The sequence below is a fragment of the Coregonus clupeaformis genome, chromosome 25, assembly GCF_020615455.1.
Source record: "Coregonus clupeaformis isolate EN_2021a chromosome 25, ASM2061545v1, whole genome shotgun sequence".
In the NCBI taxonomy this organism is placed as follows: domain Eukaryota; kingdom Metazoa; phylum Chordata; class Actinopteri; order Salmoniformes; family Salmonidae; genus Coregonus; species Coregonus clupeaformis.
Genome location: NC_059216.1, coordinates 29,470,787 through 29,614,965, shown reverse-complemented (window position 1 = coordinate 29,614,965; position 144,179 = coordinate 29,470,787). Strand labels below are relative to the sequence as shown.

General features: G+C 43.7%; 1 protein-coding gene across 1 annotated transcript; it reads left to right on the top strand.

Moving 5' to 3' along the window:
• The first annotated feature begins 28,496 nt into the window (after window positions 1-28,496).
• prkd1 (protein kinase D1) lies at window positions 28,497-95,575 on the top strand. The gene is made up of 19 exons (XM_041848047.2): window positions 28,497-28,900; window positions 73,954-74,092; window positions 81,932-82,063; window positions 82,665-82,828; window positions 83,182-83,205; window positions 83,439-83,643; window positions 84,480-84,557; window positions 84,963-85,155; window positions 88,028-88,151; window positions 89,179-89,256; window positions 89,721-90,000; window positions 90,324-90,376; window positions 90,808-90,880; window positions 91,113-91,219; window positions 91,500-91,661; window positions 92,146-92,244; window positions 93,116-93,383; window positions 94,218-94,303; window positions 94,757-95,575. The coding sequence occupies exons 1-19, from the start codon at window positions 28,694-28,696 to the stop codon at window positions 94,988-94,990; spliced, it is 2,706 nt and encodes a 901-aa protein (XP_041703981.2). The 5' UTR covers window positions 28,497-28,693; the 3' UTR covers window positions 94,991-95,575.
• The last annotated feature ends 48,604 nt before the right edge of the window (window positions 95,576-144,179 follow it).

Genomic DNA, 144,179 nt, shown 5'->3' with positions numbered 1-144,179 from the left:
GGCTAGCGTGGGGGGCTTTACTTGGCTCATCACGCTCTAGCGACTCCTTGTGGCGGGGGGTCGCACTATGCATATACTGATCGCACTATGCATTTTGTGCGTGTAGATATGGTTGTCCTTGTTCGATAGAGCCATTGGACGTCTTTCAGCGATGTTCCTATCGGCGGATTCATTGCTAAATATACAAGCTGCCACATTTTTTCCAGTCTCTGTAAGACTACAACTCATGTGGGGTGGTGCTTCGTGCTCTAGCCCTGTCCCTTCCCCAAGGCGGGATTTTTTGAAAGGGACGCGGACACTAACAACACAATCCTTCGGGCAAAACTGAAAGAACTGACCAGACTGCAATGGCTTCAAGTGCTCATCAACACGAATTTAACAATGGAGCTTTTTAAAAAAATGTTCTATTAGCTACATGGTGACATTCAACCATACATGTTTCAACTGGAATATAGAAAATAAGTTTCTAAACAAAGAGTTTAATTTAGCTAGAAGCTCAGCTACAGCCAATTGGCAGCACCAATAGGGCAGATGACAAATACTATGGCTAGCTAAGTTATTTTTCCTACAAGCCACCTAGCTAGTTAGCTAACTTATAGTTTATCAACTGAAACCCATATTGTGTATTGCTGGCTAACATACAGTGTTACAGTGGGGGGAATATTTTTTTTGTTTGCTAACTTGGGTAACTTAGGTAGGTAGCTAGTCTAGCTAGATAGCTGAGTTTGCTAAACAACTAAGTTACAGGTAGCCATATCTATGACTAAAAATAGAAGAGGTTTTACAATTGGAGATCTATTGTATCTCGACTGTAGATATGGCTACTAAACAGCAAGTTACAATGTTACAATCAGCCACCTAAAGCTAGGTTTACGAACAAAAGTTAGCACATGACTGGAGTTGGCTAGCTAGTTAGCCTGGTGCCTGCTAACTTGATATACAACACTCCTCGTGTTTGTAACTTGTAACTGTAAATATTTTCACTAGCTAGTTATGTAACATTATTGACGAGGGTTGATTATGATTATGACCGTGGATGCATTTCAATCTCACGAAATTATAGGCATGACACAAAATAGGATTCCAAACAGATGTAAATAACAATTATTGGCTATCCAGCTAGCTAGCTAAGTTTACTAGCTAACAATGAGGAGAAAAATAAAGCTGGTTTTACTATAAAAATATTTACCTAAGCATGCCTGATAGACATGGCTGTACTTAGATACTGTCTGCCTACCTACCTAGGTACATTTATACGGTCTGGACACTGTGCAAAGTTTGAGGGTTATGCCATATTTATTTTTATTAGGCTAGATATTGTTCTAAATGTAATCTCTGTGTCTGTGCACATGCATGCATGTTCAACTATTCTACCATAATGACGATGTTATGCTGGCACAGTTCAACTGTACAATAGAGTATAATTTATATTTTTTGTCTTACAGACAATACAGTGTGGATTCTAGATGGAAACTGAATTCCCTTGCCTGCGTGTGTCATTGTAGCAGAACTGTATCCCATGAACTGTATCCCTCTCGATGGATTGGACATTTTGCTGGATTTCAAGCAGAAGAGGACTCACGAGGAGCTGAATGGCAGTTTGATAATGACAATACTCCTCCCACAGCTGTACAAGTATTCCCTGAACTTTACTACACTGATCATACTGTATTTTCTTACTCCTATGTTTCTTTGTGAATGGCAATTTCATCATGACCACCTCTCCAATCATCTGCTGATCACCAGTTCTCTTAGCTACAGATTGTTACACCAGATAATGTGATTTAACCAAAGAATGTTGCTATCCATTACTGGGAGTTACAGGATAGGTACTGTTTGGTGTAGTACAGAGAATCTTCGACTAACCTTGGCGATGCTGTCTTCGTTCTCGATTTTGTGGAAACAGGAGTCTCATAAAATGTCCATGTCCAGTTGCAGGGGGTCAGTTTGAATTTAGAAAATGCTCCGTTACTAAAATAAATACTTTTTTGCTCCGTGAAGTAATCCAACAATGTGTATGCCGCCATCTTGTCTATTTCAAGTCTTCTCTCATTGTTCCCCCAGCCCATTGACTTTGACAGATAATCCTTGTCAATAGTAGCCCTTGGCAGGGGATTTCTGTAGACGTGTCTTTGTATTGTGTTTTGAGAATCTGCTGAGAGAAGAATGAGGTGGTTGTGTCATTACTGTTCTTGTCATGATTTTATACACAGTGTCTCTTGCTGTTTTTTGTCCCACAATCTTGTTGTGCTCCATAACCACAAGGTGTGTCCCCTCCTTCATGCTCATGTACCCAAAATTCATGGTAAGATCCTGTAATCCTGGTGGGTGGTATTGCCTACTGGACAGGATTTCTGTGTGTGATGGAGCAGAGAGAAATTCACACATCACATAACCTACTGGAGGGTCCAAATTCCATGATGCATCACTCTGGGCCTGGGGTCAGTCGTCACTGCCAGCCAGGTCCTGGTGAAAGACCAAACATCCAACCTCCCTCCGGCTCCATCCCACAGTCTGTCCGTCTCTCTGTCCAGCAAAACGTAAGCTCTCTCTTTCTCACTCACTCTCAAAGACACACAGACACACACAACATAACAATCACATGCTACGATGTGACTGGAAACAAAGACATACCTTTTGGAGAGGAATTAGGACTGTAATCCATCATGTGGCCATAATAACCATACTCCTCCCCAACTTTCACAAGGTCAATAGCTGAATTCCCATTGTGGAATGCATGCAGATAAAGGCATACACTTTTAATGAATGAATCAATAAGCATACTATAAGGGCTCGATTAAATCTGTATCGTGGAAGTATAGCACGATTAAAATGTAAAGGTAATTTCCGATTGAGGCGACATATGCAGCGATTACCGTGAATGCAGTTTCTGCGAACACGGGAACATTGCCTTTAAATTTCAATTGGGCTATAGAACAGGTCTTACGAGATACGGATTGAATAGAATCCTAAAATATCTCATATCAAAATGTATTTGGAACGCAACAGAATACAAGTCAAAGATGACATACTGTATATCAAATAAACTAAGCCATGTTTTCATAGTTTTTACATTTATTTTTTATTTTTTTTAAATCTGAGGTTAAAATCCCCCCAAAAGGAACTTCCTGCTCTCCTGTTGTTGGATGTTTACCCCAGGAAGCAACAGGAAGTAGAGTGTATAATGGGAGATGAATGTGCCTGTGTGCTCAGTACTGTAGCTCTATCTATCCGAGGCACCACCTGCTGTTTCTGTGCCTGTTTTCATTCAGTCTGTCATTCACAGCATAAGATATAAAACATCAATAAATAAATAAATAACCAGGGAATAAGTTCATTAAAATAATCATTTTACAAACTAGAAAAAGAGGCTTTGTGTGTGTGTGTGTGTGTGTGTGTGTTATTGTAGATGTAGTGATTCAAATGGAAATCTGAAATCTTGACATTCTGACACATTCTCTTTTAAAGATCTTTTCCATCTTCAGCATTTTCCTGGTTCTGATTCTAGAGGCTCACAGCTGGACTTTTGTTTCATTACATGTTTCATTTCCTTTTCTCATTACTGGGGGACTTGCAGTACACACTGATCACAAATCAAAAGGCAGAATCTTTGAGATGTAAAATCCAATTCAAAGCTTGATTTATTTGATACAATAAAGAGATTCCAATCCCAAACCAGTGTGTGTCCAAAATTACACCTTATTCCCTATAATGTAAGTTCACAAAAGTAGTGTATTTTATTTAGAATAGTGTGCCATTTCAGAGCTGTTGACAGATAAGAAGCTCTCCAGGAAAGATAACCCTGATGTGTTAATCTACCATCAACTAGCAGAGAAAGATGACAATAGGGTCTGTGTATATCGTGGCCAATAGTTATCCTACATTATAGTGTTCTGGGTTCAAATCCAGTGCCCTGAACCTGGCTGGAAGCACTTTTGCTCTGTTAAGCACATAAGCCATTTAGTGTGTGTGAAATTGTGCTGCTTAGAAATAATGCCATAAACTCCATCTTTATGCCATAATCAGAAGTCAGCAAAGACTGGAACCAACCAGTGGTTTTATAAGGCATCCACTGTATATTGTAATTCCAAATAGTTTCCTTTTTTTATACTGTACATGTTTACATAATAACAAAGTCAGTTGACTCTATAGGTCAAACAAATAGTCAACTTTAACCATTGTAAACGTACCATGCTGTGTACAGTACTGTAATTTCTTACACATTATGTGTTTTGTTGGGTCAACCCTTGTCAGAGTGATATGTTCATACAGTGGATGGGTGGCTGTGGCCCCAGCTTTGGCTGACTATCTGTTGCCTGGTGGGTTAAGCTGTGTGTGTGTGTGTGTGTGTGCGCGCGTGCGCATGCGTGCCTTTGTACAGTTCATGCGTGTGGGCCTGCGTGTGTGTCAGCTGCTGTCCCACTGCTGAACACCCTCCAGAGACTTAGTGGCTGATGGTTGCTGTCCACATTCTGAACAGGCACCCACCTGACCTGAGCTGCCAATCCTCAGGGCCTGAGTCCTGTTGACATGCTAACATGGCAGGCATGTAAGCTATGGCTCTGTTCCAATATCCACACTAGCATACCTATAAGAATGCATGTCCCGTGCTTCATTCTAGTTGATATTATAGTATAGATTGTAACCCTGGACCGGACCAAATCTGAACCAATCATAGACGTCTATGTTTCACAAGTAGAGTTCAGTACAGTACACAGTAGAGCACACTAGAGTTGAGTACTCCAACTCTACTGTACTCTACTGAGCTCTACTCTGTTGTACATGGTGTACCTATTTAGGATACATCACCGTTCATATCCATAATTATGCATTTCTGTGTAGTACAGATCAGGAACCCATGATGAAATTCCGTTACCACAATTCTGTTACCAGGTGTAAATCCACTTCACTTAATGTAGTTCAATAACCAAAATAGATATTTTCAAACTCAAGCTGTCATGTCATAGCGGAAACCCCATTCTTTCTGCAGACATCTTTGAATCTTAATTTGGAGCAGATACTTAAGAGTTTTTGGAAAAAACGTGGTCACATAAAAAACTGAGGGAGTTTTACCTAAATTATTTGACCAAACTTTGCATCTGCACAGTTCTTCCAGTAAATGTGTTTTTGTAAAATGTTCAGTGTACATTTTTTAAAGTAGTCATTGTGCATATACTTGTATGGTTTGATTTCAAAGTTTAAATGGTTTTTCTTTGGCATATATTTTAAGTGAAAAATCTGAGTCTCAGCGCAATTCCGTTACCCCTCTTCTTAGACACCTGCACATTGTCACATTATGCCACAGGGACTTCACAGGACCTGACAAAAGGGAATTGTGTTTTTCACATGTAGGTTTTCACATGTATCATGATTTTTTCACAGATGTATTTCTATACATTAATTGTTGTTTCCTACATAAAAGGGAGTGCTGTGACAGCTCTGTCTAAGGGATGGTATCTTGAGATGTAGGATGCAGGCTAAATTCTCAAGTAGTCTCAAACCTATATAAGTCACATAGGTTGAGAGACAATATGGTGTATATAACAGAGGTGGGACAAAGTCATTGTTATGCAAGTCACAAGTAAGTCTCAAGTCTTTGCCCTCGAGTCCCGAGTCAAGTCGAGTCAAAGATGAGGCAAGTCCCAAGTCGAGTCAAAAGTCAAAGCCATCAAGTCTCAAGTCGAGTCCAAAGTCCTACATTTTAGTTTCGAGTCATTTCAAGTCCTCTTAGCAAGCCTTTGCAAGTCATTACAAGTCCTCGTAGCAAGTCTTCTCGAGTCATAAGGCGCAAGTCCAAGTCAAGTCACGAGTCATTGATGTTAAAGTCCAAGTCGAGTTGCAAGTCTTTGTACATTTTGTCGAGTCGAGTCTGAAGTCATCAAATTCATGACTCGAGTCTGACTCGAGTCCAAGTCACATGACTCGAGTCCACACCTCTGGTATATAACAATATATGTCCACATTATTATAAATGCTATGCAAACCACACAAGTTATATAATCTCTAGATTTCTCTAGAGTTTTGACCAGACTACCAACGTGCCAAACAGGCATGAAGCATATTAATTCCTTTACTATTTTTGTTGGATATGCTGATTAAAGAACAAAATCTCTACAACATTGCACTATAAATGAGCATTCACCAATTGATTGTTCACTGTAGTTTGCTATGGAATGAATAAGTAGCTCAGTTGGTAAAGCATGGCGCTTGCAACGCCAGGGTTGTGGGTTCGTTTCCCACGGGGGGCCAGTATGAAAATGTATGCACTCACTAACTGTAAGTCGCTCTGGATAAGAGTGTCTGCTAAATGACTAAAATAAAAAAAGTTAAGTACATGGCAGCTTCCAACCAAAAAACACAGCAGTTTTAAATGAACTAGGCAAACAGTGCCCCCTGTTGGAGAGGATGCCTTAGAGCAGAGTCACAGTGAGAGAACTGTCAAAATAGGTTAGAGTTTTTTGGATAATGGATATTGCCTTTGGCCTCTACTTCTCCTAGACAAAATATAACAATTATGTAATCATGCTGAATAAGCATATTCAACGTCTAAACTGTGATACTGTCAACAAACCAGTGTAGCCTACTATCTGATTTCTCTTTGAAATTCGATTGATACACCAACTTATATATTTTTTTACACTAGGCCTACAGGAGGATACCATCCAAATAATATTCATCTGTTTTTGTGCAAAATTAGAAATTAAGTATCTAGGTATGACCAGTTTAGTATGTAGGCATCACCAGTGGTCCTCTGTAGCTCAGTTGGTAGAGCATTGCGCTTGTTTGGGTTTGATTCCCGGGACCACCCATACGTTAAAAAAAAAATGCACGCTTGGAGTCGCTTTGGATAAAATCGTCTGCTAAATGGCATGTATTATTACCAGAGGAATGATAGAATGTATCATTTGTCCTCTACAGCAGACTGTAGATGGCAGTGCAGAACACAAATTGAGCGATAGTCATTCACTATGCCTTGTAAAAAACATTATAGGATACCAAATCAAACATCTGAAAAAACACATGAATTAATGACATTATTTTCCCCATTAATTTGATTAATTACTTTCTATTATCACTGAGTGCAATAAGAACTGGAAAATGTAAAAGGGAACTACAGGTAGCTTAGTGGTTAAGAGTGTTGTGCCAGTAACCGAAAGGTCGCTGGTTCTAATCCCCGAGCCGACTAGGTGAAAAATCTGTCGATGTGCCCCTGAGCAAGGCACTTAACCCTAATTGCTCCTGTAAGTCGCTCTGGATAAGAGCGTCTGCTAAATGACTAAAATGTAAATGTAACTAGAGACTCATTTAAAGGTAGTTATCTTCTAAATAACATCTGTCTATCACAGTGTGTTGGAGGTATAGATGGTAAACAAATTCAGATGATTAACTCAGTCGAAAATATACCCAAAATACCCATTTTAGTTGTGTGGCTTGAGTCACAAATGGCTGGATGACTGAACCTTCATATCCTGTCTGCTCTGTAGATGGAGCTTTCACAGAAGCATATAAATAGAATTCATTCTAATTCTATGGACAGAACATTCTTTTTGGCTTGAACAAAGCTACATAGGCTACCTACTACCACTGTATCCTGCATGGCTTACCTAGACATAGCTATTTATGGTTGAACACGCAAATATCTTTGTGCACGGGGCTAATACTGGAATGAATCTGAAAATGATACACAAGACCAAGTGTCAGCGGTTTTCATGAGCAGTGTGCAGTCAGTCCTAAGTCTTTCCCTGCCTCACTCAGACTCAGCCCCTACTAGACAGCGACTCTTACATTTTCAGACATCGACTCATACATTTAGGACGGTGATTAAGTTGCTCTATTTATCCCCTTTGTGTCATCCGAATGAAAAGCCCATGGAAGTTGCTTTAGGGCAAGACGTCCAGTGTAAAGTAGACTGATGAGGGAGGGAAGACTGAGTGATAAAAAGGGATTCAGCTTGCAGTATGAATTAAGGTTAGGCCAAGTCAAATACTGGGTTGAGATGCACTATATATACAAAAGTATGTGGACACCCCTTCAAATTAGTGGATTCGGCTATTTCAGCCACACCCGTTGCTGACAGGTGTATAAAATCGAGGACACAGCCATGCAATCTCCATAGACAAACATTGGAAGTAGAATGGCCTTACTGAAGAGCACAATGACTTTCAACGTGGCACCATCATAGGATGCCACCTTTCCAACAAGTTCGTTTGTCAAATTTCTGCCCTGCTAGAGCTGCCCCGGTGAACTGTAAGTGCTGTTATTGTGAAGTGGAAACGTCTAGGAGCAACAATGGCTCAGCCACGAAGTGGTAGGCCACACAAGCTCACAGAACGGGACTGGCGAGTGCTGAAGCGCGTAAAAATTGTCTGTCCTCGGTTGCAACACTCACCACGGAGTTCCAAACTGCCTCTGGAAGCAACGTCAGCACAAGAACTGTTCGAATGGAGCTTAATGAAATGGGTTTCCATGGCCGAGCAGCCGCACACAAGCCTAAGATCACCATGCGCAATGTCAAGCGTCGCCATTGGACTCTGGAGCAGTGGAAACGTTCTCTGGAGTGATGAATCACGCTTCACCATCTGGCAGTCCAACAGACAAATCTGGGTTTGGCAGATGCCAGGAGAATGCGATCTGCCCCAATGCATAGCGCCAACTGAAAAGTTTGGTGGAGGAGGAATAATGGTCTGGGGCTGTTTTTCATGGTTCAGGCTCTTATCAAGAGCGACTGCATAGATTTTCATACTTATTTTGTACTGGAAGCAACTTTGAAGCAACTTTATAAGTTAGTGTAACTATACCAGTTAGTAGCTACAGTATGATGATGCTATTAACACACTCAGTCCAATATCAGTACTGTATCTTCATTTTGTCAGTATGCAAATCAAGGAGGCAGGCATGGACATATTATAGTTAATCTCACACTACCACGTCTAGCAAGTCCATGAAAGCATCCATACCACATGCACACTCTTATGACAGGAAACAATAATTAAGCAAGCTAATTAGGTAATATGTAAATGTGTTTATGGTGGATACTGATGCGCAGAGAGTGAGAGAGAGATCCTAAACATTCAAACATGGGTACTGACGACATACATATTGTGAACACACACACACAGCCTTTAAAAGACAGGGAGCCGTTGTCATTGTAACGGAAGGAACACACACTCCAGTCAGTCCACACACTACTGTGAGAGAGAGCCAGGCAGCCTCTGAGACACAGACAGACCACTGGTGTCTGCCTGCCTGCAGGGTCCAAGTAGAATTTGTGATGATTTGACAAGAGTGCCACATTTACACTACATAGCACCCCTGTTGTTTACGTTTGACACCAAGCAGTCAGAAACAATCTCATCTTGCCTGACCTAAGGAACATCATCTACTGTCTACACTACAGATGTGTGATGTTCCACCAATGTGCATTTCACTTAATTATTTCTCTCATTACCATTCTCACTCACAGTTACCATGTAAGAAGACTGAAACAACTGTCTAAGTATATGAAAGATGTCTCTACTAACTTTCTTATTAACTTGAAACACAATAAAGCTGTTTGGTACACATGTACAGGAGGAGTGTTTTTTATAAACAGCTATAGAAATGACAGTTCAGAGGAGGATTATACAACCATAATACACATAGAGTAGACATGTAGGAATTCCAACCAGTAACAAATAATAGGCATAGATATAGGACAAATGTCATCTCTCTAAACAGATTGATGGTGACATTTGTTCTACTGTTCTATAGGGAGCAGACCTGGGTTCAAATAGTAGGTCCTATTTGTTTTCTTTTAAATACTTTAGCTTTGCTCGATTGAGCTTGTCTAGTGCAATGGAATAATCCCAAAAGTGCAAACCCAAACTCATCTGGCACTCCAGGCAGACTCAGACGCTCAACATTATTTTAAGAAAACCATAACTATTTGAACCCAGGTCTGATTCATGGATGGCTGCACAGTTTCAGATGAGCAGTCTGTCTGTTAGAGCCCACTGTGCCAAATGACCCTAGAACAAGGCACTAAGAACTGAACACTGCCGTCACGTCCCAGTGTCACTAAGTCACACTGATGTCATTACAAACATACAACCACCTAGAAGTATAGGTTGCAAAAGATTTTCCCAGCAATTGTGGTTGGAAGATTCCCAGAATCAGGAAGAAATAATCAGGAAATCCTCCAACCACAATTTCTAGAAAACCTGAGAATTTGGGGAAAGTCAATTAAATTGTGCAACTCTAAAATCACTACATACAGTGAGCTCCAAAAGTTTTGGGACAGTGAATCGTTGTTTTAGCTCTGTACTCCAGCACTTCTGAAATGATACAATGACTATGAGGTTAAAGTGCAGACGGTCAGGTTTAATTTGAGGGTATTTCCATCCATATCGGTTGAACCGTTTAGAAATTACAGCACTTTTTGTACAAAAGTATTGGGACAAATGCACTTATGTGTATTCAAGTAGTAAAAAGTTTAGTATTTGGTTCCATATTCATAGCACGCACTGACTATATCAAGCTTGTGAATCTACACACTTGTTGGATGCATTTGCTGTTGTGTTTCAGGTTATTTTGTACCCAATAGAAATTAATGGTAAATAATGTAATGTGTCATTTTGGAGTCACTTTTATTGTAAATAAGAATATAATATGTTTCTGAACCCTTCTACCTTAATGTGGATGCTACCATGATTACAGATCATTCTGAATGAATCGTGAATAATGATGAGTGAGAAAGTTAGAGGCATAAATATAATTTCAAATCCAGTGCTGGAGTACAGAGCCAAAACAACATGTCACTGTCCCAAAACTTTTGGAGCTCACTGTATATCCCCCTTTTACAAACAATGAGGCTGCACTGAGCAGGTATAGACCATTCAAGAAATACAACTGCTGGACAATACCAAGGGCTCAATTCAATTGAACCCGGCCTGCATTATCACATGTAGATGTAGCTTCCAGTTTTCAGAAGAAGATGTGTGTATGCACAGGTTGTAAACAAAGACAGAGAATGTATAATTGTGCTATGGTGGGTTGCATTGAATTCTAGCCAAAGTAGTCCAGAATGAAAAACCTACGCCTCAACCCTATGGATAGTGTGGTAGTAATCACGGCAGGAAATACAAGCACCCAGAGTCATACATAAAATATAATGATCAGGAGATGGTGCTGTAACAAGGTTCTCAAAGTGTCTATACTTCTTTGACTTGTTTCCGGATAAAACTGGTTCTATTCAACACATACTGCAGTAAGTGTCTAAGGACCTCTCATCCTCGTTCGTTACCCTCTCTCGTTATGTCAAACACGTTACTGTTGCCAAAACCTGATTTACTAGCTCTTCATTACATTACCTTCAACCGCGACATGTTAGTAAAAATTTGTTTTTCTTCCTCTAGTTTCACATTTTCTCATGCCATCTGTTAAAATCACCAGGGGAAAATAAAAAAAAGTTGTAAATGAACAAGTTTCCACGTGTTGAAGGTGAAAGTGGCACAGTTTTTAATTATACCTGGACTGGCGCTAATTCCAAATACTTAATATAACAAATGGCAAATGGGCTCTTGCCGGTTCCCCTGGTAATTGGGACTTTGTGTTCTCAGCATCTGCTACATTCATTAACGTTGCAATGAGCCCAGTTACAATATGTTCTTTATTTGTTCAAATTGATTCCCCTGAGTTTTGGGGAAAGGTGGGAAAGCTGCTGCTGGTGGTGGTGATGTCAAACCAACCTGGTGCCTGGAGCACTTCATTAGGGGCTTAGTTAGCTTAGCTCCTCCCTGGCTGGCTAATGCCTATGGAACCAATACCACAGATAGCCCTGGCTATGTACTGCACCAACACCACAGCAACCCTGGGTTCAAATACTATTAGAAATCTTTCAAATAATTTGAGCGTTTGCTATAGCATGCCTGGAGTGCCAGATGGGTGGGGTTTGCACTTTTGGGACTAATCTTTTGAGCCATTAAGTCAGACAAGCTCAATCCAGCACATATAAATGATTTGAAATTATTTCAAATAGTATTTGAACCCAGGTCTGGACCCCAGAACAGAACCAACATGATTGGATTCAACCCACACTCTCCAGTCTTCTGCTTTTACTTCATGCTCTTTGGGCAATGATGTTGCATGTTCTCTAATTACTAAAGGTGAGGACATGTGGATTGTCACATGTGAATATAACTAATAACAAACCTATCCAAAGATGAAAAAGGTCAAGAGAGAGGCAGTCTGTCTATATTTCACTTTCTCTACCATACACATACTGACTTGTATGCAAGCTCACAGACACACACACACACCCTCACACTAACACAGTGACACCTGGGATAATTACCCTGGTCTTTGGTACAGAGTGTCCTTGTATCTGCCAATCATATTCCCACTAATGGCCTCCACCACTCCCATACTCAAGAGTCTGTGCCTTTATTTAAATTAATTTCAGCTTACCTATTCTTTCTCCTCTCTTTTAAAAGAGGCCTGTTGTCCTCCCACACAAATCTCTTCCCCCCATCACTCTTTACAATGGGAAATAATGGTTCAGAGGTAGGATTTTGAAATGAATGGCTTACATTAGATAAACACATTAAAATGTGTTATCACTTTGTTTGTGTGTATGTGAGAGAAATAGTGAGAGAGATATGGAGAAAGACCGGGACGGAGAGAGAGGAGGGAAGCGAGGAAGGAGCAGCATTAACCATGTGTGTGTGTGTGTACGCACGCGCTTAGTGCGGTAGATGTGTTTTGAGAGCTGTTTGATTTTTTTGTACAAAGCCTCTGACTGTTTAGACATTTTGCCAATGAGCTTCTTCCAACACAAAAATATGAATGATACACTTGTTAATGACTGTCTAGATATACACTTTTACAAAGAAAACACAGGCTTTTGTTGTCCGCATCTCTAATATTCATGAGGCTTGATTTCATTGTTGTTTTCTAACATCCACTCTGATCACTGTATTGGTTTTGTTCATAGTATGACAATGGCCGTATAGAATGATAACATTTCATTATGAAGTTGCATAAAAAAATAATTCCCTGCATTAAATGTGAGTTATGATTTTATAAACATAGTAGTATTAGCTTGGCTATTTCTTGGTATGAATACGATTTAGCTCTATTGCATATGTCTGAAGTTGCTTGACCCTATCAATGAGCAGTAAGTAGTATCCTCTTGTCTCATTCAGTCTATGCTCCCATTAGTGTCTGTTACCAAGCACCACCAAGCCTCGTTGATGTGTTGTCTTAAGTGTTACAACATAGGCTAGCTGACTTCCTGTGCAAACTGGGGTGTTAAGTACATCATGCACTTGCATTGGTCAAATTCATCTCATTAACAAAACTCGAATGGACACAACTGCCAAACAAAGACAAAAGCGCTGTAAAAGACATGCAGGCCAGGAACAATAAGTTATCCCTCCTGGATGGAGTTAGAGACAAAAAGGAAGTATCTGTGATCAAGCTGTTGAGATGTGGAGAGATCAAACCTGTCTGTCCGCCCGTCTGTCCGTCCGTCCGTCCGTATGTCTGTTTTGTTAGTCTATAATGCCCTATATCTGCGAACACATGTTCCATCTCTCACCCAGCTGTGTAGACTATAGATGTTTCTGTCGAGACTGATGCCTGTGATTCACATGGCGTTACTCTATACCCACACATTGTCAATGTAGCAACACTTTACTGATAAACAAGAACTCAGTTTGGTCAATAAATGATCTGTGGGTGTGTTGCTGTACTTAAGAGAGCCTTGGTAAAAAGCCCTTCAGGAGTGCCCTACTGTGGCTCCTTTAAAACACACAAATACCCCTTCTCTTCTTTCTCTGTGGCGGGCGGTGGTGGGGCGAGGCAGTTTTAGACATTTGAAGCCAAACAGCCTTTTGTTATTTACTGCAGCTATTTTCATTCTACACTGCTCGCCCGATGCTGGAGTGGTAAAATAGCAGTAATTGCTGGATCGTTTGCAGATTGTTTAGCTTGTGCACCAAACCAGATGAGAACCGCTAATGAGCACAGCTTCCAGCAGCAATTAGTGAAGCAGTCGTGTATATCACAGATGATTTGCAATTAATCAGATACATCTCATACTGTATATGTGTTTGTGTGCCGGCTGTTTGAAGGGCGGTGGGTTACAGAACCGAGGGGAGGGAGGAAGGGGGTGAGATGTGCATGTGTTCAATTGAGAGGAGAATTTACATGATACATAACCATGTGCGTCTCACCTAAGGGTTAGGTTTCTGTTGTCTTAGACCCAGTGTGGTTTTCATCACATGGGCTGTCAATACTTTCATCAATAGCTCCATCTTTGAATTTGAGAGCGGGGCTGCCGTTTAGCTGAGACACAAACTCAGGATTGTGGCTTTAAGTGGACAGCCCAGTGGAGGAGAAACAATACATCATATGAAATCAGAGTGACTGAGGCTCATGGATGGTAGTCATGACCGATGTCTGTGTCACTGCTGTGAGTGACACCTGAGAGACCATCAGATCAGACAGCTTTCTCTCTCCACTACACACCTCCTCTATATTATGTTGCTAGAGTAGACACAGTAGCAGCCAGTGGCCTAACAACACCATTAGAAAATCACTGTCAGGATACTGCACCTGATTGTTACTATTACAGGTTGCCATGGCAACAGGACCAACCACAAGGGCAACATCCAATCAACAAAGGACAAGCAGACCCTGACTCATGGTCCAGCTGCCAACCCATTCATTTGGCTGGTTTATCGCATTAAATATCCTCTCTACTGCAACTTACATTTACGTTACTACATGCTTCAGTTCAATGTGTCTGGATCAGTTGGTCGATTGTTTCTCGACTAAAAATGGCAGACACAATACGATGCAACATTTTTGTAACTATATGGTTTAGTAATGATCAGAGAAAGGCAGATGTATTATTTCTTGCAACTTTTCTAAAGGAACCCTTTGCTAGCATTATAAATGGCTTGAATTATAAAAGCTCTGTAGAGACCTCCTCCCTCCAGTGCACAGGAGTTCAATTAGCAGGTTTGAAACTGTAGATTGATATAGTGTGTCCCATAGGGGTCTATTATTACGTTTGCTGGCCCATGCACTGATTGCGGCTTCCACGCACCCACCACCAACACCCCTCCTGTAGCCACACCCAGGCAGCATAGCATCCAATTAATGTTCTCAGTAGCTTTGGGCAGAGTGCGTCTGCCTGCCTGTTGGGGCCTGGCCTCAGCTAACAAGAGGGGTGACAACATGGTCATTAGCTGCCTGTGACTATGTAGTCACAGAAAATACCCGTTAGGGGACAGTAGCAGTCCTTTAAAATCCCTAATGAACACAAGCCAGTGCATTGGCAGTCCCTCCCCTGCCTTCTCCAACCCAATTTAAGTTGTTTGTGGGAGACACAAAATAATTAAAGGTGCACTTTGTTGTTTTTTATTTGGGTTGAATGAGGGCTGCCCCTGCACTCACTGCTGCAATATGTTTTGTGCTGTTCGCTATTCAATTTCCCACTTAAGTATCAAAAATAGGCTTCTAGCGTTCACTGCCTCCCATTATGAAAGCTGGAGAGTTTGTTGTTATTCCTCATGTGAGAGAGAGGTGCAATTATTTACAGTTACACCAATCACATTTCATCATACACTTCTTTATGGTGGGGGATAAACAAGGCATAATGTTTATAAATATCTATGTAGAAGTATGAGGCAATAGCAATATTCTTATGTTTCACAACTGTCATTCAGTAAACAGTGATGAGTGTGTAGACCCACAGAGAGGGTGAGGTTCATAAACAAGATGATATGTGTGCTGTTTTTAACGGAGCTGTCAGTTGTCAGGAAACGGCAGGTTGGTTTCTACACTCATTTTGAATCTGGGGCTTCTGTACATTTACCTTAATTAAGGTTGAGAGTGCTCCCATAATTTGTTAAATTGTGGTAATATTATTCACATATCTCAAAATAAGAGGAACATTTTGAATATTGTTAATTTTGTGTATCACTAGCCAATCTCTCAACCAACGTCTGCACATGTAATAGCAATGAGTTATAATGAGTTTTATGGTCGTTTTGCACAGATCTGTGCTTTTTTGCATGACGGAAATGTCACCCTTAATGTAATATATTTTTCACATTTCTGTGCTCAGAAAAAGCTACATTATCCACATATCCACTTTGTAGCTGAGCAATATACCAGTGTTTTTTTTTTGTGTAATTTTTTTTGGGGGGGATGGATCAGCTTAATATTGCAGATAGATTGTATCTTCTATCAATGTAATTGTCTGCATCACTTCCAATCCCCCATGTTTTTTTATATATATATATACCAGTGTTAATGAAACAAATGTATAAGAAGTTTAAACATCGATCCCTTGTTTTATTCTTACCGCCGCCAATATAACTCCACAATAACATGTTTACCTCCTTAGTCGTGTGGATCAAACCTGTTTGCTCCATTATAATAAACAGTGCCTGTGTATGAGGATGCAGTTTTACTACTGATCTTAACATTTACATTACATTTTAGTCATTTAGCAGACGCTCTTATCCAGAGCGACTTACAGGAGCAATTAGGGTTAAGTGCCTTGCTCAAGGGCACATCGACAGATTTTTCACCTAGTCGGCTCGGGGATTAGAACCAGCGACCTTTCGGTTACTGGCACAACGCTCTCAACCACTAAGCTACCTGCCGCCCCAGAGAGTTGTATGGCATCAGCCGTGGATGGAGGAGAAATGTATTGTTGTGGTTCATCTCAGAGAAGGATTCCCAGTGCAGCAAATTAAGTCAGCCAACAGTTCCAAACATGCACATATGTGACTGGACTGGAAGGATATGCACCATACGGAAGCATCAGGCTTCTAGTTCCCCCACAAGTCACTAGAGCACACTAAAGCTGTCACATGTTTTTTGTGGTTGATGTTGAGTATTAAAGTCTGCTACAAAAGTAGTGTTATTTTTACGGGCCCTGAGATGGAGAGTACACAGATATTGCGTATAGTGTTCCTCACTACTGTGCTGCCCTTTGCTTCTTGTGTGAATTGATGACAAAAAGTAAACAACCTTCACCCAAAACATTTTCCTACAACATGGCATCAAGAGCTGTGACATTTTTACACCTACATGCATGTATCGCATTGTGATTTGAATATCACCCAGGGTAGGAATAACAATGGCAGACAGTGATAACTTACAAACAGGAACTGTTTGCGCTGTTACCACAAATGTGTCATAACAGATAATGTGTCTTCACCATAGGGATTTAAAGTAGAGCCAAAATGTAGCCATATAAGGAGGATACAATACTGTACAGTAAATACCGTACAGGTTAAAGTCATTTCAACATCAGCCTTGCAATAACAGGGTATGGCCAGAGGAGGCAAACGCTGATTACCTCTGACTTTCTCCACTGTTGTCATCTTACAGTAATCAGAGCCTGTGTATGGCAGTTGGTATATTGGGTATTGTAGTTGTAATATCTTTCTGGGTCCAGATCTTGGCTATCTTCCTGTCCATGGGTTACCTACCCCATGCCATGGCTCTAATCAGTATGTGTTAATTACAGTTGAAGTCAGAAGTTTACATACACTTAGGTTGGAGTCATTAAAACTCATTTTTCAACCACTCCACAAATGTCTAGCTTTGGCAAGTCGGTTAGGACATCTACTTTGTGCATGACACAAGTAATTTTTCCAACAATTGTTTACAGACTGATTATTTCACTTATAATTCACTGTATCACAATTCCAGTGGGTCAGAAGTTTACATACACTAAGTTGACTGTGCCTTTAAACAGCTTGGAAAATTCCAGAAAATGATGTCATGGCTTTAGAAGCTTCTGACATAATTTGAGTCAATTGGAGGTGTACCTGTCGATGTATTTCAAGGCCTACCTCAGTGCCTCTTTGCTTGACATCATGGGAAAATCAAAATAAATCAGCCAAGACCTCAGAAAAAAAATGGTAGACCTCTACAAGTCTGGTTCATCCTTGGGAGCAATTTCCAAATGCCTTAAGGTACCACGTTCATCTGTACAAACAATAGTACGCAAGTATAAACACACTGGGACCACACAGCCGTCATACCGCTCAGGAAGGAGACGCGTTCTGTCTCCTAGAGATGAACGTACTTAGGTGCGAAAAGTGCAAATAAATCGCAGAACAACAGCAAAGGACCTTGTGAAGATGCTGGAGGAAACAGGTACAAAAGTATCTATTTCCACAGTAAAACTAGTCCTATATCGACATAACCTGAAAGGCCGCTCAGCAAGGAAGAAGCCACTGCTCCAAAACCGCCATAAAAAAGCCAGAATATGGTTTGCAACTGCACATGGGGACAACGTGGGGGTGCTTTGCTGTAGGAGGGACTGGTGCACTTCACAAAATAGACAGCATCATGAGGAAGGAAAATTATGTGGATATATTGAAGCAACATCTCAAGACATCAGTCAGGAAGTTAAAGCTTGGTCGCAAATGGGTCTTCCAAATGGACAATGACCCCAAGCATACTTCCAAAGTTGTGGCAAAATGGCTTAAGGACAACAAAGTCAAGGTATTGGAGTGGCCATCACAAAGCCCTGACCTCAATCCTATAGAAAATATGTGGGTAGAACTGAAAAGGCGTGTGCGAGCAAGGAGGCCTACAAACCTGACTCAGTTACACCAGTTCTGTCAGGAGGAATGGGCCAAAATTCACCCAATTTATTGTGGAAAGCTTGTGGAAGGCTACCCGAAACGTTTAACCCAAGTTAAACAATTTAAAGGCAATGCTACCAAATACTAATTGAGTGTATGTAAACTTCTGACCCACTGGGAATGTGATGAAATAAATAAAAGCTGAATTAAATCATTCTCTCTACTATTATTCTGACATTTCACATTCTTAACATACATTGGTGATCCTAACTGACCTAAAACAGGGAATTTTTACTTGGATTAAATGTCAGGAATTGTGAAAAACTGAGTTTAAAGGTGTATGCAAACTTCCGACTTCAACTGTAAATGCATTGGCACATTTCCAAAATTAGTAAAGGGGCTGATGTATACTTTTCAGCTCATCTACTAACAACCTTGAAATGTTGGCATTGTCTACAATGATGGCATAAACTTTCCAATAGGTTTTCACAGCCGCAGCAGCAGCAGACTGACTACAGATGTAGGATCTTAATTTGAGCCAGTTTGCTACAGCAGGAAAATAATCCTGCAACAACAGGAAATATTAATTATTATGTGGATTATAATGAATGGACATGTTTTGTAGGGGTTGATACATTTTTCATAAGGGCAAAACAAGTCTGACATTTTAAAGTGGAAATTACAAACTTTAGAAGCCTTTTTAAACTTCGAATACACTTCAAGTTTGCATTACCTGAAGTGCAGGAAAACTCTCAGCAACAGAATAGTGATCGAATTAAGATCCTACATCTGTACATGTCTTCTCTCCTCCGATGTACAATGTAGAGATTACCTTGTCACTTCTGATCACTTCTGACTATGATTAATGAGAGAGCCAAGTTAATTGCTGAGTGAGAGGAGTGCAGTGCTACTGCTACAGAACACTGAAAAAAAGGAAGCGCTTAACTGAAAACTGTCATACCTGACAAGCCATAATCATTTCTTCTCCTTTTCTACATGCTTCCAAAACTCTCTCCTGCTTATTATATAAATTGCAATTAGGAGTCATCATGACATGCAACAGGAGGTCTTGACCTGTAATATCTCATACTTAGAGAGGCCTTATTATCCTCTGAGAGGTGCTTTGACAAATGTTGGTGATTGACATTGCATTTGGTTCCTGTGTGACATGCAAAGATAATCTTTTGACTCTGATCTACTGTAATATATTTTACAGATTCATGAGTGGAATAATTTTGGTTCCCTTTGTTGGGGAGAAGACTTATGTCACTACGGAGACTTTTGGAGTCAAACATGAAATGACGTACAGTCATTTCAAAGGTTACCCACCTGAAATGGAAACATGTTGCTTACTTGGATCAAACTAAATTATATATTGTTTAATGTCCACGAAATGTACAAAAACCAATGAGCAAAGAGGGGAAAATAGAACTGAACTACACATAATTATAGATAAATAACAAACTTTATTCACTAGACTAAAACAGAAAGAACAACTATAATTTTCGGTTTGGCAGAGGTAACTATGACCTAAAATAACACACAGCTAGCTATAACTAGAAATAGATTCGAAACGTCCATCTCTTGAAATAGGTACAATTGCTCTGTGTAAAGTGCAAGGGCTGAAAAACATTGAACATAACAGCAGGTCTCTAGTCTCTTTTACTATCTTCTGGCATAATCTATTTCAATAAGGGGATCCATAATTATGATCCAGATGCATTTGTGATCATAAAGCTGCAGAAATGATTATCTAATCTTTCCATTAGATCAGGGTACACTATTAGAAAAAAGGGTTCCAAAAGGGTTCTTCGGCTGTCCCCATAGGAGAACCCTTTTTTGATTCAGGTAGAACCCTTTTGGGTTCCATGTAGAACCTTCTGTGGAAAGGGTTCTACCTGGAACCAAAAATGGTTCTTCAAAGGGTTATCCTATGGGGACAGCCGAATAATCCTTTTAGGTTCTAGATGGAACCTTTTTTTTCTTTGGACCTTTGCATGTAAGAAGGGACACCAGGGTCAACATCCTGTACAGATGTAGGATCTTAATTTGAGCCAGTTTGATACAGCAGGAAAATAATCCTGCAGCAACAGGAAATGTGAATTATTATGTGGATAATATTAATATTAATGGACATTATTTGTAGGGGTTGATACATTTTTCTTTAGGTCAAATCAAGTCTGACATTTTTATGTGTAAATTACAAACTTTAGAAGCCTTTTTAAACCTTGAATACACTACACTACCGGTCAAAAGCTTTAGAACACCTACTCATTCAAGGGTTTTTCTTTATTTTTTACTATTTTCTACATTGTAGAATAATAGTGAAGACATAACAACTATGAAATAACACATATGGAATCATGTAGTAACCAAAAAAGTGTTAAACAAATCAAATAATATAATATAATAATATAATATGCCATTTAGCAGACGCTTTTATCCAAAGCGACTTACAGTCATGTGCGCATACATTTTTACGTATGGGTGGTCCGGGGATCGAACCCACTACCCTGGCGTTACAAGCGCCGTGCTCTACCAATTGAGCTTCAAATAGCCACCCTTTGCATTGATGACAGCTTTGCACACTCTTGGCATTCTCTCAACCAGCTTCATGAGGTAGTCACCTGGAATGCATTTCAATTAACAGGTGTGCCTTCTTAAAAATGTATTTCCTTCTTAATGCATTTGAGCCAATCAGTTGTGATGTGACAAAATAGGGGGGGGGGTATACAGATGCTAGCTGTGATGAGTACTGAGGATATGAAGAGGCAGGACGCAGACGCAGGAATTAACAAGGTCAAGGCTTACTCAAAGAGAATTAACAAAGATAGAGTACATGACACGAAGCAAAACAATCACACACAACATGACACAGAACAGTCCAGGGTTAAATAGGGGTGGTGATGAGATGATGAGGTGCAGGTGCTCTGGAGGTGATTAGGGTGCGTTGGGTTTCCATTCCGGTGTTGCTGAGGTGGTGCGCTCAGACCGGTGGCTCAGTAGACCGGTGAATCAGAGCGCCGGAAAGGGGAGCAACGGGAGGAGACGTGACAATAGCCCTATTTGGTAAAAGACCAAGTCCATATTACGGCAAGAACAGCTCAAATAAGCAAAGAGAAATGACAGTCCATCATTACTTTAAGACATGAAGGTCAGTCAATACGGAACATTTGAAGAACTTTGAACGTTTCATCAAGTGCAGTCGCAAAAACCATCAAGCGCTATGATGAAACTGGCTCTCATGAGGACCGGCACAGGAATGGAAGACCCAGAGTTACCTCTGTTGCAGAGGATAAGTTCATTAGAGTTACCAGCCTCAGAAATTGCAGCCCAAATAAATGCTTCACAGAATTCAAGTAACAGACACATCTCAACATCAACTGTTCAGAGGAGACTGTGTGAATCTGGCCTTCATGGTCGAATTGCTGCAAAGAAACCACTATTAAAGGATACTAAAGAAGAAGAGACTTGCATGGGCCAAGACACACGAGCAATGGACATTAGACCGGTGGAAATGTGTCCTTTGATCTGGAGTCCAAATTTGAGATTTTTGGTTCCAACCGCTGTGTCTTTGTGAGATGCGGTGTGGGTGAACGGATGATCTCCGCATGTGTATTTCCCACCGTAAAGTATGGAGGAGGAGGTGTTATGGTGTGTGGGTGCTTTGCTGGTGATACTGTCTGTGATTTATTTAGAATTCAAGGCACACTTAACCAGCATGGCTACCATAGCATTCTGCAGCGAAAGGCCATCCCATCTGGTTTGGGCTTAGTGGGACTATCATTTGTTTTTCAACAGGACAATGACCCAACACACCTCCAGGCTGTGTAAGGGCTATTTTACCAAGAAGGAGAGTGATGGAGTGCTGCATCAGATGACCTGGCCTCCACAATCCCCCAACCGAAACCCAATTGAGATGGCTTGGGATGAGTCGGACGGCAGAGTGAAGGAAAAGCAGCCAACAAGTGCTCAGTATATGTGGGAACTCCTTCAAGATTGTTGGAAAAGCATTCCAGGTGAAGCTGGTTGAGAGAATGCCAAGAGTGTGCAAAGCTGTCATCAAGGCAAAGGGTGGCTATTTGAAGAATCACAAATCTGAAATATATTTGGATTTGTTTAACACTTTTTTGGTTACTACATGATTCAATATGTGTTGTTTCATAGTTTTGATGTCTTTACTATTATTCTACAATGTAGAAAATAGTAAAAATAAAGAAAAACCATTGAATGAGTAGGTGTTCTAAAACGTTTGACTGGTAGTGTATGTTTGCATTTCCTGCTGTGCAGGAAAATTCTCAGCTAACTAAAGATTGATCAAATTAAGATCCTACATCTGTACAGTGAGTTACCTTTAGCAACCTGATGATTGAAATATTTACACAGGTATGCATGAGATCAATATGTTTTCTAGCTAACTGTTCCCTGTTTTGTCTTTTTTGTGAACCATTTTTGTTAAACATATAAATACATGCTGGGATTCAAACAGAGAATAGGCTTTACAGACAACAGACTTTGCAGATGCATACAATGACAGAATATATTTCCATCAAAAAGAGGATAGTCTCACACTGTATCAGCCTTCCATACAAACACACAGAAACACATCCTCTAAAAGGATTTATAATGGTTCTCTCCCTCTATTTTTCAAAGGTTTACAATAATCTGAGTAATTTGCTGCCACGGTCAGGAGCAGGCCTGGACGGATGGAATCCATCCACCCACTCACCCATCCATCCACCCACTCATCCATCCATCCATCCATCCACATCCATCCATCTCAATGAGAGTCCAGCAGGGCTCTCATATGACATATTTCACATATTGAACTTGACATGATGGTGCAAACAGGACTTTGGAACAGGACTTTGTCTTCTCTCATATACTGTACGGTGTATATTTTAGTTAGTTACATCTCCTTATGTTATATATTATTATGCATTATGTAAGCTATTAAATCATGTAATGCTACAAATGTGCATACAGCTTGACCATGAAAATGGGTTGAGGTTCAAACTGTGACTGTGGATACAGCGCCTATACAGATCAGAATGAGAATTATACCTTGACATTCGGGGGGGTCTCACTTTTTGTCACGGGACCTCCTATGTGTGCACATCTTTTATGGGCTTAATAGAAAGAGACATCTGTTACAAAACGCCAAAAAGTGTAATGACATTCGACAATTGTCATTGGGTCTACAGTCTACACTCTAGAATTAATTGATGCGTCTTGCTGACCCACTTGTCATCTCCCGGGATGTTAAATTAATAATGATTAAAAAAACATGACACAGAGGTGAGGAGGTTTGTTTCATTTGGTATAAGCATTCATTTTTTTTCTTCATATTTACCACTGTAGCTGTACAAATTGCATTTTAAACATATAGCATAATTATTAAATTTGCATTATTTAGAGACACCCCCCAAAGTTTGGCTTTAGTTGCATTTAGGGGGGTTCAGCTCTCATTCAGGTGGGTTTAGCCCCCCCGGTAATTCTTACTCCAATAGAGCTAAAATAAAATGTGAATGAAGTAAATGTATCTGTTGTGATTTCTTTATGCCTTAATCAGGTACAGTACGAGCTGTCCCCAAAATACCCAGTGTAGCTCAGTTGGTAGAGCATGGCGCTTGCAGCACCAGGGTTGTGGGTTCGATTCCCACGGGGGACCAGTATGAAAAAAAAAAAAATGTATGCACTCACTAACTGTAAGTCCCTCTGGATAAGAGTGTCTGCTAAATGACTAAAATGTAAAATGATGTAAAAGCAGATATATGCTGTTGTAAATTTATTACTGCTGAAGCATTGATGTGTACAAGGTTGAAGCGTAGGAGGAAAAGCATCAGCTGCCCTCTCTCTCTCCTTCCATCCACTAGTCTTGAGCACTCCGAGCCTGTTACCAACATGCCAGCACACATGCTGTTCTAGGAACACTGTTTAGCAAACCCACAGTATTTATTACTCTTCTAAGAATATTGTTTAGCAAACCCACAGTATTTATTACTCTTCTAAGAATACTGTTTAGCAAACCCACAGTATTTATTACTCTTCTAAGAATACTGTTTAGCAAACCCACAGTATTTATTACTCTTCTAAGAATACTGTTTAGCAAACCCACAGTATAAAAAAGTAAGTCGCACACTCTAGCTTATCCAGTATATGCTCTCAATAATTGAATGGGTAAACCTAATAACCAATGTTTCAGGGTTGAAACCCACAGTATAACATGATATAACTAACAACTGTGGCTTTTTATTTTCTAATTGAGCAAATCACATAAATTGTCTAAAACACGATAGGCCTACCAGTAGATTCAATTTCACAGGAAAGATTGAACACTGTAGGCCTAATCTGTAGTGGCTAATTATAGTTGCAGCATCCTATGTATTATTTTAATTGTTTTACTGTAATACTGTTATGGACCACGTCTGAGATCCTATGTCTGAGATCAGTTTCCCCCTCTCCAATCACTCATATAGGAACAGGAAGGACCAGCTACAGGTGTTGTTGCAGACTGAACTCACAGGTCAGAGGTTTGGTATTTTACGTAAATCTTTGCAGCAATAAGTAGGATATCTTACGTTTGGTATGGTTACTAGAGACAGAAGGTTACTTAAGACAGAAACGATAGGACGGAGGTTGGTCAGGGAGGATGGGTGGGCGTATACCACGACCATCTAGCAATCCAAAGCTTGTGTGTTTGAGTTGCGTCGGGGACAACTGTAACATTTTAGCTAACCCTTCTCCTAACCCTCATTCTAACCTTAACCCAATTCACTTAACCTGTTACGTAAATTATCCTAACCTTTGTCGTTAGTTCTCCTAAGCGCCAACATAAATTCTCCCCGTAATTCTCCTTTGGTGTTACAAGCAACAAGCAACCTGGTCGCAGAAAGACACAGTGTACAAAACATTAGGAACACCTGCTCTTTCCATGACATAGACTGACCAGGTGAATCCAGGTGAAAGCTATGATCCCTTATTTATGTCACTTGTTAAATCCACTTCAATCAGTGTATATGAAGGGCAGGAGACAAGCTAAAGAAGGACTTTTAAGCTGTGTCTGTGTGCCACTCAGAGTGTGAATGGGCAAGAAAAAATATTTAAGTGCCTTTGAACAGGATATGGTAGTAGGTGTCAGGCGCACCGATCTGAGTGTGTCAAGAACTACAACGCTGCTGGGTTTTTCACGCTCAGCAGTTTCCTGTATGTATCAAGAATGGTCCACCACCCAAAGGACATCCAGCCAACTTGACACAACTGTGCCCCGATGAATTGAGGCTGTTCTGAGGGCAAAAGGGGGTGCAACTCAATATTAGGAAGGTGTTACTAATGTTTTGTACACTCAGTGTACGTCCTCCAAGATGTATGACAGTCCCTCCAGAATTCCACGATTCTTGCAGAATCAACAATTCCCTGCATATTATGCGAGGGCTTGCAAATTTCACCAATCACCACACTATTACTGCATAAAACAGTCCAATCATTGCAATTGTATCGCATAAAACTGACCCATCACCGCAGTACAAAAAAAGGGCTTGCATTTCAACCAATCACCGCACATTTACCACATAATATGATTAAATCAATCCACATGTAAACAAACCTTTTCCCTCGTCAGCGCATTTTCGCAACAAATATGGCAAAATCATTAAATATTGCAATGCAAAATGTCAGAATTGCCGCAGCAAAATTAAGCATTTTTGCCTGCAAATATCAGGAGGGACTGGTATCAAATCAAATCAAAGTTTATTGGTTGCATACACAGATTTCAAGATGTTTCTAGCTCCAACAGTGCATTAATACCTAATCCAGAAAAATTAAGAAATTAAGAAATATCAGAACGAGCAATGTCAATGATTGGAATATACAGTGCATTCGGAAAGTTTTCAGACCCCTTCCCTTTTTCACACATTTTGTTACGTTACATGCTTATTCTAAAATGGATTAAATTAAATGTTTTCCTCATCAATCTACACACACTACCCCATAATGACAAAGCGAAAACAGGTTTTTAGAATTGTGTGATGATAAGTTACGTCATCCAATTCGTATGCTATTGTACAACAGGATAAGACATATGATAGGCTACTACTATACATCCTAATTCGTATGATATTATACGACCACTATTCCATTCATGATATACCCTGATATAACGCAATTTTTTATTTTTTATTTTTATTTTTTTATTTCACCTTTATTTAACCAGGTAAACCAGTTGAGAACAGGTTCTCATTTACAACTGCGACCTGGCCAAGATAAAGCAAAGCAGTGCAATAAAAACAACACAGAGTTACATATGGGGTAAAAAAACATAAAGTCAAAAATACAACAGAAAATATATATACAGTGTGTGCAAATGTAGCAAGTTATGGAGGTAAGGCAATAAATAGGCTATAGTGCAGAATAATTACAATAGTATAAACACTGGAATGCTAGATGTGCAAGAGATTATGTGCAAATAGAGATACTGGGGTGCAAAAGAGCAATGCCGTGTCCAAAAATGGATGCAATTCTGTTCGCCGTATGTCCTTTTTACACAGTCTTAACCCACTACTGGTAGGACAAGTGTGTCTGTAACACAAGATGGGGGAGAGCCTGCCTCTCGTCAGAAATCACATTTATTTGGGGATATAACCTTTTCATTCAAGACATGAGAAACATATTGTTTCAGGTGATAATAAAACATGTTTTGTTTAGTTACTTTTTCCTCAACATGTTTGTCTTACTTCCTAGCAACTCAAGCTAGCTTACACAGAGCAGTTAACGTTAGCTAGCTAGCTGACAGCTAGGCTAGGTTGAACCCACTGGGCACACACTGGTTGAACCAATGTTGTTTCCACATCATTTCAATGAAATGGCGTTGAACCAACATGGACTAGACGTTGAATTGATGTCTATGCCCAGTGGGAAGTTACTGTAGCCACACCTAATAATTATATAATCATATACAAACGTCACTACCATCACAATAAACTTTTCGGAATTAAAATGGGAGGCTACAGTCATAAAATATAATTGTCTTGACATCCATTGTTGCATTATTCAACATTATTATTAAAATAGTAGCCTACTAATTTATAGTAGCCTACATTATGTGGTTTGGTAGCCTAACTTCCTGTTCTATTGATGGACTAAGTATGATGTATTCATTTCGCAAAGGAGCCTTGGAACAGTGGGAGCTGCGATGCCACTCTGTTGCCGACGGTCCTCATTGAAATGAATGAGATCTGACGCAAAGCCACAGACTTTATGGAACAGATTTACGTACCAATTATGGAACCGATTTACGTACCAATTGTAATGAATTGCCCTGAGGCCAGGTTGGTTCAATTGCTCCTCTGATCACTTGTTTTGCACCTGTTCAAAATATGGGCCTACTTTTTTAAACGTATACAATTAGGCTTAATTAGCCATGCTTAGACTCTTGTGCTTTTTGGTGAATTCCTGAACGTGGTTGTCCAATTGCCTTATCCATAAAATGTACTTCTAGATTTGTCTCTAACAGAATGGAAGTCTAGTTGGTGGAAAATTATATTTTAATTGAGTCAATATTTTGGATGTTTGGCAGGATAGCTCAGTGGTACCAAGCCTAATAAACGTTCGATTTCGCTCCTCGTCACCGCTCTGCTCTCCATCCCTCTCGCATCATCATGTCTCAATGATGAGATGAGAGCGATTGCCACGTTAACGTGTTAGTAGGAACTACGAAACTCAAAACATTTATGACTTGCTATCTGGTAGAACACGGCACGTGCATAACTACCACCAGTTAGAAAGTAGGACATTTCAGAGTATTCTACTTCCGACTAGCACATGAACGCGGCATAACATCAACCAGCCAGGCAGGAGGCGGGCTCTGATTACATCCGAACGTTAAACGTAACTGACGTATATGGCTTCATCATCATCGTCTTTCACCGCTCAAATTATGATATGTTTCAACATTTCTTTGGTTTCTATCATACGTTTTATTAGGCTAATCATCTCTCGTCATAATTTGCATTCATGACACGGTCGGAGATTTGAAGTTGTGGTTTGATATTCAAAACAGTTTTGCGGTTAGAAAAGTAGATTTACTCACCTAGAGTATGTCGAGTCGTTATTGTTTTGACTCCCGGGAGATTAATATGAGTGCTCCGCCGGTGATCCGACCGCCGAGTCCCCTGTCCCCGGTGTCCAATGGCATCTCTTTCCAGATCCAGATCGGGCTGAGCCGCGAGCCCGTTCTGTTGGGCTCTGTCGACTTCAGTCTCGCTCAAATCCGGAAGATGGCATGTTACATCGTGGACCAGAAGGTAACAATATCCTATCACTTCTGTAATGCTATCCTTATGATTTAATTAGTTTTAAATTAAGCACATATATAGTTCTTAGTGATATATTAACTTTTGCACACATGTTTACATTCGGGTATTAGGTATTCAGTTTACTGTAAGGCATGACATAATCCATATGGGATCGATAATTAGGCTATGTTTGACCCATACAGTAGGTCTGACCTAAACATTTTCAGTTGCTGTCGGTTCCATTCTGATGTTGCGCCCAATGAACAACTTAGAAAAGTCCTTGATGTCACATTCAATAATTTGTGCCAATAAGCAGGACAACACTTCTATAAGTTACTGTATTTATTGGTAATGGAAAGATATAGGCTTACTAACAAAGATGGTTGATCATGCAGAGAAAGGAAAAGTTCAACATATCTAATGAAATAGAGAATCCACATATTTGATAAAGTTGTAATTGATCACTTATCAACAACATGCGAACTACACCACCCCCTTTCCCCATAATCATCAGGCATGTAGCCTATACTGTGTATGCATGACCATCTATATTAAAAAAAACCTGTATGTTTTATTGTCACACACTGGATAGGTGCCGTGAAATGTGTTGTTTTACAGGGTCAGCCAAAGTAGTACGGCGCCCCATGAGCAAATTAGGAGTAAGTGCCTTGCTCAAGGGCACATCGACAGATTTTTCACCTTGTTTGGTTAAGTGTGCCTTTAATTCTAAATAAATCACAGACAGTGTCACCAGCGAAGCACCCCCACACCATCACACCTCCCCCTCCATGCTTCATGGTGGGAACCACACATGCAGAGATCATCCGTTCACCTACTCTGCGTCTCACAAAGACACAACTGTTGGAACCAAAAATCTCAAATTTGGACTCATCAGACCAAAGGACAGATTTCCACCGGTCTAATGTCCATTGCTCGTGTTTCTTGGCCCAACCAAGTCTCTTCTTCTTATTGGTGTCCTTTAGTAGTGGTTTCTTTGCAGCAATTCGACCATGAAGGCCTGATTCACGCAGTCTCCTCTGAACAGTTGATGTTGAGATGTGTCTGTTACTTGAACTATGTGAAGCATTTATTTGGGCTGCAATCTGAGGTGCAGTTAACTCTAATCAACTTATCCTCTGCAGCAGAGGTAACTCTGGGTCTTCCTTTCGTGTGGCGGTCCTCATGAGAGCCAGTTTCATCATAGCGCTTGATGTTTTTTGTGAGTGCACTTGAAGAAACTTTCAAAGTTCTTGAAATTTTTCAGATTGACTGACCTTCATATCTTAAAGTAATGATGGACTATCGTTTCTCTTTGCTTATTTGAGCTGTTCTTGCCATAATATTATTTATTATTATTTATTATTTTTAGTCATTTAGCAGACGCTCTTATCCAGAGCGACCCTATTTGGTCTTTTACCAAATAGGGCTATCTTCTGTCACAACACAACTGATTGGCTCAAACGCATTAAGAAGGAAAGAAATTCCACAAATTAACTTTTAACAAGGCACACCTGTTAATTGAAATGCATTCCAGGTGACTACCTCATGAAGCTGGTTGAGAGAATGCCAAGAGTCTGCAAAGCTGTCATCAAGGCAAACGGTGGCTACTTTGAAGAATCTCAAAAATAAAATATATTTTGATTTGTTTAACACTTTTTTGGTTACTACATGATTCCATATGTGTTATTTTATAGTTTTGATGTCTTCGCTATTATTCTACAATGTAGAAAATAGTAAAAATAAAGAAAAACCCTTGAATGAGTAGGTGTGTCCAAACTTTTGACTGGTACTGTATATATATACACAGTGCATTCGGAAAGTATTCAGACCCGTTGACTTTTTGTTTAGTTACAGCCTTATTCTAAAATTGATTAAATAAATGTTTTCCTTCATCAATCTATACACAATACCCCATAATGACAAAGCGAACATGTGTTTTTATAAATTTTAGCAAATTTATAAAAAATAAAATAAAATAAACGTTATTTACATAAGTATTCAGACCCTTTGCTATGACACTCGAAATTGAGCTCAGGTGCATCCTGTTTCCATTGATCATCCTCGAGATGTTTCTACAACTTGATTGGTAAATTCAATTGATTGGACATGATTTGGAAAGACACACACCTGTCTATATAAGGTCCCACAGTTGACAGTGCATGTCAGAGCAATAACCAAGCCATGAGGTCAAAGGAATTGTCCGTAGAGCTCTGAGACAGGATTGTGTCGAGGCACAGATCTGGGAAAGGGTACCAAAAAATGTCTGCAGCACTGAAGGTCCCCAAGAAGTTTGTAACCATCAAGACTCTTCTTAGAGCTGGCCGCCTGGCCAAACTGAGCAATCGGGGGAGAACCCGCTGGTCACTGACAGAGCTCCAGAGTTCGTCTGTGGAGATGGGAGAACCTTCCAGAAGGACAACCATCTCTGCAGCACTCCACCAATCAGGCCTTTATGGTAGAGTGGCCAGATGGAAGCCACTCCTCAGTAAAAGGCACATGACAGCCCACGTGGAGTTTGCCAAAATGCACCTAAAGGACTCTCAGACCATGAGAAACAAGATTCTCTGGTCTGATGAAACCAAGAATGAACTCTTTGGCCAGAATGCCAAGCTTCACGTCTGGAGGAAACCTGGCACGGTGGTGGCAGCATCATGCTGTAGGGATGTTCTTCAGCGGCAGGGACTGGGAGACTAGTCAAGATCGAGGGAAAGATGAATGGAGCAAAGTACAGAGAGATCCTTGATGAAAACCTGCTCCAAAGCAGACCTCAGACTGGGGCGAAGGTTCACCTTCCAACAGGACTATGACCCTAAGCACACAGCCAAGACAATGCAGAAGTGGCTTTGGGACAAGTCTCTGAATGTCCTTGAGTGGCCCAGCCAGAGCCCGGACTTGAACCCGATCGAACATCCCTGGAGAGAACTGAAAATAGCTGCGCAGCAAAATGTGGAAAAAGTCAAGGAGTCTGAATACTTTCCGAATGCACTGTATATACAATATATATATATTTTATAATTCATGGATTATGTTTTACATAAAAGTGCGGTAAATGTGTATATTTTCCTCTTTCAAAAATATATTGTTCGAAACAAGCTGTTCAATTTCTTACTACTCTGCCCCTCAGTGACTGCCAGCAGCAGCAGTTCTGCCTCCACGGGTGTGTTAGGCCGTGCGAACATTGCTTGGATTGTTTTGCCAGCTATTTACTATGAGGGGGAACTGCCCCAATGAAATCGCAGGATTTCATATCATAAATTATAACAGCACTAAGTAGATGGACATTCCTGGGGTTCTCAAATGTGCGTTCAGTCAGAACTTCTGGGTCTGCTTGTCAAGGTAGATGTAGGTGGGTGTGGTGGTGGAATCAGGCGCAGGACGCAGAACGTTAGTCCAACAGACCTTAGTAGATGCACACAAAAACAATCACGAATAAATGCCCTGAGGCGAAAACTCCGCACGTAGGCGAAAATAACGGGCGCACATACAGTTGCGACAAAACACTCCAAACAATATGGAGAAATAGCTCAACCGAGCAAACAGTAGAATAACAGCCTACCGGCACGACAGTAAAACAATAACACACAACACTAGACAAACACAACGAGAACTTATAGGACACTAATTACACTAAACGATAACAGGTGTAACAACAATCAGACAAAAGCAAACGAACATAGAAACATGCAACGGTGGCAGCTAGTATTCCGGAGACGACGAACGCCGAAGCCTGCCCGAGCAAGGAAGAGAGGCAGCCTCGGCCGAAACCGTGACAGTACCCCCCCTTGACGCGCGGCTCCAGACGTGCGCCGACTCCGGCCTCGGGGGACGACCAGGAGGACGCGGAGCAGGGTGCGTCGGGTGCCCACGATGGAATTCCGTCAGGAGAGACGGGTCCAAAATGTCTCTCCTCGGCACCCAGCACCGTTCCTCCGGGCCGTACCCCTCCCACTCCACTAGATATTGGAGACCCCCATCCGACGTCTCGAATCCAAGATGGACCGCACGGAGTACGCCGGTGCCCCCTCGATGTCCAATGGGGGCGGGGGAGTCTCCCTGATCTCACTTTCTTGGAGTGGGCCAGCTACCACCGGCCTGAGAAGAGACACATGGAACGAGGGGGTTAATACTTTTATACTCAACAGGTAGTTGTAATTTGTAACACACCTCGTTCAACCTTCTCAGGACTTTAAATGGCTCTACAAACCGCCGACCCAGTTTCCGACAGGGCAGGCGGAGGGGCAGGTTTCTGGTAGAGAGCCAGACTCGATCACCAGGTGCGTACACCGGTCCCTCACTGCGGTGGAGATCGGCGCTCGCCTTATGACGACGGAGGGCCCGCTGCAGGTGGACGTGTGCAGCGTTCCATGTCTCCTCCGAGCGCCGCACCCACTCATCCACCGCAGGAGTCTCGATCTGGCTCTGCTGCCAAGGTGCCAGAACCGGCTGGTAACCCAACACACATTGGAAAGGGGTTAGGTTAGTGGAGGAATGGCGTAGGGAATTCTGGGCCATTTCGGCCCAGGGAACGTACCTGGCCCACTCCTCCGGCCGGTCCTGGCAGTATGTTCTAAGAAACCTACCCACATCCTGGTTCACACGTTCCACCTGCCCATTACTCTCCGGGTGGTAACCCGAGGTGAGGCTCACCGAGACCCCCAACCGCTCCATAAAAGCTCTCCAGACTCTGGAGGTAAATTGGGGACCTCGATCAGACACAATATCCTCGGGTACCCCGTAGTGCCGGAACACATGGGTGAATAGTGCTTCGGCGGTTTGCAGGGCAGTAGGAAGGCCCGGCATAGGGAGCAAACGACAGGCCTTAGAAAACCGGTCCACAACGACCAGTATAGTGGTATTCCCCTGTGAAGGAGGAAGGTCAGTGAGGAAATCCACCGAGAGGTGAGACCATGGTCGTTGTGGAACGGGCAGGGGTAGTAACTTACCCCTAGGCAGATGTCTAGGCGCCTTACACTGGGCGCACACCGAGCAGGAGGAAACATAAACCCTCACATCCCTCGCCAACGTGGGCCACCAGTACTTGGCACTAAGACAGTGCACTGTCCGGCCGATACCAGGGTGTCCAGAGGAGGGTGACGTGTGAGCCCAATAGATCAATCGATCCCGAACCTCGAGCGGAACATACTTCCGACCCTCCGGGCATTGAGGTGGACTAGGGTCGGTGCGTAACGCCCGCTCGAGTTCAGCATCGACCTCCCACACTACCGGTGCCACCAGACAAGACTCCGGCAGTATGGGAGTGGGCTCCACGGACCTCTCCTCCGTGTCATACCGCCGAGACAGTGCGTCTGCCTTACCGTTCTGTGACCCAGGGATGTACGTGATCTTAAATGTGAACCGGGTCAAAAACATATTCCACCTCGCCTGGCGAGGGTTCAGCCTCCCTCGCTGCCCGGATGTACTCCAGGTTACGGTGGTCCGTCAAAATGAGGAAAGGGTGTTGAGCCCCCTCAAGCCAGTGCCTCCACACCTTTAGGGCCTGTACCACGGCTAACAGCTCCCTGTCCCCTACGTCATAGTTTCGCTCCGCCGGACTGAGCTTCTTGGAATAAAAGGCACAGGGGCGGAGTTTAGGTGGCGCGCCGGACCGTTGCGAAAGCACGGCTCCTACACCGGCCTCTGACGCGTCCACCTCTACCTGAAATGGCAAAGAGGGATCCGGATGCGCCAGCACCGGGGCCGAGGTAAACAGGTCCTTCAGCCTCCCAAACGCCCTGTCCGCCTCGGCTGATCACTGCAGACGCACCGGACCCCCCTTCAAAAGAGACGTTATGGGAGCTGCCACCTGTCCAAAACCCCGGATAAACCTCCGGTAGTAATTCGCAAACCCCAAAAACTGCTGCACCTCCTTCACAGTGGTTGGCGTTTGCCAATTACGCACGGCTGACACCCGGTCTACCTCCATCTTCACCCCTGACGCAGACAACTGATAACCCAAAAAGGAGACCGACTCCTGGAAGAACAGACACTTCTCTGCCTTGACATACAGGTCGTGCTCCAACAGCCTCCGCAACACTCGGCGCACCAGGGCCACATGCTCGACTCGGGTAGGCGAGTACACGAGAATGTCATCTATGTACACGACCACCCCCTGCCCCTGCATGTCCCTGAAGATTTCATCCACGAATGATTGGAAAACTGAAGGAGCGTTCATCAACCCGTATGGCATGACAAGATACTCGTAATGGCCCGAGGTGGTACTAAAGGCTGTCTTCCATTTTTTCGCCCCCCCCTAATGCGCACCACGTTGTACGCGCTCCTGAGATCTAATTTAGTGAAGAAACGCGCCCCGTGCAATGACTCCGTCATGGTCGCAATCAGCGGGAGTGGATAACTGTACTTCACCGTGATCTGATTGAGACCACGGTAGTCAATGCACGGGCGTAACCCCCCATCCTTTTTCTTCACAAAAAAGAAACTCGAGGACGCAGGGGAAGTGGAGGGCCGTATGTATCCTTGTCTCAGAGATTCGTCTATGTAAGTCTCCATAGCTCTCTTCTCCTCCTGAGAGAGGATACACATGGCTCCGTGGGAGCGCAACTCCTGCCTGGAGGTCTATCGCACAATCTCCCTGCCTATGGGGAGGCAACTGTGTCGCCCTCGACTTACTGAACACAATAGCCAAATCCCCATACTCAGGGGGAACGTGCAATGCGGGCACCTGGTTTGGACTCTCCACCGAGGTAGCCCCTACGGAAACGCCTAAACATCGACCCACACACTGGGCAGACCACTCCATCAGAGCCCTCTCCTGCCACGAAATAGATGGGTTATGGGTACTCAACCAGGGCATGCCCAGCACCACCGGATACGCAGGCGAGTCGATCAGAAATAGCTGGATCATCTCCTGATGACCCCCTGCGCACACATCCTAAGTGGCGCCGTGACCTCCCTGATCAAGCCCGCACCCAACGGACGGCTATCTAGGGCATGAACGGGGAAGGGAACGTCAACAGGGAGAAGGGGAATCCCTAAGGCTAAACAAAATGTCTTATCAACAAAATTCCCAGCCGCGCCTGAATCTACCAGCGCCTTATGCTGGGAATGAGGTGCTACCTGTGGAAAACGCACAGGCATACAGAAGTGTGCAACAGAGAGCTCTGGGTGAGTGGGGCGCCTACTCACCTGGAAGGACTCCCCAGTGCGGGACCTGTCGTCTTCTCCCTAGGAGGCCATCCCCAGCACCTAGCCGCGGTGTGTCCTCCCCGACCACAGTTGGTGCAGGAGATGGATCCCCTCGTCATCCGACCCCTCCTCTCTCTAGCGCCCAGCGCCCCCGAGCTCCATGGGGCACGGCTCGGAGGCGCTGGAGGGTGAAATGGACGGACCCCCTCGGGACGTCCGCGGGTAGCTAGCAGGGTATCCAGCCTGATGGACATGTCGACCAACTGGTCGAACGAGAGGCTGGTGTCCCTACAGGCCAGCTCCCTACGGACGTCCTCACGTAGACTACATCGGTAGTGATCGATGAGGGCCCGCTCATTCCACCCTGCATCCGCCGCTAGAGTACGGAATTCTAAGGCGAACTCCTGGTCACTCCTCTTCCTGCCGGAGGCAGAACAGACGCTCCCCGCCGCTTTCGCCTCCGGGGATGGTCAAACACCGCCCTGAAGCGGCGGGAGAACTCGTCGTAGGTGATGGTGGTAGCGTCGATTCTCCTCCACTCTGCGTTGGCCCATTCCAACGCCTTACCGGAAAGGCAGGAGATCAGGGCGGACACGCTCTCGTGTCCCGAGGGCGCCGGGTGCACGGTGGCCAGGTAAAGCTCCACCTGGAGAAGGAATCCCTGACACCCGGCAGCGGTCCCATCGTAGGCCCTCGGGAGCGAGAGTCGAACTCCTCTGGGTTCCGGAGCGGGAATGGGCTGACTTGCCGATGAGTGCGGGCAGGGGAGGATGGTGGTGGAGGTGTCCCTCGGGTCTCCCAGCCTCGGATGGTGGTGATCACCTCCTGCAGTGCGGACCCCATCCGCAGGATCTGGTCATTCTGCTCGCGGACCCGGTCCTCCAGCGTCGCCTGTGCTGCTGCGGCTCCTGCTGATTCCATTCTTGGGGTGTGTTATTCTGTCAAGGTAGATGTAGGTGGGTGTGGTGGTGGAATCAGGCGCAGGACGCAGAACGTTAGTCCAACAGACTTTAGTAGATGCACACAAAAACAATCACGAATAAATGCCCTGAGGCGAAAACTCCGCACGTAGGCGAAAATAACGGGCGCACATACAGGTGCAACAAAACACTCCAAACAATATGGAGAAATAGCTCAACCGAGCAAACAGTAGAATAACAGCCTACCGGCACGACAGTAAAACAATAACACACAACACTAGACAAACACAACGAGAACTTATAGGACACTAATTACACTAAACGATAACAGGTGTAACAACAATCAGACAAAAGCAAACGAACATAGAAACATGCAACGGTGGCAGCTAGTATTCCGGAGACGACGAACGCCGAAGCCTGCCCGAGCAAGGAAGAGAGGCAGCCTCGGCCGAAACCGTGACACTGCTCTACTCTCCCTCCCAATATGTCTCTTGTGCCAGATGGCTTACTTCCGCACGTGAGACTAGATCTGCTCTATCAGGTACAGATGGCGCTAATGCAAAAAGCAAATTGTAATGAACTTGTAAATAAATAATCATAACAGTCATGAGATCCTGGGACCTGATAAACCGGACATCTACATCCAACAAGAGTCGAAGTACCTTCTGTCCTTCGACTCTTCGTCCTTCCACTCTTGTTGGAGTGAATTATATAATATATACGCTAGCTAGCACCTTCTCATTGTTGATCTGGTTGGACAAAAAAGCATGACGGTGGCTTATTGTTTCCCCCCATGTTGTTTATCAGGTTCTGCTGTAGGTAACAGGGCGAGATGTTGTGTTGACTAAAACAGCATTAAACCGGGTGTATCACAAAGCATTATCAAATTAATTAGCCAGCTACAGTAATTTTGAGAAACATTGAGAAATAGTTTAGTCCATTTTTTGGGGGGTCAAATTACCAGTTATCTACCTTTGATAAGCAGCTAGCATGCCAATGTCAAGTCTTTAAGCTAATATCAGACTAACTCGGAACAATGAATTTATTTCAAAATCAAAGTTAACTGGCTAGCGCATCATGCTTTGTGACATTATGTTAGCTAGCTATCTATCCCCAGTTAGATAATGTGTTTTCATTTATTGCATCTGCATGCTTGTTGTGTTTTCCCTTTTGCGTTCGTTTGTGAGCTGGCTACATGTTCTAAATAGTATAGTCTAATCTGTTCAAAACAGTGGCAGCATGTGCAGCAGTGGTCATTTGGTTTTTGACATGCAAAAGTGAAATAGGTGTATTTATGCTGTTCAAATGCACAGATCACTTTATATATCTTCTCAAAGAAACTACCTGTAGTTTGAAAACTTGGAATCATATTTCTGTCATGCTGCTTTGTTGACTCCAACCACCTCTCGCCCCGGGTATTCAGCCAATCAGTGGCCGCCACTGACCAATTTATAGAGAGGATCTTACTGTGGCAAAGAGAATTAGATCATCAAAGGGCAATGATGAGAAGTTCCTGGAAAGGGTCTTATTATAGAACATATATGGACATGTCTCTCTGTCTGATACTGACACAGTATCCCGAGTGGCGCAGTGGTCTAAGGCACTGCATCTCAGTCCTTGAGGCGTCACTACAGACCCCCTGGTTTGATTCAAGGCTGTATCACAACCGGCCGTGATTGGGAGTCCCATAGGGCGGCGCACAATTGGCCCAGCGTCGTCCGGGTTTGGCCGGTGTAGGCCGTCATTGTAAATAAGAATTTGTTCTTAACTGACTTGCCTAGTTAAATAAAGGTAATAAAAAAATAAAAAAGATGCTGATACTGTCAAACTGTGCCTTTCAATTATGTAGAGTGATACCTACAATTACATGCTGAACAAAGATTTACTGTACAGTGAGGGAAAAAAGTATTTGATCCCCTGCTGATTTTGTACGTTTGCCCACTGACAAAGAAATGATCAGTCTATAATTTTAATGGTAGGTTTATTTGAACAGTGAGAGACAGAATAACAACAAAAAAATCCAGAAAAACGCATGTCAAAAATGTTATAAATTGATTAGCATTTTAATGAGGGAAATAAGTATTTGACCCCTCTGCAAAACATGACTTAGTACTTGGTGGCAAAACCCCTTTTTTCCTCACTGTAGTTATCTGTAGTTAAACAAATAGATACCCTTTGTTTTTACACTGCTGCTACTCGCTGTTTATTATCTATGCATAGTCACTTTACCCCTACCTACATGACCTCTGTCACGTTCGCTAGAGTGAGTAGACCAAGGCGCAGCGTGATGAACGAACATGTTTATTTATCTTAAGTGATACTACGGACAATAACCAAAACAACAAACGATACGTGCAGTCCTACGGTTAACACAGAAACAAACCAAACGGAAACAAGATCCCACAAACACTAAGGGAAACAGACTGTTTAAATATGGCTCCCAATCAGAGACAACCAGCAACAGCTGACACTCGTTGCCTCTGATTGGGAGCCACTCTGGCCAACATAGAAAATCAACAACTAGAACTCCCACACAGAACATAAACACATAGAATCTACACACCCTGGCTCAACATATAGAGTCCCCAGAGCCAGGGTGTGACAGTACCCCCCCCCCCAAAGGCGCGGACTGCGACCGCGCCTCAACAAAACCCAAACAGGGGAGGGCTGGGTGGACATTCCTCCTCGGAGGCGGTTCCGGCTCCGGGCTTGACCACCACCCTTCAATAATCCCCCCGTAGCGCCCCTGGTCCGGTCTGGCCCCGCTGGCTGGAGCTGGACTGGACATCGAAGGAGCGGATTGCTTAAGCTCCGTTGTGGAGCAGCTGACCGGCACCTGATCAGGCACCGGTGACCCAGGCACGGGTTGTGCCGGACTGACGACACGCACCCCTGGCTTGGTGCGTGGAGCAGGAACGGACCGGACCGGACCGGGCTGACGATGCGCACCCCTGGCTTGGTGCGTGGAGCAGCAACGGGCCGGACCGGGCTGACGATATGCACCCCTGGCTTGGTGCGTGGAGCAGGAACGAACCGGACCGGGCTGACGATGCGCACCCCTGGTTTGGTGCATGGAGCAGCAACGGGCCGGACCGGGCTGACGACTCGCACCCCTGGCTTGGTGCGAGTGGCAGGAACAGGCCGGGCTGGCGACGCGCACCGTAGGCTTGGTGCGAGGAGCAGGAACAGGCCGGGCTGGGCTGGCGACGCGCACCGTAGGCTTGGTGCGAGGAGCAGGAACAGGCCGGGCCGGGCTGGCGACGCGCACCGTAGGCTTGGTGCGAGTGGCAGGAACAGGCCGGGCCGGGCTGGCGACGCGCACCGTAGGCTTGGTGCGAGGAGCAGGAACAGGCCGGGCTGGGCTGGCGACGCGCACCGTAGGCTTGGTGCGAGTGGCAGGAACAGGCCGGGCCGGGCTGGCGACGCGCACCGTAGGCTTGGTGCGAGTGGCAGGAACAGGCCGGGCCGGGCTGGCGACGCGCACCGTAGGCTTGGTGCGAGGGGCAGGAACAGGCCGGGCCGGGCTGGCGACGCGCACCGTAGGCTTGGTGCGAAGGGGCAGGAACAGGCCGGGCCGGGCTGGCGACGCGCACCGTAGGCTTGGTGCGAGGGGGCAGGAACAGGCCGGGCTGGGCTGGCGACGCGCACCGTAGGCTTGGTGCGAAGGGCAGGAACAGGCCGGGCTGGGCTGGCGACGCGCACCGTAGGCTTGGTGCGAGTGGCAGGAACAGGCCGGGCCGGGCTGGCGACGCACACCGTAGGCTTGGTGCGAGTGGCAGGAACAGGCCGGGCCGGGCTGGCGACGCACACCGTAGGCTTGGTGCGAGTGGCAGGAACAGGCCGGGCCGGGCTGGCGACGCGCACCGTAGGCTTGGTGCGAGTGGCAGGAACAGGCCGGGCCGGGCTGGTGACGCGCACCGTAGGCTTGGTGCGAGTGGCAGGAACAGGCCGGGCCGGGCTGGCGACGCACACCGTAGGCTTGGTGCGAGTGGCAGGAACAGGCCGGGCCGGGCTGGCGACGCACACCGTAGGCTTGGTGCGAGGGGCAGGAACAGGCCGGGCCGGGCTGGCGACGCGCACCGTAGGCTTGGTGCGGGGAGCAGGAACAGGCCGGGCCGGGCTGGCGACGCGCACCGTAGGCTTGGTGCAAGGGACAGGAACAAGCTGGGCCGGGCTGGCGACGCGCACCCTAGGCTTGGTGCGAGGGGCAGGAACAGGTCGGGCCGGACTGGCGACGCGCACCATTCACTTAGTGCGGGGAGCAGGAACGGGCCGGACCGGACTGGTGACGCACACCACTTGCTTGGTGTGAGGAGCGAGACTGGGTTTCGTCACAACCCTCCGCTCCCTCAGCTGCCTACCTAGTTCCTCTCGCCGTGCCTCTATTCTCACCTTCTCCCTTATCGCCTCCAATAGCTCCACCCTCTGCACCACTAACTCCTGCTCCCTCTGCACCAATAGCCCCCTTAACCTGGTGGCCTCCTCACCTAACCTCTTAATACGCCCTGTAGCTGCCTCCTGCTGCCCCGTCGCCCATGCCGTGTGCCCCCCCTTAAAATTTTTTTGGGGTTGCCTCTCGTCCGTCCGACGACGACACTGTTGACGCCGTTGCTCCTCTCTCCGTCGCGCCTCTACCGTCTCACTCCATGGACGGCGATCCATCCCGGCCTGGATTTCCTCCCAGGTCCAGGACCCCTGCCCGTCCAATATTTGCTCCCACGTCCAGGCTGCCTGCTCCTGGACACGCTGCTTGGTCCTGGTATGGTGGGATCTTCTGTCACGATCGTCGAAGGGAGTAGACCAAGGCGCAGCGTGATGAACGAACATGTTTATTTATCTTAAGTGATACTACGGACAATAACCAAAACAACAAACGATACGCGCAGTCCTACGGTTAACACAGAAACAAACCAAACGGAAACAAGATCCCACAAACACTAAGGGAAACAGACTGTTTAAATATGGCTCCCAATCAGAGACAACCAGCAACAGCTGACACTCGTTGCCTCTGATTGGGAGCCACTCTGGCCAACATAGAAAATCAACAACTAGAACTCCCACACAGAACATAAACACATAGAATCTACACACCCTGGCTCAACATATAGAGTCCCCAGAGCCAGGGTGTGACACCTCGACTAACCTGTACCCCCGCACGTTGACTCGGTACCGGTACCCCCTGTATATAGCCTCGGTATTGTTTATTGTGTTACTTTTTTTAATTTAGTAAATATTTTCTTAACTCTATTTCTTGAACTACATTGTTGGTTAAGGGCTTGTAAGTAAGCATTTCACCTGTTGTATTCGGCGCATCTGACAAATAACATTTTATTTTATTTGAGTGTGCAGGTGTAGATGCGCATGATGTATAACGGATAGTCGTGTCATCCTCCACTTTACATTCAAGTCCTGATCCAAATAAGATCTTGCAACCATGAACCAGCATAACCATAACTATTGACATGTACAGTCCTTTAATACATTTGCCTGATGTTGGACACTGACACGAGGTCGGGCGGCTGTCTGCAGTCAACCCCTTGACGTCTTTATCACTTCTTCAACCACGGTCCCTTCAAAATGCTGTTTCATAGATCTAATAGACTGTGAACAGGCCATCTCATTGGAATCCATTAGAGCCAAGCGTTATCAGGACTAATTAAAGGGATGGCGCCTTTGTTTGAAGTTTTACCACCTTTTTGCATTACCACTCTTTACCGCTCTTTTCTTTCAAGTGTCCTTATTAATCAGTTGGCAACACTTTGGTTCCTCACAGGGAGTGCTAACTTCCTTGTTCAGTCAGTGTCAGTCCATAAGTAGAGCTGTGATGTGAGCAGTGAGGATCACTTATGGCGCTTTTCCACTGCAGGGCCGTGCCGTGCCGCACCATGAATATCACGGTTTCTATTTAGTTTCCATTTGCCCATGGCCAGCTTGATTCCTGGAAGCAAGCGAGATATTCAGTGATAGCTCCCCTGGCTGAGCCATAGGCTACACATCCATCCCACAAGTCCTTCAATCAACTGCATCCTTCCACCACCAATTCCTCTTTCTTCTTCTTCTTCTTCTTCTTCTTCTTCTTCTTCACACCAATTATTTCTTTATTTCGTCACCCACTTTAAAGTTGAATCATATTCAAGACTTGGATGCTCTCAAACATTCATAGTGTAGTGGATACAGATGACTGCTTGGAAATTGGTTTGAGAAACAGACATAATGTATGTGATATATATGAAGATAAAGATGGTGAATTTTATATCATGACGATAGCCAGTTGTATTTCCCTTTTTCGCCACGGCTGTGTACGGTATACATTTGGATAAATCTGAAGGTTTATCCCATGCGTTTTACAAATGAGAAACGTTAGACAAACATTAGTTATAGTTTACTGTACGTCTCCCCAAGGTATTAAACATTAATTAGCTGATATTAAATTATGTGGTCAGTTCCCCAACGTTTGTCTCCTAGTTATAGAATGGTGCCCTAGTTGCTTGGCAACTGATTATGATTTCCTGTGAAGTATCCATTTGAGTGCCATTATCCTGACGAGAGCCACGTGCGGTAGAGTCACGTACTAGCACGCACGCACACACACACACACACACACACACACACACACACACACACACACACACACACACACACACACACACACACACACACCTACCCTTGGGCAGAACAGAACAGAAGATGAATGCTGTACAATGTGCATCGGCCATTGTGAAGCAGCTGTTTTGGAAAGCATTCAGCGCACCATGCACCTTCATTAGCATAAAATAAATGTGGTAGAGGATCACCATTCCCTTTTAGGATCATTGCCCTTTTCTGCCCCAGCACTCTGAGTGCTCTCCCCTTAGTGTCGGCACCATAAAAACCCTCTTTGGTCTCATCTGCTAATCAACTAGTAGGATGTATAAACCTATAGGGTCGACTCTGTCCAAAAATAGATGTACCAATCCCAGATTGCCCCTTTAAAAGAGATGCTATTAGAGATGCAAAAGCCGCCCTCATTACAGAGCATTGTACTGATCCTCACCACAGAGAACAGGTAGAGATAGACAACAAAAGAATCTGCCTCTGCCTGTTAATTACTTTAGTGATTAAGTAAACACTGCACAGCTCAATTATTGAAATGACATAAATTTGCTGTGGTTTCTGTCAGTGTTAACGTGGTGAGCTGAAAGGTTAGCTCATTATGATGTCTGTGGAAAGCAAAAGCTCTGAAAACACAATTATCTTCTCCTGCGTGGCAATGATGTTGCCACTGCTGCCATTCCAAATATAAATACAGTGCGATGCTGTGAATGTTTTCTCACAAACAACATCCTCGTAAAAAAATTCTAAAGTGACGTTTTCATGTTTGCAGAAGTGGATCTCAAGTCAAAGCTGTAAACAAACACGAATCAAGGTGAAACCTCTTTTAGATGAGAAAAATAGGAAGAAAACATTGCTAATTGGAAATACAAAAAAACTTTCATAATATGCAATACTTTTTTTTATTCATGTGTTTCTAGTGTTGTGGTGGTAACCCTTCTTTTGTATTACATGTTAGGTGTTAGTACGACTAGATTATGTATAATAACGTCAATAGTTTTACAACACTCGAATCACTTCCTTGATATTTTCTAAAGATCACCACGTTTTAATAAAAAGTAATGTTATATAATTGTCTTGTTATTCAAAACTATACTACAATGTCAGTGATCTCTGTGCATATTTCCGGTTGATCATGAATATTACATTCTGTGAGAAGGAGGGCACTATAACTCTTCACCGTTCTCACACCCAGTGGCGTGTATTCATGGATGCCAAGGGAAGCCAGGCTTCCCCAAAAAATTTACCAAGAAAAAAAGATAAAAACATGTAAAATAATTAGGGCTGTCAAAAATAGCGCGTTAACGACGTTAATTAGTTGTTTGCTGTTAATTACGTCAATTTTTTTAACGCATTTCACGCATGCGCAGTGTGACAAATTATTCAGGTCAGGAAAGTGGTTGGGAGCTAGAGGCGAGATGGAGCAAGGTGAGCAAAGTGGGCCTATTGACGGATTCAAATATAAAAAGAATGATGATGGTACAGTTAACAAGTACAAGGTTATTTGCAAGATTTGTAAGAAGGAGTTTCAATTTCACCGGAGCTGTTCAAGCTTGAAGTACCATGTCAACGCCAAACATGCGTTTGCTGGGCCGTCAGATTCAGCAAGTGGTTTGCGCCAGACCACGCTGAATGTTTGCAGGCAATTAACAAAATCAACCTCAGATAATTTGATATCTAGCCACTCCTGCAACCACTGTTCCCTGTGAACGACTTTTCTCAGTTGCAGGTCACATTGTGAACAAGAAAAGGTCAGCTTTACTTTCAGAAAATGTGAACAAGTTAGTTTGCCTCAGCAACTGGCTGAAAGATGATGAAGCTCAGTAGATTTGAAAGGTGATGTTCAAACAAAAAGACCAGTTTCAGTGCAACATGTTATAGTAGTTAGCAACTGGATTTTTGAGCAACTGGATTAAAGAATGGAGGAAAAGGTAAAAGATTGTTCTTTGGTTTGATTTAAAAGTTTTATTGAAAATGTTTTTTTCCACAGATGACTCAAATTGTGCAAAAATGTGGTAGGTCACTGTTATGATTTGACTACATTTATTGCTTTCTGTTCAATTGAATACTGTAAATTGTACATCCTGGTTAAGAGGAATGCCAAAGAGGAAGTGATGGAACATTACAAAGACAAATATTATGGTGTGTAGTATGTTTCAGCTTGATTTAAAACACCATTATTTGGCTGTGTTAATAAACAGACATAATATGAAAATTATGTATCTGTGTCCTGTTATTTATCTTTTGGTATGCATTTCAGAAAAAAAATGGTTAGGATTCAGGTGTAATTGCAAATAGTGATTAATCATGATTAATCCACTGAAAATTCTGATTAATTTGATTAAAAATTTTAATCATTTGACAGCCCTAAAAATAATATATTTAGTCTCTCCGTGTTTGATAATCTTCTTTCAGTTCGCAAGTGGCTGAATGTATCTCACCGGAGAAAACATCAGAGCGAGCGAAACAGCGCCCCTCTGTCTCTGTATCTGTAGGCCATCTATCTGATGCTGTCTGGTTCAAAAGAGTATGACATTGTTGCTGCCTGTAGCATTGAATGCAAGGGAAGCAAGCAAGCATCTGGCTTCCCTTGATAAAAAAAGTATAACATAATAGCCAATCAGCATTGAGCTAAACTGAGTGAGCTCAACTGTGAATGGTTCTGGTGCACCTATAAAAAGCCAGTTTGGATTTGGGGGTCACTCCTATAAATCGCATCGAGAGCATAAAAAAAAAAAATACATTTGATTTCACCTTTATTTAACCAGGTAGGCCAGTTGAGAACAAGTTCTCATTTACAACTGCGACCTGGCCAAGATAAAGCAAAGCAGTGCGATAAAAACAACAACAACACAGTGTTACACATGGGATAAACAAAAACATACAGTCAATAATACAATAGAAAATCTATATACAGTGTGTGCAAATGTAGTAAGTTATGGAGGTAAGGCAATAAATAGGCCATAGTGCAAAATAATTACAATTTAGTATTAACACTGGAGTGATAGATGTGCAGAAGATGATGTGCAAATAGAGATACTGGGGTGCAAATGAGCAAAATAAATAACAATATGGGGATGAGGTAGTTGGGTGGGCTAATTACAGATGGGCTGTGTACAGGTGCAGTGATCGGTAAGCTGCTCTGCAACTGATGCTTAAAGTTAGAGAGGGAGATAAGAGTCTCCAGCTTCAGAGATTTTTGCAGTTCGTTCCAGTCATTAGCAGCAGAGAACTGGAAGGCGGCCAAAGGAGGTGTTGGCTTTGGGGATGACCTGCTGGAGCGCATACTACGGGTGGGTGTTGCTATGGTGACCATAGCATACATCATTGACAGAAACAACTTGAATTGTTGCATCTCGTTGCTAGCTAGCTAAAATTGTCCCTTTCCTAAATTAGCCATGGATGGAGATAGGGATTTGGACTTGTGGTTTTACTTAATTCTCTGTACTGGCCAATGATTTTAATAGCAATTCTGATCCAACCATTCATTCATACATTGTGCCCCTGGCCTGAGAGGATGGAAGTTCAATATGTAGCTAGATGTAGAAGGCTAATGTTAACGAGCTAACGTTGCCCATGAAAGGAAGTTAGGCTAGCGACCAAGCAAGCATTTTAGCCAGGTAGCCAACAAAAAATAAAAGCGTGTACTGTATGACAGAGTGATAGACCGTTTCGTCAACATGAAAGAGAGGAGGATGGCATTGGCATTTCTCTATAAGTAGGGAGAGTCAACATGTTTTTTCTACTTGCACGAACATGCACACACACACACACACAGAAATCAGAAACATGGACAGCCACATCATATTTAGCTTACGTTGATTGGACTAAATTGTTTTTGGTGGGTTTTAGTTGTCACTGTATTAGACTAAGCATAGGTGATTTGATGATGTTGAAATGTTGAAGTTGAAATGGTGCTGGAATAGTGGAGGCAGCTCCTGTTTTCTTTGTGACTTGCGGTAATTCTTTCTGGTTCTAAATCAGTAGTTTTTTTGTGGTCCAAAAATGTCGGAAACATTAACTCGCTTGACCACGCTGTAGGTCATGTAACTGTTTGTTACATTAAATATGCTTTGTGGTGTGGTGAATGATGGATGGAGTCAGGCGCAGGAGTAAAATAACCGGATGCAGATTTATTCCTTCCAGACATACAATGCGCCTACAACGGCAATCGAAACAGGTACAGGGGAAACAATCCTCCCTGACCAAACACAGTCTCAGAAAATACAATAAATGTAATGACACAGGGGAAAATCAACCCTGGCAAAATAAATGAGAGAGTATCTCAACCGAGCTACTCTCCTCCCACATAGAACAATCACTCACAAAGACAAGGGGGCAAAGGGAACACTTATACACAGACTAATTAGGGGATGAGCACCAGGTGTGTGTGATTGGCAAGACAAGACAAGTGGAGTAAGCCGGTGACGACGAACGCCGAAACCTGCCCGAACAAGGAGGGGAGGCAGCCTCGGCGGAAGTCGTGACAGTACCCCACCTTGACGCGCGGCTCCAGCAGCGCGCCGACCCCGGCCTCGGGGACAGCCAGGAGGATGCGGAGCAGGGCGTGCCGGATTAATACGGTAATCAGGGGGAAGTAATAACCTGTATGTGACCTCGTTTATCCTCCTCAGGACTTTAAACGGCCCCACAAACCGCGGGCTCAGCTTCTGGCAGGGCAGGCGGAGGGGCAGATTCCGGGTCGAGAGCCAGACCCGATCCCCCGGTATGAAGATCGGGGCCTCCCTGCGGTGGCGGTCAGCGTTGGCCTTCTGACGACACACGGCGCGCTGGAGGTGAACGTGGGCAGCGTCCCAAGTCTCCTCCGCGCACCGAAACCAGTCATCCACCACAGGAGCCTCGGTCTGGCTCTGGTGCCACGGTGCCAGAACCGGTTGGTAACCTAAAACACATTGGAAGGACGTTAGGTTAGTGGAGGAGTGGAGGAGAGAGTTCTGGGCATATTCTGCCCATGGCAAGAACACAGACCAACACAGACCAGAGAAGGGTGACGTGTGTGCCCAGTAGATAAAACGATCACGGATAAGAGCAGGCACGTACCGCAGCCCAGCTGGACACTAAGGTGGAGATGGATCTGTGCGTAATGCCCACTCTATATCCGCCTCCATCGCCCACACTACCGGCGCCACAATGCAGGAGGCCGGGAGTATGGGGGTGTTGTCGGCCAATTACACACGGCTGAAATGCGATCTCCCTCCATCTCCACACCTGAGGTAGTAATGCGGTATCCGACTGCTGGAAAAACTCACACTTTTCTGCCTTGGCATAAAGGTCATTCTCCAGCAGTCGGACCAGTACCTTGCGAACCAGGGACAAATGCTCGGTGCGCGTAGCGGAATACACCAGGATGTCATCGATGTAGACCACCACACCGCGACCAAGCATGTCCCGAAACACCTCGTTCACAAAGGACTGGAAGACGGATGGAGCATTCATCAAACCGTAGGGCATCACCAGGTATTCATAATGCCCCGAGGTTGTGCTGAATGCTGTTTTCCACTCATCCCCTTCCCGAATACGCACCAGGTTGTAGGCACTCCTGAGATCTAATTTGGTGAAGAAGCGGGCCCCATGCATTGACTCAATCACTGAAGGAATGAGGGGAAAAGGATAACTAAATCGTATCGTCACCTTGTTCAGTGGTCGATAATCAATGCACGGGCGTAAACCGCCATCTTTCTTCTTCACAAAGAAGAAACTCGAGGAAGCAGGTGAAGTGGAGGGATGTATATACCCCTGGCACAGGGACTCGGTGACGTATGTCTCTATAGCCTCCGTTTCAGCCTGCGACAGGGGATACACATGACTCCTGGGAGGTACAGCGTCTACCCGAAGGTTTATCGCGCAATCCCCCTCCCGATGAGGTGGTAATTTAGTCGCCTGCGTCTTGGAAAACGCGAGCGCCAGATCATGGTATTTGTGGGGAATGCGCACGGTGGGGGTACCGTCTGGACTTTCCACCGTGATTGCACCAACGGAAACACCTAGACACCTACCTGGACACTCTCGCGACCACCCCGTAAGAACTCTCTGCGGCCATGAGAAATTGGGGTTGTGAAGGGCTAACCACGGGATACCTAATACTACAGGGTAAGCAGGAGATTCAATAATCAAAAAGGTGATCTGCTCAAAATGAGTCTCCTGGGTGATCATGGTGACTGGTACAGGAACCTCCTTAACTAACCCGGACCCTAATGGTCGACTATCAAGGGCTCTGATGGGGAGTGGAATGGATAGGGGAACCAATGAAATGCCTTGACGGCGTGCAAATGCCCTGTCCATAAAGTTCCCAGCTGCGCCTGAATCGACTAGCGCCTTACACTGGGGAACTACCATGTGATCGGGAAAGGAGATAGATAGGGTACAGTGCGCCGCAAAGGGTTCTGAACAAGTGTGGGTGTTCGATACCTGGGGTGATGCGTGAGTGCCCTGCCTACCGCCTCCAGAACCAAAAGAACGTTGACTGCGACATGAGGTGTATTGTCCCTTCGTGCCACCAGAGTGCTCTCTCGACCGGTGGCTCCACCCAGCGCCATCTGCTCGGGATCCGAGTCGTCCGGGGTGGGAACGGGCAGACCCCTACCAGGACGTCCTCTGGCTGCCAGCAGATTGTCCAGCCGGATGGCCATATCCACCAGTTGGGAGAACGATAGCATGGCATCCCGGCAGGCTAGCTCCCGTCGGACGTCCTCCCGTAGGTGGCACCGGAAATGGTCGATCAGGGCCCGCTCGTCCCACCCGGACCCCGCTGCCAGCGTCCGGAACTCCAGCGCGTAGTCCTGTGCGGTCCTTGTCCCCTGCCTCAGCTGGACCAGCCCCTCGCCCGCCTCTCGACCCTCGGGCGGGTGATCGAAAACCACCCGAAAGAGGCGAGCGAACTCCCTGTAGTCCTCCAACGCGGCTCCTCCTTCGTGCCACACCGCGCTGGCCCACTCCAGGGCTTTCCCACAGAGGCAGGAAACGAGGATGATACCTTCTCCCACTCCAATGGCGCCGGCCTGATGCTGGATAAATACAGCTCCAGTTGGAGGAGGAGTCGTTTACAGCGCGCTGCCGTCCCATCAAACGCCGGTGGCCGGGATATCTGGATCCCTCCGGGTGCTGGGGTGTAGGTGGCTGGATCCGGTTGGCCAGCTGGTCTCGACAGATCGGGTCCTCTCCTCTCCAGGCGTTGGACGACCTGAAGAACCCGATCCATCGCTTCCCCCAAGCTGGCCAGCATCGTGGAATGCTCCTGGACCCTTGCCACGACTCCATGCATGCGGTCTTCTCCTGCTGACTCCATATCAGCGGGTGAGTGATTCTGTGGTGAATGATGGACGGAGTCAGGCGCAGGAGTAAAATAACCGGATGCAGATTTATTCCTTCCAGACATACAATGCGCCTACAACAGCAATCGAAACAGGTACAGGGGAAACAATCCTCCCTGACCAAACACAGTCTCAGAAAATACAATACAATAAATGTAATGACACAGGGGAAATCAACCCTGGCAAAATAAATGAGAGAGTATCTCAACCGAGCTACTCTCCTCCCACATAGAACAATCACTCACAAAGACAAGGGGGCAAAGGGAACACTTATACACAGACTAATGAGCACCAGGTGTGTGTGATTGACAAGACAAGACAAGTGGAGTGATGAGAATGGGAGCGGCAGTAGCTAGTAAGCTGGTGACGACGAACACCGAAACCTGCCCGAAAAAAGGAGGGGAGGCAGCCTCGGCGGAAGTCGTGACATTTGGATTTGACTGGACAGAGGTTGCTCTCCAGTTTTGTGATGAAACAAAGGTGTGGTTGAATTTATTCTGCCACTGTGTCTTCTTATTGTCTCGGCCTTTAGGCCTATATATCACGGTCGCAAGGCATATGAACTAACAGTTTATAGAGCAAACAACGCAATTATCACAACACATAGGTTGTAATATGGCTTTTTTTCTGGCTTCCCCAGTGATTTTACCCACGCACCGCGACTGCTAACAACACACGCCATGAGCCCTGGTCAAAAGTAGTGCACTCTATAGGGAGCCCGCCATTTTTTATTAGCACACTGTAGACTAGAGCCTAGCAGAGCCAGTGTAGAGTAGGCCTATTGAGAGCCAGCAGGACATCAAAGAGCTGCAAAATAGTCTCTAATAAAGTGTGAACATACAGCTATTAAGGTAACAATTAGAAACTTAACAGTCCTAAAATAAAACTATAATTAGATACAGTGCACAAGTCAAATAAAATAAAAAATAGCTTATTCTCTTTGTCGACTATACGTGTGTCTGGGAGAAATAGTGACAGTTGGTCAAGAATACAGTACATTAGAGTACAGTAAATGTCAGATTCAGGTGTTAAACATCTTAAATGCTTGTTAATGAGTACAGTATACTGCATAAGATCCATTTCTTATGCATACAGTATACGTACTTATTTAACAAAGTGAGTGAGCACTCTAGACCCTGGTTATTCCCTGTAAACTGAGATGCAAGTACAGTATGGTAACAATTAGGAATTTGAGTTACAGTGAAACACGTTAATTGATTTTGTTCCAGTAATTAGTATTCACAAACAATGATCTACTTTCTTTACTGGCCATGAACACCCACCCATTATACCCCATGGTACCAATTATTTCCCAGCTCTTTAGTAGATATCTCTCTAGCTTTCAAGACATTCGCTTTTAATGCATGCATCCAATACTAGGGTTGTAAAATTCTGTTAACTTTACCAAAATCCACAGGTTTTCCAGAAATCCTGGTTGGAGGATTCCAGATTTCCTGCTTATTCCCTCCTGATTCCAGCAATCTTCCAACTGGTATTTCTGGAAAACCAAAGTTACCGGAATTTTGCAACTCTGTTCAATACACCAAGATCCCTGAAGCGTTCAATAAATCACATCCATTATTTTGCAAGATAGCAATATGAACTGTGGTAGGGTTAGTCTAGACTAGAGAGTTTGCCTTCAGCTTGCAATTTATCTGTACTTTACTGTATACTGTTTTGAGGGCTACAAGAATAGCAATAGCTACAGCGATAGCTCTTCTATGGCCGCCAGTCATAGGGTTTGTGTGTGTGTGTGTGTGTGTGTGTGTGTGTGTGTGTGTGTGTGTGTGTGCAGAGGGAGGCAGAGAAACAAAAGCATGGTCGTCTAACAGTATTGACCAGTGGTTGTCTCTCACACCATAGCCAGCTACAGCCAGCCTGCAGAACGCACAGTGAGAAACAGTTTGGAGTGGTAGACATATGAGAAACCTAACAGGGATAATACCCCGGCTGGAGACTAGAGGCACATTGACAGAAATGCACAATTTTGGTTTACAATAACAGATTTATTGCATTTGTTTTGGTCAAGTCTTTTCTATTCAATGAGTATCATTGAATGAATGGGAGAGAATGTGAACATGAGGAACCTGGATGAACTACAGTTTTGTGTGAGTTGCTAAACCTGATATGCCTCTCATGTGTTTGTATATTGGAGAGCACATGTGACTGTGAGGGTCAGATATGGGCCTAGAGCAGACGATAACCAGGTGTCGAATCGCATCTCTGCATGTCTGGCATACATATCAGTGTGGATGTCAGATCACCACCTCAAGCTGAACCTCGGCAAGACGGAGCTGCTCTTCCTCCCGGGGAAGGACTGCCCGCTCCATGATCTCGCCATCACGGTTGACAACTCCATTGTGTCCTCCTCCCAGAGTGCAAAGAACCTTGGCGTGACCCTGGACAATACCCTGTCGTTCTCCGCTAACATCAAAGCGATGACCCGATCCTGCAGGTTCATGCTCTACAACATTCGCAGAGTACGACCCTACCTTACACAGAAAGCGGCACAGGTCCTAATCCAGGCACTTGTCATCTCCCATCTGGATTACTGCAACTCGCTGTTGGCTGGGCTCCTTGCCTTTGCCATTAAATCCCTTCAATTTATCCAGAACGCTGCAGCCCGTCTGGTGTTCAACCTTCCCAAGTTCTCTCATGTCACCCCGCTCCTCCGCACACTCTACTGGCTTCCAGTTGAGGCTCGCATCTACTACAAGACCATGGTGCTTGCCTACGGAGCTGTGAGGGGAACGGCACCTCCTTACCTTCAGGCTCTGATCAGACCCTACACCCAAACGAGGGCACTACGTTCATCCACCTCTGGCCTGCTAGCTCCCCTACCTCTACGGAAGCACAGTTCCCGCTCAGCCCAGTCAAAGCTATTCGCTGCTCTGGCACTCCAATGGTGGAACAAGCTCCCCCACGACGCCAGGACAGCGGAGTCACTGACCACCTTCCGGAGACACTTGAAACCCTACCTCTTTAAGGTATACCTGGAATAGTATAAAGTAATCCTTCTTCTCCCACCATAAAAAAAAGGTGGTTGTCCCACTGGCTATCATAAGTTGAATGCACCAATTTGTAAGTCGCTCTGGATAAGAGCGTCTGCTAAATTATGTAAATTAATATGTAAATGAAGTAGGCTGCATGACGGTTGTCTGCTAATTAATTACGTTAAATTATCTGTTTACTTTGAGTGTTCATGCTAAGTATATAATATAATAATATAATATGCCATTTAGCATGTGGTGACTAGGGGTTTGAATAATCCAGATTAATAAAGCAGAACTTCTTCTTCTTAACAAAGTGTATTAGAACATAATATTACTGAGCTTAGTTTTTTATCAAAATTAAGCTTGAATTTCCTCTGCGAATTATGCTACTATTTGAATTCCAATGTGACTTCATGCCAGGCATGGTCCAAGCAGTGTAATTAAAAACATCACCTCACCATAATTTCACATCACCTCACCATATTTTTTTACGGTGCTGTACTGGCTACACACTAATTGAAACCGAACATAATTTCAAGGTTGACCTATTTGTGTGGATAAGATGTTTCAGATTCTACAGTGGGGAAAAAAAGTATTTAGTCAGCCACCAATTGTGCAAGTTCTCCCACTTAAAACGATGAGAGAGGCCTGTAATTTTCATCATAGGTACATGTCAACTATGACAGACAAAAGGAGAATTTTTTTTCCAGAAAATCACATTGTAGGATTTTAAATTAATTTATTTGCAAATGATGGTGGAAAATAAGTATTTGGTCAATAACAAAAGTTTCTCAATACTTTGTTATATACCCTTTGTTGGCAATGACACAGGTCAAACGTTTTCTGTAAGTCTTCACAAGGTTTTCACACACTGTTGCTGGTATTTTGGCCCATTCCTCCATGCAGATCTCCTCTAGAGCAGTGATGTTTTGGGGCTGTCGCTGGGCAACACGGATTTTCAACTCCCTCCAAAGATTTTCTATGGGGTTGAGATCTGGAGACTGGCTAGGCCACTCTGGGACCTTGAAATGCTTCTTACGAAGCCACTCCTTCGTTGCCCAGGCGGTGTGTTTGGGATCATTGTCATGCTGAAAGACCCAGCCACGTTTCATCTTCAATGCCCTTGCTGATGGAAGGAGGTTTTCACTCAAAATCTCACGATACATGGCCCCATTCATTCTTTCCTTTACACGGATCAGTCGTCCTGGTCCCTTTGCAGAAAAACAGCCCCAAAGCATGATGTTTCCACCCCCATGCTTCACAGTAGGTATGGTGTTCTTTGGATGCAACTCAGCATTCTTTGTCCTCCAAACACGACGAGTTGAGTTTTTACCAAAAAAGTTATATTTTGGTTTCATCTGACCATATGACATTCTCCCAATCCTCTTCTGGATCATCCAAATGCACTCTAGCAAACTTCAGACGGGCCTGGACATGTACTGGCTTAAGCAGGGGGACACGTCTGACACTGCAGGATTTGAGTCCCTGGCGGCGTAGTGTGTTACTGATGGTAGGCTTTGTTACTTTGGTCCCAGCTCTCTGCAGGTCATTCAGTAGGTCCCCCCGTGTGGTTCTGGGATTTTTGCTCACCGTTCTTGTGATCATTTTGACCCCACAGGGTGAGATCTTGCGTGGAGCCCCAGATCGAGGGAGATTATCAGTGGTCTTGTATGTCTTCCATTTCCTAATAATTGCTCCCACAGTTGATTTCTTCAAACCAAGCTGCTTACCTATTTCAGATTCAGTCTTCCCAGCCTGGTGCAGGTCTACAATTTTGTTTCTGGTGTCCTTTGACAGCTCGTTGGTCTTGGCCATAGTGGAGTTTGGAGTGTGACTGTTTGAGGTTGTGGACATGTGTCTTTTATACTGATAACAAGTTCAAACAGGTGCCATTAATACAGGTAACGAGTGGAGGACAGAGGAGCCTCTTAAAGAAGAAGTTACAGGTCTGTGAGAGCCAGAAATCTTGCTTGTTTGTAGGTGACCAAATACTTATTTTCCACCATAATTTGCAAATAAATTCATTAAAAATCCTACAATGTGATTTTCTGGATTTTTTTTCCTCCATTTGTCTGTCATAGTTGACGTGTACCTATGATGAAAATTACAGGCCTCTCTCATCTTTTTAAGTGGGAGAACATGCACAATTGGTGGCTGACTAAATACTTTTTTTCCCCACTGTATGTGTAGAAACATAATAACATTTTCCTGTAGGTTAGCCTTGGAATGATGTCCTGTACTATATTGCATATTTCATAGTTTTGTTTTTATTCCTCATGCATTCACCACTAAATGTAGTTGATGAATTCATGAAAACAAACAAATTCACATCCCAACTTGCAACAAAGGACCAGAATATTCTTCTCTCAGTCCACCTCTGAAAGTATGCTGTTTTTTTACTACTGGAGCGTTTGATACCCTGATCCTCGCTATAAAGCATGTGTGAAACGCAAACGACCCTGGCTAAAACGAATCCTGGACCTGCTGAGTAGTGGGTCCAAGATCCAGGACCAGAGTACCATGTATTGTGATGTGGATCACGTGGAATCTTTTTGCCTGTTGTAAAGAAGCTAGCTCGCTAACATCATGTAGAATGTGTGTCTTGCTAATCGTACCCTGAAACGGTTATTTTCAGGTTTTGTGAAAGCAAAATGTATTCGGTAGAGTTCTCACAAACGCTCCAGGAAACCAAACCAGGGTACCGAATTTCATATGTGAAAACGCCCCAAGACACTTCTTGTTCAACTGCAGCTGCTAGTGCTACTGATGTTTTTACATGTTTCTCTTTGTCATGTTGATGTAATTTTATCAGGCACATAAATATAACATTTTAAAATAAAGTTATTTGGCCATGAGAATACTTGCACTTTGAACTCGACTGAGACACTTATAGTATGGGGTCACTCAGACAGGGGTCACTCAGTCAGGAATCACTGACAATGTTGATCTTCACAGTGGATGCTGCAGCCATCAAGGTGAAAGAAAAGAATAGGTTGATGTTCCAGAAAGAAAGGAAGGAAGGAAGGAAGGAATGAATGAAGGAAGAACACGACAACAAGATTGTAGTGTATAGCGTAGGCGTGAAAGGGCAGAGCGGCAGTTACAGCTGTATGGGGGATTCACACAGGCTGAAGCGCTTTCAGAGACTATTTCCCCCTCAGCCAACAGACCGAGCCACAGCTGCTTCTAGCAGTGTTAAAAACAGTTGCTTGTTACACCATCCATGACACAACTTCAGCTAGCTACGACACTGACTGCGCCTATTGTTTGAGGGAAAAGATGGCCTTCAAATTGATGTTCTTTGTACATTGCACTTATCCTAAAAAACATATACAGTGAGGGAAAAATGTATTTGATCCCCTGCTGATTTTGTAAGTTTGCCCACTGACAAAGACATGATCAGTCTATAATTTTAATGGTAGGTTTATTTGTGTCACGCTCTGGCTCCGGGACATTGTATGTTGAGCCAGGGTGTGTTCGTTTCGTTGTGTTCTGTTTGGTTGGGTTGTTCTATGTGGTTGTATTTCTTTGTTTGGATGAGTGACTCCCAATCAGAGGTAACGAGTGTCAGCTGTTTGGCTCGTTGTCTCTGATTGGGAGCCATATTTATAATGTCTGTTTTCACCTTGTGTTTGTGGGTTTTTGTTCCTTGTCAGTCATTGTCTGAGGACGTTACGTATCGTTTATTGTTTTGTATTCGTGTTTGCACTTTACTATTAAAGTATGTTCGCTCAACACGCTGCGCCTTGGTCCTCTCTAACCAACGATCGTGACAGAAAAACCCACCTTAACCAGATCAAGCAGCGTGACGAGGAGAGAGGATGGACGTGGGAGGAGATGATTGCGAGTCTGGCAAGAGGGAGAGAGGCCTGGGCCACGGGGAGGAGAGACCCCCAGGAAATTTTTAGGGGGGGGCTCACGACGTCGGGGCAGCAGGTGTACGGGTTAGAGCGGTGCAAAGCGTTGGCAGAGAAGGCCGCCAGGTTAGGGGGCCACTGGGCACAGAGGAGAGGGAAAGTGTGGAGGCACGGCGAGAGGTACTGGGGTGTGTTACCAGTCCGGTCCGGCCCGTTCCTGATCCCTGCGTGGGGCCAGTGGTGTGTGTCCCCAGTACGGTCCGGCCTGTTCCTGCCATTCCCACCAAGGCAGTGGTGCGCGTCGTCAGCCCAGCCCGGCCTGTTCCTGCCATTCCCACCAAGTCTGTGGTGTGCGTCGACAGCCCGGCCCGGCCTGTTCCTGCCATTCCCACCAAGTCAGTGGTGCGCGTCGTCAGCCCAGCCCGGCCTGTTCCTGCCATTCCCACCAAGTCAGTGGTGCACGTCGTCAGCCCAGCCCGGCCGGTTCCTGCCATTCCCACCAAGTCAGTGGTGTGCGTCGACAGCCCAGCCCGGCCTGTCCCTGCTCCACGCACCAAGCCTACGGTGTGCGTCGCCAGCCCGACCCGGCCTGTTCCTGCCACTCGCACCAAACCAGGGGTGCGAGTCGCCAGCCTGGTCCAACCCGTTCCTGCTACTCGCACCAAGCCAGGGGTGCGAGGCGTCAGCCTGGTCCAGCCCGTTCCTGCTACTCGCACCAAACCAGGGATGCGAGTCGTCAGCCTGGTCCAGCTCGTTCCTGCTACTCGCACCAAACCAGGGAATGGAGTCGTCAGTCCGGTGAGGCCCGTTCCTGTTCCACGCACCAAGCCAGGGGCGCGTGTCGTCAGTCCGGCTCCGACCAGCGGGGCTAGACAGGACCAGGGGTACTTTGGGGGGTTGGAGAGGAGGTGGGGATCAGGGCCGGAGCCAGAACCACCGCCGAGGAGGTATGCCCACCCAGCCCTCCCTTGTTTAGCCCTTATTGAGGCGCGGTCGCAGTCCGCGCCTTTAGGGGGGGGTACTGTCACGCTCTGGCTCCGGGACTTTGTATGTTGAGCCAGGGTGTGTTCGTTTCGTTGTGTTCTGTTTGGTTGGGTTGTTCTATGTGGTTGTATTTCTTTGTTTGGATGAGTGACTCCCAATCAGAGGTAACGAGTGTCAGCTGTTTGGCTCGTTGTCTCTGATTGGGAGCCATATTTATAATGTCTGTTTTCACCTTGTGTTTGTGGGTTTTTGTTCCTTGTCAGTCATTGTCTGAGGACGTTACGTATCGTTTATTGTTTTGTATTCGTGTTTGCACTTTACTATTAAAGTATGTTCGCTCAACACGCTGCGCCTTGGTCCTCTCTAACCAACGATCGTGACAATTTGAACAGTGAGAGACAGAATAACAACAAAAAAATCCAGAAAAAACGCATGTCAAAAATGTTATAAATTGATTAGCATTTTAATGAGGGTGTTGACGCTCTGTTTGTTTGTTTAGTGTTTACGCATGGTTACGTATTCACTCGCCTCTGTTTGTTTCGAGGCCGTGTATTGTATTTTTGCACTTTTGACTAGTAAAGTCTGTTGGACGAAGCCTCTGTGTCCTGCGCCTGACTCCTCCACCACATCCACATCGGTTCATCTGACAGAACAACACACCAACCATGGAGTCAGCAGGAGCAGCTGCGACACCCAAGTCGCTGGAGGAACGGATCAGCTATCAGGACACCATGATCCGGCAACTTGGGTCCGCCATGGACGAGGTGTCCAACACTCTCCGCCGGTTGGTTACTGGGGAGGTGCCCACGTCTTCTTACACCATCCCATCACCAACGGCCAGTCCTCCTCTCTCAGCAGGGGAACCCAGGGGCATTCGGCTCTCGCTCCCGAGGGCATATGACGGTTCTGCAGCCGGGTGTCAGGGGTTCCTCCTGCAGGTGGAACTTTACCTGGCTACCCTACACCCAGCGCCCTCGGGATACGAGAGCGTCTCCGCCCTCATCTCCTGTCTATCCGGCAAGGCGTTGGAGTGGGCCAACGCCGAATGGAGGGGAATAGACGCCGCTACCATCACCTACGCGGAGTTCTCCCGCCGCTTCAGGGCTGTCTTCGATCACCCACCTGAGGGAAAGGTGGCGGGGGAGCGTCTGTTCCACCTCCGACAGGGGAAGAGGAGCGCACAGGAGTTCGCCCTGGAGTTCCGGACTCTAGCGGCGGATGCGGGGTGGAATGAGAGGGCCCTCATCGACCATTACCGGTGTAGCCTACGAGAGGACGTTCGTCGTGAGCTGGCCTGCAGGGACACCAACCTATCCTTCGACCAGTTGGTGGACATCTCCATCCGTCTCGACACCCTGCTGGCTACCCGCGGACGTCCCGAGTGGGGGTCGTCCATTCCACCCTCCAGCACCTCCGAGCCGATTCCCATGGAGTTCGGGGGTGCTGGCGCTAGAGAGAGGAGGAGAGAGAACCCGAGGGGGGCCATCCCCTGCACCAACTGTGGCCGTGGAGGACACACCGCGGCCAGGTGCTGGGGAGGGTCTCCTGGGAGAGGGGACAACAGGTCACGCACTGGGGAGTCATTTCAGGTGAGTAGGCGCCCCACTTACCCAGAGCTCTCTGTTGGTCACATGAGTATTCCTGTGAGATTTCCACAGGTGGCACCTCATTCCCAGCATAAGGCGCTAGTAGATTCAGGCGCAGCTGGGAATTTTATTGATCGTGCATTTTGTTATAGGTTAGGAATTCCCCCTTCGGCGGTAGAAGCCCCCTTTCCTGTCCACGCCCTAGACAGCCGGCCGTTGGGGTCGGGGCTGATCAGAGAAGTCACAGCACCACTTAAGATGACGACGCAGGGGGGTCATGAGGAGATCATTCAGTTTTATCTGATTGACTCTCCTGCGTACCCCGTGGTGCTGGGGCTTCCTTGGTTAAGCACCCATGATCCTACCATTGCGTGGCAACAGAGGGCTCTTATGGAGTGGTCTGCCCAGTGTGTAGGGAAATGTCTAGGTGTTTCCTTAGGGGCGACCTCGGTAGAGAGTCCGAACCAAGTGCCCGCAATGCGCATTCCCCCTGAGTATGAGGACTTAGCACTTGTGTTCAGCAAAACGAGGGCAAAACGGCTACCACCTCATAGACAGGGGGACTGTGCGATAAATCTCCAAACAGGAGCGGCACTTCCGCGGAGCCGTGTGTATCCCCTGTCTCAAGAGGAGACTGCGGCTATGGAGACTTACATAGCCGAGTTCTTGGCACAGGGATACATACGGTCCTCCACTTCCCCGGTTTCCTCGAGTTTCTTCTTTGTGAAGAAGAAGGACGGGGGTTTGCGCCCGTGTATTGATTACCGTAGTCTCAATCAGATCACGGTTAAGTACAGTTACCCTCTTCCACTGATTGCGACTATGACAGAATCATTACGCGGAGCGCAGTTCTTCACAAAGTTGGATCTCAGGAGCGCGTACAATCTGGTGCGCATTAGGGAGGGGGATGAATGGAAAACGGCATTTAGCAGCACCTCGGGTCATTACGAGTATCTCGTCATGCCATACGGGTTAATGAATGCTCCTTCAGTCTTCCAATCCTTTGTTGACGAGATTTTCCGGGACATGCATGGGCAGGGTGTGGTAGTGTACATCGACGACATCCTAGTGTACTCTTCTACACGAGCCGAGCATGTAGCCCTGGTGCGCCGAGTGTTGAGAAGACTGTTGGAGCATGACTTGTATGTCAAGGCAGAGAAATGCCTGTTCTTCCAGGAGTCCGTCTCCTTTTTGGGTTATCGGTTGTCCGCGTCTGGTGTGGAGATAGAGGTAGACCGTGTGTCGGCCGTGCGTAATTGGCAAACTCCAACCACTGTAAAAGAGGTGCAGCAGTTCTTGGGTTTTGCTAATTACTACCGGAAGTTTATCCGGGGCTTTGGACAGGTTGCAGCTCCCATTACGTCCCTGCTAAAGGGGGGTCCGGTTCGTTTGCAGTGGTCAGCTGAGGCGGACAGGGCATTTGTCAAACTGAAGAACCTGTTCACCTCGGCCCCGGTGCTGGCGCATCCGGATCCCTCTTTACCATTCCAAGTAGAGGTAGACGCGTCCGAGACCGGTATTGGGGCAGTCCTGTCACAACGGTCCGGCACGCCACCTAAGCTCCGCCCCTGTGCGTTCTACTCCAAGAAGCTCAGCTCGACGGAGCGCAATTATGACGTTGGGGACAGGGAGCTGTTAGCTGTAGTCCAGGCCCTAAAGGTGTGGAGGCATTGGCTTGAGGAGCTCAACACCCTTTCCTCATTCTGACTGATCACCGTAACCTGGAGTACATCCGGGCAGCTAGGAGATTGAACCCTCGTCAGGCTAGGTGGAACATGTTCCTGACCCGGTTTGTTTTTAAGATCACATACATCCCAGGGTCCCAGAACGGTAAGGCAGACGCCCTGTCCCGGCGGTATGACACAGAGGAGAGGGCCATTGAGCCTACTTCCATACTGCCGGAGTCTTGTCTGGTGGCTCCGGTGGTATGGGAGGTCGATGCGGAAATCGAGCGGGCACTGCGTACCGACCCTACTCCCCCCGAGTGTCCTGTGGGGCGGACGTACGTTCCGCTCGAGGTTCGTGATCATCTTATTTATTGGGCTCATACATCACCCTCCTCTGGACATCCAGGTATTGGCCGGACAGTGCACTGCCTTAGCGTAAAATACTGGTGGCCAACGTTAGCTAAGGATGTGAGGGTTTATGTCTCCTCCTGCTCGGTGTGCGCCCAGTGTAAGGCGCCTAGACATTTGCCCAGGGGTAAGTTACATCCCCTGCCCGTTCCACAACGACCATGGTCCCACCTCTCGGTGGATTTTGTAACCGACCTACCCCCTTCCCAGGGGAATACCACCATTTTGGTCGTTGTGGATCGATTCTCCAAGGCCTGTCGTCTCCTCCCAATGCCGGGTCTCCCTACTGCCCTACAGACCGCCGAGGCCCTATTTACCCACGTGTTCCGGCACTATGGGGTCCCCGAGGATATTGTGTCTGACCGAGGTCCCCAGTTCACCTCCAGAGTCTGGGGGCGTTCATGGAACGCTTGGGGGTCTCGGTGAGCCTTACCTCGGGGTACCACCCAGAGAGCAATGGGCAGGTTGAACGAGTCAACCAGGATGTGGGTAGGTTTCTGAGGTCCTATTGCCGGGACCGGCCGGAGGAGTGGTCTAGGTATATCCCCTGGGCAGAGATGGCCCAGAACTCTCTCCGCCACTCCTCCACCAATTTAACACCTTTCCAGTGTGTTTTAGGGTATCAGCCGGTCCTGGCACCGTGGCACGAGAGCCAGATCGAGGCCCCTGCGGTGGACGAGTGGATTCGGCGCTCGGAGGAGACGTGGGACGCTGCCCATGTCCATCTGCAGCGGGCCATCCGTCAACAAAAGGCGGCGCCGATCGCCACCGCAGTGAGGGACCGGTGTACGCACCGGGAGATCGAGTCTGGCTCTCGACTCGAAACCTGCCCCTCCGCCTGCCCTGCCGGAAGCTGGGTCGGCGGTTTGTGGGGCCCTTTAAAGTCCTGAGAAGATTGAACGAGGTGTGTTACAGGTTACAACTGCCTATTGAGTACAAGAATATTAACCCCTCGTTCCATGTGTCTCTTCTCAGGCCGGTGGTAGCTGGCCCACTCCAAGAAGATGAGATAGGAGAGACCCCTCCGCCCCCTTTGGACATCGAGGGGCCCCGGCGTACAGGGTCCGGACCATCTTGGACTCGAGGCGCCGGATGAGTGGTCTCCAGTATCTCGTGGAGTGGGAGGGGTACGGTCCGGAGGAACGGTGCTGGGTGCCTAGGAGGGACATCCTAGATCCATCCCTCCTGACTGAGTTCCACCGTGGGCATCCCACGCGCCCGGGTCCGCGTCCTCCTGGCCGTCCCCGAGGCCGGGGTCGGCGCACGGCTGGAGCCGCGCGTCAAGGGGGGGTACTGTCACGGTTTCGGCCGAGACTGCTCCTCCTCCTGGTTCGGGCAGGCTTCGGCGTTCGCCGTCCCCGGAGTACTAGCTGCCACCGTTGAATGTTTCGTGGTGTGATTGCTTTGGTCTGTCTTGTACACCTGTGTCTGTTTGTGTTCTGATTACGTGTCCTATAAGTTCCCTGTTTTGTATTGGTTAGATTGTGTGTTGTTGTCTGACTGTATTTCGGAGCTGCGTGTTGACGCTCTGTTTGTTTGTTTAGTGTTTACGCATGGTTACGTATTCACTCGCCTCTGTTTGTTTCGAGGCCGTGTATTGTATTTTTGCACTTTTGACTAGTAAAGTCTGTTGGACGAAGCCTCTGTGTCCTGCGCCTGACTCCTCCACCACATCCACATCGGTTCATCTGACACAATATAACTAGTAACTTATGCCTGTAAAATTCCTGTGCTTTTAAAAGTAGCATATCTTCCCCATAGGGGGGTAAATGACAAGGATCAGTGTCTCTCTGCTTTTCTTTTGCTGGAAATGACATTCAGCAGATATACAGTGGGGAGAACAAGTATTTGATACACTGCCGATTTTGCAGGTTTTCCTACTTACAAAGCATGTAGAGGTCTGTAATTTTTTATCATAGGTACACTTCAACTGTGAGAGACGGAATCTAAAACAAAAATCCTGAAAATCACATTGTATGATTTTTAAGTAATGAATTTGCATTTTATTGCATGACATAAGTATTTGATCACCTACCAACCAGTAATAATTCCGGCTCTCACAGACCTGTTAGTTTTTCTTTAAGAAGCCCCCCTGTTCTCCACTCATTACCTGTATTAACTGCACCTGTTTGAACTCGTTACCTGTATAAAAGACACCTGTCCACACACTCAATCAAACAGACACCAACCTCTCCACAATGGCCAAGACCAGAGAGCTGTGTAAGGACATCAGGGATAAAATTGTAGACCTGCACAAGGCTGGGATGGGCTACAGGACAATAGGCAAGCAGCTTGGTGAGAAGGCAACAACTGTTGGCGCAATTATTAGAAAATGGAAGAAGTTCAAGATGACGGTCTGGGGCTCCATGCAAGATCTCACCTCGTGGGGCATCAATGATCATGAGGAAGGTGAGGGATCAGCCCAGAACTACACGGCAGGACCTGGTCAATAACCTGAAGAGAGCTGGGACCACAGTCTCAAAGAAAACCATTAGTAACACACTACGCCGTCATGGATTAAAATCCTGCAGCGCACGCAAGGTCCCCCTGCTCAAGCTAGCGCATGTCCAGGCCCGTCTGAAGTTTGCCAATGACCATCTGGATGATCCAGAGGAGGAATGGGAGATTGTCATGTGGTCTGATGAGACAAAAATATAGCTTTTTGGTCTAAACTCCACTCGCCGTGTTTGGAGGAAGAAGAAGGATGAGTACAACCCCAAGAACACCATCCCAACCGTGAAGCATGGAGGTGGAAACATCATTCTTTGGGGATGCTTTTCTGCAAAGGGGACAGGACGACTGCACCGTATTGAGGGGAGGATGGATGGGGCCATGTATCGCGAGATCTTGGCCAACAACCTCCTTCCCTCAGTAAGAGCATTGAAGATGGGTCGTGGCTGGGTCTTCCAGCATGACAACGACCCAAAACACACAGCCAGGGCAACTAAGGAGTGGCTCAGTAAGAAGCATCTCAAGGTCCTGGAGTGGCCTAGCCAGTCTCCAGACCTGAACCCAATAGAAAATCTTTGGAGGGAGCTGAAAGTCCGTATTGCCCAGCGACAGCCCCCGAAACCTGAAGGATCTGGAGAAGGTCTGTATGGAGGAGTGTGCCAAAATCCCTGCTGCAGTGTGTGCAAACCTGGTCAAGACCTACAGGAAACGTATGATCTCTGTAATTGCAAACAAAGGTTTCTGTACCAAATATTAAGTTCTGCTTTTCTGATGTATCAAATACTTATGTCATGCAATAAAATGCAAATTAATTACTTAAAAATCATACAATGTGATTTTCTGGATTTTTTAGATTCCGTCTCTCACAGTTGAAGTGTACCTATGATAAAAAAATTACAGACCTCTACATGCTTTGTAAGTAGGAAAACCTGCAAAATCGGCAGTGTATCAAATACTTGTTCTCCCCACTGTATGTGCATCCGTTGTGTCAAGTAAATGAATAGCGTTCAATCAGGAAGAGAGTCTTGGGTTCCGCTGCCATGACAACCCTACTGTTACAGTGGGGCTGCTGTCATGGTGACCTAAGAGTCAGTACCACACTTAGGCCTACGTCTGTATATATTTGTGTACAGACCTCATTAGAGGCTGACAGTACAGAAATATACTGCTATTAACTAGGTAGAGAATATTGAGATATACCTTTTTATGTTCCTGGAGCTGTTTTGAATTTCAACTAGACCAACATATTACTGGCATCGCTATTATGGTGTATTATTCACCATAGGATTCGGTTGGATTGCTCCATACACCAAGATAACATATTAGATTTATAGTACAATTGTGAGATGTTTTACTTAAAAAAAAATGACAATCAGTTCAAACTAATAATATGTGTCATCAATGTTTTGATAACAAACTACAATCAATAAATAGGAATTAGAGCTGAGCCTTCTCAACGTCAATAAGAATACAGATCCACAACACTCTGACAACCTTTCCTCCTGCAACAATTATTCCATTAGTCCTACTAAGTGTTAGTGTTCATTTGCTGTCAGACACCGCGCCATGTGTGATCTGTATTGACTGGATGGAGCAGAGCAAAAGCTCATGGGGATTTAGAGCATGTGATTTAATATTTGGTAGGGATTATCATTGCTCATTCTCATAGATTTTTAAAAATGTATCAGGTCTTCTCCTCCTTTAGCTGTTTCAATTGCATTCTTATCCTCAGGTGCTACCTTTGTAAAACCAGGAATTATCTCTCAAACAGAGTTATTACAATAATAATATTATACAAATCAATTGTCAGTGTTACTAACAAGTCCTAATTTGATTAACAGACGACAAACGACAGTGTCAAACAACAGTGTGTGTGTGTGTGCATAGCTGCAGGAAGTAGGGGTGCTGAGGGTGTTGCAGCACCCCATGAAAAATCGGAATTAAAAAATACATTATATATTTTCTTTAAGTAGTGCACTGGGTCTTTACTAGTCCTGTATTAGCAGACGGATATAGCCATCTGTAGCGTGGACAATTGTTTTATTCTTCTGCACCCCCCCCCCCACAACCTTTTTCTGGCGTGTGTTTGTGTGTGTGTGTGTGTGTGTGTGTGTGTGTGGGTGATGTGAGCTTGGCTAGATGGTGAAATAGTGGGATTGGCTACATGTTGTTATAACCAAGCCCAGCAGAGTAGATCAATAGCGGGTGATGCACAGCAGTGTTTCCCTCACCATAGTACACAGGTCAGTCAATATGTTGCTCTTTTCTTTGACATTGGATTGATAAGGGGGATGTTATTCCTAACCACATAAATCGTGTTTAGACGTATAGTGCAAGTTAGGGCTGGGCGATATGGCCAAAATATCATATCACAATATTTTTCTAATATTTGACTGTATGACGTACATTACTGTTCAAAAGTTTGGGGTCACTTAGAAATGTCCTTGTTTTTGAAAGAAAAGCATTTTTTTTGTCCATTAAAATAACATCAAATTGATCAGAAATACAGTGTAGACATTGTTAATGTTGTAAATGGCTATTGTAGCTGGAAACGGCTGATTTGTAATGGAATATCTACATAGGCGTACAGAAACTCATTATCAGCAACCATCAGTCCTGTGTTCCAATGGCACGTTGTGTTTGCTAATCCAAGTTTATCATTTTAAAAGGCTAATTGATCATTTGCAATTATGTTAGCACAGCTGAAAAATGTTGTGCTGATTAAAGAAGCAATAAAACTGGCCTTCTTGAGAGTAGTTGAGTATCTGGAGCATCAGCAATTGTGAGTTCGATTACAGGCTCAAAATGGCCAGAAACAAATAACTTTCTTCTGAAACACGTCAGTCTATTCCTGTTCTGAGAAATGAAGGTTATTCCATGTGAAAAATTGCCAAGAAACTGGCAGCTTCATTAAATAGTACCTGCAAAACACCGGTCTCAACGTCAACAGTGAAGAAGCGACTCCGGGATGCTGACCTCCTAGGCAGAGTTGGAAAGAAAAAGCCATATCTCAGACTGGCCAATAAAAAAAATATATTAAGATGGGCAGTCTGAGATATGGCTTTTTTTTTGCAACTCTGCCTAGCAGGTTAGCATCCCGGAGTCGCCTCTTCACTGTTGAATTTGAGACTGGTGTTTTGCGGGTACTATTTAATGAAGCTGCCAGTTGAGGACCTGTGAGGCGCCTGTTTCTCAAACTAGACACTCTAATGTATTTGTCCTCTTGCTCAGTTGTGCACCGGGGCCTCCCACTCCTCTTTCTATTCTGGTTAGAGCCAGTTTGCGCTGTTCTGTGAAGGGAGTAGTACACAGCGTTGTACGAGATCTTCAGTTTCTTGGCAATTTCTCGCATGGAATAGCCTTCATTTCTCAGAACAAGAATAGACTGACGAGTTTCAGAAGAAAGTTATTTGTTTCTGGCCATTTTGAGCCTGTAATCGAACCCACAATTGCTGATGCTCCAGATACTCAGCTAGTCTCAAGAAGGCCAGTTTTATTGCTTCTTTAATCAGCACAACAGTTTTCAGCTGTGCTAACATAATTGCAAAAGGGTTTTCTAATTATCAATTAGCCTTTTAAAATGAAAAACTTGGATTAGCAAACAAAACGTGCCATTGGAACACAGGACTGATGGTTGCAGATAATGGGCCTCTGTATGCCTATGTATCTATTCCATAGAAAATCAGCCGTTTCCAGCTACAATAGCCATTTACAACATTAACAATGTCTACACTGTATGTCTAATAAATGTGATGTTATTTTAATGGCCAAAAAATTTACTTTTCTTTCTAAAACAAGGACATTTCTAAGTGACCCCAAACTTTTGAACGGTAGTGTATTTGAAGGTAATTTATGTTTTTGAATAATAAAAGTTCTAAATATGCTTCATGAGTAGTGCATGATCCTATGGGGGGCTTTTCTCTTTTCTGATAGTTTTATACTGTTCAATCAAATTTCAACCCAAAATATATATTTTTTAGCATTTTCATCCATTTCTGAATCTCCTGCACACTGTTATAATTTCTCCTCTCTTGCTGTAGCTCATCTTGAAACGTTCTAAAATGTTATGTCACCAGTGCTTGTTTTGTTCACATTTTTATTAGTCATCTGGTGATCACCTTTGGAGCTCCGGCCAAGCAAGGCATTTGATTGGTTTGACGTGTTGCGAGGCGTAACTGATTTATACCGGGTTCCGACCCCTCGTTAGCTGATTTCTGCCATGGAACTTCCCCAGGCTTCCCGTTTTAGGGAAGAGGCTACCCTAACCCTAACTCTAGCTTCATTTCCACATCCCGGCTCAACCCTAAACCTAGCCTCAACCCTATCCCTAACCCTAGCTTCATATCAACTCCCGGCTCAACCCTAACTCTAATGTGGACATGTAGCTAGGGTTAGGGTTAGGGGTTAGGGTTAGGGTTAGGTTTAGTCTGTCTGTCTGTCTGTCTGTCTGTCTGTCTGTCTGTCTGTCTGTCTGTCTGTCTGTCTGTCTGTCTCTCTCTCTCTCTCTCTCTCTCTCTCTCTCTCTCTCTCTCTCTCTCTCTCACTCTCTCTCTGTCTGTGAGTGGATATGTCTGTCTGTCTGAGTCTTTCACCAATTTACCCATTGCATTTCTATCACCAACTTTTTTGCCTTGAATGCGATGTATTGACTTATGCGCTAATACCCTTGATGCATATTTATGCGTCAATATCCTGTCTGTGGAGGTGGGAAAGTGGCGAGAGAGGTGGAGGTGGGAGAGAGAGGAGGGAGAGAGAGAGGAGGGAAAGAGAGAAGGGAGAGGGAGAGAAATAGATTAGAGGGAGGGGAAAGAAAGAGGGAGTAGAGGGGGAGGGGGAAGAGAGATAGAAGAGAGGGAGGGAGGGAGAGAGAGAGAGGAGGGTCATGTTTGTGATTGCTTTCTCTGTGCGTCCATATTGTGATCCTAATCATCCCCCATTGAATGCAATGTATTCACTTAGGCATTAACCATGTGACACTCATCTTTTCCTATTGACATAAGCATCAACACTGTGACACTCATCTTTTCCCATTGACTGCAATGTATTGAGAAAAATGTCAACCTTGTGACACTCATCTTTTCGAATTGACTGCAATGTATTGAGAAAACATTAGCTACTGTGACATTTTATTTTTTACAAAATCGTGCCAGGATGACGTTTTAAGGCTGATAATGGGCTGGTATTTTTAATGTATTTATTGGCAGTTCTTACTTTCACCACAAGGGGCAGTGTACTGATTTCTAGGGTCGTTTTGGCAACCGTGCTGATTGTTCGAGTTTTATCATTGAAATAACGTTATGTAAGGTAAAGTAAAAATCCAAACCGCTCCATGCATCTACAGTGGCTTGCGAAAGTATTCACCCCCCTTGGTATTTTTCCTATTTTTATTGCCTTACAACTTGGAATTAAAATAGATTTTTGGGGGGGTTGTATCATTTGATTTACACAACATGCCTTTCACTTTGAAGATGCAAAATATGTTTTGGTGTGTGAAATAAACAAGAAATATGACAAAAAAACAGAAAAATTGAGTGTGCATAACTATTCACCCCCGCAAAGTCAATTTTTTGTAGAGCCACCTTTTGCAGAAATTACAGCTGCAAGTCTTTTGGGGTATGTCTCTATAAGCTTGGCACATCTAGCCACTGGGATTTTTGCCCATTCTTCAAGGCAAAACTGCTCCAGCTCCTTCAAGTTGGATGTGTTCCACTGGTGTACAGCAATCTTTAAGTCATACCACAGATTCTCAATTGGATTGAGGTCTGGGCTTTGTCTAGGCCATTCCAAGACATTTAAATGTTTCCCCTTAAACCACTCGAGTGTTGCTTTAGCAGTATGCTTAGGGTCATTGTCCTGCTGGAAGGTGAACCTCCGTCCCAGTCTCAAATCTCTAGAAGACTGAAACAGGTTTCCCTCAGACTCCCGAGTGGCACAGTGGTCTAAGGCACTGCATTGCAGTGCTAGCTGTGCCACTAGAGATCCTGGTTCGAATCCAGGCTCTGTCGTAGCCGGCCGTGACCGGGAGACCCATGGGGCGGCGCACAATTGGCCCAGCGTCGTCCAGGGTGGGGGAGGGAATGGCCAGCAGGGATGTAGCTCAGTTGATAGAGCATGGCGTTTGCAATGTCAGGGTTGTGGGTTCGATTCCCACAGGGGGTAGGAAAAAAATAAATGTAAGTCGCTCTGGATAAGAGCGTCTGCTAAATGACTAAAATGTAAATGTAAGAATTTCCCTATATTTAGCACCATCCATCATTCCTTCAATTCTGACCAGTTTTCCAGTCCCTGCTGATGAAAAACATCCCCACAGCATGATGCTGCCACCACCATGCTTCACTGTGGGGATGGTGTTCTCGGGGTGATGAGAGGTGTTGGGTTTGCGCCAGACATAGCGTTTTCCTTGATGGCCAAACACCTCAATTTTAGCCTCATCTGACCAGAGTACCTTCTTCCATATGTTTGGGGAGTCTCCCACATTCCTTTTGGCGAACACCAAACGTGTTTTCTTATTTATTTCTTAAGCAATGTCTTTTTTCTGGCTGCTCTTCCGTAAAGCCCAGCTCTGTGGAGTGTACGGCTTAAAGTGGTCCTATGGACATGTAGCCGGCGCGGTCTGCTCGTTGCCGACTACTGCGTTGTGTTCCGGTGCACTGAAGACAACACACTGGCGTACTTGAAGGCACTTTATTGTGTACAACTCTCTCAATCTGTTCAACATCAAGGAGAGAAAATGTTCAAAACTCTACCCTCGACCAGAATCCGCCTCTCCCAGCCGAGTACAATGCAGACTGAATATAATCACATTCAAAAATACAAGGAATAAAATACAACATAATTGGAAAATAAACATTGCATCTGGTGTATATCTTATGTATGTGTCATATTGCATGTTATCTCTGCCAAAAACTCTGAGCTTTTAGCCTTTACATTAATACTGTGCAACATGACATAAACCATCTTTCAAATAGGTAATACATACAGTAATATGCACGAAGCAACATGTAATCCTTCACATTTGAGCTTTTCAGTGCCATTAAACACTAATCAATACATGAAAACATTTTAAATGAACACATATTTTTAACCTGATATAGGGAATACATACCTGTTCAACATCAAGGAGAGAAAATGTTCAAAACTCTACCCTCGACCAGAATCCGCCTAACATAAAAAGAACAACGTGGGCTTCATCACAAGAGGATAGACGATTGCTAACTTACAGCTAAACAAAACACGAGGTTAGCTAAGTTAGCAATTTCTCAAACTCTCAAAAATAGCTACATTCACGACACAGCTTGATTAAATGTACGTACACTCATCATATAATATACATACAAGTTACTATGTGCACTGAAACGTTTTAGTTTTAACAGGTATATCAAGTTTATATCACGCCGAAGTGAACACATACCTCTCCCAGCCGAGTACAATGCAGACTGAGAAAAGCATGACACCCCTCCGCATATAACCAAACCAACTCTAGAGGGCGCACTTACACAACTAACTCTCCCAATATCTGTAGACTACACGAAATGCTGAACAATACCATATTTTGGTGAAATCAACTCACAAAATAAAATAAAAAATTGAAAATGAACGGTTACAAAAATCTGTAATTCTTTGACCTGTTACAGACAGATACTCCAATCTCCGCTGTGGAGCTTTGCAGCTCCTTCAGGGTTATCTTTGGTCTCTTTGTTGCCTCTCTGATTAATGCCCTCCTTGCCAGGTCTGTGAGTTTCGGTGGGCGGCCCTCTCTTGGCAGGTTTGTTGTGGTGCCATATTCTTTCCATTTGGATTTAATGGTGCTCCGTGGGATGTTCAAAGTTTCTGATATCTTTTTAGAATCCAACCCTGATCTGAACTTCTCCACAACTTTGTCCCTGACCCTTTTGGAGAGCTCCTTGGTCTTCATGGTGCCGCTTGCTTGGTGGTGCCCCTTGCTTAGTGGTGTTGCAGACTCTGGGGCCTTTCAGAACAGGTATATAGATACTGAGATCATGTGACAGATCATGTGACACTTAGATTGCACACAGGTGGACTTTATTTAACTAATTATGAAATCCAAATAAAAATCAATTTAAATTACAGGTTGTAATGCAACAAAATAGGAAAAACGCCAAGGGGGATGAATACTTTTGCAAGGCACTGTATACCGGTATAGTAAAACACAGTTTACCGCCCAGCCCTGGCATTGTGCTTGTTGACCTAAAGCACACCACAGTTTGACCTCAGACTTTAGATAGATTAGGGAATGTGCTGCTCTATCCAATATGTTTCTATCGGCAACATTCTGAATGTTTCACCTCACTGAATACACCACAGGTTTGTTTTGTGTCTTTGGTATGGACTGTTTTCTAGTATCCTGGGTCTATATTTGAATTAAGCACAAGTACTTTTCTAACTGCATTAAAAGAGAGTAATACGCCCTATTGTGTGTCTGTTAATGTGGGCTCTTTTGCAATGGACTGTGTTGCCTGTTTGGTTAAACACCTACCTTACATTTACCAGAGAAAGACAATTTCCAAGTCTGTTTGTTGGCTATAGGCTTCTGCCTCTTGGTAAACACTGTATATAACATATAAGCTGTATAATAAGACATCATAAGGGCTCATAACAGTCTGCATCATTATGGGGCTCCATAATCAGCAGCATAGCACCAATGCAATTCCATTTGAAGAGGCATATTACTTTGCTGTAACTTGCATTGTTACTGAATGGAGACTGTGATGAACAGCTTTGTAAATATCTCTATATTATCAATGGGCAGTTGGGTATCAGTACTGTATCATCATTTGTGAAAGGTTGAACCCTGGGCTCTGTAAATTGAATTTTGTTCCTCTAAATGTTATTAGGTTAATCTGCACTAGTCTGCTGTGTGAGATGTCTCCAGAAGGGAGACATATTTCTTCTTGTGTTGCCTGAAAACAAAGCAGAGAAGGACGTCTTTAATTTGACTATTAAGATGTTGTTTTAAATTGTCTAAAAGGAAATGATTGTACATTTCTTTCCACTTAATCAACAAGCAATAGAGCAACACATCTGTTTTGAATAGAACTATAGTCAACCAGACAAGAAAACCTATCAAATGTTAACCAATGCCAGCTACTCTTTTTTTCTCTCCCACACAGTTACCTGAGTGTTGCTTCTATGGAATGTATGATAAGATCCTGCTGTTCCGCCACGACCCAGGCTCAGAGAACGTCCTCCAGCTGGTGAAATGTGCTACAGATATCACAGAGGGAGACCTGGTGGAGGTGGTGCTATCAGGTTAGACCAGTGCTCACTACACACTACATGCTACACACTACACGCTACCTGGTTGAGGTGGTGCTATAGTACACACCAGGTAAGACCATAGTACACACTAGAACAGGGCTTTGTTCGTTAGGCATCAAACGGAAGAAAATAAACTGAAACAGGGAGGAACTACCCAAACTTGACCAATAAGAAACATTCATTGTGATTTTCTGTTGCAAAATGTTTCAGAACATTTTGTTACGGCTGCCATGATGAAAATGACCCAGGCCCTCCTTAGAAGGTCACACATGGCACAACCTTATGTCTTCCTCTGGATTGAGATGTTTCTATCCATGCCATACACATTTGAATATGTAGCATGCACCTGTTTGAGGGTGAGTTCTGTTCACCTGTGTTCTGTTTGCATATAGGCTAATCTCTGTTTGCATATTTTGTATACATTCATATGACCTTTTTCCACACAGTGTATTAATGCAATTGAACATAGGCCTATTGCATTCACTGGTTCTCTTCAGCTGTATTTTCTGTTAGTTATGTAGCCGCTAGAATAGACCATTTGATATAGGGAAGAGAGGTGAACTCTCCTATGAACCCTTGAGTTTGAATAATAGCAGAAAATGGAAGGTTCCTTTGGTTTTGTTCTAAATACAGAACATGTTCAAGCTTCATACAGATTATGAACAGAGTACAAAGCATCTCCATAATAGCAGCTTGAAAAGGAGGAGAGAGATACAATGTTATCCAGCGTAATGGAATAATCAGATGACACAATGATAATAGTGAGGACATAATGTTAATATGAAATTTATCTAAATGGCATAAGCGTGTATTTATTCTATGTGCTTAGCTAATAGCTACTGTATGGTTAATTGACTCAGTCATCACAACAGACAAGAACATGAATAACTGGCTGCATGACAAATACAGAGCTAGAGGGCATGTTGCTGTCTAGCTGATAAGCCACCTACAAAATATCATTCATTCAGATAATATCTTGTTTAAAACCACCAGGGTTAGCTGCCAATCAGAAACACCAATACACAAGTCAAGGTCTGGAAATGTGGAACTATACCAATATGCAAATTAACCAATTACTGTAAGTTATATCTCAGATGCCCATCTCTTGTGAAGTAATAAAGCATTTATGAAAATAACAAAATAGTAAGTCGTCACACAAATCTTTAATCATGTCTGTGTATTGAACCAGTGATGTCCCTCTGCTTTGTTTAGGCAGTTTTCTGCTCCCCTCCACCCCATCCAGTTGTTTGGCTGCCACACCCGACAACAAATCAGGGGTGTGCTTATCCTAGCCCAGGAGTAGGAAGTGATCGAAGTATTGCCTTTGACACTGCTAAAGTGTTTTTACGAACGCTTGGCAGGCTTTCTCTTCCCCCTCTCAGTGCGCTACAGTATGATGGTAATTTAGTTGTGGCTGTGGTACATAGACAGGGGGAGACATTGGGTATACTGACACCTCCGCTACCCCCTGGCTACACCCCTCGCTGGGAAGGAGAGGGCTCAGGTTATTTCGTGATTTAGACGCCCAGATGCACACATTCTAATGACACACTCGACAGCTGAGAGAGCGGTGAGCATAGAATAAAAGTAACTCAGGAAGAACCTTACAACTGTCAGAAAGAAGCAGTGAAGACTAGACAGTCTGTGATTATTCATTGTGATCATTCCCACCGTGCAGCTGCTCTGAACAAAATGTGTCCTCTGTTGACTGTGGTGTGTAAATTGCTGTCTAGTTCTGTTACTGTTTCAGCATCAGAGGCAGCGCAAAGTGAATCCTAACTGCGTGGATTCTAATGTGTGGCTATTGTGTTACGTTAAGAGGTCACACGTTATAAAGGTTCACTGCACAGATGCTGCTAACACTCTCTGTGACTGTCTGTCTGCAATGTTTTTTTGTACTACTCTCGTTGTTCAGTTGATCTCAGCTTATGCTCGCACTCACATTTGAGGTAGAAGTTCGAAACAAGTTATAACCTTTTTCTGGTTTTAACTCTTGATAAGCTCAGAAAGTATGAGTGGAGAGAGTGTCACGCTAACATAGAGCAGCTGCTATAGGAGGTTCACCACAGGAGCCAAAGGCCAGTACACTTGTGCTCCACTGAACTCATCAATAAAATCATCAATTCCCTTCATAGATGATCACTTCGGTTAAATATTCTACCTACAAGGAGAAAGAAAAATGGTAATGGTTGGTAAATGAACATTACGGTGTGTTACACTCTATCCCAGAGAGTTGTTTTCACCAGCCAGTCTTCCTGTCAAAGATCTCATGATTTGTGTTTCTTCGTTTGATATTTTTCGACTTCTTGAGCAACTTAATGAGGGTGAAGATGGATAGGATGCCAAAGACACTTTTGCTGTTACCAGCATGAAGGTGTGAACAACATACATTTGTTACGCTGGAGCAGGATGGATGCTACTGGATGCAAACGGGTGTGCACACCAATCTGTAAACATAAAATGGGAGAGAGGAAGAAGTGAACATTAATTCTGTCCAATGGAAATGCTTTCCCCCCGGTTTGTACACTGAAATGTAACACTCTAACACCATTTGCCATTGCGAAACAGTAAAATTATAAATACTGTAATGTACTGGAATGCAGATATACTGTGTATCATGTGAGCTGTCTTCACCACCGCAGTGTATCTGTATATTCATCAGTGTTTGTTTTCTTTTAGTGTTTATAGTTATGTAGAGAAAAGCTGAACTAAGCAAGCAGAAAAGACACTAGAACTACTAGTTAGACATAGGAACACATTTGCAAATAAACATAGGTATTTATTTAGATTAAGTGTACCTAGGTACCACATTGTCACGTCTCCTCCAGTTGCTCCCGTCCGGCGCACTGATTCACCGGTCTACTGAGCCACCGGTCTGAGTGCACCACCTCGGCAACACCGGAATGGAAACCCAACGCACCCTAATCACCTCCAGCGCACCTGCACCTCATCATCTCATCACCACCCCTATATAGCCATGGACTGTTCAGTGTTGTGTTGTGTGTGATTGTTAGTGTCATGTCGTGTACTCGCTCGTTGTTGTTCTCTTGCTCAGTGTTAAGTAAACCTTTACATTGTTGATTCCTGCGTCTGCGTCCTGCCTCTTTGTATCCTCAGTACTCGTCACAGAATCACACACCAATCATGAAGATGGATGCAGCAGGTAACCCTCCTGGAGAGAGGGCTACCAGCGCCTCGACCAGCACCAGCAGCAGATTGCCCAGCTGAATGCCGCCATGCAAGAAGTGCTCCAAACGCTGCATAAACTGACCATCGCTCCGGTTCCACCTCCGGGAGCGGCGAGTGCACCCAGTCCACCTCCTCCCGTGCTATCACCAACGTCTGAGGGACCCCTCGCCCTGCCGGAGCACTATGATAGGAAAACGACGAAATGTAGAGGCTTCCTGCTACAGGTTTCACTGTATCTGGCGCGTCAGCATGGGGCATCTCCATCGGACCAAGCCAGGATAGCGCTGGTGATTTCGCTACTGAAGGGAAAGGTGCTGGATTGGGCCACGGCAGTCTGGGAAGGAGGTGAGGCCGCGGTGCTTCCCTACTCCACCTTCCTCGCTCGGTTCAAGGCGGTGTTCGATCATCCCACGGAGGGAAAGGACAGGGGTGAGCGTCTCCTCCGGCTACAACAGGGAGAGGTGGCCACGTTCGAGTACACCCTGAGCTTTCGCACGATGGCGTCGTCTTCCGACTGGAATGAGCGTGCTCTGCGCACAGCCTTCAGGAGGAGAGGCTTACGGGAGGACATCACGACGGAACTCGCATGTCGGGACGATGAGATGGACCTTGATACCCTCATCGCCATGTCCATTTGTCTTGACGATATGTTGAGAGACCGATGGCGTTCCCAACACCTCCCGGAGCCTCAACGCTCACCCCATCGGAGCTGTGGAAGCCGCCCTGCCTCAGAGTCCTCACCCATGGAGGCGGGCAGCACCCCCTACACCACCACGGACCACAGATCTCCTGGCGGCTCCCTATCTAGGCGGTATGACTCCCGTCGCCGCTCCATGATTGTTCCGTCATCACCTGTCACCAAACCATTGTTTTTAGTTCCCCTAATGGTGAATTTAATTTATTCTCTTCGCTTTCCATGGCAATGATAGATTCCAGATCAGCGGGGAACCTAATAGATAGGGAGCTGGTCTCTGAATGGGGGTTGCCCACCATGCCACTGCCTTCTCCGCTACACGTCACCTCGCTGGACAACAAACCACTTGGATCAGGCACCATTATGCACGTCACTCTCCCCATCACCTTTCCCACACTACCGGAGCACCACGAGGAGCTGTCCTTCCACATCGTCACGTCACCCCTTCACTGGATCGTCTTGGGATTGCCCTGGCTCAGACTACACAACCCCCCATCAATTGGATCACCAAGAGGATCACAGCCTGGTCCCCCTCATGCTGGAGGACCTGCCTGCCGGTGGTTTGTTGTTCCACGTCAGTGGAGAGTCCAGAGTCCGCCCTCCAGCCCAACATTCCACGTGAGTATGCAGATCTCTTCGATGTCTTCTCTGCCTCCAAGGCTAAGTGTCTCCCTCCTCACAGGCCCTGGGACTGTGACATTGACCTGCTGGAGGGACAACACCCCCAGAAGAGTCGCATTTACTCCCTCTCCATAGCGGAGACTGAGGCCATGGAGAAGTATGTGGCGGAGACCCTGAAACAGGGGTTCATCAGATGCTCTACCTCTCCTGCCTCCGCCAGCTTCTTCTTCGTGGCCAAAAAACATGGAGGACACAGGCTGTGCATTGACTACCGGGGGCTGAACGCAGTCACCACCAAGTACCGATACCCCCTCCCTCTGGTTCCGTCGGCCATTGAGCAGCTGGGAGGGGCCCGGTACTTTACCAAGTTGGACCTGAGGAGTGCCTACAACCTGATCTGAATCCGGGAAGGAGATGAGTGGAAGACTGCATTCAGCACTACCTCAGGCCTCTATGAATACTGCGTCATGCCCTACGGCCTCGCCAACGCACCTTCCATGTTCCAGTCCTTCGTCAATGTCATGTTCCGAGACATGCTGAGTAGACAGGTGGTGGTGTACATCGACGATATCCTGATCTACTCTGCTACGTTCGAGGAGCACGTCAGGGACGTCAGAGCGGTCCTACTCCACCTCCGGGAACACAGCCTGTTGGTGAAGGGGGAGAAATGCGAATTCCACCAACAGGCCATCTCCTTCCTGGGATACAGGATCAGTCCTTCATGGAAAGAGCGAAGACGGACGCCGTCAGGTCATGGCCAGTCCCCACCACCATCAAGGGCCTACAGAGCTTCCTGGGCTTCGCACATTTCTACCGGCATTTCATCAGGTCCTTCAGCTCCATAGCCGCCCCGCTCACCTCTCCTTAAGGGGGGCCTCAGAAGCTGGCCTGGAACCCTGAGGCTGACGCTGCCTTCAAGAGGCTGAAGGAGAGGTTCACCACAGCGCCCCTCCTAAAACACCCAGATCCAGCTCGTCCTTTCATCCTGGAGGTGGACGCATCTGAGGAGGGCGTGGGTGGGGTCATCTCCCAGCGGCAAGGTAAGCCAGAGAAAATGTATCCCTGTGCCTTTTTCTCGAAAAAGCTTACCCCCGCAGAGAGGAACTATGAAGTTGAAGACAGGGAGCTGTTGGCGGTGGTCCTCACTCTGGAGGAATGGAGACACTGGCTGGAGGGTGCTGTCCATCCATTCCAGATTCTCACTGAACACCGGAATTTGGAGCACATACGGGCAGCGAAACGGATGAACTCTCGTCAAGCTCAGGAGGACCCAGCGCCTGCCAACGCCCCTCCGTGTATGTACCCACTCCGGTGTGACGCGCACCCTACATTCTCTCTCACAAAATTACTGGTGGCCCACCTTGGCTACTGATGTCTCCCGCTATATCAACTCCTGTTCCGTATGTGCCCAAACAAAGACATCTCGGAACGCCCCGGCAGGCAAACTAGTTCCTCTCCCAGTGCCTCAGTGACCTTGGTCACACCTGTCCATAGACTTTGTCACCGACCTCCCACGTTCTGACAGCTTCACCACAGTCCTGGTGGTCGTAGATTGGTTCTTCAAATCATGTCGTTTTTTGTCACTAACTGGTCTTCCTTCTGCGCTCCAGGTTGCTGAGGTCCTTTTCCAACAGGTCTTCCGATATTATGGATTTCCGGAGGACATCGTCTCAGACCGTGACCCCCAATTCACCTCCCGAGTGTCGAAGGCTGTCCTGGAGAAGATCGGGGCCACAGCCAGCCTCACTTCCGGGTATAGGCCTCAGCCGAATGGGCAGGTGGAAGGCATGAACCAGGAGCTGGGGAGGTTTCTTCGTTTGCCACTGTCAGGACCGGCAGGGTGAGTGGGCGAGGTTTCTTCCCTGGGCAGAATATGCCCAGAACTCCCTCGTTCACTCCTCCACAGGGCTCATTCCCTTCCAGTGCATCTTGGGCTCCCAGCCGGCCCTGGCCCTTTGGACACCCAGTCATACCGATGCGCCCGCTGTCGACAAGTGGTTCTGCAGGGCCGGACAGGTCTGGGACGCCGCCCATGTCCATCTCCAGAGGGCCATTCGTCGGCAGAAGGACCAAGCCGACCGCCACCACAGTGAGGCCCCCGTATTCCAGCCTGGTGATCGTGTCTGGCTGTCCACTAAAAACCTCCCTCTCCGACTGCCCTGCAAGAAACTGAGCCCCCGGTTTTGTGGGGCCGTTTAAGGTCCACCGGCGGATAAATGAGGTATCGTACCGGATGCTCCTTCCCCCTCACTAACGTGTCTCACCCACTTTTCATGTGTCTCTCCTCAGGCCGGTGGTTCCTGGTCCTCTGGCGGATGCCGTCCCCCGGGGTACGTCTCCTCCCGTTGCTCCCCTCCGGCGCTCTGATTCACCGGTCTACTGAGCCACCGGTCTGAGCGCACCACCTCGGCAACACCAGAATGGAAACTCAACGCACCTTAATCACCTCCAGCGCACCTGCACCTCATCATCTCATCACCACCCCTATATAGCCCTGGACTGTTCAGTGTTGTGTTGTGTGTGTGATTGTTAGGGTCTTGTCGTGTACTCGCTCTTTGGTGTTCTCTTGCTCAGTGTTAAGTAAACCTTTACATTGTTGATTCCTGCGTCTGCGTCCTGCCTCTTCGTATACTCAGTACTCGTCACACACATTCACATACACACACTCATTTTCTGAAATATGTAATGACAGTTTACAGGTTGTTAAACTTCCAACCATAGCTTTGCCTTTAGAAAAAAGCCAAAACAATAATTGAACTAATTTACCAAACAGAATTGCTAATCAGAATGTATTCTACTTGAGCATGTTGAGACAAGCATGTTGGTGGGGGATGTGTGAGTTAGATGAGGCAGTCTCATGCTGAGCTGTCCACTCTATCCCATTGGCCCAATGCAGCCTAACAGCATCAGCCAATTAGAAAATCATAACTCCATCTGCAGCAAAAAGCCTTTACCTCAAAATATATCATACTGTACCAGCGAACGCCCATTCATTTTTTTATCCTACAACCGTTGAAAACATGGTACCACTACATCGCTATTTAAGGAATACAACTCAGTTCTTACATTTTAGTCATTTAGCAGACACTCTTATCCAGAGCGACTTACAGGAGCAATTAGGGTTAAGTGCCTTGCTCAAGGGAACGTCGACAGACTTTTCACCTAGTCGGCTCGGGGATTAGAACCAGCAACCTTTCGGTTACTGGCACAACGCTCTTAACCACTAAGCTACCTGCCACCCGCCGAGTGCTGTTTAAATCTGGGAGTGTGAAGAAATGTTGAAATGGAACCATTGACTATTGTTGTTGTATGTTGACCTGTTCTAGCCTCTGCCACAGTGGAGGACTTCCAGATCCGTCCCCATGCCTTGTTTGTCCACTCCTACCGGGCCCCTGCCTTCTGTGACCACTGTGGAGAGATGCTGTGGGGCCTGGTGAGACAGGGCCTCAAGTGTGAAGGTAGGTACTGTACAGTAGGAGCCCTGGACTGCGTCTCGAATGGCACAAGTCGGGCACTTTGTAGTGTAATAGGGTACAATTAGGGACACAGCCCTGGGCCCATTTGAACATATTTCTTTAAGTTCCAGCCACTCCAACACCGTTACGTAACTCTAAGAGAGAATTAGGGTACATGGGATACAGGCCACCCAGGTGTACTCTAGTCTGAAGAGGTCTCTTCAGGGTTCGGGATGAGCAGCAATGCCCCTGCTAGAAGAGTGTTGGGATGAAGAGAACAATTTGTTTTCTCTCAGGCTGAAGTGGTAGTTGGAAAGGAGTTGGAAAGGTAGTGCATAGAGTGGATGGAGGCAGACACAATAGCCTAGCATGTATAAAAGTGTAGTAGTACTTACTGTGGTGTCTGACTGGAATGGTGACGAGCTCATGAAGGAAACTTTCCCAAAGACGAAGTTTCAACAATCCATGAATGACTTGGTCGATTAGATGATTCCTACTTAGTTCATAAAGACGGTCTCTCACCAGTTTGATGCAAGTACAAAAATGGCCACGTTACACGTGAACTCACCTTTGCTCTGAAACCGTCTCTTTTTCTCCTCCGAAGGTTGTGGTCTGAACTATCACAAGCGCTGTGCCTTTAAAATCCCAAATAACTGCAGTGGTATATGCAAGCGGAGGTTGTCCAGTGTCTCTCTGACCGGCTTGACCACCCTGACCACCACACGGTCCAATGAGCCTTCACCTTTCACCTCTGACGAAGCCTTACTGGTGAGTTTACCCCTGGTTACTGTGGGTCATCAGGAAGAGCCACTCACACATGCCCAAGCTCACACGGGCATGGACGCATGCACGGATGCAGATACACGCACCACAGATTAATACATGCCCTACGCATTCCCAACCTCCCAATGACAAATTGTTGGATTACAATGAGAATCATGTTCCTGCTATAAAAGACCTGATGTGATTCTGCAAGACCTGTTGCTGGTTGTGTTCGTGATTCATTCTGTAGGAGCAGCTCTTTACTCAAGCAGCAGTCAGTCATGTGTGTGAATATCTGTCAGGTTTAACTCTGATCTCTCTCCTCCCTGTGTGTGTCCCTGTCCTCGCTGCATGCTCAGTCTTCAATCAGTCCCGGCATGGAGGTAGGTACCCTAAAACACTCCTCTAATATACCCTGCCGTCACCTATTGCAGTGTCAATACGCCTATTATCACCAGAAACACCTCACTCTTTCTCTGTTTTTCCCTAAAGTGTCATATGCCCAAGTAAGACAAGTAAGACAAAGAACGGAGATTGTATAATATAATAGTAGTTTATGTAGTTGTTGCTTGTCATGTGCTACCTACCATGTGCCTTGACCTACTACCTTCTACAGCAGAAGGCACAGTCAGACGTCTTTCCTGGCAGAGAGAGAAGGTCCTCTTCCTACACCGGCCGGCCCATAGAGTTAGACAAAATCCTCCTGTCCAAAGTCAAGGTGCCTCATACCTTCGTCGTCCACTCCTACACACGCCCCACCGTCTGCCAGCACTGCAAGAAGCTACTCAAGGGCCTGTTCCGTCAAGGCCTGCAATGCAAAGGTACAGTAGGGTCTGGAGAGAGAGACTTGAGATAATGAGAGGTTGACTGGTGGTGGAGGAGGTGGTGATACTGTAAGACTGTGTGACTCACCTGTGGGCTTTTGCCAGCTCAATATTTTCATGTGGTATTATTTTAGGATATGTCAAGACTTTGTTGTCACAGAGTTGGCAAAGCTAACAGATGGTAGTTGTTTCTCCCTCAAGCTTTATTTGTGACATCTTTAATAACTATTATGGTCTGATTTAGATATCCCTGTAACTGTATAATTACATGGTAATCACAAATGCAGCAACAGTGTTGTTACTACCATAGAGATCCCATAATTCACAGATATTATGTACTGTAATTCTATGGTTACTACAGTGTAAACAGTATGAAAAAATGTATGCACTCACTAACTGTAAGTCGCTCTGGATAAGAGCGTCTGCTAAATAACTAAAATGTAACAAAAATGTAAAATGTAAACAAGCAGTCATGTTGCTTTCATTTATTTTGCGGCCAAAACCATTTGTCCCTGAAATGATGGCTGGGAAATGTATTTTTTTTAGCAGCTGTTGTTAGTGTATGTGTAGAACTGTACTGTATATATACAGGATGTGATAGTATCATATGAGTGACAGTTCAATAGGTACTCTAGCAGACAGATAACGTGTTTGTAGTCACAGTGCTATTATACAGGTTTCATGTGGATGTGCCATCTATCTCTCTCTCTTTCCTTTCTCTATCTCTCTCCCTCCCCTCTTGCACACTCTCTCTGTCTCTCTCTCTCTCTCTCTCTCGCTCTCTCTCTCACACACATTCTCTCACACTCTCTGTTTCTCTCTCACGGTTACAGATTGCAAATTCAACTGTCATAAACGATGTGCGCCCAAAGTGCCAAACAACTGCCTTGGAGAAGTGTCTAAAAATGGAGGCAAGTCTCACTTTAGATAGTCATTATTTTGCTTTAAGTATGGCAGATCTTTCCAACTAAGTGGTAGTCCATCTCATACCGTTTTTACAGAAATGTCACAGGATTGAAATGTTTTTCTTTCAATTCTGCAGCATTTACTTCAGTTATCAGAGACTGTAGAAAGTCAATCAAATAGTATACCAGCTGAATTCTTGGAAGTACCAGAATGTTCCTTGTAAATATCGACCAAATTATGACTGTCAAATAACATCACTGTTTTATTTTAAAATCTCTATTCTTTGTATTTTTCCTCTTTTGGATCCTACTTTCTTCTTCTTTTAAAAACAGGTATTCTCTGGCATACTTAATTTTTGACTTTTTCTAATACCTTGTGTGTGTTTCCACATGTTCCTCCTCCTCCTCCAGAACTACTGAGCCCAGGGGCGGAGTCTGATGTGCTGATGGGGGAGGGTTGTGACGACCACGACAGTGACAGGAACAGTGTTCTCATGGATGACATGGAGGAGGCCATGGTGGCTGACTCTGGCCTGCTGGAGGCTGGCCATGGGGAAATGGGAGACCTCCACGACCCAGAGGACGACTCCAACAGGGCTATAAGGTGATTGACTGGGCCTGGGACTAGGATTAGGCCAGGGGGACACCCCAATGGCTATGACAGTAGTCATAGTTCCTCTTACAATATCTACTCTAGCATACTGCTTAGAATGAAGCAATGTATTGGGAATTAGTATGCTGGTATGGGCATTGGAAAGTACCTTACTCTCAGGAGTGGTAGGATAATCATCTATTGAATGTTTTCCAACTTCTCTCTCTTCTCTGCGTTCATTCAATGAGTGAACAAAAAAGAAGACCCTATCCCTAGCTTCTTGTCCACACCCCGGCTCAAACCTAACACTAGCCATAACCTTAACCCTAACCCTAACCCTAACTTCATGTCCACACCCCGGCTCAAACCTAACACTAGCCATAACCTTAACCCTAACCCTAACCCTAACTTCATGTCTACACCCCGATTCAACTCCCCATGTGCCCATGCACCCTGTCCCCCTTTTGGGTAACAGACCTCAGTCCCCTTACCTAACCCTAACCCTAGCTTTATGTCCACATCCCGGTTCAACCCTAGACTCAACCACAACTCTAACCCGAGCTTCATGTCCACATCCTGGTTCAACCCTAGCCTCAACCACAACTCTAACCCAGCTTCATGTCCACATCCTGGTTCAACCCTAGACTCAACCACAACTCTAACTCGAGCTTCATGTCCACATCCCGGTTCAACCCTAGCCTCAACCACAACTCTAACCCAGCTTCATGTCCACATCCTGGTCCAACCATAGCCTCAACCACAACTCTAACCCAGCTTCATGTCCACATCCTGGTTCAACCCTAGCCTCAACCACAACTCTAACCCGAGCTTCATGTCCACATCCTGGTTCAACCCTTAGCCTCAACCACAACTCTAACCCGAGCTTCATGTCCACATCCTGGTTCAACCCTTAGCCTCAACCACAACCCTGACCCTTGATTCATTCAAGAAAGCTACAGCAAAGTTGATATTGTGAGATTTCAAAACGTTTAAAACCATGACTAGAGAGAGACTGTCAATGAATACAGCAAAGAGCTGCTGTTTTTATGACTGAGTTCATGTTTAAGTTCTTACTCAGCACTGTCAACACTTTGTATTCAACACTTTTATAAGCCATAAAATGCTTGTTCTTCCTATTTACAGTCAGCGCTACAACAAGCGGTAAGGAAAGAGTAGGAAAGTGTAGCGATAGGCTTGCGTTGTTGTTATTATTGGCAGCTTGGGTCTTTTTTAATATTGAATAATATTTCACTTTCTCTTTTCGTAGGAGTAACGACATGAATTTGTGCATGAGGCAGAAATAATGCATAGCGACTCGTTTCACTATCAGCTGGAAGACGGTGTCCCTTTTTGGTCAGTGTCAGTAGAGGAAAGGGAGAGCGGAGGGATGTTGAGAGGTGGACCCTCAGTCTGCTGCTCTCTCCCTCCGCTGAGACTGACCATCAGATGCAGGCCCAGTAAAATACAAATAAAAAGCAAATTATTTAAATGTACGCTTACTCAGCTGTGCCTCACAACTAATACAACAACGGATCTACATTTATTACCGGTGTGATCATATAGCCTATCTAAAATGTTGAAAGATATATTTTTTAAATGTCCCGAACAACAATGCATTGGCAGGGCAATTCAAGCAAAGCCAATATACCCTGGTATTTTATTGGGCCTATAGCTTACTGCACAAACCTCATTGCTACAGTACTGTTTTTAAGTGGCTAATGTTGCATAGGCTTACATTTTTAAGTCATGAAAAAACAAAATCTGAGCGGTAGCTCTCGTCTTGCATTTTGACTCAAAGTGATCTTAACTCAGAAAAGGTTGGTGACCACTTTTCTAGAGTTTTCCCTGTTAACACTATCAACGTTTCCCTTTACCGTGGCAATTGTGATCGAATCAACGCAATATTAGCCACTTTCAATGCAACATACCGAAACAAAACAAACTATGCAAGAGATTTTGTTGTAGGCAGAACGCATCGGAGTAGGATTCTATTGCATTGACATGCATGACTCAGTCCGTACTCTACGCAGACCGGTTCGACATAACCTGTCAGAGCTGCAGTAGGCCAATATGCAAATAAACCATTGCTATGAATGGATCTGTGCCATTTACTTTGAACTGGACTGTGTTTACAGCATGATCGGTCATGAGTAGATGCGCTTGTTTGGAGATCAAAGCAAGAGCTGCATGTAACGACATGTGCACATTTTGTTCATATCCTTTGCTAGTTAGTGAGTTATTAGCCCAGTTATAGATCATTTGTAGTCAGCAATAGGGGAGTGATTGCTTCCTATAAGAGCACAAAATGTGTACATTTCTAGACATCTTTGAAAAGTGAGTCAGGTAAAGAGCATTTTTTTGTCTTAAAGGGGCAGTGTTGTATTTTGAGACAAGCTTGAATAAGCTAAGTAGCCAATAGTCAGAGGGTAGCATAATTTGTCTGATTCTCTGTAATAATAGGAATAATAATGCATTTTATTTTGTAAAGTAGTTTCTTGCATCAAACAACACAACAACATTTTCAGTCACCTCCTTGTCTGAAGAACAAGTGGATGAACAGGTTAATGTCAAGCCCTGCATGTTTTTTTCAAAAGTCTCATGGAATGTAGGCCTACATTGAACACCACACATTGGCTGCTACTGTAGGCTGAATGATAGAACAGCTATTTCCATGTTAAAATGTTATGGGATGCATTTTTCTCCATAGTTTTTTTATGGTAGGCCACTCTGGTAGGCCTACATTATGATAAAATAGCCACAGTAGCTTACTTGACCACTGTTAAAACTGTAACTTAAAGCAGGTACAGCCTCAGTGTTCATGGTAAACGCGATTTTCACAATGTTCACCGCCAGAGTTTTATGTTTGACTCCCTTCGTTCCAAAGCCCGTCTACTAGCAACAATATACCGCTGATGCGAGTGGTCCAGTCAGTCAAACACACCAAGAGGAAAAGCGGTAATGTCATGAAGGAAGGTTGGCTAGTGCACTTCACCAGTAAAGACACTCTGGTAAGTCTGATTGTCTTAATGTATTATTGTCACATCAACTAATCGATCTGCTGTAGAGTTGCAAAATTCCAGGATTTCTGGAAAACCAGAATTTGGGGGAAATTACCGGAATTTTGCAACACTAATCTGACACCATTTTATAGACTTGATCATATTTTCTGTGCTGTTTTTCTTTAATGTATGTTTTGTGTTTGTGTATTTTGTGAATGTCGATCGAATTTTCCCACTGTTGGAATAATAGACTTTACTTGTTACAGGGTTATTAAGACAATGTTATTACTGGGAGCCAACACTGTGGTATTTGTTACAGGGTTATTAAGACAGTGTTATTACTGGGAGCCAACACTTTGTTACTTGTTACAGGGTTATTAAGACAGTGTTATTACTGGGAGCCAACACTGTGTTACTTGTTACAGGGTTATTAAGACAGTGTTATTACTGGGAGCCAACACTGTGTTACTTGTTACAGGGTTATTAAGACAGTGTTATTACTGGGAGCCAACACTGTGTTACTTGTTACAGGGTTATTAAGACAGTGTTATTACTGGGAGCCAACACTGTGGTACTGTAGGCCTATAGAGTACTGTACAGTATGTGCCAAACAACACCCCATGTTTAATACATGCTCCATTAGTGTGTGTGATTGTTTGATAAATAATGACCAGTAAAGCGTAAAATTCAGTTGTAGTACGAGAATATGGACACGTCTCCAATCTGCTGTTCATGTTCCCAGGTGATTTAATTAATACAAAGTTTCGACCATTAGGTCTTCATCAAGCATCCATGTTTTTCATGAATTCACCTATAACTCTAGCACCTGCAAATAAAGTACCTGGAGATGCGTATGTTCTTCAGATTTTGTACACCTCTCCAATCTGCCATGGGCACTGACCTACAGCATAATAGATGCTTAGCATAGATGGGAACCCCCATTGGCCAGAGATGAAACGCACCATGAACATATGGAATATTGTCCCAGTCTGCGACAGCGGTAGTTAACAAGGCTCTCGATCTGTTTCCACTACAGAGGAAAAGACACTACTGGAGGCTGGACAGCAAATGCATCACGCTTTTCCAGAATGACACAGGAAGCAAATACTACAAGGTAAGAAATCAACTGTTATGAAATCGATCAATTGAAATTGTATGTTGAATAGATTATTATGGGTGAGGAGTGAATGAAATTCAAGAACTGAGGTTATTGCAAACAAATTTGCTGTAATTTAGGGTAAGAATAAGACAAGGTAAACATGCACCAGCGCATGCAGTTTTACACTGTACTCCCTACAGATAAGCAGGCTGCAATCACTTTGTCATATAAAATCTTATGGAGAATTGATCAAGGTATAATGTCATTTGTAGCAGCAAGAAATAGGCAGCCTGGTCCAACAAGACATTGATCAGATTAAAATACAAGTACTCTAACCACTACTGCTAAATTACTACATCAATCAATCAAATATATTTCAAAAAGCTATTTTTACAACAGCTGTTGTCACAAAGCGCTTTACAGTAACCCGACCTAGACCCCAAACAGCAAAGAGCAAGACTACCTCTGCTGTGTATCAGGAAATTCCGTTGTCAGAGGTGTTGTCTCTGGACCCAGCCAAGACCTTCAACCTGCTGTCTGAGGGCTCCAACGCCCACTGCTTTGAGATCGTTACGGCCAGTCTGGTCTACTACATAGGGGAGAACCTGGCGAGGCCGGAGGGCCCGGGGAGCATGTCGGCCCACAGCAGTATGCTGGTCAGTGGGGTCGGGCCGGACGTGGCCCGTATGTGGGAGATCGCCATCCAGCACGCCCTCATGCCCGCCATCTCAAAAGGACTGTCGCATGGGTCACGCCACAGTACGTATAAGCAGAATTAATTGGATAGATTAAAGCTAATAGAAATGAATGTAATTGAATTGAAGCAACCTTATCTTACTCAACACTAGGGTTGCAAAATTCTGGTAACTTTCCCAAAATTCCCAGGTTTTCCAGAAATCCTGGTTGGAAGATTCCCGGAATCAGGAAATCCTAAATCCTCCAACCAGGATTTCCGGAAAGACTGGAAATTTTGGGAAAGTTACAAGAATATTGCAACCCTACTCAGCACTAGGGAGGAACACTCTCAAGGTTATAGTAAGGAATACTCTTAAAGATATGATTAACTTCTCTTACATCAACAGATGATGTTTCCATCAGCATTTCAGTGTCCAACTGCCAGATTCAAGAGAACGTGGTAAGTAGAATTTGGTCTTACATTATTTGAACGAGCCTTTGGGTATATTTTCATTTTCACTTCAGATTTAGTGAGTATAATATGGCAGTAATGGAAGGTATATTTATAGTCACATTGGCTCCACATCTAGTTCATGTCTGCTCTTCGTGCATAGTTAGATTTCTGAGTTGAGATCATCCCCTAAGTAGCTCAAATTGTGATTATTTTGATTACCCACTCAGCCAAGCAGTTGCCATAGCTACTGTCAATAATTAGTCACAGTACCACTGGTTATAATTGTATTTCTGGGCAAGTCTTCCAGACGTGTATGGGATTAGCGGGTATTAAATTGTCAGATGAGAAGAGATAAAAGTGATTGTAGACAAATATTTCTGACAGTATACACTTGAAGCTTTCATTTAAACCCATTTAATGGATTTTTACATCTACAGGATATCAGCTCAGTGTATCAGATATTCCCGGATGAAGTCCTTGGATCTGGGCAATTTGGGATAGTTTATGGAGGTGATGCATTTGTACCACCTTGTCACACCAATAACCTGTAAAAAAATGTTTTAAATTGATTGCATGAGGAACACATCCTTGATATCAATTCTCTCCTGATCTTATCCTAGCAAAATATTTGCATGACCAAGGAGGTGTTTATTGTATTGTGAAGTTATAAATATAGTGCACACCTGTATAAACATGTAACTTGCCTTTGATTTCTCCATAATATAATGTCGCCAAACTACAGGAAAGCACAGAAAAACTGGCTGGGATGTAGCAATTAAGATCATTGACAAGTTACGCTTCCCCACCAAGCAGGAGAGCCAGCTACGCAATGAGGTTGCCATCCTCCAGGTAAACACACCAGCACGCATGGCTTATTGTGCTCCTATGAAACACACTATTATAACCTTTTTCTCAAATGTTGCCAGACACAAGTTATGTTGAGCACATGAGAAAACAACAACAGATCTAAAGACAAAAATAGAGCGAGGCTCTTGATATTGTGTCAGTAGGTAGATAAGGTAAATAATGAGGTAATTATCATGACAACACAGTGGGTGTTTGAAGAACCTGTCAAGCTCTCGGCCTGCTGCCTTTAAAAGGTTCCTGTGTTTCTGTGTTTCCTTACTAGAACCTGCATCACCCTGGGGTAGTGAACCTGGAGTGCATGTTTGAGACGCCGGAGCACGTCTTCGTTGTCATGGAGAAGCTCCATGGAGACATGCTGGAGATGATCCTGTCCAGTGAGAAGGGGAGGCTACCTGAACGCATCACCAAGTTCTTCGTCTCACAGGTAAGCCTGGCTGACAAGCATTGTTACTCGCAGACAATGGACAGTTGTGCAGTAGCAGTGGCACACACACATACTGTATACAAACACAGTCAGTGAAGTGTGGCAGGTAGCCTAGCAGTTAAGAGCGTTGGGCCAATAACTGAAAGGTCGCTGGTTCTAATCCCAGAGCCGACTAGGTGAAAAATCTGTTGATGTGCCCTTGAGCAAGGCACTGAACCACAATTGCTCCTGTAAGTTGCTCTGGATAAATGACTATAATGTAAGTGGCTTACAGGAATGCTTAATGTATTTTTCTGATGATAATATCCGTGTTTAATCATGTGTTGTTGCACATTTAATTATGATATGGAACCTATGTATATATTTAAATTAATGTTTTGTGGGATATAAATGCAAATGACCAGATTATATATAGTTTTTAAATAATCCCTAATAAAAGTAATCATTCACTGTGTAGAAATAATTAATTTCACCTATTTTTTAGATTCTTCAGGCTCTTCATTATCTCCACTTCAAGAACATTGTCCACTGTGACCTCAAACCAGAGAACGTCTTACTGGCGTCCTCCGAAGCTTTTCCACAAGTAAGAAAACCTCCTGCTCAGCCTCCAAACAAGCCAAAACAGAAACATACATTTCACAGACATAAACAGACATCATCTATCCGTCTCCTCTAAAATAAAGTGGATGATTATGCATACTGCACGCTCAGTGCCTCTACAATGTTCTGTTCTCTTGATTTTAATGATACACTTCCAATGACGGTCCCCTTCTCTCCATAGCCCTCTACTGTACTGTGCTGTAGCCTCCCTGCCAGGCGGAAAAGGACTATGAGTCACTGCCCTTTAGGCATTGCCAGGCATCGGATGGGTGTTAAAAAATAGATTGCATTTGTGTTATTTACAACAAATATTTTCTGAAAGGGAAGTAGTCAGTTCTTGTATATCTGTTGTTCATTTCCCAAAATATGCTCTGCCAACATCACTGGCATCATCACACTGCTAAGATCTGCCATCTTGTGCAGTCTTGCCGAAGTCACTGTTTTGGTAACCTTCTGGTAACATTCTGTAGCTACAGTAAATCGACTGTAGACCATATCATGCCCATGTCAAACAGACAGTGTGATAATTTGCCTTTAGCGTAAACCTTGCCAGCTGAACATTATTATGTCTGGAACAAACTGTTTAGGTGGATAAAATACTGGATGTTATGAATTAGCTTTCTCTAACAAGTCAAAGTTTGGTTAGACAACTACAGTACTGTTCCTCTAGTATGGAACCCTGGATTACCACGTGCTTTCTCATGTTTGAGTGAATACTGTGGCATCGTAAGATTGACTAGTGTGAAGTTGTGTTGTAGTCGACCTTCAAACATGGCCATGTCTCAAACGGCACCATATTCCAAATAGAGTGGGGAATAGGGTGTCATTTGAGACGCACCTTATTTGTGTCTCAGGTGAAGCTGTGCGACTTTGGCTTTGCCCGCATTATTGGAGAGAAGTCTTTCCGTCGGTCAGTAGTGGGTACTCCGGCCTACCTGGCCCCTGAAGTCCTAAGGAATAAGGGCTACAACCGCTCCCTGGACATGTGGTCTGTGGGGGTCATCATCTACGTCAGCCTCAGTGGTACTTTCCCATTCAATGAGGACGAGGACATTCACGACCAGATCCAGAATGCTGCCTTCATGTACCCACCCAACCCCTGGAAGAAGGTGTCCCAGGAAGGTGGGTGTCTGTCGGGCAGCAATGAGTCATGCATTACTGTGATAACTGTATTACTGTAAACTAACATTTTATATAGTTGTGTTTGAAGGATACATCATTGCTCTGAAAAGCAGGGTCTCCCTGAGGCTCTGTTCATTGTCTGGTTTTTGTAATCATATTGTGAAAGTTTGCTACACTGTCAGAATGCCTTTATGATAATCTGACTTACATTTACCAAGTCAGTGACTCAGTATTATGTTTACCTGAGGGAGTATGCTGATTTTTTTTATCATTGAATCATGTTCGGGCCTGTCTGGCCTGCATATGAACCTCTCTTATCATGACTCGTACTCTCACCTGTAGTGCCTCATGGCTCACAAAAGCACTATGAAAGTCTACAACACAAATCCTTGCCCCAAGACCTATACTGCTATTGAATTGAGCTGATGGCATGCACCATTATCCGTGTGAAGGAAGAGAGTTTGTGTGTGTGAGAGAGAGAGAGAGAGAGAGAGAGAGAGAGAGAGAGAGAGAGAGAGAGAGAGAGAGAGAGAGAGAGAGAGAGAGAGAGAGAGAGAGAGAGAGAGAGAGAGAGAGAGAGAGAGAGAGAGAGAGAGAGAATTCTTGTTGCAGCCTATTCATGTGCATAATGCCAAGCGATCCCTGGTACTATAGAGGAGGGCCTCAAGGTCAAGAATCCCAACTGGGGCTCAAAGAGCCATGACCCCTGAAATAATCTTAACATGATGTTGGTTTTGCTTATTAGCGCTTGCATGGCTCTGAAAGGGGCCTGTACCAAATCCTCCAGGTTTCCCACCATGACTTATCCTCTGACGGCCTGCTTTGTTGTTCCAGCAATTGACCTCATTAATAACTTGCTGCAAGTCAAGATGAGGAAGCGCTACAGCGTGGACAAGTCTCTCAGCCATCCCTGGCTACAGGTAAACCTTACTCTGAACTAAACTAGATATTTAACAGACATTATTACAGATATGGAAACAAGTCTTTCAGCCATCCGTGGCTACAGGTAAGCTACCCTTAATCTCTAAATGAGAGATTTAAAATACAATGTAGCAGATTAAAAAGGTACTGTATATATCACAAAGGAGTAAGTCTCTCAGACATCCTTGGCTACAGTAAGTCTCTCAGACATCCCTGGCTACAGTAAGTCTCTCAGACATCCCTGGCTACAGTAAGTCTCTCAGACATCCCTGGCTACAGTAAGTCTCTCAGACATCCCTGGCTACAGTAAGAGAGATGAGAGAAATGAGTTTGTCCTCCAACAGCTGCAAAAAGTTGTATAAAAAACCCAATTGACACAATCACATGAAAACAATTGATGCTGTAGGCTAATGCTAACTGCTGTGCCCCTCTGCTAATGATGTCCCTCTCAGGACTACCAAATGTGGCTGGACCTGCGCGGCCTAGAGTGGAAGATGCACGAGCGCTACATCACGCACGAGAGCGATGACAACCGCTGGGAACGCCACGCCGAGCAGCACGGCCTGACGTACCCTGCCCACCTGGTCAACCCGCACGCCAACGTCAGCGAGGGGGTGGAGCCTGACCCTGAGTTGGAAGAGGCGGACACCATGACGGCCCTCAGCAACAGAATCAGCGTGATGTGAATACTGTAAACGCAGGGCTACTGCCCCCTTAAGAGTCAGCATGCTGTAGTATGCTCACTCCCTCCACAACACACCACACCACAGCAAAACGGACTGACTGACTGACTCCTCCACTCCCAGCCAGGAAGTAGGGGCTCGATATCCAAACCCTGCCTTTAAACTAACTGCCTAACGAACAAAGAATCTAATTTCTAATAGTCTGTAGATGAGTCACCCAGGTGTATTGCCTAACTGCTTAATGAAAGTGAATCTAATTACTAAAACTGTAATACTTTGGGTATGAGTGATCATCTAGGTGTACTGCATTTTAAGTCAACAGCAGCAACCAATCCCCCCAAAAAGCATTTTGCATCATCATGATGATGTGGCCGGTGACACTTTGCTTCTTGAAAGTCCAGAGAAACAGTGAATGAAGAATACCTGTAAGCATCTGTCCTCATCAACAGCTAGCTGCTTTTCTTGTCTAGTATTGAAACTGTTCATGATGTGATGCTGAATGTTGAATCGTATGTGTGCTTGTGCTCTTTGCACAATTGCAACCAGCCTTTAATGCATTTTTGCCTGCAGGGAAGAAATTATTTTCTCTGGCTACATATTTAAATAAATATGTTTCAAAGCAGATATGTAAGTGTTTACTAACACTGATTTTTAAAAATTATTTGTGAGTTTGCTTTAGTGTACACCCCTATTTCTCGCCTAATGCCTTATATTCTGACCTACATTTTGAGTACACTGGCCACAGGAGTTTTTAAGAACGTTGTTAAGTTATTTTAAACATGTCACCCATACTCACTCTGCATCTTCATCCATAGTTTAGGGGGACTGCATGAAGAATGAGAATGGGAGAATCAGTGAGAAAGATGAGGAAATAAGACAACCCCCCCCACCCACACTGTGAAGAGAAAGTCAAGCCAAAGGTGAGACAAACCCATATGTACATTATCTGAATGACACTGATGTGAGCGAAACCATTATTCACTTAGAGATCCATGTTGAGATTATGCTTATCTGATTGAGAGGGAGGACAATCAAAATTGGATGGTTGATTTGATGTATAGAAAAAGGCCTAGGTCGGTTGGGTGATTCGTTTGGGGGACTGATTCATAATCACTTTAAAAAGCAAGACGTTATTTTTGTATTATTTTAAGTTTTTTAAGTATTTAAGTTATCAATTTCATACTGTAGAGACACAAAGGAAAATAACAAGTAGGTGGTTTATACTGGCACATTGAGAAGTTACACGCACTGTTGAACGTACAACCATTTCTATTCTACCAGAAGATGGCGCTCAATACAAAATGTTTTCTGTTTTAGCCAATGGATCAGTGTCCATGCATACCTATTATGTGTTTATTTGGGCAACAAGGGCTACAAGAAAAACATACAAAATTAAGAAATACACTAAATGAAAACAAATATGTTTTGATATTAGCCACATGCATTCCATGCATGACAAAAACATTAATATTATATTAGACAACACAATTACCGGCCTTGTGACTGAGCCCCTGATTTGCGTAAGGTAACATATGCCTATTGTAGGCTATACTCAAATAGCCAACCGCAAAAAATAAGAACGGCCGTGAATACTTCAAGTAAAATAATTTGCAAACACTAAGGCATGTAGCCTATATTTCTATCGAAACAACATTATTAACTCAACAAAAACGAAGTGCATCCTTCCTTCCAACTTACAGTAATATTAGACTACTGAAACTACCATAAACTTAAATTACCAAGTTAATTTCACAAAATTATTTTATTGAGAGGATGAGAACCATGCCGCGCAATTCATTTGCATTATCTCATATTTTCTGTTGAACAAATGCAGTAGGCAATCTGTGTGCACTTCCCGGCATATTTATCAAAATAGCGGAAGGGGTTTCACACCTTGCCGTCTGAAAGCTATAGATGCATGATTAGATTCAAGATTTGCAAAATCAAAATTAGCTATCTGGCCTATCGAGAGAGAGAGAAAGGCAGCAGAGAAGCCCTCTTCTCTTTATAATATAAGGTTTGCTTTTGAACGCATTAATAATTAGGATAATTGACTTATTAAGAACATTATTACAAGCATATCACAAATAGCATACTGTAGCCTATATCAAATAAGAGCTTATGAAAAATCAACAATACGTATTTGGAAAGGCCGGATATTCACTTGTTATAGCTATAGGCTATAGCCTACTTTGGGTGTGCACAATTACATTTACATTTACATTTTAGTGATTTAGCAGACGCTCTTATCCAGAGCGACTTACAGTTAGTGAGTGCATACATTTTTCATACTGGCTCCCCGATGCACAATTTTTCGGGTATAGCGCAACTAAAATTGACTTGGACTGAAATAGGTTCCGGTACTCATTTTGGGTGCCGTTACTGTTTATATTTAGGTGCAGGAGAGCCACAATACTTTTGAGCTAATATTCTATAAGAGAAACAGGATCTCTAGCAGTAGAAAATGTGAGGTGCCGGTACTCAACTCTGGTGAGCTCCTGCCCAAGTCAAGTGCTGGTCTCCCGAGGATTTAATTAAGCGCCGAAATTTTCAATATGAACATTTTAATTGTACTAGTCTATTATTGTTCTTATTAGCAACTGTATTATCATTAGTCTACTGTTATTATTATTTAGATATGTAACTGATTGTATTATTTATTATTATTATTAGGCTACATTATTATTAACAATGTTATTTTTGTTGCTGTTATTAGAATACTATTATTATCGTTATTTAAATATCCTAATATTCATACTATTATTAAAAAAAAAAGATTTACTAATACATAAAAAATAGCCTACATTAACAATTATAACATGATAATTATATTTCTATGGCGGGAAAATGCCACAAATAAACGATCATTGTAATATTGTGTCATAGTCTAGCCTTAATCACAGCGCGCGCGCGAACCAAATCACAGAGAACCAAACAGACATCTCAATAATTATAATCAAATCAAACGGGAAAAGTGTAAAAAAATAAAATAATAATAATAATAATAATAATAATAATATATATATATATATATATATATATATATATATATATACAAAGGATGGAACCAATTTATAGGCCCTACTAGTGACTGAAAATGTCACCTCGAATAGCCCTCATCTGTAATGGCCCCCATGTCTGCAAAAAATAAATCAATCAATCAAATTCACATAAAAGTCATGTATTAGCCTAATCTGCATATTCTGTTTGCACTGCAGAGGTTTGGCACATTTTATTCAAAATAGAAGAGAGCTGTCGACAACGTTTATTTTCTAGCGGGTTGTATGATGGATTTGTAGGAGAAGAAATGTAGTTGACATGCTAATGAGAAATCACAAGTTCTACCGATAATAAACCATATGTTCTGTTTCCAGAGAAAACATGGGATTGTTGCCTTAGTAACTCGTTTATTCATCCTGTCACTGTTGGCACAAATAATTCCACCAAAAGGAAAACAAATGTAAGAACAGTTTACCACATCAAAATTATTTAGTACTTCTGTTAGACAACAATAAAAAAACAGACAAATACTCCTACTCCACCCAATTCCATGTTTGCACACAGAAAACAACAAAGTAAAAGACGCTGCATGCATAAAGTAAATGAATAGCCACAAAACGTCATTGTCATCAAATGTGGAATTGTTATAATAAAACATCCCTTTGCAAGACGAGGAGGGCATGTCCATTTTGAGAACATAGCCTACCAACCAAACGACACTTCTTCATGTAGGCTAGGCTACACTAAACTACAGCAGGTGGTCTGTCTTTCTCTCCGTGCACCGTTTAGTGATGGCTTTGATTCAACCTCTGATATTGATTTTGTGTCAGGACTGTTTTCCTTTCCATGTCGGTCCCAAAGGATCATTTGAAAAGAGTTTCTCAACTTTGAATATAGAATGCTTGGTGACCATTAATGCGTCCGTTGGTGTTTATTTGATTCAACAACACACGTACATTTATAGATCTGTTGTTTCCCTATAAGCGCAGGACTATAGCGCCTGGGCTCATGAGCCCATGCGAACGAAGCGAATCCATTAGCGCGCGGAATAGTGTGGTGTTGAGTGGATGGCAGGTTGCGGTCTCAAGAATGTACACCTGCAGTTGTACTCTGCCCTCGGTCACTCTGCAACTCCAAACACATTCCTTACTACAACCGTGCTTGCACCGGTCAGTGAGCAATGACAACATGAGACAACTTTTCAAGCGTAACTCAGCTATAAACAGACCTTTAACACACACAAACATTGCCTACACATAACACTGAGTTTTAAATGACACCCCTCTTTAAATAGCCTATCCCACAGAACAAATATATTTATTTAGCCTAATGAAAGTTTTTTCATCTTCTTTCTTTTCGTTTGTAGGCCTATTTCATGTCCACAACTTGCACTCAGACATACATACAGTAAGTTCCAATAGTATTGGGCCATTGACAAATGTTTGGTTGTTTTGGTTATGTACTCCAGCACTTTAGATTTTAAATGATACAATGACTATGAGGTTAAAGTGCAGATGGTCAGCTTTAATTTTAGGGTAGTTTCATCCAAATTGGTTAAACCATTTTGAAAATACAGCACGTTTTGTACATAGTCTCCCCATTTTAGGGGCCAAATGTATTGGGACAAACTCACTTATATGTGTATTAAAATAGTCAAAAGTTTAGTATTGGTCCATATTCCTAGCATGCTATGATTATATAAAGCTTGTGACTCTACAAACTTATTGGATGCATTTGCTGTTTGTTTTGGCCCAACAGAAATGAATGGTAAATAATGTATTGTGTCATTTTGGAGTCACTTTTGTTGTAAATAAGAATATAATATATTTCTAAACACTTCTACATTAATGTGGATGCTACCATGATTAGAGATAGTCCTGAATTAATTGTGAATAATGATGAGTGAGAAAGTTACAGACTCACAAATATCATACCCCCAAGACATGCTATCCTCGCACCATTACAATAACGGGAGGATAGTTACTTTTGGTGGGGTATGATATTTATACCTCTGTAACATACAGAGCCAAAACAACAAAAAATGTGTCACTGACCCAATACTTTTGGAGCTCACTGTATGCCTATTGTACAATTGTAGGCCTATGCTATTAGCCTATTCCATAGATGGCAGCTATTGATGTCTGCCATACAGTTATTTAAACTATGTCATTTAGATATAGGCTCTAAAACTGTCAGCTTGTAGGCCTAATTATTTCATTTTCACTTGAATCAGAACGGTGCATAGATTTGAACAAATTAGAAGTCAACCCTGTTCTCTACATTAAGCTTTTATTATACCCATCGGCATGCCGACATTTGATAGGGATCTGTCTTTATAAATAATACACTCATTGCCACTTTATTGGGAAGCAAAAACATTTAGTCTGTTTGCATTTGAAATATTAAGTACAATATGACAACACACATTCGTGCATGGAATAGGCCTATTGATTTATTTGTCTGTAGAAGAGGAAATATATTTAAATATAAGTTTCACAAATTAAACATACTTTTCCAATAACTATAGCGCTAGATGTTGCTAGGTCGTGCACGAGGAATGTATAAAATACATATCTAAAGTATTATAGACATTGTGTTCCAATTGAAACCAGGTTTAGCTCAACTAAAGAATCTGACATTCAGACAAATTTAATTAATAACCTTACAAATCACACACTCCACATGGGCTGTTCTCAATCAAAATATATTACATCAATTAAACATTCCATTCATTCCAATTATTCAAAAGCATCAACTAAATGAATTGACTCCTCCAATGGCCCTGAATACATTTACTCTCTCACTGCTTGTGTACTTTATGCCCTAGCGCTGGAAAAAGAGTGCCAAATAGTTTTGAATCTAATGAAGACAATTAGTTATTAGAATTAGTAGAACTTGGTAGAATACACAGATGGAATACCTAATGCCATTAGATGGAGCCTGAGGTTTGTTAAATGGGGTTAGGTAAGAGGAGGGGCACACAATCCACAATGGCCCATTTTTTAGGCTGAACCTTGCACTCTGCTTCACACCCACTGAGAAGCTCTTCAGATAGTGGTGTTGGAGGGCAGAAGCCTTTGTTCCACATCCAGGTCAGCCCTCCAGTGCTCTACTCTCTTTAATATTTCAGCAATATTGCCATCCCCTTAGTCCAAACTTAAACTTAAAACAATAAATGTATCCTCTGGATGCCCCCATAGGGAGCAGTTCAAGTTCTACAAATTGGGATAGCTAAATATTATGATAACCTTTTCCTTCCTAATTTGCAGTGGAGTCTGAACACATGCTAGGATCAACATCAATTACTGTGCAACATTTCAAGTGCATGGTTCATGGAAATGTCAGGGAGTTAGTGTTGGGGAATGCGGGGTCCCGGGATAGGGGCTGGGATGGGATCAACCTTGCTGCACTGCACTGTGCCAGATAGCATCATGGGAACTTATTTAGCCAAAACACAAATGCGCTGTTGTCTGTATCCACTGCAGGCTATTGTCTTTGTGTGGGTAGAGAGAATCTGAAGTCATAAAGCAATTTTCCTGTCAATTCATCTTGAGACAGATTCACATATGCATGTTCACAGGCTTCCTCTCCCGTCTCCCTCAAAGTCTGTTTGCCTGGGATTTCACACCTAGCCTGTTTATGCTCATATGATTTTGTTTGTTATGTTAGTGCTAGCTGTTTGGGCAACAGAGTAGTTAAGAGGCTCACAGAATTTCCGTGCTGATCGCTCAACGTTCACTCTGCAAAATGTCTCTGTGTCTGACTCTGACTAGGAAAAGAGAGAGAGAGAGAGAGAGAGAGAGAGAGAGAGAGAGAGAGATAGGCCTATGGATAAATAGCACTGATTATTCCACCGTACTCTCCTAGAAGTTGTTGGATTAAGTTATTCTGGGTCACCACTTCTCTCTCTCTGGCTGCCAGAACAGAGCCACCCGGCGAGCGAGAAGCCCCACTGTGTCTGAAATTCAATAGTTGGCATCAATGAGCACACCCTGCCTCGCACGCAAGGGGCCAGGAGCAGAAGTGGTCGAGCAGGGAAGCATTTCCCTTATTGCCCCCACCATCACCATCCTCCACCACTACAGCAAACTCTGTGCAGTTACACCACCAACACTGCAACGTTCCTGTATGTTTGTGTTAAGCTTGGTATGTCAGACTGACCAAGCGAATGGGTGCATTCTGCTGGGATTGAGGGAGGCAGGCATTGGATGCCTAGATGCTAGGGATTCTTTGAGTCTCTGCGTGTTCTTGGGCAATATGGTGGAGATTAGTGGGATTACAGGCTTGGCAGAGGGAGGCGGGTTTAGGGTTTAAACAAATCTTCCTCTCTGGCTCTGCATAGACACAGCAGGTCAATGTTAGTGGTCCTCTACTCCACACGGGTCTACCCGGGTCTTCCCTTAGTGCTGTCTGTTGATCCTGCTTCATCTCCAAAGCATGTTATTCTTCTAATTAGCAATTAAGAGGAACATAAATATTGGTCTTAACTCTAACTGGGCTGGGCCTGCTCATGTTATGCTACGTACATAGCACTCTGAGCAGCTTTCTTTGTGTCACTGATGTGCCGTTTCTGTCTGTCAGTCCACCCACTCTATCTCCTGCTCAGTCAGTCAGTGGTTATATCATAGAACTATTTTATTCAGATGAATTAACAGTCTGTGTGCCAGTTGCTGGGAATGTAGGTCAGATACTGGTTTGGTTTCACAGACAGTAGAATGTTGATGAGAGCTGGACCTGGGTGATTCTGTCTGGAGGAAAAAAGAAGCAAAAACATACAACCAGCTTTTCATGTACAGTAGTACAGTTTATATGTTATTTCATATGTTCATGTAACATTTGAACATGTCTCTTTTGTAAAAGAGAGTTTATGAGAATAATCTGTAGGATCAAAAGTTAAATGAAAATATGTCATATCCTGTGTAGAATAAGAATGCTGTGAAAATACAAAATAACATTTTATTTTCCTGACCTTCTTTTTGCTCTTGAGTGCTTGTGTAGTTTCACCCTACCCACTGAGTTTGACAGGCTTTTGACTGACGTATGTGTGATTATCAAAATAAGATGGAGGAACTCCGTTGAGTCTCACACTTGAGATAAATGCAAATATATTTATGACTGCCTAGGAATTTCCACCCTACAAAGTGTTCTACATGAATACTAGAAAGTGTATTTGATTCCTTAAATAGTTTTTCATAAACAGCTATCCCACTGGGCACACCACGTCATTTTAACATGGCGAATTGGGTAATATTTGGTAGATATGTTGATCAATGAGATTCCAACCTATTTTCACCCACTTAAAAAAACAGACAAAAGTTTGTTGAATTCCCAATGTGTTATCACTATGCTTTCAACCATCTAAAAGCACAATCAAATTCCAATGGAAAATCAATGTCAGATTTTTGGTTTAGTTGTCACATAAATGTGGTATCACTTTCAACCATTTAAAAGGACACCAAAGTTGAAATGGGAATACAATGTCATTTTTACAACAAGTAATTTGTTATCACTGTGCTTGATCTAATAGCGCAACCAAATGGCCTGGATTGCAGTTAGTTGAGATTACATTAAAGTACATGGTGCAAGTGATCAATGTCGTTTGAGATTCTGTGCAGATTATTATAGCAATTGTAAAGATTTCCACAGACCTGAGACCCTGAACATGCATGTTTTCTATGATTACATAAGAAGACATTTATTGTTACAGTCACCTCAAAATGTGGCCATGGATGTGTTACTCATTTTAAGGTGGAATAACTACTGTTACATTAGTTTGTAAGATAACCTTAACATTAGGCTATTTACTGTCTTACACAAAAGTAATATTGAATTGTGTTTGGTTGACAACACAACCAAATATCAACTTTTGAAGTAGATGTATGTTATGCTTAGATAGCTCCATCTGTGCCACTGAGTCTGGCTTTAATTCCAGTTTGTCTACAAATAAAAAATTCATATGTTGGATTCACGTCTCTATTTCAATCAAAATCTAAGTTAAAGAATAGGACTAAATCGAATCAAATCAAACTTTAAATGCACTTTAAATACAGTTTGATTTGATTTAATCCTATTGTTTAACTTTTATTTTTGGTTGAGATGGAGACGTGAATCCAACATATTTATTAATTAACTTGTAGATTCCATTTGATATCAACCAAAGCTTGAGTCCCTAGGCCTATATGTGTTGTGTATTTTTTGTTGAATCCTGGGCTGAATTGAAATAATAGCTGTTGATGACTTCCCAAATGCTATATAGGGCTAAATAGCATCATTGATGATATATGATTGATAAAGGATGGTTACATTTCATTTGCTCTGTTGAACCTAGCCTTTGGAATGACTTCGATAGCAACACTCTATTAAGTGGAGATTTTTCAACAATCATTCTCACGATAGCACATTGGTAATAGTCAGTGACAAATATCAAAGCTAACTAGGGCTGAGCTTGGTTAAAACCCTCGATGGGAGACCGAAGGGATAGCTTGTAGATTGGTCAACTCTCCGGTAGGAGGTGCTGCCAAGCCTATTTTTTTATTTTCTTATAGTGAATATTACGTTGAAGATCTGATATTGTTTCAAAGGTACAAATTCAACATATTTTGTACAAGGTTTGTCTAGGTTGAAAATTGGTTACGATGACGACATAATCCTGTGGTTGAAATTTGACCCTCAAAACAACAGTTGATTACTTTTTTCAAAGCCAATGTATTTTCCACATAGATTCCATGTCACAATACATTGACAAATGATGTTGAAATAACGTTGATTTAACCAGTTTGTACCCAGTGGGATGTTTATTTTACACTATAGTGGATATATAAAGTGAACCTGTCAAGTAATGCATAGACTCCAAACTCAAGACTCACAATAACATTTCCTAAAAGGGATGTAACATATTCTCCTAAACCAGCTTCTTCCAAAACCTTTAAACTGTATAATTTAGATGGCAAGTAAAACACCACCATCAAAGTAATTGTTTCTATATAAAAAGAAATGGGTGGAAAAAACTTTTCTTTTAAAGAAAGAGTTCTCATCATCATTTAATGCACTTAATTAATTCCATCTCACTTTAAATGTCCTTTAAAAAGAGAGATAGGGAGAGAGAGAGAGAGTGCGAGAGAGAACGAAAATGAAGGGTATGTTCAGCGGTTCATTAAAAAAATTAGGTATTGTGCAAGCATCCCTCCAGTTCGCTGGATTTTTTAAATGAGTAAATATTAACAGTAATATCATGCAATTTTCTCCGGTCGTGCTCACCTTGCTCTCTCTGTTATTCACCACGGTGACACCAGTGGTGTTTGCTGAAGCTGTGTCTAACGTCACCTTGGTAACCATAATCATAAAAGACCCCTAAGTGAGAAAGAGAACATTTGAGTCCAGAGCTTTAATAAGGGCCCCTATGATAAACCAATGTTCTAAAGGCATGAAATTAGAGTTACATTCATAGGAGCATCATAATCTCAATCAGAGCAAGGGAGATTGGATAACTGTCCATTACAGAGACCCCAGGATAGCTCCAATTTGAACAGGAACTAAAGGAAAAATAATAAAGTCCTTTGATTGGTTTCTCTCTCGCGTGTCCTTTGGATAAAGAGGTTTCTGGGTAAATACCTGTTAGGCATGCAACAAACATTTATAGTTCTAAATGATAATCTAAATATTCAGTATATGATGTATATTATAATGTTCTCCTTTCTCACAGTAGGGCTGACTGAGAGTATTACTTTTACTTAAATCAGAGAGAGAAGACAATTCTCACGACATTTTAGAGGTGTTGAGAGCAAGTTGATTTTGTGATTTAATCTTAGATTCTATCACCTCTAATGTGTAAATGTTCGATATGAAATACATATTGCAGTCTCACAGCCTGTAATTCAACATTCTACAGATATGTAAAAAAAAAAAAATGTCCTAATGGAATCCAAGACTGATTTAATTGTGATTCCTCTTTCTGACTAAATTAAATAAATATATTGAAGGGGGGGTCGGCCGGTCCAACTCTAGGTGTCATAAAAAATACAATTCACCACCCTCCTCAACGTTATAATATTTGTACATGACCCTCTCCTTGTACTGTAAAATAAATTGCACCCCCCCAGATATATATAATTTACATAAGTATTCACACCCCTGAGTCAATACTTGGTAGAAGCACCTTTGGCAGCTGTGAGTCTTTCTGTGTAAGTCTCTAAGAGCTTTCCACACCTGGATTGGGCAACATTTGCCCATTTATTATTTTCAAATGTCTTCAAACGCTGTCAAATTGGTTGCGGATCGTTGCTAGACAACCATTTAAGTCAAAACTGTAACTCGGCCACTCAGGAACATTCACTGTCTTCTTGGTAAGCAACTCCAGTGTAGATTTGGCCTTGTGTTTTAGGCTATTGTCCTGCTGAAAGCTGAATTCATCTCCCAGTGTCTGGTGGAAAGGAGACTGAACCAGGTTTTCCTCTAGGATTTTGCCTGTGCTTAGTTCCATTCCGTTTCTTTTTTATCCTGAAAAATTCCCCAGTCCTTAAAGTTTACAAGCATACCCATAACATGATGCAGCCAACACTATACTTGAAAATATGGAGCGTTGTACTCAGTAATGTGTTGTATTGGATTTGCTCCAAATAGAGGCATTAATTTCTATTGGGTACAAAATGATCTAAAACACAACCAAAACAGACAGCAAATGCATCCAAGCTTGATGCAATCATTGCATGTTAGGAATATGGGACCAAATAGTAAACTTTTGAATACTTTAATAAACATATAAATGAATTTGTCCCAATACATTTGGTCCCGTAAAATGGGGGGACTATGTACAAAAGTGCTGTAATTTCTAAACGGTTCACCCGATATGGATGAAAATACCCTCAAATTAAAGCTGACAGTCTGCACTTTAACCTCATCATCATTATATAATTTCAAATCCAAAATTGCTGGAGTACAGAGCCAAAACAAAAAATGTAATGCCCCAATAATTTTGGAGCTCACTGCATGTGGCCACATTATTATAGGATGACTTAGTAGAATGATGATCTGCAACAGATAGCGCACCAGTATCAGAAGTAAAAATACAGCCAGACTGGCCTGCTACTGTGCCTTTCATAAACTGTTGAGAGTAGACCCACAACTGATCCAAATGGAATGAAACATTCATATCACAGGGCTTTTGTGCCAGTATTCAAATAACATTTTCACTGCAGCCAGAGTAGAATTTTATACTCACTTACACAAACAATAATGGCATTATTCATTGCATTGTGGTGTTGTAGGCTAGTGTAGGTAGGATAATTGTATTGTCTCTAAACAAGACCAATAGGGGAGACTTTTGAGCTGTGTGTCTCATGTCTTCACTGTTCTTTCATGCGCAATGATGCACATGGCCTCTCTGCTGCCTATCAGCTATTCCTATTTGTTCTTGTCGATTCATATAAAAAATGTATGCAGCTTTGAATGCTTTTATGTGTGGTATGATTGCAGATCTGGACAAATGATCCACCTACCACTATTGTCACTATGAATGGTGGATAGAGGGCAGGATAGACAGTTAGACTGGTAAACTATATTGACCTGTGGTATAGTAAAGGTTAGCGTGTGGAAAAGCATATTGCATAAGGGAAGTACCAAAACACCTTCATATAGGGGAGGTGCATGAAGCAGATTAGGACATTTGGCTAGGATGGAAGACATTATATAGTAAATCCTGCAAAAGAACGAATGTAAACCAGGGAACAAACTCACTACCCTCCCCTGTGCCCAATACAAAACCACACAACCCTCCCCAAAACAAAAGTAAATAGTTTGACAACCCTCCCTTATTTTGGACCCCTCCTCCAGGATCTGTCCCTTACTGGTTGTAGTGTCCTTTACCATCCATGTGGATTTACTGTATATAGGAGAGGCTAGAAGCCTGGGTCAAGGTTACTGGAGTATCTATGTGTACTTCTGTTGGGGGCCAATAGGGGGCACTATACACTACACACTCTACTACCCCAAAATCCACCTTACAGTGACAAGAACACTGGTGTAGAGGCTACTGTCCATGAGGTATAGGACTAACTAATCTCCAACTTCAATTTACCTTCACCCAAGGTCATTACAGCAAAATACCTTCCAAGTGTATTTCCAAATACATTACAATATTCAATTACTTGTGTTTAAAAATATATATATATCAAAATACTTACTTCAAAATGTCTTTGACAGTAATTGAAATACCTTAATATTATATGAAACCAGATTTGATTATAAATGCAATCTAATATCCTGTAGGTTGCCCGTGGGTATACAAAAACCTAGTAACATGACCTTGTCTTTGTAGAAATTGATGAAAAGTGCACTTGTTTGCAAATTGCTAGCCACTTCAGTTGAGCTTTATGTATTTAGCTGTACTGTGTTTTCCTAAAAGAGATGGTGTCTGCCTCACAAAATCACTATCATTTTATTCGGCCCCATAAGCCCCTGTCTCTTTAGCCTGTCTTGAGTTCTAACAGATGATCTGTGGCTGGCTGACATACATTACATTACTGACATACATTACATTACTCTGGTGGGAGTTAAAGCTACAGAGCTACAGTTTGTACGACTCATTCTATTCTTGTTATGTACTGGATCACCGTTCTGTATTTTATGTTCAGGAGAAAAGTTTAAAAAAAGAAAATGAATTGAGGGCAATGTAATTGGCCAAAGTAATGGTCCTCCGACTATTTACTTGAAACACATTCTTTTTCAACCAAGCGTCACAAATAGTTTGCCTAGCTGACATTACTTCTGCCTAGAGGAATCTAATTAGACAGTCACATGAAGTAAGCCTCTGTGTTCCTCATTTTAAGCAGTGTCACATGGCTCAGAAAAATAAGTTATTTGGTCTTTGTGACTGAAGGGCTCTACCTGATGTTTCAACACATCAAACACCTTTTCAAACGACTGCTTTGACAACTTCCCTGTAGTAGTTTGGCCAGTTTGATTCGAAGTGACCTGGGTTATATTCCGATGGACTCTTGTTAGTCTGTCAATATTTATTTGATGGTTGTAGGTGTGACTTTTATAACTTTAGACTTTCTGTGCGAACAGCACCATTAGTATGATTTGCCTACTGTAATGATAATGGTATAGGAATATTTCACATGATTTCCAGTTTAGCCTCTGCATCTTCAAATAATGAACCAAGTACGCTATATTTGACATTATGAACATAAAATCATTGTAGATATTACAGGGTTTGCCCCTGCATCTTTGAATAAGAAGTATATTTGATCTGAACGTAACATCAAACATTTTAGCTATTTTATTCAGCTAAGAGAAATTTGCAGCCATATTCTCCCCAGCTGACTGAGCTAGAGGTGAACTGACACTACTGCTGACAACTGGCCTGGATTTCACCTGCTATGTCATCTATACGACCGACCATTTACAAATATTCTGATCCAAGGCATGTTGACTTGGTCATGGTTGTTTATACCAGTGGTCCAACAGCATTAATCAACAGCCAGCGGAGGTATTTGAAGAGACTGGTTCCCTGGCTAGAGAAGATAAATAACACTCTGGTGGCCCACGATGAGTTCAGCCTGAGGAGAGAAGAGAGAGAGAAAGGGCGGGAGAGAGAGAAAGTGAAAGAGAGAGAACGAGAGAGAGGGGGAAGACAGAGAGATAGACAGAAAGAAAGAAGAAGTCGTGTAGGAGCTGGCTGATCCTGATAACCTCTGATAACCTTGACCTTAGGACGTAAGAAGTCATTCTGGGATAACAGAACTCCTCGCCATGCAGTAGGAAACTAGCCTTATTCTAGTTCAGCTAGCAGCTGTAATGGTTAGCCTAGGCCTACTCTAGTTCAGTTAGCAGCTGTAATGGTTAGCCTAGACCTACTCTAGTTCAGCTAGCAGCTGTAATGGTTAGCCTAGGCCTACTCTAGTTCAGCTAGCAGCTGTAATGGTTAGCCTAGGCCTACTCTAGTTCAGCTAGCAGCTGTAATGGTTAGCCTAGACCTACTCTAGTTCAGCTAGCAGCTGTAATGGTTAGCCTAGGCCTACTCTTGTTCAGTTAGCAGCTGTAATGGTTAGCCTAGACCTACTCTAGTTCAGCTAGCAGCTGTAATGGTTAGCCTAGACCTACTCTAGTTCAGCTAGCAGCTGTAATGTGTCCCATATAGTAGCTGTGCTGTGTGTCCCATATAGTAGCTGTGCTGGGAGGAGGTCGTCGGGTAAGCTTGGCGTCGGGTAAGTTTGGCTTTATACATAGCTTGGGCTTTGTCGAGTAAGGCTTAAACTATGTATTTAGATTGTAGTTAGGTATTGTAGGTAGGTATCGTGGGTTGTTGTAGGTAGTTGTTGTATGTAATTATTGTAGGTTAGTATTGTATTCGGCGGTGCCGGGTGTAGCACGAAGCTAGCTAGCTAGCTAGCTAACTCACCACCTGGACTAGCTGGCGAGTAGCTATTAGCAACGGTATAGTTGTTTCACGCCTGAGAGTGCCTGTAATTACGCCAGCTGGCTGCCTACAATAATTACATACAATGATTGGCTACCATTCAGCTGTTTTCTAACCTCATTGTCTGAACCATTAACGTTAGGTAGCAAGTGGCTACTGTGCTTGAAAATTAGCAAGCTTGTTGCAACCTGGATAGCTACTTGTAAACAATAGCTGGAACGACCGAGCGAACAGACGCGAACTGGCTGAGTCAATTCAGTGGCTAGCTTTGCACTTGGCTAGCTAACAGTAGCTGCTAGGGGTAAGTCATAACCTACACTTGTGTTTTGTTTTTTACATATTGATAGCCCGAGTCGCTCAAGGAATTCGGGACATGGGTGACTAGTTAACGTTAGTTTGGCTCTCTCTGTGTGTTCGTGCCGTGAAAGGAGGGGTTCTTCTTTGTCTGAAAGCAATGGCTAGCTAGTTTGCTAACTATTCTAGCGAACTAACTGGCTGAATAAGTTGACGACGGACTCGCTCAAGCTGTCGGGACTAACCCACAACGTTAGACACGGACACGAACGATCTGCTTGCGTGTTAATACACTGGTGGTTGTTGTGGCTGAGTATTGGCGCTAAACCCTGCTGTTGGAGACCGGCATGCTAGCTGGCTGTGGCGTCTTATGACGAGGTGCCCGGACGTTTTTCACGGAATAATACTGCACCTAGTTAGCTAGCTGAATAAACTAGGTTAGTCTATTCCTAGAAAACATTGAACCGCTGTAGTTTACAACAATTATAGTTTCTGAGGTGGAAGTTGGGAGAGTTATATTTGGGAGTTGTGGTGAGGGAGGCCCCGCTCTCTCCTTTCCCAGATGTTTAGTTCATTTTATTCCGATCTCCTCTGCATTATTGTAGCCATCTGCTGCAGCCTGTCAACTATGCCTCTGCCTATCCCTGTTCTCTCCTCTCCGCACAGGCTACACAAACGCCTCACACCGCGTGGCTGCTGCCTCCCTAACCTGGTGGTCCCTGCACGCACGACCCATGTGGAGTTCCAGGTCTCGGGCAGCCTCTGGAACTGCCGTTCTGCTGCCAACAAGGCAGACTTCATCCCAGCCTATGCTACCCTCCAGTCCCTCGACTTCTTGGCGCTGACGGAAACATGGATTACCACTGAAAACACTGCTACTCCTGCTGCTCTCTCCTCGTCTGACCATGTGTTCTCGCATACCCCGAGAGCATCTGGTCAGCGGGGTGGTGGCACAGGAATCCTCATCTCTCCCAAGTGGACATTCTCAATTTTTCCCCTGACCCATCTGTCTATCTCCTCATTTGAATTCCATGCTGTCACAGTCACTAGCCCATTTAAGCTTAATATCCTTGTCATCTATCGCCCTCCAGGTTCCCTTGGAGAGTTCATCAATGAGCTTGACGCCTTGATAAGTTCCTTTCCTGAGGATGGCTCACCCCTCACAGTTCTGGGGGATTTCAACCTCCCTACGTCTACATTTGACTCATTTCACTCTGCCTCCTTCTTTCCACTCCTCTCCTCTTTTGACCTCACCCTCTCACCGTCCCCCCCTACTCACAAGGCAGGCAATACGCTTGACCTCATCTTTACTAGATGCTGTTCTTCTACTAATCTCACTGCAACTCCCCTCCAAGTCTCCGACCACTACTTTGTATCCTTTTCTCTCTCCCTCTCCTCCAACACTACTCACTCTGCCCCTACACAGATGGTAATGCGCCGTCGCAACCTTCGCTCTCTCTCTCCCGCTACTCTCTCCTCTTCCATCCTATCATCTCTTCCCTCTGCTCAATCCTTCTCCCTCCAATCTCCTGATTCTGCCTCCTCAACCCTCCTCTCCTCCCTTTCTGCATCCTTTGACTCTCTATGTCCCCTATCCTCCCGGCCGGCTCGGTCCTCCCCTCCAGCTCCGTGGCTTGATGACTCATTGCGAGCTCACAGAACAGAGCTCCGGGCAGCTGAGCGGAAATGGAAGAAAACTAGACTCCCTGCAGACCTGGCATCTTTTCACTCCCTCCTCTCTACATTTTCTTCATCTGTTTCTGCTGCTAAGGCCACTTTCTACCACTCTAAATTCCAAGCATCCGCCTCTAACCCTAGGAAGCTCTTTGCCACATTCTCCTCCCTGCTGAATCCCCCCCTCTCTGTGGATGACTTCGTCAACCATTTTGAAAAGAAGGTTGACGACATCCGATCCTCGTTTGTTAAGTCAAATGACACTGCTGGTCCTGCTCACACTGCCCTACCCTATGCTTTGACTTCTTTCTCCCCTCTCTGACGGCAGGCCGCCCAACAACCTGCCCGCTTGACCCTATCCCCTCCTCTCTTCTCCAGACCATCTCCGGTGACCTTCTCCCTTACCTCACCTCGCTGATCAACTCATCCTTGACCGCTGGCTATGTCCCTTCCGTCTTCAAGAGAGCGAGAGTTGCACCCCTTCTCAAAAAACCAACACTCAATCCCTCTGATGTCAACAACTACAGACCAGTATCCCTTCTTTCTTTTCTCTCCAAAACTCTTGAGCGTGCCGTCTTTAGCCAACTCTCTTGCTATCTCTCTCAGAATGACCTTCTTGATCCAAACCAGTCAGGTTTCAAGACTGGTCATTCAACTGAGACTGCTCTTCTCTGTGTCACAGAGGCTCTCCGCACTGCTAATGCTAACTCTCTCTCCTCTGCTCTTGTCCTTCTAGACCTGTCTGCTGCCTTTGATACTGTGAACCATCAGATCCTCCTCTCCACCCTCTCCGAGCTGGGCATCTCCGGCGCGGCTCACTCTTGGATTGCGTCCTACCTGACCGGTCGCTCCTACCAAGTGGCGTGGCGAGAAGCTGTCTCCGCACCACGTGCTCTCACCACTGGTGTCCCCCAGGGCTCAGTTCTAGGCCCTCTCCTATTCTCGCTATACACCAAGTCACTTGGCTCTGTCATATCCTCACATGGCCTCTCCTATCATTGCTACGCTGACGACACACAACTAATCTTCTCCTTTCCCCCTTCTGATAACCAGGTGGCGAATCGCATCTCTGCATGTCTGGCAGACATATCAGTATGGATGACGGATCACCACCTCAAGCTGAACCTCTGCAAGACGGAGCTGCTCTTCCTCCCGGGGAAGGACTGCCCGTTCCATGATCTCGCCATCACGGTTGACAACTCCGTTGTGTCCTCCTCCCAGAGTGCGAAGAGCCTTGGCGTGACCCTGGACAACACCCTGTCGTTCTCCGCTAACATCAAGGCGGTGACCCGATCCTGTAGGTTCATGCTCTACAACATTCGGAGAGTACGACCCTACGAGCGGCACAGGTCCTAATCCAGGCACTTGTCATCTCCCGTCTGGATTACTGCAACTCGCTGTTGGCTGGGCTCCCTGCCTGTGCCATTAAACCCCTACAACTCATCCAGAATGCCGCAGCCCGTCTGGTGTTCAACCTTCCCAAGTTCTCTCACGTCACCCCGCTCCTCCGCACACTCCACTGGCTTCCAGTTGAAGCTCGCATCTGCTACAAGACCATGGTGCTTGCCTACGGAGCTGTGAGGGGAACGGCACCTCCGTACCTTCAGGCTCTGATCAGTCCCTACACCCAAACGAGGGCACTGCGTTCATCCACCTCTGGCCTGCTGGCTCCCCTACCTCTGCGGAAGCATAGTTCCCGCTCAGCCCAGTCAAAACTGTTCGCTGCTCTGGCACCCCAATGGTGGAACAAGCTCCCTCACGACGCCAGGACAGCGGAGTCACTCACCACCTTCCGGAGACATTTGAAACCCCACCTCTTTAAGGAATACCTGGGATAGGATAAAGTAATCCTTCTACCCCCCCCTTTACTCCAACCCCCAAACAAAAAAAACTTTGTAAAGTGGTTATCCCACTGGCTATAAGGTGAATGCACCTATTTGTAAGTCGCTCTGGATAAGAGCGTCTGCTAAATGACGTAAATGTAAATGTAATGTAATGGTTAGCCTAGACCTACTCTTGTTCAGTTAGCAGCTGTAATGGTTAGCCTAGACCTACTCTAGTTCAGCTAGCAGCTGTAATGGTTAGCCTAGACCTACTCTAGTTCAGATAGCAGCTGTAATGGTTAGCCTAGACCTACTCTAGTTCAGCTAGCAGCTGTAATGGTTAGCCTAGACCTACTCTAGTTTCAGTTAGCAGCTGTAATGGTTAGCCTAGACCTACTCTAGTTCAGCTAGCAGCTGTAATGGTTAGCCTAGACCTACTCTAGTTCAGCTAGCAGCTGTAATGGTTAGCCTAGACCTATTCTAGTTCAGCTAGCAGCTGTAATGGAGAGCATTATCATTGTGCCTAGTGCCCAGTGCAAACCAGTCTATTCTAGTCCAGCTAGAACTGCACTGAGAGGAGAGCTGGTTAGAAGGAGGTAGTAGATAGTCTTGCAAGGTAGAATTATTGTTATGCCAAGTGTTGTGATCTAAACAGGTATTGTATGTGGCTGGAAGTTGCACTGTGAGAGGAGGGTGGTAATCCAATCTCAGTCTTGTAAGGGGCTATTAAATGATTGGAGTATGTAGTCTGAACATCATAATATTTCACTGGCCCTTTGTCTGCGCTTTTTTGTGCAAATCAGTGCTAATCAAAGAGTCCATTTGCTACTTGAGGTAGATTGGTAAATTATTACACATTCACCAAATGAGTGTCACAATGAGCGACAAAACCACCATGCAATCACATCACACTGTATCTGAAGTATGTAAAAACTGAAATGGGGCTTTTGATTAATTTTGTAATAAAAGGTGGAATGGAACGATGCTGTGAGAAATATTGTATTTATGCATAAGATATACTGCCTAAACAGATTAAAGAAGGGCTAAAGAATTTGCTACATTAGATAGTCACTGATTGTGCATACACAAATGTGCCAATACTAAATCTGATAAATGTTATTCATTATTGTCATTCATACTTCTAACAACTTTGAATATCTACCACTTTGATATTTGTTGTGAGAAGGGGGAAAATCTTTTTACATGTTTAAAATATGGATAGCTCTCAACAATATGCACAATATAAATAGATGTCTCAATGATTTTCTGTGGATATTTGTCATTATCTGAAGATTTGACGATTAATACGAAGTAATTCTATTCATAGATTACTAATGCACTCATACCCTGTGTTTGTTAGCTTTCTTTCTTTCCACTGCTTGCATAATGATATACAGTGCCTTGCAAAAGTATTCAACCCCCTTGGTGTTTTTCCTATTTTGTTGCATTACAACCTGTAATTTAAATTGATTTTTATTTGGATTTCATGTAATGGACATACACAAAATAGTCCAAATTGGTGAAGTTAAATGAAAAAACTAACTTGTTCCAACAAATTCTAAAAAAAAATAATGGAAAAGTGGTGCATGCATTTGTATTCACCCCTTTGCTATGAAGCCCCTAAATAAGATCTGGTGCAACCAATTACCTTCAGAAGTCACATAATGAGTCAAATAAAGTCCACCTGTGTGCAATCTAAGTGTCACATGATCTGTCACATGATCTCAGTATATATACACCTGTTCTGAAAGGTCCCAGAGTCTGCAACACCACTAGGCAAGGGGCACCACCAAGCAAGCGGCACCATGAAGACCAAGGAGCTCTCCAAACAGGTCTGGGACAAAGTTGTGGAGAAGTACAGATCAGGGTTGGGTTATAAAAAAATATCTGAAACTTTGAACATCCCACGGAGCACCATTAAATCCATTATTAAAAAATTGAAAGGATATGGCACCTTCCAGCAGGACAATGACCCTAAGCATACTGCTAAAGCAACACTTAAGTGGCTTAAGAGGAAACATTTAAATGTCTTGGAATGGCCTAGTCAATGCCCAGACCTCAATCCAATTGAGAATCTGTGGTATGACTTAAATATTGCTGTACACCAGCGGAACCCATCCAACTTGAAGGAGCTGGAGTAGTTTTGCCTTGAAGAATGGACAAAAATCCCAGTGGCTAGATGTGGCAAGCTTATAGAGACATACCCCAAGAGACAACAACTACAGACCAGTATCCAAGAGACTTGGGGGGGTGAATAGTTATGCACGCTCAAGTTTTCAGTTTTTTTGTCTTATTTCTTGTTTGTTTCACAATAAAAAATATTTTGCATCTTCAAAGTGGTAGGCATGTTGTGTAAATCAAATGATACAAACTCCCAATAAATCCATTGTAATTCCAGGTTGTAAGGCAACAAAATAGGAAAAATGCCAAGGGGGGTGAATACTTTCACAAGCCACTGTAAGGTGGAGGAGGGTCATTACAGTGGCTAGTGGAAGTCTACATACCCCTTGCAGTCTTCACATTTTGTTGCCTTAAAATTAAATCCAAAAAGGGATTACATTAGATTGTTTCCTACAGATCTGCACAACCCTCTCCAGATTTTCAAAGTGAAATTTTCCATACCAAAAAAACCTCTAGATGTCTTGATTGCGTAGGTTTTCCCACCCCATAGTTAATACTTGGTGGAAGCACCTTTGGCAGCCATTGCCTTTACAGAACTCGTAGGTCAACATATTGTACATGCATTGTTTTTGTCAAAATTGCTCAAGCTCAGTACATTTAAAATCAAATCAAATCAAATTGTATTGGTCACATACACATATTTAGCAGATGTTATTGCCGGTGTAGCGAAATGCTTGTGTTCTTAGCTCCAACAGTGTAGTAGTATCTAACAATTCACAACAATACACACAAATCTAAAAGCAAAATAATGGAATTAAGAAATATATATATATTAGGATGAGCAATGTACAGTAGAATACAGTATATACATATGAAATGAGTAAAGCACTATGTAAACATTATTAAAGTGACTATTTGGTTGGGAATCATTGATGGACAGCAATATTCAAACCTGGTCTCTGATTTTCAAGCTAATGTAAGTCTGAGACTGGACCACTCACCACCTCTTTTGCATTAAAACTTTTGTAATTGTCCCGCTGAAAAATAAAACTATCCAAGGGTTAGGTTTTCAGAAGACTGAGGCGGGTTTTCCTCAAACGTTTTACCTGGTCTTTGCTCCTTTCATATTTATTTTGCTCCTGACAAATTTCCTTGATAATACATGCCTCTATTTAGAAAATCCAAACGCTAAACATATTGTTCTTAGGGGCATATTGAGTTATGTTTAATCCTATACATTCCTTTGTACCTTCAGTCCCTTGCGTTTTTCTTGCTGGCACTTCGTGGAGAAAATCAGGTGGGAGAAGCTAGTGAGAAAAGAGTGATGAACACTACAGTGACACTGGCATTGTTGCTAATACTTCAAGACATGGACGACGCATAACATCTGGTTGACGTACTGCACTAGACTGTTTCTCACCATCCTTTTAAATTAACTTGAGAGTTAACGCCTTGTAAGGTGAGGCCATTGTTCCCTACGCTGTACTAATCTACCAGGGACTATTTGTGTTCGTGTTCCAATGAATCTGTCTAATCCCATTTTGGTGGGCCAACAGGTATTTATGGTTTACCATCAAACTACATGGGCCCACTGACTGGTGTGTGTTTCTACTCTGGGAAAGGACCTTCTCCCCCCGGGGGCCAAGCCATGCCAATCTGTCTGTGTTGTTCCTAACCCTGGGAATCCACATCCACATTGTGTACATGGTAAGAAAGGTAATCCGCACGGATGGTCTCTGTGAATCATGGACACATTGAAAGTCCCAGCCCTCTCATTATTCTCAACCACAGTCCCCTTGGAGGAGGGGGGATGAGGGGGGGAAATGATGACGACCTGCGATGCCTTAGCAAACCCTAGATACAGCCAGGGCGCTCATTACCAATCTGTTGGAAGGGTCCCTGTGCGGCCCGAATGCCTCAGCTGGTCAGGTAAAGGGGGTCAGATCCTTTCTCCGCCTCAACACAATGTACTGCAGAAGGCTCCACAGTGCACTGGAACAGCATGCCTTTCAGACGAGCTGCAGGTGTCACAGACCACCAACCCCCCCACCACCACCAACCCCCCTCACCTACCAACCCCCCTCACCTACCACCCCTCCTTCCATTTGCTGTCAAGCAACATGGAATAACATAGTGGAAATACGGAGGGAAAGTGAAATAATGGTGCGGCAAGTGTTTGCCTGATCTCCCCCCACATAATCCCTCATGAACTGCAATTTGAGGTGACTGATATGGGTGGGAGAGTCGGTGTACCAAACCACACTCTCCAATTCGGATCCCACCCTTTTGCAGATTAATAGAGAATGTAATGTAACAATTAGATCAGATGGAAAAAATACTAGAATAGAATATTGGATCAGATCAAATGTATTTTGTGTGTGAGATGAATGAATTAAAAACACGCAGACATGCTTCACCTGTTGGCTAATTTTGTTTTGTGCTCCCCGGAAGAAAAGGCTTGTGCCCCAATGGCACCCTATTCCCTGGTCAAAACTAGTGCACTATATAGGGAACCTGGCCAAAAGTAGTGCACTAAATCAGGAATAAGGTGCCATTTGGGTCGCAACCAAGGTTTGTGAAAATCTATTAATACAATGTGACATGATATATCACATTTTCACTCTCCTCTTATGTTGACGGTTTCATCCAAGAACATAAAGAATCACCTGTTTAATTTGAGTTAGCTATTTGCTTGTTTTGATGCAGTGTGTGTGTGTGTGTGTGTGTGTCTGTGTGTGCACTGTCGAGCTGTGTTCTCAATGCTCTGATTAGTGACTGCAAGGAGGGAAAACACATCTGCATGTTATTATCACACCACAGTAATTCCCTCTCTGATTTCCAGAGACGCAGCAAATGTAAATTCAGACAATGGGTGCCGTCAATAATAAAGATACTAGTGCCTGTTTTAATCACATATTCGTATTGAGATGAGAGCAGAAATAGTTTGTAATTGAGGAGCATTTGATAGAAACACGATTTAAAAAATGCCAGCAAAGGGAGATGAAAAATGTCAGTATTTCAACTCTCAATCCAATGTCAAATCAAAGTTTATTGGTCGCGTACACGGTTTTTCAGATGTTATCACAGGTGCAGCGAAATGCTTATGTTTCTAGCTCCAACAATGCAGCAATATCTAACAATACAATAACAATACACACATATTGTTATGGGCAGGATACTGATTGAAGGCCGGCTAGTGATGACAGTGATGTTTAACAGTCTGATGGCCTGGAGATAGAAGCTGTTTACCAGTCTCTCGGTCCCAGTGAGATAGAAAGTATGGAAAATAATAGAAAATCACTATTCTATTCCTATTTATGTATTAGAATCCACATCATTGGTTTTCACAAGCACTGAGAGCGAGACAAGCATGCCCAGATGCCCATTCACGTCTCACCCAGCCAGAGGTTGTTCCCTAACACTTTTGAATGAGCGTTCATTTGAGAAGCTGGAGAGTCATGTTTGTTTCCAAACACGGTGCATTGTGAGGGTGATACCTGACACCAGCATGCCACCTGAGCAAATACAGGAGGAGGGAGAGGGAGGGAGGAAGGCCCAGCTGCTGATCTGTCTTCTCCTATCTACCTTACTGGTCACGCACACACCTGGCTGGTCACACACACCTCAACGAGCCTCAGCCCCTGTCTGTTACAGCAGTCACACTGGCTGCCTGATGGGAGGGGACAAGTCAGGTGCTTTCCCACGGCCCCCTTGACGCTATGCCGTGCTGCCACTGGCCTGCACTCCACTCAACATGGGATTTTATTCCCAGGACAGCTTCCCCCTTAGACCTGGGTTCAGAAAGTATTTGACATCAGGCGAACGTCAAAGATTGAGGTTCAACCGAGGTCCTGATTGACTCTGGGTAGTCCTCTGTAGTCAATAAGACTAAAAAAGATTGGATCCTGTCAGGTGCTGCTAACCTGAAGTCTCATACTACCGTGGCCACCTAATCATCCCCCAGCTCTCCACTGGCACATTTACACTTTATGCAGTTACTGCTAACATGACCCCCATTTTCTCCAAAACACAATACAATAGAGGCAGGATACTTGTCCACATGATTAAGCATGTATTTAATGTAGCAAAAATGACATTAACTCATTTTCGACCAAATGAGCAGTTACTGCCTTTTTGCTTGGTAGGGCAGCATACACCCCAGTTCGTTGTTTTAAAAGAGAATGTGTTGTTGTCAATCAATTTACCTGGTGAGCTAAAGGTAAAATAAATCACAGTTTGGGTATCTAGATGAACACACTGCCACATGGGGTATTTCCTTTCATTGAAATACCAAGAGAGGCCATCCGTTGGACACCTATTCCAAACAAAATTATTCTGATTGAAAATTGGTTATTAATTATATATTGATGATGATTCTTTTTCTGTTTATAAATGTATTTGACACAAGCTAGAAAAATATATTAAGGTTATTTGAAGAGGATCTTTAATTAGCAAAAAAATGACATAAAGTCTTTCATGTTGCATGAAACATGGTCGAGCTCACGTAGCGAATTACGGCCATGTGGAAGTGTATATTACTGTGAGAAAGCTACATTAAGTGCACAACAAGTGCTTGAGGTAATTCCTTGATTGACAGATGGCTGTCCCATTATATGAGAATGATAAGTGACTCTCTATTCTGAGAGACAACTTCCTCTTGACAGTGACCCGACCTTTGACCCTTGACCTGACTCTTGTTCCTCCGCTGGTTCACTAGGGCCATTCTCCACAGGTGCAGGACAAAGAGCAAGACAAGGGAGGTACTAAGTGGCCACAGATGTATTGTTATCTCCCTAAACTACACCCTAAAGCCGAGGTGAAGAGGCAGATATGAAGCTCTTGGGACTGGTATAGTTAGTGCTGCTGTCTTATGGCCTTCCCTTGGACATCAGTATGACTGGGGAACAGAAGACTGGACATGGGAGGGAATAGGACATGAGCGGGATGGGGGGGGGTCTGGGGGACCTCCCCCACAAAAACATTGCTATTTTGAAAGTGGGGCTGCAGCTTCTCCATTTGCTCCATTGCTCAGGTGGCTATGGACTAGGGGACAGACTGGGAAACAGGGAGAGAAGTGGAAGTATGAGATAATGAACTCCATTCATCTCTCAAAGATTACTCTCAGCTACCTGGCTTCGATTCATGGAAAATTCTGGTATCTTATAGTTATAGAAAATCTAACTTTTTGTTAGTAAGTAAATAAATAATTGACGTTATGGTGAGTTATATTTGTCATGTTCAGATCATTTAATTATCACTTAGGTAAACAACAGCAATCCAAAGATGCACTTTTGATATTATATCAAAAATGTAACTCGGTCCTAGTAAGTAAATCAATCATTGACATTATAATGAGTTATATTTGTTATGTTCAGATGACTTAATTATCACTTAGCTACAAAACAGTAATACAAAAATGCTAAACGTGAAAACGTTGATTTAATTATTTTCTAAGTGTTCCTAAACTAATAGTGTGTACTCTTAGTTTTAATAATGCTATTATTCGGATGGTAATTACATGGTAGATAAATAGCCACAATATTACCTTTGGACCAACCTTGAAATAAATCAAACGTGTTTACTGCTCCACAACGTTGATCATTATTAAATAGCCTTTGATCAGGGGGCACTGCCCAGTCAAAAGTGGACTGCAACCCCCCCACAAACCCACATAGAGGCGTGAGAATAATAAATAAATAATCATAATAATTTCATTCTTCCCAGTCCAACTTGATGATTGTTCACTTCCTTCCTGTTGGTGTATAATGATTAATAGCAGCTTAGTCCTGGAAGGAGGGCCCTCTTTCTCTTTACATGGGAGCTGCTGGAGAATGAATTAATATGCTTTCTCTCCACTCAGCCAGAGCAGCACAGTGCGTGGTAGAGGAATGGCATGATTACAGTATGCTATCAAGAACATTTGTTGTTTCATTTGAGCATTTCCCCCAGCATGCTGGAAGCAACATAACAACTCTGCTTTTGTTTACCGAATGCTTCATTATGTGGAGACAAGCTTGAGGTTCCAAACACCTGCTACTACCCAAATCACATATTCAATTATTGTGCTTGTTTAAGATTATCCAAATATTTTGTCCACTTACCATGAACAAAAACAGTACTAAAGTGATTACAGGGCTGCTGTGGAGTCAAGTTTCTTTCTGCCGGAGTGCAGCAGGGCTCGGGGAGAAGAGAAGGCAGCAGCATGGACAAGGGGAAATTGACTCGCAGATTCTCAGAGGTCATCCAGATAGGTCAAGGGTCACGAACTGTGGTCATTATTCACCCTCAGAGTACTTTGATGAGTAACATGACCCTTTGTAGACAGGGGTTTGCAGATAATTGGTCTGAACAAAATGCTGTGATTATGTTAAGCCTCATTGCCAAGGATGACATTTTGATAGAAACACTTTCGGTGGGGAAGTGAACTACAGTACTTGTATTAAGTACTTACTTAATATTACTTTTCAAATCAATCAGGGAATATTAATAATATTTCATGTGAAACCACCACCTGCACCTATCAGAAGGCTCATTGTTGTCACAGAATTGTGCAAACTAATTGTAATGACATTCCACGTTTTTCATTCATTTCATGGCGAGAGATTGTAGCCACCAAGTAAATATAGTGCCTTATTGCTTGTTGATAAATGAAAAAGTACAGCATGAATAGCGATCACTGATAGTTAGTAGGTTCCTGTTGTTATAAACCTACACTTGTAAAGAACCAAATCTATTTTTTTTATGGAAAAAATCATTTTAAGTTGAGTGTATTTTTCTTCCAAGGTATAGTGGTTATTTGTTCATTGTGTTGGTGTCAGGCAGTTGACATATTTCTAGTACAGGGGTTGGTGGCGCAGGTGAGGCAGCCAGCCAATGCAAAGAGAGTGTCTAGGGAAACAGAGACATCATGCCTGGTCCCAGGGTTACCTCGATGGCATGGGTTATGTCCCAAATGGCACCCTATTCTCTTCACAGTGCCCTGTGGGCCCTGGTCAAAGTAGTGCACCATGTAGAAAATAGGGTGCCATTTGGGAAGCAGCCAGTGTGTTTTCAGTGGCCATTCATTACTCACTAGTGGTGGTGGTAGAGGGACTGTTGAATATGGCCAGGGTTGCCTTGTGAGCTTTGACTGACAGGGTGCGTGCAGAAATGGGTTGTGGGAGGGGTGAGTGGAGGTAGGGGTGCGGCTGGGTAAGAGGGGCAGGTTTGTGATGGGAACTCCACTTAAGATCTGAATTGCCTTCTCCATTCCAATCAGCTTGGTGGAAGTTAAATGAAGTGCCTTTCCTTGTTCTCCCCTTCACACTTCCTCCCTGTCTGCAAAGAGAGACTCATGCGGGAGTCTGACAGCCGCACAATCACTTCTCCATTCACCACTGCTCCTATTTTAGCTTAACATAGAAAGGCATGCGTTGGTTTTAACACATGGCTATAGCAATTAGACCGAGGGGAAATATTTGAAAGAGACAAAGCTAGCGTCTTGGATTTAGCCATGCAGGTGTTTCAGAATCAGGAGGACAGGCTAGGAAAAAATGTGGGAAACATTTATTTGTTTTGTCTCTTCTAGCTCTGTCAATCATAACAAACTATGAAACTGGTTAATTAGACAAGAGTAAGGTTTAATATGGGTTGTACCCCCACTCTGGGTTGTAATTCTGGGTTCAGACTCAGGGTTCTATCCCCGCTCAGCATTCTAATTCTCAGTTCTAACCCCACTCTACTCTTTCTATTCAACATATTTCACATCAAGATGCATATGTTGTTTGTGAACCACCATTCCCCCACTAATCACTCTATAACTGTGTATATCAATTATCGAGTAGTGACAAGCTAGAGGCAGATAAACATTATGTCAGATAATGTCTCTGACTTAAACAATCAGAGAAAATAATTGGTTTGTGTGTGAGAGTTCTTCTCTGTGACTTATTGTTCTGTTAGATTACAGGAATCTCATTCCCCATTAGAAGATATGGAGAGAAAAAAACATTCAATTTAATCAAGCAAATGTTCACTCACACATGAACATTGTACAAAAACATGTAAATACATTGGCAGACACAATAGATAACTTGTGCAATATGAGTGTAAGAACACGAGGTGCCTGGGTGAAGTATTTGTTTAAAAGAATAGAAGAATGGGAGAGAAATAACAGATGCAGCAATTAGGAGCCTATTGCTGCAGCAGTGGAGACATGACAGGAGTGGATGACAGTGGCTTTCACCCTCACACCCCCTTGTCTCGTACATGAGTCCCTTAACAATCCCTGTCAGGAACACTCTTTGAGAAGTGCTTGCACTAGACAATGGCTCTTCACCCTTATTTTGTGCTCTAAGTAGTACTGCAGAATGCTGGAAGGAGCTGAAAACAGGCCGTAATGTGAGAAAGACGGGCAGCCATTGTGGAAAGTGTGAAAACCAGAAGGACCCTTTTCAGAGGCTCGCCTGAAAGTGCTATGAAGACCTTTAGTCCTTTGCTCTCCCTGAATCCCCAATTAGACAAACATTAACATCAATTAAGCCTTTATACGACACAGGTTCCATATAATTACCTTAATGGGTTGACGCTTTCTTTAGCGGCAATTTCTTAAACAAACTTGAGCCTTTGTGTGACGGGCTAAGAAAATGTTCAGCAGGGAGTATTTGCTTTTGTCAGGCTTTCTAAAGAGCTTGCTGAATTGTTCTATTTAACAACAAACACCTTCAGAGAGGACCCTCGAGCAGCCCCAGTTCCCACCACATCACACTGCACTCTTCCAAGCTGATTATCCATCCCCACAAGACACATGTAGTGAGGGCTAGGATACAAAAGGCCTCAGTGAGTCTGGCCAAGGCTATGCATGGAGGCAGACAGGGCCCAGAGAGAGAAAGAGAGAGAGAGCTTTCTATTTAATGTCCAAAAAGAGCCAGATCCACTCCCTGTCCAAGAAACAAAATTAGAGGGGAGAATTAGAAAAACAGGATCTGGTTTATAAACAAGGCAAATCCTCTACTGGTGAATTGTAAAGGAGCCATCACTAATTAAACAAGGACCGGCTGCTTCCATTCCCTTCCTCCTGCCCCTGTTCTGACACCTCTCTCCTCTGGCATCTGCACCAAGGCCTCTTCTTTTACTTACACAGCAAAGCACAGTCACAGGGCCCCAACATACAAACCACTGAGACTGGTTGTTGTTTACACATGAAAATGAAATTATTTGACTTTTAGTGATATGTTCTTTCTGGTTATGGCAAGAAAATCTGATTGGATTCTGCATTGAGCAAGCATGATTAGACCTCTAACATTTCTCTTGAGGAAGATATCACTTCAACTTCAAAACATGTTTTAACCATTTATATATACTGAGAATACAAAACATTAAGAATACCTGCTCTTTTGATGACATAGACTGACCAGGTGAATCCAGGTGAAAGCTATGATCCCTTATTGATGTCACTTGTTAAATCCACTTCAATCAGTGTAGATGAAGGGGAGGAGACAGGTTAAAGAAGGATGTTTAAGCCTTGAGACAATTGAGACATGGATTGTGTATGTATGCCATTCAGAGGGTGAATGGACAAGACAAAATATTTAAGTGCCTTTGAACGGGGTATGGTAGTAGGTGCCAGGCGCACCAGTTTGTGTCAAGAATTGCAACGCTGATGGGTTTTTCACGCTCAACAGTTTCCTGTGTGTATCAAGAATGATCCACCACCCAAAGGGACATCCAGCCAACTTGACACAACCGTGGGAAGCATTGGAGTCAACATGGGCCAGCATCCCTGTGGAACGCTTTCGACACCTTGAAGAGTCCATGCCCTGACGAATTGAGGCTGTTCTGAGGGAAAAAGGGGAGGCAACTCAATATTAGGATGGTGTTTCTAATGTTTGGTATACTCAGTGTACCTTGATTTTGGACTGTGTCTGTATAGTGAGTAGTTGATCATGTATAGATTCTAATGAAGAAGGAAATACCTTCCTACCACAGAACCTAGAGTAGCATTGACTCTGTAGTCATACCCTACTTTTGTTCAAAGTTTATTCCATGCGCCACTACATCAGATGGTAATAGTATTAATAAATACATAACAGTGAACCACTAGTATTTGCTTTGTGGGCCAACAGAACAATATTATAACTGACCATCAGAGACAAAATGAACTCTAGGGGGCAGTAGCTCTTCAGGACCATGCTGAGTTTCTACCTATTATAGGCCCAGCCATGGCCACACTAACACACTACTACCAGAGCTGTAGCAAGCCACGCCATCAAACCTCAGGGTCCAATTGGCTTGTCAGTTGTTATAATGAAGTGTTTGTGTGCTCAGAGCAAAAGGTGCCTGGCTGTGTGATTTGGAATAGGCATGGGAAGATAGATCGAGAGGGATAGATGGCTTCTACCTGTAAAAACTATACAGTGGCTTGCGAAAGTATTTACCCCCCTTGGCATTTTTCCTATTTTGTTGCCTTACAACCTGTAATTAAAACTGATTATTTGGGAGTTTGTATCATTTGATTTACACAACATGCCTACCACGTTGAAGACGCAAAATAAGAAATAAGACAAAAAAACGGAAAACTTGAGCGTGCATAACTATTCACCCCCCCCCCAAAGTCAATACTTTGTAGAGCCACCTTTTGCAGCAATTACAGCTGCAAGTCTCTTGGGGTATGTCTCTATAAGCTTGGCACATCTAGCCACTGGGATTTTTGCCCATTCTTCAAGGCAAAACTGCTCCAGCTCCTTCAAGTTGGATGGGTTCCGTTTGTGTACAGCAATCTTTAAGTCATACCACAGATTCTCAATTGGATTGAGGTCTGGGCTTTGACTAGGCCATTCCAAGACATTTAAATGTTTCCCCTTAAACCACTTGAGTGTTGCTTTAGCAGTATGCTTAGGGTCATTGTCCTGCTGGAAGGTGAACCTCCGTCCTAGTCTCAAATCTCTAGAAGATTTAAACAGGTTTCCCTCAAGAATTTCCATGTATTTAGTGCCATCCATCATTCCTTCAATTCTGACCAGTTTCCCAGTCCCTGCCGATGAAAAACATCCCCACAGCATGATGCTGCCACCACCATGCTTCACTGTGGGGATGGTGTTCTCAGGGTGATGAGAGGTGTTGGGTTTGCGCCAGACATAGCGTTTTCCTTGATGGCCAAAAAGCTCAATTTTAGTCTCATCTGACTAGAGTACCTTCTTCCATATGTTTGGGGAGTCCCCCACATGCCTTTTGGCAAACACGTGTTTGCTTATTTTTTTCTTTAAGCAATGGCTTTTTTCTGGCCACGCTTCCGTAAAGCCCAGCTCTGTGGAGTGTACGGCTTAAAGTGCTCCTATGGACAGATACTCCAATCTCCGCTGTGGAGCTTTGCAGCTCCTTCAGGGTTATCTTTGGTCTCTTTGTTGCCTCTCTGATTAATTCCCTCCTTGCCTGGTCCGTGAGTTTTGGTGGGCGGCCCTCTCTTGGTAGGTTTGTTGTGGTGCCATATTCTTTCAATTTTTTTAAATAATGGATTTAATGGTGCTCCGTGGGATGTTCAAAGTTTCAGATATTTTTTTATAACCCAACCCTGATCTGTACTTCTCCACAACTTTGTCCCTGACCCTTTTGGAGAGCTCCTTGGTCTTCATGGTGCCGCTTGCTTGGTGGTGCCCCTTGCTTACTTGTGTTGCAGACTCTGGGGCCTTTCAGAACAGGTGTACAGTGAGGGAAAAAAGTATTTGATCCCCTGCTGATTTTGTACGTTTGCCCACTGACAAAGAAATGATCAGTCTATCATTTTAATGGTAGGTTTATTTGAACAGTGAGAGACAGAATAACAACAACAAAATCCAGAAAAACGCATGTAAAAAATGTTATAAATTGATTTGCATTTGAATGAGGGAAATAAGTATTTGACCCCCTCTCAATCAGAAAGATTTATAGCTCCCAGGTGTCTTTTATACAGGTAACGAGCTGAGATTAGGAGCACACTCTTAAAGGGAGTGCTCCTAATCTCAGCTTGTTACCTGTATAAAAGACACCTGTCCACAGAAGCAATCAATCAATCAGATTCCAAACTCTCCACCATGGCCAAGACCAAAGAGCTCTCCAAGGATGTCAGGGACAAGATTGTAGACCTACACAAGGCTGGAATGGGCTACAAGACCATCGCCAAGCAGCTTGGTGAGAAGGTGACAACAGTTGGTGCGATTATTCGCAAATGGAAGAAACACAAAATAACTGTCAATCTCCCTCGGCCTGGGGCTCCATGCAAGATCTCACCTCGTGGAGTTGCAATGATCATGAGAACGGTGAGGAATCAGCCCAGAACTACACAGGAGGATCTTGTCAATGATCTCAAGGCAGCTGGGACCATAGTCACCAAGAAAACTATTGGTAACACACTACGCTGTGAAGGACTGAAATCCTGCAACGCCCGCAAGGTCCCCCTGCTCAAGAAAGCACATATACAGGGCCGTCTGAAGTTTGCCAATTAACATCTGAATGATTCAGAGGAGAACTGGGTGAAAGTGTTGTGGTCAGATTAGACCAAAATCGAGCTCTTTGGCATCAACTCAACTCGCCGTGTTTGGAGGAGGAATGCTGCCTATGACCACAAGAACACCATCCCCACCATCAATCATGGAGGTGGAAACATTATGCTTTGGGGGTGTTTTTCTGCTAAGGGGACAGGACAACTTCACCGCATCAAAGGGACAATGGACGGGGCCATGTACCGTCAAATCTTGGGTGAGAACCTCCTTCCCTCAGCCAGGGCATTGAAAATGGGTTGTGGATGGGTATTCCAGCATGACAATGACCCAAAACACACGGCCAAGGCAACAAAGGAGTGGCTCAAGAAGAAGCACTTAAAGGTCCTGGAGTGGCCTAGCCAGTCTCCAGACCTTAATCCCATAGAAAATCTGTGGAGGGAGCTGAAGGTTCGAGTTGCCAAACGTCAGCCCCGAAACCTTAATGACTTGGAGAAGATCTGCAAAGAGGAGTGGAACAAAATCCCTCCTGAGATGTGTGTAAACCTGATGGCCAACTACAAGAAACGTCTGACCTCTGTGATTGCCAACAAGGGTTTTGCCACCAAGTACTAAGTCATGTTTTGCAGAGGGGTCAAATACTTATTTCCCTCATTAAAATGCAAATCAATTTATAACATTTTTGACATGTGTTTTTCTGGATTTTCTTCTTGTTTTTCTGTCTCTCACTTTTCAAATAAACCTACCATTAATATTATAGACTGATCATGTCTTTGTCAGTGGGCAAACGTACAAAATCAAATACTTTTTTCCCTCACTGTATATATACTGAGATCATGTGACACTTAGATTGCACACAGGTGGACTTTATTTAACTAATTATGTGACTTCTGAAGGTAATTGGTTGCACCAGATCTTATTTAGGGGCTTCATAGCAAAGGGGGTGAATACATATGCACGCACTACTTTTCCGTGATTAATTTTGTAGAATTTTTTTCATTTCACTTCACCAATTTGGACTATTTTGTATATGTCCATTACATGAAATCCAAATAAAAATCCATTTAAATTACAGGTTGTAATGCAACAAAATAGGAAAAACGCCAAGGGGGATGAATACTTTTGCGAGGCACTTTAAGCTTGATCAAACTGTAGAGTTTAAAGTCCCACTGAATTGAACTTTTCCCATTGAAAAAATATATTCCAAGTATAAATACAGTAAAGTACATACACTTAAGGGTAAAGAAAATATGTTTTGAGCAAAATTAGTTTTTTTTTAGACACAATTGCGAAATTTTCATCGGCCTCCTACCCGCCAAGCCCCCCCTTGCCGGAACAATAGAGGAGCAATTGAAGACAAAAGAGGAAAGCCCCCCACTTGTGCTATGTCAGAGGACACCAGGACCACCTATTAAGATGTGACTTTTGTTAAGTCAATCAGGTGATAAATTAGGTTCTAGGCTGGAGTGGGTCTTAAATGCAAACGGTTATGATTATAGTGATAATACATTGTTGACTTGAATCGGGCTGACTGCAAAGAAACAAGCAAGCTTATTTTATATAGTGTATATTGCATGGAGGAAAGAGTCTACATATTTCACAGGGATCCTGTCTCACTCTCTAAAACAAGAGAGTGGAGACAGATCCATGAATGTTGGGGTAGTGGATCAAAAGTAAGCTAGTAGGTTTGTCTTTATAAGGCTCCATTAAAACCTTTTACTGCAGTGGGCTAAATCAGGGTCACACAGAGTGTTTCTTGATAGTCTTAAACAAGTCTAGTTTGAAACCCAAGTATACACCTCACACACATGGTTATGGGCTTAAAAAAAAGAAGACACCTGTACCATGTCAGATATAGAGTTGAAATGTATTAAATTTTGAGTTTGCATCCCAATATTACACGTTATATACATCACATAAGACTGAAATATAACAAAACTGTTTAACATAGAAACCCCAGATTTTTGTTGTTAAAAAAATTATGTTTATGAATTATGAAATATTAATAACATTCCACCCATGAGGCCACTAGGTCTGCAGGAAAGGCTACAACATCTTTATATGTGCAGCTCCCAAATAACCAATTATGATGTGTGCAGCGGCTACATAATGCTCCTACCAATGACAAGATACAGTACTTCAATTATTACTATAACACAAACCTTAAGATCTTCAATTAGATTGAATTATATAAAAAATATTCTGAGGTTACATTTTTACTTACATGATTTCACCTCAAATTCTAAAAGACAAATTCCTAGATCAAGAAGCAACATTTGTGAGATTAATATGTAAATGTTGAAATCTGCATAAGGGGAAATAGCGCCACTGTTCGCCCCAGCACATTTGTTATTGTTTTGAGGAGAGGAGAGGAGCATCCAGCATCGTGGTAAAACATTTTTGCAGTACATTGCTGTTCTATTGTGCGTGCAATTATGTGCAAAAAAACATTGTTGTTTAAAGTAACTTCTTTGTTGTTGTAAAATCGCAAACGGACGTGGCAGTTTCACCATTACGGATTCCAGCTTTAAAAGCAGATATGTTCAGTATAACCATTCTGGATGTGTAACAAGGTGAGTAGGACGGAGCCAGGCGCAGGAGGTGTGAATAATAGAATAGGGTTTATTTGACCAATACAGCAGTCCGTAGCAATGCTTAAACCAAATACAGTGCGATTTAAATGCGTACTGGGAAAACAAAACACACGGGTGAATATCCCGGCGATAAAAGTAACATAATGCTCAACACGAGCTAGCGATACCTCCACATGGAACAATAACACACAAAGACATGGAGGAGCAGAGGGAATAATGATACAGAGACTGATGAGGGGATATGTACCAGGTGTGTGTGAAAAACAAGGCAAAACAAATGGAATGATGAAAAGAGGAGCGGCAGTGGCTAGAAGGCCAGTGACGAGGAGATGAGGCAGCTTTGGAGGGAGTCATGGCAGGATTTTGATTAGAACTCCATAATCCCAGAGGGGTAGCTGCATGGAGGCTGGGCCTGGCCTAATCTTCAGAGTGCATGGCTTGTGTGCCTTTATTTTCACTTTCGTGTGGTCATGTTGTCAGCTTTAGCCATCATGGATGGATTAAAACAAATATTTAATCTTCCAAAAGCACTCTTGGGCAAAACAAATATCTAGTGGTTTAGGGACGATGTAAACGGATTCATAAAATCACTTCCTCGTGGCAAGTGATTCATGAAATCCCCTTACAAGAGTCTTAGTCCTCAGGGTGAACAATGTATAGCTGAGAAAACCAGCCAGGTCACCCGTGATACAAGTCAGTATTAAACATCCATCCATGTCTGAGGACGTCAGGAGGTGACATTGAAACTGGCCACTAGGGGTAACAGTGTGTGCTGTTACCAGAGCAACTGCCTCTGGTACCAAAGGTTGCATGTTTGAATCCAGCGATAGAAAGTTGTATTTTAGATTTTTGTTTTAAGCCTATCCCAAACCTTAACCCTTACATTAAGCATTAGGAGTTAATGCCTAACCTTAAACACTTCGAAATTTGACGTTTGCAACAACTTCGACATTTGACATTTGAGAAACATGGATGAACGTCTAATTCTGACGTGAGACTGTGAGAGCTAGTTGGAGAAAACACTGTAGGGGGATAGTAAGGTAGGCAGCAGGTAGGCCGACAGGCAGCAGGTATGCAGGTAGGCCGACAGACAGCAGGTAGGCAGGTAGGCCGACAGGCAGCAGGTAGGCAGGTAGGTCGGTAGGTATGTTAGGATAATTGTAGAGAATAAAATCGATTGAATTCCAATGATGAACGGATAAAATCATTAGAACTCGAAATCAGTTAATTTGTTTCTTTCTATTGAGGTCCATTGGAATTATATATAAAACATTTATCAAACTGGCATATCTCAGAGAAATCAAATAACTTGCTTTCAAAATACCTGAGCCCTGAGTAACTTGCACTGATTATGTTTAATATGACTTATTCCTCCTTAGACGCAGCTGGATATTTACCAACACAATTCCAGGTAAGTACCTTGTTGAAGGACTGAAAATTGCACAGAGAGAGAGAGAGAGAGAGAGAGAGAGAGAGAGAGAGAGAGAGAGAGAGAGAGAGAGAGAGAGAGAGAGAGAGAGAGAGAGAGAGAGAGAGAGAGAGAGAGAGAGAGAGAGAGAGAGAGAGAGAGAGAGAGAGAGAGAGAGAGAGAGAGAGAGAGAGAGAATTTAGCCCTAGCAACTCTCTATTTACATTTGACCTTTTCAGTTTCTTGTTGGGGTTGATGAGGAATATTTATAGAGCCTCTTTGACTTTCTGGAGGTGACATGTTATTCACCTTAGTCAATGCAATTGTTGGAGATACACGACATATGCCTGTTGAAAACATGAATATGATAGGTGATATGAATATAGCAAGTCACTTCAACAAATAGGGAATCTAGCTTACTTTGAGAACAACATCAATTCAACAAACAACCAATAAAAAATACAAAAGAATCCTTGCAAAACTGTTTCCATATTATTTCAGGAAATGTATTTTATAAACTGAAATAAGGGTGTATATGGATGATGTCGATGTAAATGATTGTAAATGAATGAAGATCTTATAGTGATTTGCCTGTGATTGTCTGTCTCCCTATAACAGGGTTAGCTGTATGACAATTTATTATGAACACTCACAGTATGGTCCAGTTAAAAGCATCAAGAAGTTTATGCTATATGGTTCTTTCTATTTGATCACCAACAAACAATTGTAAAACTGCAGTCTACAGCCCTGCAGTAAATTAAAATATCTGCAACTGCATATCCCAAGCATACATAATTTACTGGGAAGCAAATGTACTTACTAACTGCTCTAAAATGAACCATAACTGGATTTGACGTGCCCTTTGATCTAATTAGTTAGAAGTAAATTAAAATGAATACAGTTTTAAGATCTTTTCCCATGTAATCAACACATTGCCTAGATAATTCTATCTTGAGAATAATTAGCTACAGTAGTTGACTATCTTTATCTAATGGATTTGCCTGGCTGTTTTTGCTGTGCTGGTGGTACCATGAGGATTGGAGCTGTTTCCACCCTAACAGGGAAGAGTCTTGATGTAGCCACCTTAATGAAGTAATGCTACAGTAAAGTAGCAACGTTGGTACAACCACTGCATCACAGCTTGTCCAGACTAAATCATTTTATGTAGACATTATGTTGCCATAGTGATATTTTCAGATCATAGAAATGGATACCTAAAATAACATGTGACAAATGATGACAAAGTTGTACTTTTAAAAAGTTTTAGTCTTAATATTAAATGAAAATAACCATAAATGTAATGGATGGGTAGCACTTTACATTTCAAAATGGAATAAAGGTATTAACATGGTAAAAGCTGAAACTGGTTCCATAAATGTTCTATATGGAAACAAGAGGGGGAAATCTTAGTTCTAGTAGAAGCAAGAACAGCAATAATGCTGTAATGATAGTTGTGACATTATTCTAAAACTAAATAATCTTGTGTCTGGGATCTGAACCCCATCCAGAGAAGCAGAGTTAGAACAGCAAACTGAACTACATCTTAAAAGTCACTCGCTAAGGCTTAATCTCTTTCCACTTGTAATCTGCTACATGCCCCACAAATGTTTCACAGCGATTTCATCTTGAAGAATAATGCCACTTGTGTTCAGGTTAGAAGTAGTGCCTGAGATTGGAATTACATGGGGATGAAACAATCCTTGTTCTGTGGCCCTATCCCTCCTCTAGCGATAATATGCCAGTGGAGCAAGTTACTGAAGCTACTTAACGACTTAAAGAGGCTTAATGAATTCATCAGAAAGATACGTTAATTGTTGAAGAGAACTGATATTTTAAAGAAATACAAAGAAGGGGACTGTCTTCCTTAAAACCATAATCCAAGGTGTTATTTCCTCTTGTTGAGGGTATTTTGGGGATAGACAAAAGTACTTCAACTAGGGCAAAATGTTGCATTATTGAAGATGCATTTTGTTCAATCATTCCTGTACCTACGTTTTAGCAATAAATATACTGTACAAATGATCATAAATTGTTCATGGTCAATTTTATTCAAACATCTTACAACATATTCATACATTTTCTCCCTCATGTGAGGACCAAGGTTTGAATCTACAGCATTGGGCATTGCTCAATCCAAAACCATGCATCATCTGGTATATGACAAGAACATGATTTATGTTGCTCTCCTCTATCAATAAATGTGTTATTCCTCACAGACATAAATAAAGACTCAGAAAACTGGTTCAAGTTTGATAAGTGAAATAGACACATTAACACAATCTGTCATATCCTTAAATAGTCACCGCTAGTGATTTGCCAACATAGCCTGGAGACCAGTGTTTTGCACTGAGACTGACTAGAGCATCATGGTGCCTCCTTCTTTAGGAAGTGTTCAACATGGCACCTTCTCGATCTCCATTCTCACTCTCTCCTCCTCGTCACCTGAACTGTCTCAGGCCTGTCTGTCAATCTGGAGAGGAGAGGAGTGGCGGAAGGAGGATGATATGAAAGACAACATTCAATTTCTATTTCGTGCTGTGGGGGATTGGAGATAGAGCCCCCAGTGGTGCTGCCAGCAAAAAAGAGAAGAAGAAGGATGCAATGTGGGATTTTTATCATCCCATCCCCACCCTGAAAGGCAACGACAAGCCTTCTCTCTTTTTTTCTGCTCTCAAAGAACAGATTGACTCCACGTGCCCCCCTCGTGAATGAAACCTCAACCTCGAGCAGATGTCAGAGGAGAGGGAGATGCCAGACAGAGATGGGCCAGGCAGGCCAGAGCCACTGTGGGCCGCTGAGCCACAGAGCAGATCGGGAGGTGTGAAGCTTTGTGTCAGACCCACAGCTAAAGGGCCAGGCTCAGCAGGGATTTCAGCACATCCATTTGATGTCTTTAGTCTTCAGGAAAATGGCTGGAGGGAGCTGGTGGAGGAGGGGGGTGGATCGTTTTAGAGATCCCCGCTATCGCAGGTCCATTTACCCCATGTTTACAGATGTACCCCAGGATGTTGGAGTCTGGAGAGTAGTTCAACCGTCCTGTCAAAACTATGATCCGTTTTTAGACAGAATCGGGCATAGTGACTGACTGATTGAGAGACTCTGGCTGAGAGTTACTAGGAGGTTAAGAAACCATGGGTTTCCTGTAGCTCCTCCAGTGACAGGCATGAGGCAAGAGATCTTGATTTGAATACAGGGCTTTAATGCTGGTTAACCCGTGAGAACTGGTTTAAAGAAAGAAAAAATACATTAACAAAATAATGCCATAGGCATGTCTCACACATCTGGCGTTATAATCAAGCTCATACAGCTAGACACTTTATGTATATTTTACACCAAAAAATGACCGTACGTAAACACAAACACCCTCATAGCAAAATAAATAGTCAACAAACCTCATTGCTGCTTATCACACAGAGGTGCTAAACATTCTTATAAATGTCCTTTATCTTCTTCTGTATACTTTCTTTGTAAGTATGCACTTAAACACGATAACAGTGGAAAACTAATTCGCTTTTGCGGTAAAGTTTCTTCGGTGCGTCGCTAAAGGCGCTCGGGTGACAACACTCGGGTGGAACCAATAATTAGTTCCGTCTTGCTGTAAACGTACAATTCAGAAGAAATTAAATAATAAAAAGTGCAAATACATGAAATAAACTAAAGTGCTAACACATGAAATAAACTGGCGACAGAGGCAGTTACACTCCCACCAAATCACAAGTGATTTCTTAAACTTGGAGACAAACCTACTGCATGAATAAATTAAATTAAACTCTGTCCTAATAAACAACTAATAAACTGTGTGTGAGTGTATGATAGAACCATCAGTCTGCTTCTAGCAATGTAACTGTTTTCTGAATGGGTCTCTCCAGGTAAACAGGTTTGGCTGTACGCTTTCCTCTTCCATCCAGGGAGGTCACTGATGAGTAACTTGAGTCTCCTCACTCTTTCATCACTTCCAGGATACACCTCGATGACTCTTGCTAGCTTCCATTGGTTTCGTGGTGTGGCAGCATCTTGTAACAGAACAATGTCACCGACCTTTGCATTTCTGCGATCTTTGGTCCACTTCTGTCTGTGTTGGAGATTAAAGGAGATACTCCTTTTTCCATCGTACCCAAAAGTTGTTGGTTAAGAGTTGAACTCTGCGCCATCTTTTGCGGAGGTAGAGATCCTCCTTGACAAACTTTCCAGGAGGAGGGAGAATGATTGTGGATTTCATGGTCAAGATGTGGTTTGGTGTCAAGGGCTCTGGACTGGTAGAATCGTTCAGATGATCAGTGGTTAGAGGTCTGCTATTCACAACCGCCATAACCTCATATAGAAATGTTCGTAGGGAAGAGGAGTCAAGTTGTCTGGACGACTGTTCTAGAATGGACGCCAGGACACTTCTGATAGTGCGGATTTGTCTTTCCCAGACTCCACCCATATGACTTGAGGCAGGGGTGTTCATGATGAACTCGCAGCCCAAATCTTTGAGCTCTTCTTGATCCATCTCTTTCAGTGCTTCAATGAACTCACGCCTTGCTCCGACAAAGTTTGTCCCTTGATCACACCTTATCTGCCTTACTGATCCACGAATGGCGATGAATGAACGCAGAGCATTGATAAAGGCATCTGAGGTCAAGTCATCAAGTGCTTCAATGTGAACTCCTCTTGAACACATGCAGGTGAGCAACAGCCCATAACGCTTTAGCTCCTTTCTTCCTTCCTTAATGTGAAATGGTCCGAAGCAGTCCATTCCACAGTAAGTGAATGGAGCAGTTGTTTCCATCCGCTCTTCTGGAAGGTCTGCCATCCTTTGTTGCTCTGTGCATCTTCGGAACCTTCTGCAACTTGTGCACTTGTGAATATGGGATGAAACAAGCTTGCTGCAACCCAGGATCCATATGCCATTGGATCGGAGTTCATTTATAGTCATTCCTCGACCTTGATGGTACACTCTCTCATGATAGTGCTTGACGAGCAATGCAGAAACATGACTGTCTCTAGGAAGTACTGCTGGATGCCTCACATGTGGATGTAGGGCAGCATTAGCTAAGCGGCCTCCTACTCTGATTACACCTTGATCATCCAGGAACGGACATAGTTTGTGCAACTGGTTGGCTTTGTCTTTGACCTTTGTCTCCTTATGATGTCTAAGGCGTTGAATTTCTTGAGAGAGAGTTGCTTCCTGGACCATCTTGATTATGGTCAGCTCCGCCTCTTTCCTTTCCTCCAAGTTCGAGGCCTCACAGGACTTTGGCTTGAGACCTTTGATTTCCTTAGCACGGCGCTTGAGTCTGGCAACAGCCTTCACCATTCTTGCCCAGTCTGAGAACTTGTGTAGACGATCTAAAATTGTTTTTGCTTCTTCTGCCTGAGTGTCATGAACCTGAGCTTTCTTGACCTCTGGGTCACTGCTCTCAATCTCTCCCACCATGACAACTCCAGTTGGTAGCTCTTTTTGCCAAAGAAGGTCTGGACCCGTGAACCAGTTAGAAGCTGTGAGTTGTTCTGCTGTGACACCCCTTGAGGCGTGGTCAGCTGGCTTGTCTTCTGAAGCTCTTTCTACAAAATCAGATTCCAACACCTTGATGACGTCTGTTGGAAGGACTACTTCTTTGATCTGTGTTCTACAGACATAGTGCACTTCGTTTGGGGAGATTTGGAAGAACTGATGTCACTTGCTTCACAATGACTTGATGGCTTATTCCAAAGGCATCTCCAAAGTCAAGACATGGGTTGCCATAGCCGACTACACTCCAACCCAAGTCTGTTCTCTGAGCAAAGGGCTCATTTTCTTCTCCAGCAACCACTTGTCTTGGTACAAGAGCTTGAGGACAGTTGTAGCCAATTAGTAGGCCGATGTCACAGCTCTGCAGAGGAGCAATTTCATCTGCGATGTGCTCAAGATGAGACCATGCCTTGGCAGTCTCTGGTGTGGGAATATGATCTCTGTTTGCAGGGATGAATTCTCTTGAGTAAGTTACTGGCAGGTAGATTATCTTATTGGAGTAGAATCCTCTTATTTGTAGATCAGTCAGCCTTCTGCTAGGCACCACTGTATTTCTTGAAGACATTGTGGAGAGCTTTAACTGGACTGGTTCATTTTTAGTGTGAAGAACCTTTGCTGTCTCTTCAAGGATGAAGGTCGTGTCACTCTGTGTATCGAGAAGAGCGTACACAAGAACTTCATGATTTGGCTTACTTGTAGTGGACAACCACACAGGAATGACTGAGGATGTATGGGTGCCTTTAACATTCTGGATAACTCTGTTAGATGTTACCTCGCGTGGTGGTTTTGTCACCCTCTCTTGTGAACGATCTGTCGTTCCTTCTCTTGACTTGTCACTCTCCCTTTCTCCACCAGTCCTTGTTGACATTCCTCTTTCTTTGCTGCGATTATCGTGGTAGGCAGGTTGGATGTCCTTTCTCACAAGTATCACAGATCCTTCTATTTTCACACTCCTTTGAGCGATGGCCAGGCTTCAGACAGCCAAAGCACAACTTCATCCCTTGAACAAACTTGACTCGCTCAGAGATGGTTTTATTCATAAATTTCCAACACTTGTGTAGACTGTGACTTGACTTCTCACAAAAACACAGCTTGTGGAGGAAGCTTTTTCATCTGAGTTAGTTGCTAGTACCTTTGCTCCGAGAGCTCTGTTCTTTAAAACCTTGATCTGCTCACCTTCAGCAGGTTTCAGAGCATGGAGAGATGTTATTGGGTTATTTGCAATCTTAGCTTCACGTGTGAGAAACTTTACAAACTGCTGGAAGCTTGGGAATGTGTGACTTTCTTCCTCCACTTCTATGACCTTTCTGTTCCATCTCGAGGTCAGCCAGTCTGGAAGCTTTGCAAGTAACTTCTGGTTCTCATTGCAGTCATTAAGTACTTCGAGGCCTCTGATCTGAGTCATAGCAGCCTCACAGCTCCGAAGAAAATCAGCAAACTCTTGAAGTTCGATACTGCCTTTGGAGCTTATCTTGGGCCATGCCTCCAGCTTATCTCTGAATGCTTTGGCTATGAGGAATGGATTTCCATATCTTTCCTCGAGAATCCTCCATGCTGCGTGATAGGCTGACTCTGAACCAAGCAGGAAGTAGCTCTCTATAGCCTTTTTAGCAGGTCCACCCACATACTTTCGCAAGTGATATATCTTTTCTTCGGCTGGAATGTTTTTCCGATCAATGAGTGTCTGAAATGAAACCTTCCAGTCATTGAATCTGAGTGGGTCGCCATTGAATATTGTTGGTTCAGGTATAGGAAGACGACCTGCACTGATGGACTCTGCAAGTGCTCTAACAAGAGCTGCTGTGCTGTCATCCTGCTTTGAATGTGCCCGGTCTTGTGGTGAAGAATGGTGCTGCAACAGATTAATTTCATGTTTAACTTCTTCCTTTTCCTTCATACAGACACTTTGATGGAGTACACTGCTTATTTCTTTATCTGAGCACTCACTCTGATCATACACTCGCTGACGTGCCTTAGCAGCCTTTAACTTTTTTAACTATCTCTAGTCGCTCCAGTTGTCTCCGCTTTGCATCTAGCACCTTTTGTCTCTCTGCAGCTTCAGCTTCAAGCCTTTCCAATTCCTCAATGCAACACTCTTGTTCTAGTAGTACTTCTAGAGTAGCTTCATTGGCAGCAACTTCAGCAGCGGCATCTTGTCTGCTAACAGAAGTCCGACTTGAATGTCTGGAGCTGCTTTGAGCATGAGAGGACTTAGTGCATTGGGATTTGATACTTATCTTGTCTGAGGCTACAGACTTGAATATAGACGATGTCGCCCTGTTGCCTCGTTGTTCGTCTCCTCCACCGATATCTGCTGTCTCCAAACGATCTTTTGCAGTTTGGATGATCTTCCTGGTTACAGCATCACAGGTGTCAATTCTGCGACGCGTGTCTTGGTCAGGGTTGTCTATGCTCCTTAACTCATCATAAGCAATGTTCAGATTCTCTGAGGCAGCACTTATTTCGCTTATGTGTTCATGTAGCAGGTTGTTTGAGCATTGTCCACTCAAAGCTTGCTTGGCGTCTTTAGCAATAGCCTTCCACTCCTCATAGCTCACAGTGAAACGGTGAGCAAATCTTCTTATTTGCTCATTGTACAGTTCTTGGCCCTTTTCTGTTAACTTTCGGTCTCTTTGGCTTCTTTGTGGTTCTTGTGAGGAAGTGTGGTCATTAGCTCTTGTGCCTTTAGTAGCCTGTGGTTGCATGTCTATGCACTGCTGCTCTATACTTTCACCTACATTAACCTGCTTTCTCCCAGAGGTAAGACTAGGCTCTGACATTGTTACTTGGTGTACTTAAATTTGGGTTAAATCTAATTTGGCCTGTAGCTAAGTGATTCAGCTCCCATTAGCTATTCACATTTATACTATTTTTACCACTAATATTATTTTTTAGAACATATTCACATCTACTTCACACAAATCAATATCAAGTTGTTCTATGAAATGCAAAATTCAGTCTCTTGGTTGTAGCTTAGTTAACACTTAAACATACACACAACTATACCGTATGAATATGAAGGCAAAAATGTGTCAGTCTCTTGTGGGAAAAAGTTTAAGCTTCTTTGCATCAGCTGGATTCATGGTAAGGCGTCTGGATTCTTCTGTTGATGCTGCGGCTGTGTAAATGTCAGGAGCAGATGCACACTCTTGGATGTAGAGATGTCCCTTCTTGTCAATGGATCACGGCTCTTTGGTACTGTCTTCCTCGTCTACTCATGCAGAGCAGATGAGTTCTCACTGTAGCTCCTCCAGTGACAGGCATGAGGCAAGAGATCTTGATTTGAATACAGGGCTTTAATGCTGGTTAACCCGTGAGAACTGGTTTAAAGAAAGAAAAAATACATTAACAAAATAATGCCATAGGCATGTCTCACACATCTGGCGTTATAATCAAGCTCATACAGCTAGACACTTTATGTATATTTTACACCAAAAAATGACGCACGTAAACACAAACACCCTCATAGCAAAATAAATAGTCAACAAACCTCATTGCTGCTTATCACACAGAGGTGCTAAACATCCTTTTAAATGTCCTTTATCTTCTTCTGTATACTTTCTTTGTAAGTATGCACTTAAACACGATAACAGTGGAAAACTAATTCGCTTTTTGCGGTAAAGTTTCTTCGGTGCGTCGCTAAAGGCGCTCGGGTGACAACACTCGGGCGGAACCAATAATTAGTTCCGTCTTGCTGTAAACGTACAATTCAGAAGAAATTAAATAATAAAAAGTGCAAATACATGAAATAAACTAAAGTGCTAACACATGAAATAAACTGGCGACAGAGGCAGTTACATTTCCCAAACATGGCTGCATGGAAGGAAGGGAGGGAGAAGCTGAGAGGGCCAATGCTTAATGGTTATAGCCTTGTGAATAAACAACCCTGGGTGCTTATGTATCCCTGTAGAGCAGCTGGCGCGTGCTTCTCCAAACATTCCACCTCGGCCAAAACTTATACCATCTCAGATATCCTTAAGAAAATAAATCCTCAAAGCATTTATTAAAATAGACACAATGTTAATCACTAATGACGCTCTTTATTTAAGTATGTGTTACTATCACAACCTCCTTGAGGGCTTCAGCCCACTCAAGCTGCTAGGTTTCCTGCAGGGCTGGAATAAAACAAAGACTCTCTCTCTCTCAGCTGTTGGAAGATACCTGCACAAGCTGTGATTGAAAAGAGTCTACATTTTTGTTTGATTTACTACAACATGATCAAAGTATCAATACATGTTGAAGAGTAATTGAAATACCATTTTAGAAGGGTCAGATGAGTTCATTTATACACATTTTAGATTACAGACTGTTCATTATTACAGAAGAAATGAATAATACATAACTTTAGTCCCTGTTTGTCTTATTAGGGCGAGTGAGAAAACATTGACAGACTTTGTCTACAATATTTCACCTCCAGTGTATATTGTTAATGGTGTGAGAGCACTAAACTTTAATGAAGCTGTGCATGCATTGGTGCGGTGTGTGTGTGTGTGTGTGTGTGTGTGTGTGTGTGTGTGTGTGTGTGTGTTTGAGCCCAGAGGAAGACTAGTAGTAGCGTACCACCCGAGGTGACCTTGCCCAGACAATACCTATCCATATCACTTCCCTAGCAATGTGTTGGGAGCACAGATGGTTTAGGATCTACTTCTCTGCCAAGCAGATGGACCTACGATGTACATCAATGGTCACAATTATCACACATACCGATTGAAAAGGAATACAGGATATCTGAGAATCACAATCATTACTGATACTGGCCACAGTCCAAGCTGGGTGACCTCAATCATTCCAATGTGTATGTTAAGGGTAATTGTGATGACACATCAATATATGAGTGCCATTTGATTTTCTCTCTTAACTTTTCCGAGGCGTTCTAGATAGTCCATCTAGCATGATAGATATTAAAGAGTAATATTTTTTACAATGTTTTTTATATGTTCCAGCTACAGTACTATTCAAGAAGATGTTGTTGACACATTTTTTGGGGCCTAAGTCAAGCTCCATTTTGGGTATTGTAGTAAAGGAGAAAGGCAGACATGACTGCTGGTAATCTGTCTGTTTTCAGTGTTGGGTTTTCAGGGCCATTCATTTTCTCAGTGAGAAACTCTATCTAAGCCAGTTCCATCCTTCAGTGCAACCTACCTCCATACTAATCCACTTCCCAGGGGACAAATCTGGAGCAATAGAGAAAAAGAGCTTTAGACACCGTTTACTTTGAAAGAGGTTATCACCACCCACAAAAGGTAGAACAACAAGCTCCTTTAATTGCTCCACAATCCAGAATTAGTTTTCTTAGCACACCGGATATACCAATATATATATATATATATATATCTTTCTGTTATGTTTCTTCAAGTGTAAACAGCACCCAAAGTCATGTAAACATCGTAGTGTTTTAACAGAGAGTGGCCGGGCTAGGGGATAATTTGACTCTGTTGATGGACAAGCTCCAAATGGGAGAAACCTGAGAGAAATCAGGAGGCTTTGCTTTCCTCTTTCTTTCTGGGACTGGGCTCAGTGGCTGTTCACAATGATACATAATCCTAATAAATGGAAATGTTTTTGAGTAGATTGTTTCCTGTGGTCGTTTTGAGAAGCAGTAAATCATATTTACTTTGTTTCTGTAATTTTGTTTCAAAGAGGGTAATGTTGTGTAAGAGAGTGATTTTCGGTATCATAGAACAAATCTGTTTTACTCTCCTGTAAGTTATAATGCGATTTGAAGTTTAGAGAAACACTTTATAATACTTTTTTTTTTTAAGTATACACTGTAGTGATTACGTAGGCTGCGTTTACACAGGCAGCCCAATTCTGATCTTTTACCCAATTATTGGTCTTTTGCCTGTGTAAACGCAGCCACAGTGACTTATTCTTGAAATTAGGTTTCTGGGGTTACTGGCAACACATTTTCATTTTC

Coding starts and splice junctions, on each gene's coding strand:
- prkd1 (XM_041848047.2), top strand. CDS start 28,694: ATGTCGAGTCGTTATTGTTTTGACTCCCGGGAGATTAATATGAGTGCT. Junction 88,152..89,178: donor TCACCAGTAAAGACACTCTG/GTAAGTCTGATT, acceptor TTTCCACTACAG/AGGAAAAGACACTACTGGAG. Junction 93,384..94,217: donor GAAGAAGGTGTCCCAGGAAG/GTGGGTGTCTGT, acceptor TTGTTGTTCCAG/CAATTGACCTCATTAATAAC.